This window comes from Centroberyx affinis, unplaced genomic scaffold, assembly GCF_046629955.1.
Source record: "Centroberyx affinis isolate AG114_WGS23_722 - 3 ecotype Tasmania unplaced genomic scaffold, CSIRO-AGI_Caff_v1 ptg003890l_1, whole genome shotgun sequence".
In the NCBI taxonomy this organism is placed as follows: domain Eukaryota; kingdom Metazoa; phylum Chordata; class Actinopteri; order Beryciformes; family Berycidae; genus Centroberyx; species Centroberyx affinis.
The window spans coordinates 1-140,387 of record NW_027281730.1 but is presented as its reverse complement, the minus strand read 5'-3'; the positions used below and the strand labels follow the sequence as shown (position 1 = coordinate 140,387).

At 43.3% G+C, this 140,387-nt stretch overlaps 10 protein-coding genes and 3 non-coding genes across 17 annotated transcripts; 10 read left to right on the top strand and 3 right to left on the bottom strand.

The window, feature by feature from the left end:
- Positions 1-7,352: 7,352 nt before the first annotated feature.
- On the top strand, positions 7,353-24,533 carry pkn1a (protein kinase N1a). 2 transcript variants are annotated; one of them, XM_071541476.1, is made up of 23 exons: positions 7,353-7,394; positions 8,376-8,570; positions 9,877-9,982; positions 10,400-10,548; positions 11,204-11,324; positions 14,740-14,885; positions 15,127-15,340; positions 16,363-16,557; positions 16,962-17,071; positions 17,293-17,436; positions 17,816-17,891; positions 18,607-18,742; positions 19,184-19,268; positions 19,927-20,006; positions 20,456-20,531; positions 20,657-20,748; positions 21,092-21,268; positions 22,058-22,120; positions 22,516-22,592; positions 22,708-22,850; positions 23,810-23,917; positions 24,112-24,192; positions 24,330-24,533. In XM_071541476.1, the coding sequence occupies exons 1-23, from the start codon at positions 7,353-7,355 to the stop codon at positions 24,531-24,533; spliced, it is 2,820 nt and encodes a 939-aa protein (XP_071397577.1). The 2 variants fall into 2 exon arrangements, with proteins under 2 accessions (XP_071397577.1, XP_071397575.1); XM_071541474.1 differs by having other exon boundaries at positions 19,184-19,319.
- Positions 24,534-27,275: 2,742 nt separating this feature from the next.
- map2k7 (mitogen-activated protein kinase kinase 7) lies at positions 27,276-36,082 on the top strand. Of its 2 annotated transcripts, XM_071541484.1 has the most exons (12): positions 27,276-27,399; positions 28,767-28,814; positions 31,156-31,300; positions 31,982-32,048; positions 32,717-32,830; positions 33,564-33,683; positions 33,891-33,998; positions 34,091-34,270; positions 35,211-35,291; positions 35,463-35,605; positions 35,780-35,825; positions 35,939-36,082. In XM_071541484.1, the coding sequence occupies exons 1-12, from the start codon at positions 27,276-27,278 to the stop codon at positions 36,080-36,082; spliced, it is 1,320 nt and encodes a 439-aa protein (XP_071397585.1). The 2 variants fall into 2 exon arrangements, with proteins under 2 accessions (XP_071397585.1, XP_071397586.1); XM_071541485.1 differs by lacking the exon at positions 28,767-28,814.
- Positions 36,083-43,496: 7,414 nt separating this feature from the next.
- On the top strand, positions 43,497-46,200 carry LOC139662768 (lysozyme g-like). The gene is made up of 5 exons (XM_071541477.1): positions 43,497-43,713; positions 43,866-43,949; positions 44,806-45,008; positions 45,117-45,255; positions 45,480-46,200. Exons 1-5 carry the CDS (start codon positions 43,710-43,712, stop codon positions 45,614-45,616), a joined length of 567 nt encoding a protein of 188 aa, XP_071397578.1. The 5' UTR covers positions 43,497-43,709; the 3' UTR covers positions 45,617-46,200.
- Positions 46,201-48,356: 2,156 nt separating this feature from the next.
- On the bottom strand, positions 48,357-53,848 carry LOC139662776 (caspase b-like). Its single transcript, XM_071541488.1, has 4 exons — positions 53,725-53,848; positions 51,995-52,280; positions 51,215-51,322; positions 48,357-49,341 (listed from the first exon to the last, which is right to left on the bottom strand). The coding sequence occupies exon 2, from the start codon at positions 52,272-52,274 to the stop codon at positions 52,026-52,028; it is 249 nt and encodes an 82-aa protein (XP_071397589.1). The 5' UTR covers positions 52,275-52,280; positions 53,725-53,848; the 3' UTR covers positions 48,357-49,341; positions 51,215-51,322; positions 51,995-52,025.
- A 2,394-nt stretch (positions 53,849-56,242) lies between these two features.
- LOC139662775 (complement C1q-like protein 4) lies at positions 56,243-58,868 on the bottom strand. The gene is made up of 4 exons (XM_071541486.1): positions 58,693-58,868; positions 58,508-58,579; positions 57,703-57,834; positions 56,243-57,543 (listed from the first exon to the last, which is right to left on the bottom strand). The coding sequence occupies exons 1-4, from the start codon at positions 58,847-58,849 to the stop codon at positions 57,260-57,262; spliced, it is 645 nt and encodes a 214-aa protein (XP_071397587.1). The 5' UTR covers positions 58,850-58,868; the 3' UTR covers positions 56,243-57,259.
- A 5,329-nt stretch (positions 58,869-64,197) lies between these two features.
- Positions 64,198-91,549, top strand: LOC139662770 (myosin-9-like). The gene is made up of 43 exons (XM_071541480.1): positions 64,198-64,412; positions 70,092-70,282; positions 70,624-70,764; positions 71,019-71,175; positions 71,419-71,446; positions 71,977-72,070; positions 72,609-72,629; positions 73,662-73,754; positions 73,906-73,969; positions 74,086-74,184; positions 74,566-74,709; positions 74,904-74,999; positions 75,128-75,204; positions 75,448-75,642; positions 75,811-75,984; positions 76,269-76,442; positions 76,678-76,792; positions 77,197-77,384; positions 77,903-78,024; positions 78,219-78,288; positions 78,409-78,569; positions 79,480-79,588; positions 80,130-80,261; positions 80,481-80,687; positions 80,986-81,123; positions 81,532-81,655; positions 81,771-81,942; positions 82,296-82,508; positions 82,981-83,125; positions 83,260-83,466; positions 83,706-83,810; positions 84,024-84,176; positions 84,604-84,852; positions 85,101-85,313; positions 85,655-85,867; positions 86,084-86,245; positions 86,758-86,886; positions 87,069-87,157; positions 88,846-88,969; positions 89,459-89,667; positions 90,102-90,210; positions 90,446-90,618; positions 90,895-91,549. The coding sequence occupies exons 2-43, from the start codon at positions 70,097-70,099 to the stop codon at positions 91,001-91,003; spliced, it is 5,883 nt and encodes a 1,960-aa protein (XP_071397581.1). The 5' UTR covers positions 64,198-64,412; positions 70,092-70,096; the 3' UTR covers positions 91,004-91,549.
- Positions 91,550-95,282: 3,733 nt separating this feature from the next.
- On the top strand, positions 95,283-104,763 carry LOC139662771 (mitochondrial glycine transporter B-like). Of its 2 annotated transcripts, XM_071541482.1 has the most exons (8): positions 95,283-95,426; positions 95,788-95,901; positions 98,435-98,559; positions 99,172-99,256; positions 100,225-100,404; positions 101,473-101,641; positions 102,226-102,389; positions 102,477-104,763. In XM_071541482.1, exons 2-8 carry the CDS (start codon positions 95,887-95,889, stop codon positions 102,597-102,599), a joined length of 861 nt encoding a protein of 286 aa, XP_071397583.1. In that variant the 5' UTR covers positions 95,283-95,426; positions 95,788-95,886; the 3' UTR covers positions 102,600-104,763. The 2 variants fall into 2 exon arrangements, with proteins under 2 accessions (XP_071397583.1, XP_071397582.1); XM_071541481.1 differs by lacking the exons at positions 95,283-95,426; positions 95,788-95,901 and adding an exon at positions 97,234-97,284.
- Positions 104,764-115,404: 10,641 nt separating this feature from the next.
- Positions 115,405-120,618, top strand: LOC139662769 (small ribosomal subunit protein uS2-like). 2 transcript variants are annotated; one of them, XM_071541479.1, is made up of 8 exons: positions 115,405-115,453; positions 115,968-116,139; positions 116,592-116,710; positions 117,505-117,750; positions 118,597-118,725; positions 119,476-119,644; positions 120,046-120,078; positions 120,449-120,618. In XM_071541479.1, exons 2-8 carry the CDS (start codon positions 116,007-116,009, stop codon positions 120,541-120,543), a joined length of 924 nt encoding a protein of 307 aa, XP_071397580.1. In that variant the 5' UTR covers positions 115,405-115,453; positions 115,968-116,006; the 3' UTR covers positions 120,544-120,618. The 2 variants fall into 2 exon arrangements, with proteins under 2 accessions (XP_071397580.1, XP_071397579.1); XM_071541478.1 differs by having other exon boundaries at positions 120,043-120,078.
- Positions 117,223-117,362, top strand: LOC139662779 (small nucleolar RNA SNORA62/SNORA6 family). The gene has a single exon (XR_011696689.1). It is a non-coding gene; the product is annotated as a small nucleolar RNA SNORA62/SNORA6 family (small nucleolar RNA).
- On the top strand, positions 117,903-118,044 carry LOC139662778 (small nucleolar RNA SNORA62/SNORA6 family). The gene has a single exon (XR_011696688.1). It is a non-coding gene; the product is annotated as a small nucleolar RNA SNORA62/SNORA6 family (small nucleolar RNA).
- Positions 120,619-120,938: 320 nt separating the features above from the next.
- On the bottom strand, positions 120,939-121,011 carry trnar-ccu (transfer RNA arginine (anticodon CCU)). The gene has a single exon. It is a non-coding gene; the product is annotated as a tRNA-Arg (tRNA).
- A 797-nt stretch (positions 121,012-121,808) lies between these two features.
- Positions 121,809-133,517, top strand: LOC139662772 (intraflagellar transport protein 56). The gene is made up of 18 exons (XM_071541483.1): positions 121,809-121,881; positions 122,172-122,318; positions 123,084-123,176; positions 123,404-123,518; positions 123,719-123,768; positions 124,173-124,318; positions 127,379-127,550; positions 128,207-128,281; positions 128,485-128,587; positions 129,267-129,322; positions 129,719-129,772; positions 129,869-129,932; positions 130,013-130,101; positions 130,428-130,511; positions 130,598-130,667; positions 132,134-132,240; positions 132,807-132,940; positions 133,125-133,517. Exons 1-18 carry the CDS (start codon positions 121,879-121,881, stop codon positions 133,237-133,239), a joined length of 1,677 nt encoding a protein of 558 aa, XP_071397584.1. The 5' UTR covers positions 121,809-121,878; the 3' UTR covers positions 133,240-133,517.
- A 927-nt stretch (positions 133,518-134,444) lies between these two features.
- On the top strand, positions 134,445-139,812 carry LOC139662777 (ubinuclein-2-like; the record flags this gene model as incomplete). The annotated part of the gene is made up of 7 exons (XM_071541489.1): positions 134,445-134,744; positions 135,770-135,895; positions 136,344-136,445; positions 137,463-137,576; positions 137,958-138,061; positions 139,257-139,392; positions 139,429-139,812. Coding segments are annotated over exons 1-7 (1,266 nt in total), but the record flags the coding sequence as incomplete, so codon positions are not given.
- Between the last annotated feature and the right edge of the window lie 575 nt (positions 139,813-140,387).

The window sequence follows — 140,387 nt, the reverse complement described above, 5'->3', positions numbered from 1 at the left end:
TTCCTCCATGACAGCCAAGCTGACATCTTGAACAGATGTGAGACAGGAGGTGTGAAGTGGCCAATCAGAGAAAACAAAGGCCGTCATGTTCGCTGTGGGAAGGTGAACAAAGAAAAAAATCATGTATAGCAAGCCATTAAAAATGACTTATCTAACTGCCCTAAAAGAAGGAGGGAATGTTCTGAATGTGAACGTTTTTCACCTGAAGTATTTCTTCCTGATGTATGAATTTCCTTATAGAGTTAGGAGAGGAAGGCAAGAGGGAGTCGGACTAAAGATGGAAGGTGCTGATCAGTGTGGAAATAAAAAAAGAAGAGATGCTAGGATTAGAGCAGGAGGACGATGGGAAGAAGGAAAGAGGAGTGGGTCAGTGTGAACTGCGGAGGCAAACGAGGGCAAAGCGGCAGGGAGAAAATGGAGAGGAAGAAGTGGAGAGAGAGAGAGAAGGGGGGCAAGATGAAGGGAGGGATGAGAAGAGGGAAATAGGGCCAGCATTGTCAGTGGAGAGGAAGGGCCTGCGATGGAAAGACGGGGAAGGATAGAGGGACAAAGGAAGCCGAGAAACAAGCGGGAGGGAGGAGGAGAAGGGTGGGAAGAAAGGGAAGAGCAGAGGAGGAGGGAGAGTCTCCGGCTGGACGGTGAGGAAGGGCAGGCCTGGGGGAAAGAGAGAGTTGAGTAGAGAGAAAGGGAGGAGGGCAGGAAGAGGGGATGCGACGTGGGAGGGCCTGGAGGGGGGAGAGTACTGAAGACAGGCGGGCAGCCCAACATGGCGGAATGGGTGAAAGGGCAAACGCTGCCTGTCTGCCCTGCCCTCATTCTCACGAGGGTGTGTGTGTGTGTGTGTGTGTGTGTGTGTGTGTGTGTGTGTGTGTGTGTGTGTGTGTGTGTGTGGGGAGGGTCAGGTCACCCTGCCCTGGTTGCAGTCACACATTTCTTTCTCCTATTGTCTGCTGTTCTATTCTCTCGTCCACTCATTTCATTTCAGCCTTTTTCTGCCTCCTCCCTCTTTTTTAGTGATGCACCAATGTGGATTTTTGAAAGAAAACCACTTGCCTATAAATCTCTATTCACCCTCTTGTTTCAAGTGCTAACATGATATACTTGTACTTGATAAGTACTGATATAATAGCCGCTACTAAACATTTTACCCATGCAACAACTCATTTACTGGCTGATATACAGTATTTGGTTGCTGATGCATTGTGCATCTCAACCCCCCTTTTCATCTCCTTCTTTGAATGCTTATTTGTCTGTACTGTCTGCTTCAACCTTGTCACCCTCTCAGCTGTGCCTCATCTGTCTCTCTCCTCCCTCTCTTCCTGTCCTCATGCTGTTTTCTCTTTGTTTGCCTCGGCACGCTCTCTCTCTCTCCCTCTCTCTCTCTCTCTGCCCCTTGCTTGCCACTTCTCTCTCTTCTTGCCAGTACATATAGTTTTTTCATCAGTGTTGCAAATGGTCCACTCTGTTTTCCTCACTAAATCCTGCTTTCAACTAAAATGTTATACCCTCAAAAATAGCGCTTTTTTTTTCTTCTTTCTCCAGTTGACACCCATGTGTTTTTGAAATTTACAGTATATGTTTTGGCAAGGTTTCATAAGGCATATGGCATTCGCCCAGTACATAAAGGCCCATGTAAAAACAACCTTTCCTTTGATGGGGAAAATGAACACTCAAAAATGCTACTCAGGAGTTTGTTTATTTAGTTAGTTATTATTTTGAAGCCCTTACCATTACATCAGTGTGATAGCCATCTACAGTTAATAAGGAAAATGGGTTTAAGGTGTATTTTGGAGAATAATGTTTTGCTCGGTCAGCATAACTGTGGAAAAGGTATTGGTTATGATTTAGGGCCTATTTTAATGTTCATGTTGAGAATGTATTATGTGATCGGGTCTGTTGAGTAAAACCTGCACCGCCTGTTCTTCATCTGATTAACTACACTGTTGAGTGACTTTCAACTCAAGTGCAACTTTTGTTTTTTGATGAGCATGACAATTCATCATAATGAACTATTAGCCTAATCATACAAATCAAATTCATGCAAAATAACCCTTGTGGTTGAGCTGTTCACACGACTGACCTCAGTGTCCGTTTCCTTACAGCTCCACACTTTAGAAACACTTTATTTTGGCTTAACACTGTACCAGAACATGAGAAAAGCATCCGTTTAGGTTTGTGAGAGAGGTTTATGACAGAGTTTAACCGTATTGGATTGTATTCTATGTATCTACCAAGCAAACATTAAAGTCCAGCTTCAGTTAACGCTGGTAAAAGTGAAAAAAAGTATGGTTTATTGGTTTAATTAATCTGTACAACAAGTGTAATATGATTTAAGATAATCCCAGTTAGTAGTGAGTGTTTGGACAGAGTATTTTGGTTATTCTGAATTCATGGTATGTGTTCTCGGTAAAATACAGTAGTCTAATTGTGCCTTCCTCATGTAACACCTACCTCTACTTGGCGCGTGTGTTAGCGTGAATACAGAATGACGTTGGTATGGTTCAGGAAGATCATTTAATGTGTAAAAACAACAACAACAAAAAAAACAGTTTAGATCCATGTACCATCATCCTCCCTCCCCACTCTCCTAACCTTATTTAGCCTCTCTCCCACTTCCCTGCCCTGTCTGCCATGCAGTCAGTCAGTTTACCAAGAATAGGAAATGGTAATTCCCTGCAGGTTTGTCTTTTCAACAGAATAATAGCAGGAGAGGGTTACAGGGAAAGCTGCTCCAAATTACTGTAAACCCATTAGAGAAAGCCTCAGCAGACTCATGCCTCTGTCATAGGTGCTGATGTGTGTGTGTGTGTGTGAACACTGTGACAGCTTCAGCATCCTCAGCTACATGGCGAATGAGAAGAGGAATGTGTGTGTTTGGCTGCAAATTTGCACGTGCATTCATCATTGTGTGTGTTTCTCATCGTGCATCACTTTTGTGTTAGTATGCATTGTGTATGCCAGGAAGTAGGAGTATAGAAAGGGAGCCAGTGTGTTTATCCCAGCGGGGGCCCGGGCTGTACGCTGCAGGCCATCCACTCTCTCCCTGCTCACTAAACACACACACACACACAAAGGAAAAGCCCGCTCAGATTCATTGTCAGAGGCTGGCTTTGAACTCCCAAGACAAGTACACACACACTCGGGGTAGGAATTTTGTCCGTGTCAACACTTTGGCATCTGAAGGAAGTTTTGTTTCTTTACAACGTACGATTTATATAAGTGAGACGTTTAAGATGTAAGCCCTAAATCTAGATCCAGTAGCCAGACAAGATGAGGAAGTTGATGTTTCATGGGACCAAACAAGTCACTGTGCACTACAGCTGCACAACTGTGGCTGAAATGAAGCTCCATAGTTCTGGACTCCTAGACTCCAAATGTGGAGCACAGACCACCCAACACGCAATGTACCATGTTTCCTGACACATTTTAACCCAATTTAAAGACGTCAGTGCTCTGGACTGGCCAGCAAAGGTCAGAACATCCCAGCTGGACGGTAGATGGAGTGTGAGTGCACGGATCACACCCTCTACAACAACACCGGCCTCAGTCAGTAATGGGCTGGGCTCTGTGGCCTCACTCCCCAGAGACCTGTCCTCATGTTTAAGTGGAAACTGAGGGGTTTTTCTGTGTGTGTGTGTGCGTGTGCGTGCGCATACACTTTCTGTTTTAGTTTCTGTGCAAGTCATGCATGCTTGCACAACCACGCCTTACCATGATCTCTATGGACACTATCTCTATCCTGAATGGTCATTATCAGTCAGTAGGAAAACTCCAGGCATTGTCCTCACAGCGGCATGACATGACATGCTAATACACGCGCACACACACACACACACTTTAACCATGTTCTTTCCTGTCCTTCTCCATCCAGCCCTAGGCTCCTCTTCGCTGCTCACACAGTCTGATTGAATTAGCCTCTGTTGGCGCCGTTATCTATTGAATTAGCAAGTCATTACCTCCCTGGACACCGCCGCTGAATGTCCCTCCCTGGGCTAGCAAGCTAACAAGCTACACGGGATGAGTCATTCATGCCTGATAGCTGTTGCCATCTTGCAGTGTTATGCTAGGTCAACGACTTGAGGATGAATCGGAGCGTTGAATTGTATCCGCTCCCCCCTCTTTAACTGCACATTGAAACACATGTTGCATCAGAAGTGGCAGGAGACGCAGTCTCACACTTTACAGGTTGAAAGTGACACGTCCTTCAGGGTGACAGACTAAGCTGAGTGAAACTGTGGACTTGAATGTGGCGTTTGATTTGCAGTTGGTATTGACCATCATCAGTCTGTTTTGATCACTGTCTGCTAACGGATACTGAGGAACTGGCTTATTTTTAAACACGGAAGCGACAAATATGCTGATTTAGATATCAAGCCATAGCCTAATGCAAGTGTCAGTGCTGATCATGCTGATAGTGCTGCTAGAGTTCTCAGTTACAGATTGTCATTCTTACTGGGGAGGTTAAGCATATACTGTACCTTTTTTATACAGAAAGTGATAAGAGTCCTGAAATATTGTATTCAAGTAGAGTTACTGCTACGTCTGTTGAATGCAATCAAGTCTGAATAATAGCACCTGTCTAGAAAATGGCGACTTTCAAGTGAAAGCCATTTAGAGTTTGTGCATGTTCCAAAATCTACAGATTACCTGTTTTTTCCTAGTCTTAACAAATTATTGATGGGTTATTATCAAAGTATGATATCAGTTATGGAAAGTGAAGTCCAGAATAACTTCTTTAAATCTCATTGTGGTCACCGTTCTTATATCTGGAACTAAAATGTACCATAAACATACTAAAAAGCGGTGTTTCTCTTGAAATCAGTCTAACACTAACCAGCTCTGTCATGAGCAGTTACTCTCCACCTCTGCTTTGAAGTACGATTGTGGGTGAGAGGCTGTGAGTAGAGTAGAAGAATTGAAACAACCTCTGTCTAATTCGGTTACACAACCAATTCACCATCTGACACAGAAGCGCTTGGCAGCCAGGCTACAGCTCAGCAGAAAAAGCAGACTGTACACAGAAACACAACAACGCACAGCTATTCTGAAACTCTCCAACCTCTTTGAAGCAACAACACCCACTCCCACTGTCTCCGACGCCGAGTGTACACTTAATCGGGCTAAACTGTTTCGTCAGCACTCCTCCAGCGCCGGGTCTGGATCGCCTCCACACTTTACAAAGCGAGATGGAGATGGTGGGTGAGGGAGAGAGAGGGGATTATAAACTTTGTCATGTTAAAGAGAGGTTGTGGCAATAGTAAGCGCTCTCCTCCTCTCTCTCTCTCTCTCAGTCAGTCTGGGTCTGGTGAGGTCAAAGCCTCCAGGGATGTCGGACCCAGAGAATAACAAGCGGCCAGTCAGACAAACACTGACCGCCCAAGAGGATGCATCTTCGCAAAGAGCATCATACAGAGAAGGCACACTGCTGAAGCCTATTGAAGCTCCACATCACTGTTCATCTAACACACTGAGGGTAGGGCTGCACGATTATGGCTAATATGCTTGTAAAACAATAAAGGGAAATCAATAAGCATCACCTGCCACACTGGCCAGTAACCTTTTTGTTTTTGGCTGCTAAAAAATATTCAAGGTATTTTTTGTAGTTTACCAACAGACGTGAAATGAAACCAAAAGCTTCGCTATTGCCATTACTCTATGATTATTAATTGTGGAAACTAAAGCTGTGATATACAATTATACACAATTTATTGTGAATCCCTCATTGAAAGTGATAGGTGCTCCGTAGCTGTTGTATGTCTGCCTTCTTATAGCCAGTGAGCTATGGTAAAATATCTGCTCACCCTAAAGCCCACTGAGCCTCTGGCCGGCTCAATCTGTCTTCTCAGATTACAGGAAGTAAAACGTAGTCACCAGTTGGTCTCACATTTTTTTTTATCCGGGCTAACACAAAACTACTGACAAGGAGGAGTAGAGAAGGATGAGTCAGTTACATCAGGCAAGACCCACAATAGGCATGGCTGCAAAATTGCAGATATAATTTGACCGCTCTCCATTCTAATTCTACTGCGAAGACCAGCACAGTGAACATCTCCACTGACCCAGACTATATTTCCTATAACAATTAGTTAATAGTTGTCACCAGTCTTATTTTCAGTATGTCTGGTTGTTGTAATTGCATGTATGGTCTTCAGTACTCTCTATTTGTCTTATTCTTATCCATATTCTCTGCAGCTGCGACGACCCAATTTCCCCACGGAGATCATTAAAGTTTGATGTAATCTAATGAAATCCAATCCTACCCCTAATAAAGATTGTTCTTTTTGTAAGTGAAGCTCCCCAGTGAAAATCCTGTCATCAAAGACTTCTTGTCACTGGTCGTGATGTCACCAACTTCTCCTTCATCTTCTCCTTCTATGGGGCAGCTAGCAGGCAGGCGGGCGGGCAGCCAGCTAACCGCTAATGTTAGCCCGCAATCTTATCAGCTGGCTGTGGCTGTGGCACAGGGCTAGCTGCTAGCAGTTAGCCGCTTCCTGCCTTTCTTGTAATGTGAGCCCACAGCCTGAGCCAGGATGCTGCCTGTTTTCTCTCTTTTTAGTGTGCAATACTGAGGAATTATGAACAAATCCTAGTTACGCTACCCAATCTTTTGTGCAACATGGACAAAGTAAACTGTATCCTCAATTCATTGCTGCACATAGAGAGCATATTTTATCACATCCCATATGGGGTAGTTAGTGTGTCCATTCCATAGGCTTTCTATAGGGGAGGTGGAATTGCCGATGTGGTTGTAGATTTGAACCCCAGAGGAAGTGTGAGGTCAGGCAGACAGCAGAAGTCCGTCCCAACCTTCTTCTCTGGCTCTGATCCAATACTTCGAAAACGCATCCTTCCCGTGCTTCCTCCCTCCAGATTATATCACCGACCCAAGTGAGAGCAAAAAAAGCGGTCGCAGAATTCATTTCAAGCCAAATCAGATTATTATTCAGTGAGCAGGAAAGACTTGACACCGTACAGGCTAACTCTCATAGATCAAGGCATGATTAAACAAAACAGTGATTATACTAAGTAAGGAAGGATGCATTCTTGATGTATGGAGCTGCCCTCTTTTTGTGTCTCTCTCTCTCTCCACTGACAGCAGACTCAGAGAGGAAACAGGAAAGGCCTGAGCAGCTTGGTGTTGGGACGGATATCCTCTTTAGGAGGCGTTCCCCCTCCTCCCTCACTTAACTCACTCTCTCTTTATCTCTTTTTAGTGTTTTTTTCTCTCCCCACTACCCATTTTGCTCTCGGTGTGGCTTTTAGCTGCTTGGCTTAGCTCAGACGGGAGCCGTACCAAGGCTGCCGTGTGTCTGTTTTTCCTGCGGTTTTGGGTCACCGTATTGAAGGGAACTATGTGTTGGCATGGTGACGAGGAAGATGAGGACAGCTCGGAGGTGAAGTGTTGTTGTCGCTTGTTTGTTTGCTTTGCGTGTTCCTGTAATTGCGGGAGAGTGACTGTGATTCCGAGTGATTCACGGTCTCTCCTGCTGCGTTCCTGATTGTGCGTCTGGCTCTCTCGCTCGCTCTCCAGCTCCCCCACCCCCCTCCTCCCCTCTGGCAAGTTGTAGCTCTCCGCTAGATGCGACTATGCCACTAAAGTCGTCTTTTTTCACACCGACACAGTCTCGTCTCTCTCGCGTACAGGCCTAATATTCCCGAAAGTCGTTAAGAAATAAGTTGAAGCTTGAGCAGGAGTCGGCGACTGGTGTATTGCGTGAAACGGGTGTTGCTTGTTTTCAGTTTCATCTTCATGGCATTTCTCTCACAGTAGAGGAAGACTGTAAAGTGAGAGAGGGTGAGAGGGGATGATGGGGAAACACGGGTCATGAGACGATCCATGATGTTGTGAGTTGTGAGTTTTGGTCCATTTTGCCAGCGGAACGCCCTGAAAATGGGCATTTCTAATGGTGCTCTTGAACTCCAGTAATTTTCAAGCTGTTGTGAACAGGTCTGACATGGCAGATATGTTTTGAAATATTATAAACATCGGCTGAACTAGATTTTTCTCATTCCTCACTGCTCCTCCTGACTCTCGTTTCCCATCCTCCCGCTTCCTCTCCTCGCATTTTCATTTCTACCCAATTTTGCCCGTTTCCTTCTACCCCCATCCTCTCTCCCTTTCTATCTCTTTCCTCCCATTACTGCCTTATCTTGCCCACCATCTCTTCCTCTTCTCTCCACCTCCCCGTTCCCTCACATCACCCCTCCTTACCAGGCTGAAGGCATATGAGTGTAGTGTTGGAAAACCAGCCTTGTACTTTCTCGCCCGTTATGAACGAAATTGACTAACTTTTTGCTTCTACTTTGTCCTCCGTTCTCCTTCTCCTTCCCTTCCCCTTCTCCCTCTCCCTCCATCTCTCCCTCCATCCATCCAGAGCGACCCAGGCGGGCTGACGGTTCTGGAGCAGCTGGGTCTCGACCAGAACTCGGACTTCTCGGACTCCAGCGTGCAGCAGCGCCTGGACGAGCAGCGCGAGCGGATCCGCAGAGAGATCCGCAAGGAGCTGAAGATCAAGGAGGGAGCTGAGAACCTGCGCAGGGCCACCACCGACAAGAGGAACGCACAGCAGGTCAGCCTCGCTTAGCCTTCGATCCAGGACAGGAAACGCCTTGATCAAACGCTTTTATCCATCAGAGGCTAGTAGAGTCCAGAAATTCCCAGGCACTTTCCTTGTCACATGGGCCAAATTGATTATTTTTTGTAGAATAAAGCCTTTAAACAGGCTTCCCTCTGGTCATGGAATATCTGATATGTCATAGATTTCTGAGGTTTATTCAAAATAGGGAAAGTCAGGGAATTTGTCACCTTCTATACCGTCTATTTGGGAATCTTACAAATGGGTCATTTTACAGGAATATAAGCATATATTGCATTAGATGATGGTTTTCAGATGTTTTTCTCCACAACAAGCCTAAGTGAAGGGGAAACCAGACTGTTTAGCTCTTTAGAAAAACATCAGTGACAAACCAGGAAGGAATAAAATGTTTAGGGTCATGGAAGCGGTCTGACTTAGTTCTGGAATGTCATGGAAAAGTCATGGGATTTAACACCAGGACCACTGTGGGAACCCTGTTTAAATAATGGTTGCAGTCTGGAACAGTGGCCGATGAAGTAGACAAACTCAAATGTACCAGAATTGGGCTGGTAGTGTGTTACGTTCTTACTCGCGGTGGGGACCTGGAATTTAATTACGCCTCCAGTGATCAAGGTCAATTATTGTTAAACATTCATTGAACATTCAGGAAGTGCTCTCCACATTGCACTGGCATGACCCTCTAGATAGATGACTATGGTCTGACAGCCTCAGGAGTTGTTGGCATAAAGCTATTCAAGAATCAGGGTTATTCGAGGCTAATGCACAGTCGTTCATTCAGGGGTAATTGGTTTTGGCGTGTAGACACAAAAAGATGGTCTAAAATCACCTGTAGCATGATAGTTTCCCTCACGACAATGCAGATTAGACAGCAGGGTTTATACTGATGGGTTTATTCACCAAAGGTTGGATTGTTATTTAGCTTGACAGGTATGCTAAGACAATTTGCCTGAATTGCTTCAGCTTGCAGAATGGAATTTGTCTCAATGGAGTGCATTAAAAGAGGATTATTAGATGGATCATAGACCAAACAGATCCTGTTGATATATCAAGGACAATATTGAAGGCTACATGTAGATCTGGTTCAAATCAAACACCTGCTTTTAGCCTCTTTAGCTTCTCCTTGAGTTCTTGCCTGACCTTCTAGGTTATCAAGAGGTTTGATCACTTGAACTGATAGGGTGGTACATTCGTACATGGAAAAGAAGATGCAGAAGAGGTGATGATCATTTCTTCTCCATAACATGATCCAGAGCTCCAATCCCTGTGTTGTTGCCTGCAGGTGGACAGCCAGCTGCGGAGCTCCAATCGCAGGCTGGACAACCTGCACGCTCAGCTGCAGGAGCTGGACGCACACATTGTGGTGAAGGGAGGAGATGAGAATAAAGGTATGTAAGCGGGAAACTGTCACTCGTGTTGTCACTCCCACTTTCTTGACCCACTGATATAACTCAGAATTAAGAAAGGACTAAGACATGGATGCAGCCAGTGTTTTGCGCACTAATTTTAAGCACTAATTCCATGGTCTGGTCATCTTTTACCCTTTTTCCTACATCTGGGCAGACTGACCTAATAACTGAGGGTCATTAGGTCTGTTCCCATATTCCAAGATGATAGTAACTGGTAAAGAAATTCAAGAGTGGTCGAATGATTTCATGAACACCAGGATGAAGTCAAAGAGCTCCCATGACTTCCTCAATCACCAGATTTAAGCATCATTTGACCTTTTGGGAAAGTAGATTGTGCAGACTGTCATCATTCTGTTCCCTTCTAGATCATCTCTAACCTCTTCCTTCCCTCTATAGATGAGTGTCCTCAGTCCCCGGGGGCAGAGAGCCACACATCGGCCCACCAGGAACGCATCGCCGCCCTGGAGAGGCAGCTCAACATCGAGCTTAAAGTCAAACAGGGAGCGGAGAACATGATCCCCATCTACGCCAATGGATCTACCAAGGTACGGCACCTCTACACCATCCATAAACACACACACACGCAGACACACACACACACGTACACACACACGTACACACGACTCAGCAATACACATAATCATGGTCAAACAGGGAACATAGAGCATGATCCCCATCTACAGTATTAGACCCCTCCCCCAGTCAACTCATACTGAAGTGTGTGTGTGTATGTGCACGTCCACATAGATACACAACCTTGCAATCTGCTGACTCAGATAATGATGTTGTCTAAATCTCTAGGACCCACTAAACACACACACACACACACACACACACACACACACACCTCTCATCTCTTGATTACTTCAAATTTCCCCCTCCCCCTGGTTTTATGCAGCATCTCTTTCTCCTTGTCATTTGATCTTGCTCTCATGCATCCACTTACCTGTATGTGTCATTGCAAGGCCATTAAACAGGAATATGAGACAAATATCAATAAACCAGACAGAGAGGGAAGACACATAAAACATTCCCTCTTTTGAGACAATGTGCCCATCATTTTCCATTTTTCTCTGCTCAAATGGTCAAAGCACAGATTCTTATTTTACACACAACCTTACAACCACACTATCTTACCATGTTTTACTTCGTGCTTCCTGTCATGTGACTTGAACCTTCTCCCGCCTCTGGTCCGATCAGGACAAGAAGATGCTGCAGACGGCCCAGCAGATGCTGCAGGACAGTAAGACCAAGATTGACATCATCCGCATGCAGATCCGCAAGGCTGTGCAGGCCACCGAGCACAATGACGACACACAGGGTAAGTTTGACTGACTGGTAGAGAATACGTAAGGTGTGGTTGTGTGACACTTAAATATCAGTGATACCAAACCCTTAAGATACCTTTTGAAAAGATATCTTATTTCCGGTAAACTTTGGTGACCCACCACACTGCCTGTAACTTTTTGATTTGAAAGCCTCGGTATACAGTATTTGGTCTTTGCCTGTTCTCAAACTTTGTCCCTGCTTGACCACCATACACTCTCTCTGACCGTGAGCCAATCAGATCAAAAGCAAAACAATGGCTCTGTATCAAACATCTGTTATACAGGTTCTACACAAAGTGGTAGCGTCTAAACTTCTGTTTCTCTGCTGCCTGGATGAGTAAGTAGCCTGATGTTAGTTGAGGATTAATAACAAAATGTCAAGTATTCGAACTTTAGCAAAGTGTATGAGTGTGTCTGTGTGCGTGTTGTGGGAGGGGGCTATGCTTCAAAATGCACTATAATTTGAATAATGTTGCACTTCATGATGAATTTCACACTTGATCAATTGTATAACAAGCAAGTTTTAAGTTAGGCTGACATATTTCTATGAAAATGCATAGTAATTATTTTGGCCAGCAAAATTATTTTATTGGCAGGTAATTGTTTTTTTAGTTTACCAGCCCTTTGCAGGTGAGCTAAAAAGTGAATTTCAGGCGCTGCCTGTGTTACCAGACATTCTCAAGTATCACAATATGTGGTTTATGGCAATGGACAGTTGGCACTGACAAGATTTGTTTGTTTGGCTGATTGTTCTTTTTAGTCTCTCTCTCCACATGTAATCCTATAGTGTCTCTCTCTCTCTGCATGTAATACAGTTTGCCCTGTGCAACAGCTCCAGACAGCAGACGTAGTAGTAGCGTAAACAGATCAATAAGGAGCCAGCCTAGGGCTTGCTCGCATTTCTCTGAAGAGGACAGTCAGACATAACACACATCGGACTGTCGTTTGTGTGTGTGTGTGTGTGTGTGTGTGTGTGTGCATATATGGGTGTGAGTGACACAAAGCAGGAATAAAGGCACACCTGGCGCACCCACACCATCAAATTCACACACAAAGACACTTAACACATAAAAAGCACCGACAGATGTAAAGTCTCTCTCTCTCACACAGACAAACACACCGTTCTAGTACAGTGTGTGGTGGCAAAGCAGTTAGGGCAGGTGAAAGGGCCTGTGCATTATAGGGTCACTCCCTCACACACACACACACACACACACACACACACACACACAAACACCGTTCTGTCATCGATCAGTGGAGTTTCAGGGCAGGTGAATGAGTCCATGGGGCTGTGAGTGCTGTGTGGAGCGTAATGGCCTCTGCTGGGAAGAGAGGCCGAGTGATGGAGGTCAAGAGGGGTGGAGGGCTGGGAAAAATTTAAAAGGGGGGACAGGGAGAGAGAGAGAGGTGGGAGGGGGCGAGAGGGGGAAATAGAGATTGTAAGGATGGTGTATTCCCTGTGGGGCCTCTCAGACTGAGGGAGCTGATGGCTGTGAAGAAAGATCATGGGCTTCTTTTAAGGCAAAGAAGATAATGGCCCTTCGGAAAGAGTATTTAAAGGCTTTTGAAGGCCATACTTTTATGTGTGTCCTCCCTGTGGAAAACCTACTAGGTTTTTAATAATCTGCTCTAACTTATCAGATGAAAAATAGTATAGTGATTTAGATATAAGTAGCCAGTGCAGGCAGAAATGCTTTACCTTGGTATTTAAATGCATTTCATTTCAATACACTGTATCTCTAGGCATTTTACTGTCTCTAACCTTAACTCTCATTTACACTTACTTTTTCTTTCATTTCCTCTGCTCCTCATTTCCTCTGTCTGTCTTTCTTAGTCATTCACTCACACAGTGTCTGTCTTGGTCTGTCTGTCTCTCGACTTTAACACACACACACACACACACACACACACACACACACACACACTTACACAGAGCGGTGTGTATAGTGTACACAGACAGTCTCCAGGCACCACACCCGGTGGAGGGGTCATCTAGCTGGGTCTTGGGCTCCAGGCAGAACACCTTATTAGGAGATAAAAGCATGCACATCCATCTCCACACCTCCTCCTCCTCCTCCTCTCCCCCCCCTCTCTCTCTCTTTCTCTTTCTCTCTCTCTCTCTCCCTCAGCATTTTGAACAGTCATACAAATCATTGTTAATCTCTCTCTCTCTCTCTCTCTCTCTCTCTGTCTCTCTCTCTCCTGTCCTTTTGTCCCGCTCTAGTTGAAAGTGAAATGTACCTATTTGGAATACTGTGGTGATCCCGTTTCCTTTTTCCTGGGCTCACGCCCTCTCTCTTCTCCTCTCCTCCTCCTGTATCTTGAGTGCTCCATTGTGTTTTTGGTCTACTGTGAGCGGCTGCTACTGTGCCATTAAGCAAAGCACTTAGCAGTAAATCTGCTCCAGGGGTGCTACTCTGTGGTTGACCCCCATGTCTGAGGAGAGCTTAAATATATATATCTATATCTTTTATTTTTGTCTGATAGTTTTACACTTCATTCACTTTATTCTACTTTAAGGTAGCAGGAATGATGAGTGTATATGATGTCCAACAAAGGACATGTGCTCAGTTTTAGCCCTTGTGTGTGTGTTGTGTATATGGTTGGTGTGTTTGCCACTAGAACACTGTTAATTAATTCTGTTCTACTAATTTCTACTCTGATTGATCGATTCTTAACTTCCCTTCTCCTGATGTGTAAGCAGTACTTGAGGTTTTTGTTCTAATTATTTGTCATTGTTTTTTTTTTCTTTCTAAACAGTATTGTTTGCTTGTTTTTATATATGCCATTATTGTTTTTTACTGGTATTAACAGTATTAGGGCATGATCAGATAGGAGGCTTTTTTCTCCTGCTCAAATGCAAAGCACAACTAGTAGCAACAAAGAGAAAGGGGTCAAAGGGTGTTTAGTGTCACACCATTAACACTGTTACATCTCTTTGCTATGCAACTGTCTAATTAGTCTTGGCTTGCTAACCTGAGGTAACAAAAGGGATAACGTTGTTGAAAATAAAAAATGGACAAGAGAAACTTACAGATTGCTCTGCTTGCTGTTAAAGAAAAGGATGAGGAGTCCATTCTGAAAGAGGATGCAGCTGAAGTTAACGTTATTCACCGGGAAACTGCAAGAGGCTGCTGACTTCCCTCTCGGCGCTGCTATTTTTTTCTCTGTCTGACATTGACATAATGCGCAACCTAACTTGGAGCACCCAGGGCAGCGCCCAAAATGCTCTGCGTCCAAAACACGAGGCACATAGTGTGGAGTAGACACGCGCCTGCCAAGTAAATAACTGAATAAAAGGTGCAGGCATGTTTAAAAAAACATCCTATGTGATCACGGCCTTAGTTGTGTTGTGTTCTAATGTGTTCTGATCCATAGTAATGTAATGTGTCCCTCCCTCTGCTGCAGGTAACCATGACCTGTGTGGGGTGGAGCTGCGTATCGAGGAGCTGAGGCATCACTACAGGGTGGAGCACGCTGTGGCCGAGGGGGCCAAGAACGTCCTCAGGCTCCTGGGGGCCAGCAAGGTCCAGGACAAGAAGGCCCTGTCTGAGGTTCGAGTCCACACACACATTTATACACCATTTATCTCTAATTAGCTAGCTTGCTTGTCTCTATTGTGAAAATGTGACTTAAATGGAACAGGAGGGGTGGGAGTTGTGATAGAGACTTGTATAGGAGGAGATAAGTTCTATTGATAGAGGTTGATCAAGGTCATAGATTGCGTAATGCCCCTTTTTAAAATTTGACCAGTCACCCAGTGGATGTAAACAACTCTCTGTCGCCTCCCTTTAGGCCCAGTCTCGTCTGAGCGAGGCGTCTCAGCGGCTGGACCTGCTGAGGGACTCTCTGGACCAGCGTCTGGCGGAGCTGCCGGAGGACCACCCCAAGGCCAACGTCATCAAAGAGGAGCTGGTGCTGGCCTCCTCTCCCGCCTTCAGCTCCCGCCACGGCGCCCCCTACCTCCACAACCAGTACAGCACCCTCAACAAGCCCTCGCCGCTCACCGGTACGTAGCAGCGAACAAGCCCACGCAGGCCAAAGCAGAGCAAGCCAACGCCATGTCCAAGAAGTCAGTGTAGAAACACAGAGAGGCAGTCACACTCACACACTCACACACACACACTCTTTGGATATAACAGGCTACAACATCCAAGACAGTGGCGTTTATATACTAACATACTGACGCTGAGGAATATCCAAGAAAGTGTCATTGAGGCCCGTAGTAATGTATTATTTCCTGAACCGGCTACATCACAGAACTATCAAAATGAATAGTGTTGCTGTTTATGTAATCACATCCTGGATCTTTGGGATCCAAGAAGTTTAAGAATAATAGAAAAAGGATCACCAGACAGTAAATTAGTGTTCCACGAGCACTGGTACTAGTTTATTAATGTATCGATGTAGAATAAGGTTAGTACCATAGTCAAAATTTTGGTATCAAAATGCTGCATATGTATTGGAGCAGTGAATTCAATATAATTTTTCCCCTCTACAGTGTAATATGGGTTTAAAGTAATAATCTATGTCTGTTTTGCTACTCTGTATCTCTGATATGACACAATAGTGATTCAACCCATGACAATTCATGAAAGCTTTTACATTTGCTGTTCTAAACACTCGGGAGCCTGGTAGCTCTTTCCCAGGAAAGATCCTCTGGTGCACACGAAGTGATGTGTTTTTCATTTCCGGTAACAGTTGTTTGTTTGGAATAAATAGAAGAACAGCTGGGCAGTTAGCATGAGCAGTGATAGCCACCATGACTGAACAGATAAAAGAAAAGAGCGCCACCTACAGAAACTCAAACTTCATAACATAAAATACCTCTTTGACCTCAAAAGATGAATGTAAGGTAAAGGAACAGACAGTCAGTACTTCCTTTTGGGTCTTGTTCAGTCAGGTTATACCATGTTGAAACAATACCTTCAGCCCACTGCACCAGTACTGAACACCTTTGACTGCTATCCTGTGCCTGGTGTTTTGGCCTGGAGCGGGTCGCACCTGAACTGCGCCTCCCTGTGTCCTCAGGTACCTTACAGGTGCAGCTGTTGGGTTGCGTCGGGGTGCTGGAGGTCGTCCCGGGACGCTGTAAAGGCACAGCCGTCATGCTGCCCAGCTACAGCCCCGGAGACACCAGGTCCTTCATGAGGGGCAGCAAGGGACTGTACGGACGCAGCGGCTCTGTCAGCGGGAAGACGCCCAGCAAGACGGACGAGCTCTCCTGTAAGTGTGTGTGTGTGTGTGTTTCTACATGCTCACATGCCTTTATTCATGATGGCACAGCTTTATCAGCAAACTCAGCCGAATCGCCTTAATACCTTGAGCAGGCAGTTCACGAACGGCTTTTTCAAGTTCTTTCACTCTTCATGCGGTGTCTCCAAGGAAATTAATAAGGCGCTTTAATCAATAATTTAATTGTACCAAGTATTGTAGAGTGAGCATAGCTTCCCTTATTGCACAGGTCAGTGTTATTATGGATCACCAAATTGCTTGTGAACATGTTTTTGCCTCCTGTGTGAAGTGCCAAGTATAGGACTTTCCAGCTATGAAGGAAATTGAATTTGTTTTATCGTTCATTTGTGTGTCCGTGTGTGTGTCCGTGTGTGTGTGTGTGTGTGTGTGTGTAGCCGAGGTGAGCGCGGTGCTGAAGCTGGATAACGCAGTGGTGGGCCAGACAGCTTGGAGGACTGTGGGAGAACAGGCCTGGGACCAGACCTTCACCGTGGAGCTGGAGAGGGTCAGCACACACACACACACACATATACAACATCCACACACACATAGAATGCATGCAAGTAAAGTAGGTAAAGCACTCACTATTGCTTTGGAAGTTATTGCTTGTTTTTTTTTTTGTTTTTTTTTTTTAAATTAACTATTTCGGTAACAATTGTTCTGTGTGTGTGTGTGTGTGTGTCACCTTCGGGTGCCTGTGTGTTTGTCTGTCTGTGTGTGTTTCAGTCGAGGGAGATGGAGATTGCGGTGTACTGGAGGGACTATCGCTCACTGTGCGCTCTGAAGTACCTGAAGCTGGAGGAGTTCCTGGACAACCAGAAACACAGGGTGCAGCTGGAGCTGGAGCCGCAGGGGCTGCTGCTGGCCGAGGTACACACACACACACACACACACACACACACACACACTCTCTAACCCTAACCCAGACATAAACATACACACACAAACGCAGATGGAAAAAGGGACGGACACACACAAAGGCAGGTAGACGCACAGATGTCCTGACATACACAGCGCACACACATTTATGCGAATGCTACAAATACACACAAAGATGCTCACACACACACACACACACACACACAAGCTGTCACATGCACCTGTGCCGACAAACCTCGCTTTGATATATCATACTTGAAAGGACTGGCTTTCTCAATATGTTGTTTTGAAATGAAATGCGGTTGTGTGTTTTTGATGTTGACCAGTATGTGTGTGTGTGTTTGTGTGTGTGTGTGTGTGCGTGTTCCAGGTGACCTTCTTCAACCCGGTCATTGAGAGAGTGCCTCGCCTCCAGAGGCAGAAGAAGGTCTTTTCCAAGCAGCAAGGTGAGGAAGACACAGAGGAAATAATGAATGAAATGGGAAAAACCTGTAACACTATTATTTTCTATTCTTTGCCCTACAGTTAGCTTATATCGATGACCTTTTTAGGCTAAGAAGTAGCAGCTGAGCTCAAACTCATGCATTATCTTAATTGGAAAATGAATACAGCCAGGAGGGAAATACATTACTCTTATACCTTGACTGTTTTAATTTAGAGCACAGCACCCTCTAGTGGTTAGCTATGTTGCTGTCTTTTCACTTAGATGCAGTGATGAAAGGGGCTAGTCAGGCTTCCCACTGGTCATGGAATATCTGGAATATCACAGAATTTAAAGGAAAGGAAAGTCGGGGAATTTGATGAAAAAATGGTTACAAATAGTTGTATTAATGGGTCCCAGGAATGTACCAGAATGTATTTTACAACTTGTTTCGCTCATTCATTGCATTAGATGGTTGTTTTCAGCTGTTTTTTTCATCCACAGCAAGCCCAACTGTAGGGGAAACCAGACTCTTTTCCCTTTTAGACAAACATCATTAACAAACCAGGAAAGAATAAAAGCCTTAGGGAATGGAAGCCCTCCGAATTAGTCATGGAAAAGTCATGGAATTTTACATCAGTTGGTGATATGCTCTGGAAGAGTTTAGTGATTCTTGGTGTGTGTGTGTGTGTGTGTGTGTGTGTGTGTGTGTGTGTGTGTGTGTGTGTGTGTGTTTCCAGGCAAGGCCTTCCTACGGGCTCGTCAGATGAACGTGGACATCGGGACGTGGGTGAGGCTGCTTAGGAATGCCATTCCCACCGTCAACAACACAGGAACTTACAGTCCCAACGCACACAGCCTAACACTCAACACTGGGTGAGACACACACACACACACACACACACACACACACACACACACACACACACACACAGAGCTCTAACACATGCACAGCATACCCAAGTACACACTGCCAACAATGGGTTTAGCTACACAGATGCTCACACTCAGTACTGGGTAAGACACACACTCACATGTATATTCTCTCACACTTGATTATAGTAAAAAAAAACAACTCAAACCCACATGCAGAGAAGTCTGATAGCTGTGAAACACACAACCACATCACTATCAAACACAGCAACATTCCTTGAACCTTTTTCCTTGTGTTTCCCGGCAAAGTGTAAAGCATATGATGCTTTACTTGCCCCACGTCTAACCGCCCTTTTGTGTTTCTCTCTGTTCCATTTGTCTGTCTGCATCGCCACATTGGTCTGTGTGTGTGTGTGTGTGTGTGTGTGTGTGTATATTTTCCAGGGAGATCTCAGTGGAGAAGCTGAGTTTGGACAGTGACTCTCCGATTAGGGGCGATTACAAGAGAGACACGGAAACACACACTCCGGTGAGAGAGACATACAGACAGACACATATAGAGAAGAGAGACAGAGAAATTGTCTTCCTCAGCGAGGCAGACCCTTGTTTAAACAAAACGTGATGTAATAAATCCACTCTGTTAGCTGTGGGATTAAGGGGGAGAAAGTGAGGGGAATCCCCATCTTTAATCAGATATTAAAGGCCCAAACCTTGATCCACAAGTAAAGAAGAGACTAACTGTGCCGCATTTGATACTTTGTCAGTTTGATCAATAGTTAATGTAAAAATTCACCGTGTTTAATTATTACAATGGCTGTCGTTATGTGACAGCTAAACTCGAGCTTGGAATATGTTTTGAAGCTGTAAAAGTTTTCCTTAAATTTTGTGTTGTTTGTATTTTGAGTTACAACAGTTTGAGAATGTAGTAAAAATCTTAATGTGTTTCAAGAAATAATGGATGTGCTCTGGGTCAGCAAGTCTAAAATTCAGACTTAGTTGTTAGTGTGGTCCAGCAGTGTGGAATTAAAGAGAGAGAAACTGACCTTTTTGGAAGGTGGTTTGTATGTGTGGTCCAGATTGTTGTGAATGAAACTGAGTGTCATTTGTCTTCCATCTTGTTTCTATCTCTCTCTCTGTGTCGATCTCCATTGGCGTCTCCCTGCCCCCCTCCTCCCCTTTTCTCTCAGGATCGTTTGCCAGTCATCGAACCCTTCTCCCCTCCAGACCTCACCCCCGAGTGCCCCGTCCGAACCCCCTCTGTTGGCAGGTGCTCTCTCTCACACACACACACCCACCCACACACACCCACACAGAGACACAGACATAGACCCTGTATCCTTATTTATTCATTTGAAGTATAATCCTCAGTATCTTCTTGTTCTATTTATCTTTGTCACTGTCACTATCTCTGATCTTATGTATCTTTATCCCATTCTTTGCTGCTGCAATAAAGTTTCATCTAGTCTTATGTAAAGCACACACACATACACAGGTATACACATGAGTATATTCCAGCATACAGAGTACATCCACCACTAATAGAGGATGGTGGGGTCACAGTATACCTACCTACTCAACTGCGGACTCGCACTCACGCATTCTGCATCTATAAATCTGATATTTTTGTTACATAAATCCATACCATACTTTATCCACGATGCTATAACATGTTAAGAGATACACTCCCACTGACTGTGTGTGTGTGTGTCTCTCCAGTAAGCAGAAGAAAGCCCCTCTGTCCCTGCAGGACTTCAGGCTGATCGCTGTGCTGGGCAGGGGGCACTTTGGGAAGGTACTGCTGGGCAAAATGTCTTTAATATCTTGGTGCTGTCGCATGGGGGAAAAACTCAGTTCAGCTTTTGCACTTCTTTCAGCGTGAAATTGAGCTATTGCTGCACGTATCTCCGTGTTCCCCAGGTGTTGCTGTCAGAGTACAAGAAGACGGGCACCATGTACGCCATCAAAGCCCTGAAGAAAGGCGATATCGTAGCCCGGGATGAGGTGGAAAGGTGTGTGTTTTATGTTTTGTGTGTGTCACTGTGTTTGTGCGTGTTTTCAGCCCGGCTCTTTGGAGCTCCAGTGAGACATTTTCACACTATCTATTTTCTGCCTGTTTAATCTGTGCTGCTGTGCCTTGACTAAGCATGATTACAGTTCATCTGTGGGTTGAGTGTGGGCGTCTCAGTCACCAAAATAAGCTCTATCTAATTATGCCTGAATGTCTCTCTCCCTCCCCCTCTGCACCTCTGTTTTCCGCCCATCACTCTTCTTGTTTTTCTCCCCTCTCCTCCTCTTCGTTTCCTTCTCCTCCTCCTCCTCCTCCTCTCTCCCCCAACCCCCATCTCTCTCCAGTCTGATGTGCGAGAAGCGCATCTTTGAGACGGTGAACACGTCGAGCCATCCCTTCCTTGTCAACCTGTTTGCGTGTTTCCAGACGCCGGAGCACGTGTGTTTCGTCATGGAGTACACGGCGGGGGGCGACCTGATGATGCACATCCACACGGACGTCTTCACCGAGCAACGAGCCGTGTACGTTGTGTGTGTGTGTGTGTGTGAGAGAGAGAGAGAGAGAGAGGGTGAGAGAGAAAGAGAGACAGAAACGGAGGTATAGATACATCGTTTGTGTGCATATGTCTGCGAGATAGATGTGTCTGTATCTCCCTAAATGTATATGCACTTACATATTCCCTGGGTTCCTACACAGGTCTGGAAAGTCTAGAATAGTCTGGAACATGAATTTGATTATTTCCAGGTCTTGAAAAGTTGTGCATCACTCAAAAAGTCTCAAAATATGAGGACAAACCTGTTCTTCAAACCCAGTAGCTACACATTTTATCTAGTTGTTGCCCCGCCACCCATTTGCTGTTGTGAAAAATAGATATAGAGATCTAGGCCTGTTGTTTAAAGTCATATTGCTCAGCCGCTATCAGCATACATCATATTGAACACTGGCCGAAATCTCCAAATGTAGTCAAGAAGATAAACGTCTGGAAAAAGCCTGGAATTTTGAAATGGAAAGTGTTTAGGATAAGGAGCCAGAAGTCCATTTCCATTCTCTACAACCAGAGGAAATTTGGCTGCAGCTGAATCAGCAGCCAATCGCATACTATCATTTGTATACATCCCATCTATTGCTGTAACACTAACATTAGTGCTACAGCTGGCACTAAGCTCAAATCAGCCCTCATACAGTAGCCTGGGGATGTGGTCGCTAGTGGTCTGAAAGCAGAGTTACCATCATTTATCATGTCGCTCACATTTTATTGTCCTAAAGTGCGGGTGTATATTAAATGTTGCTTTGTTTTATCTCTATTCTAGGTTCTATGCGGCCTGTGTGGTTCTTGGACTTCAGTTCCTCCACGACCATAAGATTGTGTACCGGTGAGTGGAACATACACACACACCTGTTTCCTCAAATTGATCGATAGAGGTTCTAAAGAAGTCTTCTATATCCATCCAAAAAGCCTCTACCTCAGGCTTTTGAATGTTTCAGACATTGAAAGCAGAAGTTGTTTGGCGTTTGTCTGCAAAGATAGTGCAAGTCAGTGAATCTGTCCCTAATCCTAACCTGACATTAAGTACCTTTCTTATTCTACATAGAGGGTCTATCTGCACCATATGTCCTATTAGGTCCTATATATCCTGTTAGGTTTTACTTGGGGAAATAAAATAAAGTGAGATAGCACTTTATTTTATTTTTTATAACATATCTTATCTTATCTTAAATACAGTGATTCTGATCTACAGCTGCTCCTCTTTTCCTCCCTCTCTTCCAGAGACCTTAAGCTCGACAACCTGCTGCTGGACACAGACGGTTATGTCAAGATCGCCGACTTTGGACTGTGTAAAGAAGGTGGGTGTTGATATCACTCAGATTTGCTCCTTTTGTTTCTCGTATGTCCCTTCCGACTTGAGTTTGCTGCGAGTTGAGTTTTCTCTCTGTCTCTCCCTCTCCCTCTGTGCTGTAGGGATGGGCTACGGGGACCGGACCAGTACGTTCTGCGGGACCCCGGAGTTTTTGGCCCCCGAGGTCCTAACCGACACATCCTACACCAGGGCAGTAGACTGGTGGGGACTGGGGGTCCTCATCTATGAAATGCTGGTGGGAGAGGTGAGGACATTAATACACACACACATCACAAACCTGTAACTTTGATATCACATTCATCAGGACATAAACTGTCAAGCTGTGCCGTCACAGTAGAGCGTGATGCTGAGACAGGAGTCCTGTGGAGGCCTGGAAAGTAGCGAAAAGTATGGAAATTGAATTTGACCATTTTCAGGCAAAAAGTGTGGGTAAAAAGCAGCTGTACCGTCCCCATACACATATGATTACACATGTGCTGTAGTTGTAGACTTATAGTCATTTGTTGTGAATAATAATAAACTTATATGTAGCATTTAATTAAAAAGGGTTTACAGACTGCTTCACATAAAAATAGAAGAAAGAGTAAGGAATAAAAATAAACAAGGGACTAAAAGAAATCAAAGGGATAGGAACGAAGAGAAGGAATAAAAGAGAAATTAAGATAAATCATTACATAAAAGCCGGTCAATGGAAACGAGTCTTGAAAAGAGAGAGCAGGTTGTTCCACAAGCTAGAAGCCTTGATGGTGAACCATACAAAGGAGTTACAACAGTCTCAATAGATGATATAAAAGCATGAATTTCTTTAAGTCTTTTGTGGTTAAAAACACCTTGACTTTCCTCAATTGAAGGAAACAAGACTGTGTTAACTTCTTGACCTGTTCCTCAAAAGTCAGCTCACTGTCCAAAAATGACTTAGCTGATCATATTGGCCAGCCGCTATCAGCATACACCATATTGAACACCAACCAAAAAAGGAACTTTGAAACGGGGAAATGTGTAAAAACCACTGACAGTTTCAATGCATGTCATAACAGTGACAGCATTGTGCAAGCAATCTACTGTACATCATAACACATTTTACTTATTCTATGTATAACACATGATTTGTGATTTGAAATAAGCTCTAAAAAGGCCTGTATCAAGTTGACTTCCATGTCCTTTTGTGTGTCACCCTTTTTGTGTGTGTGTGTGTGTGTGTAGTCTCCATTCCCAGGGGATGATGAGGAGGAGGTGTTTGACAGCATTGTGAATGATGAGGTCCGCTACCCACGCTTCCTCTCCACTGAGGCCATTGGCATCATGAGGAGGGTAAGAACATACACACACACACACACACACACACTCACTACACACAAACACTTATTCACTGACATACACAGCACTCGCTCGCCCACTTACGCACGCACACTCTGAGGTCAGTTTGTTCTTTGACTGTGATATCTCCATCTCTCTCCTCATTCTCGTGTGTGTGTGTGTGTGTGTGTGTGTGTGATCACGAGCAGCTGCTAAGGAGGAACCCAGAGCGAAGACTGGGTTCTGGTGAGAAGGATGCGGAGGAGGTGAAGAAGCAGCCATTTTTCAGGGTGAGAAGAACACTCGCTTTTCCCCTTTTTCCTTCCTCTCTGCAGTTTAACCCTTTACTCATCCACTCACCCGGAACAACCTAAAACCTCAATCTCTCTCTCCTTCTCCTTTCTTTCCTCCCTGCCTCTTCCCCCAGGGCGTGGACTGGGAGGCGCTGCTGCAGAGGAAGCTGCCCCCTCCCTTCGTCCCGGCCATCGGCGGCAAGGAGGACGTCAGCAACTTCGACGAGGAGTTCACCGCCGAGCCGCCGGCGCTCACGCCGCCGCGCGAGCCGCGCACGCTCTCCCGCAAGGACCAGGACAGCTTCCGCGACTTCGACTACGTCTCCGACCTCTGCTGAGCGGGGTCGAGAGGGGGGGGGTGGGTCGGGGAGATTTCGGGATTCGGAAGACGGTTCTTAGTCCGCCGCCACACTGTGAATGAATGCGGAGGAGACCGGAAAGGCGGTTCGGTCTGTGCTGAGGGGGGATTTAGGGAGCTCGGACTGAGAAAAGTAGAAAGCTGCGATATTGGGGGGGGGGGGAATGAAGTTTTATCATGTTAAAAAAAAAAAAACGACCAATGACTTTTTCTACAAAAGAACGAAGGACAAATAAATGTGACGTTCGACACCCCCCCCTCGTCCCTTTCCACACACACCAGTGGCTGCTGTAACAAACCCAAGTCGTACTTTATGTATCTTGCAACCATTAGCCTTTTAAATGCCTTCTCCCATCCTCTTGTGTCGGTGTAGTTCTCTGTCCCGCTGTGAGAGGAGAAGGAGGGGGGAGGGAGGGAGGGAGGGGAGGGGAGGGGGGGTGCATGGCCTCTCATACCGATGCCTTACATTTCTACTTGCTCCATAGAAGTACATTTTTGTTTTTATTTTGTGATCCTTGGTGTACATTTGTGATCCTCTGGTATGCAAGAAGAGCGATGAGGTTATGTTACGTGAATACTCGTAAATGTTCTGCTACGAAAGGAGTAATAATTTCAGTTATGTCAGAATGGTCGATGCAGCAAGTGGAATAAGTAACGTGGAGAGTGAGGTTTTTCATCACTCAGAAGAACAATCACATTTGTATCATGATGACGGTGACATTCAATCACGCTAGCCGTCTTAAGCGTCAACTTATGGGGTATAGAACCACTGAATTTCAATCAAATACAATCCCATATGCTTTCACAGCAATGGACTTTTCTTGCAACTTATTTTTTTAATTTGTGTTGCTTAGTTTCTACGACCAAAACTTACAATGATTTAAAGATGAGTCATATTCAATGGAAAGAAACTCCTGAACACCCAGCCCATGCCCGCATGCCTTCTGAATATGAATTTGGATAGGTTTGGGAATTACACAGAACCGATATAAACGGTGCATCTTCAGCCCACACCTGTGCTGTTGGTTCATTATTTAAATAAAAACAAGCACACACAACTTGACATCAGCATGAAAAAGTACCTGACATGCATTTTATTTAATTTGCCGTTCTTAAATTGAACAAATCCGAACACTAAACCTAGTGCTGAAATTTCCCTCCATGGAGATTTCTAGCTCTAAACTTGCCATGAAGTTACCCTGAGATAACAGCTGTTCTAGTGTCAGTTTGTCAGGACTTCACCCACCAACAGGTTAAAAACCGGCCCTCAGATTTTTGTGGTATAGCTTCACCCCGCAGTACAGGGTTTGGTTTCCTGTCTTATTGATAAGATCATCTTTGTTTCGCTGGAAACCAATTAGTATCTTAGTGTTAAATCTTAATGCTTTTGGAAAATCTGGGCGGCTCCAGAAGCAAAAACGAGTCATTAACCACTTTTCCACAGCAGGGCCTAATGGAGCTTGTCAGAATAAGAGCCAACTTAAGTCCCGGCTGACACGCTCTCTCGATTGGCAATATATTTCTAAATAAACATGAATGTTGTTTGGGGGAAACAAAACTCATAAATGTTACAAATTATGAGCCAGTGGCCGGACGTGTTTGGCCCTGTAATGGAAACCAGACTACTCTATAATACTATACCTTTTCTGTGTGGGTGGGTGGGGGGGGGGTTTGTTGTGAAGGTGTATGTATGATGGTGTGGATTTTACTTATCTTGTGTACGACTATACAAAACCATGTGAAAGTATGAGATGAGTTATTTTATAAAGAAAACCTGGTGAGAAAATCATGTGTGTGTGTATTGGTGTTGTGTATCTTTCTAGCCAAGGGAGGGGAATGGACAGATATCTGAAAGAGAAACTCAGAAAAAGATCAGTGCCACCTCTAACGCAGCTCAGAAAAATGATTTATTTGTGACACACACATACACACCATTCCTTCAACTGACAGTCTGACAGTCACCAGCAGAACACACACAGTATATATAATACTATACTAGTACTATATAATAAAATAGACATTATCAAATTCATATTTTGTACGTTTTTTTGTCCACAGTACAGTGATAGAGAAGTTGTCTTTGGACTTTCAAAGTAAACCCTTTATTGACAAAGGGGAGTTGTAAAGATTTGTTTTTTTTATATTAAGTTGAACATAACTCTTATTTTGAAGCAACACTGGAACTTTCTATTCTTTCTATTCAGTATGGTTGGATGTCACTTTTTGGTTGGAACTTTTTTTTTTTTTTCATTTTAATTTCACACCTTTAGGGGAACACATGATTCCACAGGTCAGGGACTTTACCACTCACTAACTCAAATAATACAAAGCATCAAAGTGAAAATTAAGAATAAAAATTAAGAATAGCTGAGGGGGGAATCTGTTGTAGATTTGAACTTTTATTGCGTTCAGGGGTTTTCATTTCTCTTTCAATGGAGCTGCTACCTCTGGCTCTCCTGTAACTCGAACCCTGATTGCAATAGTTCGCTGGCTCTAAAATAATTAAAAAAAAAAAAAAAAGAAAATGAGATGATTGAACTGCAGAGTGGAAACGTCTGAGCCAGCAGCGCTGCCCAGGGCATGGGGACAGAAGTGTGACATGTATGGTCACATTGCTGCAGTGTGATGTGTGTCCAGCCTGCTGGCCCAGCCTGCCTGCCTGCCTGCCAGAGAGGGGAGTCGAGAGCTCTGCTGGGAACTACATGGTGCTCAATTTTTCAAGATGTCGTCGCTGGAACAGAGGCTGTCGCGAATCGAGGAGAAACTAAAGCAAGAAAATAAAGAAGCTCGCCGGAGAATTGACCTCAACATCGACATGAGTCCACAGCGGTCACGTCCGAGGCCAAGTGAGTGTCCACCGGGGAGGGCCGGGGAGTCGGTAACGGCCAGAATACCGGGGGGAAAGATCGGAGAGGAGAGGCGGAGGGAGGGGAGGAGTGGGGGTGTTATGCTGCTGTTAGCTACTACATGCTAACAGGCTAGCTACATAAACAAACACCGACTCTGCTTGGTCGTTTGGTTTTACAGTCGTCAAAGCACTTACTCCATTAGCTGGACAGTTTCAACATCGGGCATAGCATTATTTGTAAAACTACACCATTGTCATGATATATCTTACTAGCAGTCACGTCCCGAAATGTGTTTTGATTCTGTCCTGTCAAACATGCTAGGCTACCCAGCTAGCAAGCTGGCTAATATTCGCTGGCAGGCCCAGCCTCCATCTGTCAATTTGTGATTTTAAACTGTTTCGGCAATATAACAGATGTGCCATTTGCACTCAACGGATCTATAGCTTTCTACCATCATAAAATAGCGACCTAGTCGTTATTCTTACGGCAGAATCAATTTTTTACTCCTATTTTGACCCTAGACTAGATTGCAGAAGCTAACTTGTGCTAACAGATTTAGCTAGCGTTCGCTATGATAGCTAATATTAGTTATTAATGTAAAATTATTAGTGTAGCTGTGGTTGTTCATACATGTATCTATGCCAGTAAAATGTCAAGTCCATTAAATCATCCATTAAATAAGGCTCGTCCCAATGGATTAAGTGCTCATGTTATGTAGGAATTGGTCAAGCAATAACGTTGGGCCCTTGAAGTTGTCTGGAGGAGGAAACTATCAGCCAAACAGCCCAACTACTAGTTCAGCAGGCTGTGTGTCTGTTGTGTTACATACATCATCCAGTCAACCAATGTGGAACAAATTGCAACAGTAATTCTCTAATGCATTACCAGTGTAAAATAATGCACTTTCAGGGCTGCTATGGAACCCACTCACTCTCTGCCTTTAAAAGACCATTTCTTCCCACAGATCATCAGGTCTTGCCTATTCATGCGAGGTTTGAGGAACACTGAGCACACACCTGCCTTTTTTCCTTGTTCTGTTCTTCTGTTGGAAGTGTTTTAAGTTGTACTTAGCTGCCTGTAAGAATGTGAGCGGATGAGTTACTGCATACTGCTCAGATGTGCGTTTTGTGTATGTGTGAAGTGGATGGAAAGTGTCAGTGAGTGAAATAAGGAATGAGTTGGCGAGTGAATCACAGTGAGGTGTGATGTGCGGTTGTGTATTGTTTTGCCTCATTTGTTTTATGATGGAACATGTGCGTGCGCATGTGTGTTTGTGTGTGTGTGTGTGTGTGTGTGTGTGTGTGATCGTACCGGCGAACAGCGCAGTAATGTGCGTGTGTGTGTATTTTTTCTCCTCTGTCCAGTCATCGTGATCCAGCTCAGTCCTGCTCCAGCCCCTTCCCAGCGTGCAGGTATCATTCAATCCATCGCTCTCTCTCTGCCACTGCACACCTCTTTCTCCCCTCCAATCCCCCCTGTCATGACCCCCCTCCCCTCATCCCTCTCTTCTCTCTCTGATTTTTTTTTTTTTTTTATCACATTCAAACCCATCACCCCACCTTGAAAAACATAGGCAGTACTCTACATTCTCACTAGTGTAGTTTCCTCTGTTCAGCCTACATAAGGACATACTGTACCTCACACAGACTGACTTAGACGCTCTGTTACACACACACACACACACACACACACAATTATTTCCTACCTTTTATCCCTGGTTACGTTATATACTAATGAACAAGGATCTCCACTGAGAGGTAATAGTCACTATTACCATTCAGTGTATCGTAGCATGTAGGCTTAATCCATGTTTGTGAAGCCAGGCCTTGACCAGTGCTGATATTTTAACCCAGAAGTTATTTGCACCTCCCCTCAAATCTCATCCTCTCTCCATCTTTCCACCCCTATGTGTGTGTGTGTGTGTGCCAGTGGCAGGGCAGTGTGTGTGTGTGTGTGTGTGTGTGTGTATGTTGTTTGGGTATGTACGCGTGTCAAATGATTAACCTTTGTTTTGCTGGAGGCAGAGAATCACAGTGCATGTGGCTTTTCTGCACGGCACGTTGTTTTGGGTTATGTTTTGTTCTACACAGTCTCTAATCCAGCATCCCCACTGGTCCGTCTGCAGGAGTGCTGTGAAGTCTGGCTTCTCTCTCTCTCTCTCTCTCTCTGTCTCTCTCTCATGTTTTCTTTGTCTGACCACCGAAGACTTGCCTCTCTGTCTAAGTCCGACTGACTGTTTGTCTGACTTCCAGCTTGGTCTCTGCTATGCAGTTCTGGCCGCACTTCTCTCTCTCTCTCTCTCTCATCGGACGGTTTGATGTTTGTCTATTTGTCTGTTCCTCATCCTCTGGCATCCCCCCCCCCCCCCCCCTCTCCTTTGCAGCGGGAGACGTTGCAGCAGTGCCTTTTTGAGTGTGTGTGTGTGTGTGTGTGTGTCTCCCGCGCTCCCCCTGCCTCCGTGTCTCGCTCTCTGTCTGCCCGTCTCTCCTCACCGTCCGTCCATCTGGAACCAGCTGAACTGTGGAGATGCGATCTGTGCCAAAGACTGCCTGAGTCGTCCTTCCTCTCCACACTAACCCCTCCTCCCCCTTCGCTAACCGATTTTCCCCTTACAGGCTGATCCATCCACAGGTGACTCACGGATACAAACACCCGCTGGCACTTTCAGAGAAGTTGCCAGACTGCTTCTTAAAAAAAAAAAAAAAAAACCCAAAACAGCAACTTGGTCCTCTTGTTTCCTGCATTTGGCTAAGTGCTAGTATTTAAAATAGCTGGTAGTATTACTGTCGATGAGGTCTTCATTGCTGCTGACTTGTTTGAGTGTTTGGTTGCATGACAGGTCCATGTTAACTATTACTGAACATTTCCAGTTGAGAAAGAGTGGTGTTAGTCTACGCCTGCGTTTACACCTGACATTACAAGCCCAATGCAGACCTCACATGTCCTTGAACGCATTTAGATTCCGATTTAGATGAAATGGAGCTTGGAGCTTGATGCATCTTCTGTCTGCATTTGGGATTTCAGTGCCGGCTGTGAACGGGACCTAGAACTGTCAGAGCGGCCTCCGGGGTTACAGAGTTATCTCTGGCTATCAGAGGGCTGCGTGGCTGTGTCTGGATAATGGCTTTCTAAACAATCTTTGGGCTTTCACATCCCCAGACTGCACCTCCCCTAGCTGCGGGCTAACCCCGTGCCGCCCGTCTCCGCCTGAGAATAGTGTTGCTTTTCGCTCGGAGATAACAGCCCTGTTTGTTTTAACACCGGGTCGGGACATCAGCGAAACAAAACCAAAGCTGGAAATGGGACAAAGACAAAGGTTCATAGACTGTTTAAATAGTGCGCGGGATCCAGATAGCAGTACAGAAGTACTGACAGGAATGAAAGAACATACTGACCTAGCCAAGGTCAGTTTCTCTGATTTCCCTGATGAAATGCACTTGCTGATACACAGATGGATCAAAGCATGATCACAGTGTGATCCTTTGATTTGGTGACTGGGGAAAAACATAAGACTCACTCTAAGGCCAAAACTTCAGGAAGGCAGTGTAAACGAAAGCAGAGTCAAACTAAAACGCTGAAATAACACAAAAAAAAAAACAATAGCAATAGTAAACGACTAAAACAGTGGAGTCAGTGAAAGCTTGAATAAACATCAGCGCCTTGCACCTTCTCTCGGCCTGTGGTGTAAAGCGCCCCCTTTCTCCTCCCTCTCTCTCCTCCCTGTCTCTAACGTTTTGTCCCCCTCCACCCCAGCGCTCCAGTTGCCCCTGGCCAACGACGGAGGCAGCCGCTCGTCGTCTTCAGAGAGCTCGCCTCAGCACCACCCCTACCCCAGCCGCCCGCGACACATGCTCACCCTGCCCACACCTCAGTACGGCCTGCAGAAGAGCCTAGAGAAGTACGTGGACACGCGCCGATGTGTACTTAGGCAGTGATCTATGAGAAGCTGTGTTTACAGCGATTTAACAGCAGCCAGGAGGGTTTCACTCTGCTTCATGTCTTAACAGCAGCTCTTAGTCGTTCTGAAATCAATGTGAAGCACAGCATTGAGTGGGCAAGTACCAGTATGAGTGGTGATTTTCAGTTAGCGCATAAATTTGTGTTTCTTGAGTATTTTACAGCAGCTTTGAACGCGACTCAGCCATAACTGAGAACTGTTTAGTAAATGATTATGCATGCACACGCTCAGATGGACACGGATACCCACACAGTACACTGACACAAACGGACATAATTACACAAGAGAAGTGTGTATGTAAACTCGAAGACTTGCGTACATTCACAATGGTCGGTTATTTACACATGTACAGAGCACAGAAGCATATGCAAGCGCTCGAAAGTGGGATGTATAAAAGGTCATTGCACACACGAAAACAGAGTATATATACACAAAGAATCCACATGCAGAGAGAGTGGGCGAAAGAGATGTACAGAAACACACACAAAGCATCCATTTGTGAGTTAAAAGTCTCTCTCTTGCTCTCATTCCCTCACTCAAATACAGACGCTCATGCACTCAAACACACTTCCCTCAGTAGTTTGGCTCCCCTCACCCCGAGCGTGTGTTTTGCCCCCACAGCGCAGAGATCGACCAGAAATTGCAGGAGATCATGAAACAGACGGGCTACCTGAAGATCGACGGCCAGGTGAGATGCTCGCATGCACGCACACACACACACACACACACACACACACACACACACACACACACACACACACACACACACACACAAACGCATTTCATTTCTATAATCTGGAATTATTAATCCCCTACACGTCCTCATTGCAGAACAGAAAACCATTGTGCTACACAGTTCTGGCACTACTTGTACACAACCATTGTCCTACACAATAAGTGAACCACTAAAGGATTTATTGGGGAGTACACTGTTATGTGTATATGTTAGTCCTGAATTGTTAATGTGTCCATGTGTCCCATGCGATATCTAATCAGATTTTTGGAGAAATTAGGCATCCTACCACTGCATTTTGGCATTTTCAGAATTACTTAATTGTAGCAACCAAGGGAGGCGCTGTAATTACAGGTCAAAACCAAATGACATGTTTGTTGCTGATTGGCCCAGAGGGGGACGACATGTTTACTGTTGCCGTGTCCCATATAATATAGGGGGTCAGAAATGGCAACTATCTTCTATTTTCACTTTCAAGTGGTCACATGGAGACAGTACTTGATTCACATTTTTCCCAGCCAAAACGCCTTTAGTAGATCTATACCCTAAAACTTGTCTTTTGTGTGTGTGTGTGTGTGTGTGTGTGTGTGTGTGTGTGTGTGCGTTCCTCCGCCCCTCCGCAGCGGTATCCAGCGGAGGTAACAGACCTGATCAGTGAGGGGGAGATCGGCAGCGGGACGTGTGGACAGGTCTTCAAAGTGCGCTTCAAGAAGACGGGCCATGTCATCGCCGTCAAAGTAAGAGCCTCCCCCCACTGACCTGGAATCTGGTCGTACCGACAGCCTCATCCTGTCCCGTCCTAGACCACAAGAAGTCCACAAGAACACCAGTCAACATAAGTGAAGGACAGGAGGAAGATGCTGCTCACCCCGGCTGCTGGCCTTATGGCTTACGCTCACTCCCTCTCCTCCTTTTCTAACGAGTTTACTAACACAGTGGCAGTAATTACACCACATAGCCAGCCACCACTCCTATTTAAGAGATTGCTTAATTGCAGCCATCTTAGCTGTTTAACAATTAGCCAGTCAGTCAGCACACCACAGGGGTCCTTGCTTGATGAACTCCTAATGCTTTGCTTCTACACTTGCACTGCCAGCAGTCTTTTTACTTGATGTTAACATTTAAAAAGTAATTGGAATCAGCTTGGTGGCCATTGCAAGAAAAGAACATTGACTTTTTTGCAGTGTTTCCCCTGGGATATTTATCTTGCAAGGCAGGTTGATGGTACTTGAGGACCCAGGTTCTCTCTCCTGTTTGCAGGTTCAGGTCTTTTGCCTGTTGTGGTTTCAAAATACTTGATATGTATACATTAATATATGAATTTTGTTTTGTATTTACATTGTAATTTGGTGAACAATTCAGCTAATGAATTTTCTTTCATGGTCTTTACGGGTTTTTTTTTTTTATCAGTTGCTATATGAATGTTGCTTTAACACCAGTGTGTGTGTGTGTTTGTGTGTGTGCCACCAGCAAATGCGTCGTACAGGAAACAAAGACGAGAACAAGAGGATCCTGATGGACCTGGACGTGGTGCTGAAGAGTCATGACTGCCCTTACATCATCCAGTGCTACGGCGCCATAGTTACCAACGTGGGTTCACACACAATTGCATTACTATTGATATTTCTGCTTCATGGACATTTTTATATTTGCACCCACTGTGGCTGCTTTTATCATGTTACTTCATTACCTTCCTGTAATTTCCCCTGTTGTACCTCCTGAATGTGCTCATCAACCTACCAGTAGATACTGTTGAAGACAGAGGAAATACCTGTGTGTGTGTGTGTGTGTATACAGACGGATGTTTTCATTGCCATGGAGCTGATGGGGACGTGTGCTGAGAAGCTGAAGAAGAGAATCCAGGGCCCCATCCCAGAGCGAATCCTCGGAAAGATGACCGTGGCAGTAAGTGGCAGCAACACACACATACACAAACAAAGAGTGCAAAACACTTATGAACACGCCAATTAATGTTTCTGTGTGTGTCTCTACTCCAGATAGTGAAGGCGTTGCTGTATCTAAAGGAGAAACACGGCGTCATCCACCGGGACGTCAAACCCTCCAACATCCTGCTGGACGCTAAAGGCCAGATCAAACTGTGCGACTTCGGCATCAGCGGACGCCTCGTCGACTCCAAGGCCAAGACCCGCAGCGCCGGCTGTGCTGCCTACATGGCGGTGAGTGGAAACACACACACACACACTCACGGACTGTTTAGCTCTCTTTTTCGATGCCCCTGCTGCGGTCTAGGTTGATAAGAACTAATACCTGGCACGTTAAACCATGGTGTGTTCAATTTTCAGTGAGATATTGGGATTTTAACGCCTCCTGAATCAAATGTACCTTAATTGTTGATACAGACGGCCGCCAGAGTTCAAACATTTCAGGTCTGACTGGGTGTAGATGGGTGAAGAATGGATGTCAGATCATAGACACGCCAACTTGCCTTATAGCCTTAAAACAGTCTAGTGTTGCTGCTGTTGATGTTCGATGTTCATTAGGTGTAGTCTTGTATTTCATTAATTAAGGCCAACATATGCTATGTTCCTTCCTAATAAGGGTTCCCTGTACAGCACACAAATCTGATGTTTAGTTCCTAGTACCTATGCATGTCTGGAATGTTTTGGAAAGTATGGGACATTAAATTGATAGTTTCCAGCTCTTGAAAAGTTTGGGAATTGCAGATAAATATGGGAAAGTGTGTAAAAATGTGGTTCTGTCCCAGTATGTGGGATACACACAGGACTGCACATTTAATTGTAGTTGTAGGCCCACTGTCATTTCACATATGAAGATATGTGTGTAGGATCATCTTTAGCTAATGATTGATGAGGCCTAGTTGAGTCATATTGTCCTGCCAATATCTGCATCTATCATATCGAACACTGATCAAAATCTTCAAATCCAGCCAAGAAATTAATGTCTGGGAAAAGTTCATTTCAGAGCCAGCTGGCCCCAGTCATATTGAACAGATGGTTCAGGTTTCACCAGACACCAGCTACTGGAGTTGGTGTCCAGTTTACCATCATTTATAAACACACACACACACACACACACACACACACACACACACAGACGTCCTAAATGGAGTTTTGTCTGTTTTGTGTCTCCATGCAGCCTGAGAGAATAGACCCTCCAGACCCCAGCAAGCCTGACTATGACATCCGAGCAGACGTGTGGAGCCTGGGCATCTCTCTGGTAAAATGAGATACACTACTACACTAACTGTCACCAGTAATGGTAGCACCATTTATGTTTATTGTGACATTTACTCATGTTTATTCAGCAGCGTTTTAACCAAAGCTGGTTTTGTAGCCATTGTTTGTCACTTACTCTGCTTTGAGTGTAACGCGTCCTCCTGTCCCCCAGGTGGAGCTGGCCACAGGACAGTTCCCTTACAAGAACTGCAAGACAGACTTTGAGGTTCTGACCAAAGTGCTGCAGGAAGACCCTCCCCTCCTGCCTCACAGCATGGGCTTCTCCCTCGACTTCCAGTCCTTCGTCAAAGACTGGTGAGGGGCCGTGCACACACACACACACACACACACACACACACATACACAAACATGCCTGCACATGAGATAGAGGCTAAATAGAGGCTAAATTTCATAGTTCAAAATGACTACAAATGATCCTTTTCAAAATCACCCATTGCAACTTTCCTTCATGTGTGTGTCTGTCCACAGCCTCACAAAGGATCACAGAAAAAGGCCAAAATACCACAAGCTGCTGGTAAGTCACTTCTTCCACTTCATCTTTTTCTTGATAGATGATTGAGATTTTGGTTGGATTCTCCTGAATCATCAGTCTGACGTTCTTCGTCTCTCTCCCTCTCCCTCCTCCAGGAGCACAGTTTCATCCGGCGCTACGAGGTGCTGGAGGTGGATGTGGCCGGTTGGTTCCAGGGGGTGATGGAGCGCACCGAGTCGCCGCGCAGCAGCCAGTGTTACAGCCACCAGCACCAGCTCCACTCGCTCTTCAGCAGGTAGCCTAGCCCGGCCCCGGCCCCGGCCCCGGCCCCGGCTCCGGCTCGGCGTCAGCTTAGCCCCACGCTAGCCTAGCCTAGATTTAGCTTCGCCTCAGCCTAGCCTAGCCTAGCCCAGCGTCAGCTAAGCCTAGCGTTGGCTCGGCCCGCCCGTCCACCCGGGAGAGCCTGGAGAGCCTGCGGTCTGGAGCCCGATCTGAGAGGCGGGGGGCGGAGACTCGGCGGAGGGCTCTGGACGGACGGATGGAGTGATGGATGGAGAGATGGACTGATAGATAGATAGATGTGTTTACGGGGCATGTATTTAGCGGTGTATTTAACCTGGACAGGCAGACGCGGGGTGGAGGGAACAGAAAGATGCACACTTTACTTAGCTTCAGTCCTTTACACACTCGTTTCGTCACATTATCATATCATCACAGTCTGTATTCACATTGTATGTACAGCCACACACACTTCAGCATGATTCGTCAGTACATACAGCTGCGCATGCGTCTTATTTTTCCCACTATTCACATGTCTGTCTCCAGCATTGATCCGAGGCATGGGATCGGTCAACAGAGTAGTCACTACACACTGGAACAAAGCATCTGCTACATTAGCGTACATGAATTTCTCTTGTACATAAACATTATGGTGGACACAGCAAGGTCCGGTGCAATTATGAGTCTTCAGGTGTTTCTACTATCACACATTCTCAGGCTGCGTGTGTGTGTGTGTGTGTGTGTGTGTGTGTCTGTCTGTCTATCTGTGTGTCTGTGTGTGTGTACGCATGTGCGTTTGTGTATATATCAAGACACAGTTGTTGATTGTTTTTTAAAAGACAGATTATATTTCCTAGGCATTTATTAGTATTCACCCTCACACTACAGCTCTAACACACAAATGAGAACAACTTAATCTATTTTGCCTCATAACTCATTTTTAGGTATAGTAATTATGATCCTCATTAACCCGGCTTTTGAAACGTGTTTAGAATATATATATCATTTTATCTAGCAGCTGCACAATTGGGAAAACTGCGGAAAATACAAAAAAATTAGAATTGCGTTGTAGCTTTGTAGAAAAGGAGTGGTTTTGTTTTTCTTTTGCTTATTCAAAACGACTTTGAGTGGAACTAAAAGAGCGCTACAAGAGATGGAGGGATGTGCAGAGGAGCTGAGATGAGTCAGAGAGGTGGAGCAGGACGTCATTCACCCCCACCTGATGAGATGACCGGTTGGCGGACTGTCCGACTGTTGAGTGGGAGAGCAAAAGCGCAGAAAGTTGAAGAGGGGAGCTGCATGCTCTTCGATGACCAGTTGGCAAATTGTCCAACTGTTAGTCGGGCAAGAAACGAAACGAGTGTGAAAGCAAACCGGAAGTCAAGAGTGTGAGCTTTCATTAAGAAGGCAGAGAGCCGGAGCTTGTCTTGTACAAAGAATCTAAACGTAGTAGATGTTATTTACCTGTGGAGCATTTCTTTACTTCTTCACTCTACTGTCTACCTCTGTCTCTTACTCTCTCCTTCGCCCACCTCTCTGTCTGCCTCTGCTGTTTAGTGCGGTGTCGTGCTCCACAGTGTTATCAGACCAAAGGCTGGATGTAGGTTTGTTGTTGGCGGAGGGCGTCAGAGAGCCGGGCCGGTCTCTGGATAATTGTAGTTGAGTGTATTTCAGATACTAGTAAACCACACAGAGAAGGCTTGATTTATCTTGCAAGTGGTGTTTCTACACTCTAGCGGATGGTTACGATGATGGCCTAGATAAACCAAGCGCACCTGAACTACTCAGAATATTTGAAACTGCTATCATATATATTTATTCATGAGCTACAGAGAGTCCTCTAGAGCTCCTGACTAGAGTCCTATTGCCACAGCCAAAGCCTGCTAGATGTGCAGACTCAAACCTCCCCCTCCCCATCACGCACCAAGCCAAATCACTGCTAGACACGGAGAACTCAAGAGCGGCAAGGAGAAAAAGCTGGAAAGTCACAGAGAGCGAGAGAGAGAGAGAGAGACAGAGAGAACAAGGAACGTCGACTGATGGCAGAATAGAGAGGTAATGACATGCAAAGAGAAAGAGAGGAGAGGATGGAGTGAGGCGAGAGAGGGAGCGTTAAGAAAGTGGGACGGAAAGATTAAGAGAGGTCAGAGACAATCTGGAGCTGGTGTGGATGACGGGAAGTTAAGTGTGTGATAAAGGAGAGGAAAAAGGTTGCCGAGCTCTGAGGCTAGCTGGATATTGTAAAAAAAAGCTTTCATGGTGTCACACCAACCTACCAATTATGATTTTAGCACGTGAGTTAGCGTTTGTGTTTACGATGTTTACTGTTCTATTCAAACGATATTATTTATTTACATTGCTACTGCTGCTACTTTTTGTTTTATTGCTTTAGACGCTGCTGTCAATTCTTTATTCCCCAAAGGACAGATACTTTATTTTGTTTTCTTTTGAAGCCAAATACGTGAAATAATGCAAATGTCTACACTTGTTACCAAATACAGAAGAGCAAGTCTGCAGATGGCAAAATGCAAGTGAGAGATCGCGAGGCGAACCAGAGGAGGAAGTGCAAGGAGGCGGAGCTAGTTGAGCAGGACAGGTCGGCATGGCGAAAACTACTAACTCACACAAGATGTACACACACACACACCTCACCTCAAATGTAGCTCTATATGTAACGAACGTAGTTAGTTGTTTGTATCCCATCGTCACACTACAGCACTGCACAGTGTAGATATAACCAGGGGGGAGCGTCTGTCTGTCTGTCCAGAGGTTTTTGGGAGCTGACTCAGCGATGTGTCCCTTCCTCCACTCTGTCCATCCGTCGCCCCGTCTGTCCGCGGGCCGCCCGCCGGCCCCGCCCACGACCCCGACCGTTCACACCAAAGGTGTCCACAACTAAACAAAAATACAAAAGAGCGTTGTTGTTATTGTTATGACTATTGTTATTGACATTATAATTGATTACTCTGACTACGATATATATATGAAATCTCTCTATAGCTAGTGGGGGAGGGCGTGGGGGGCGAGGGGGGGTGGGTGGGGGGCGGGAGGGGGTGCTGTAGGGTAGCAGTGCCTGTGTGTGTGTGTGTGTGTGTGTGTGTGTGTGTGTGTGTGTGTGTGTGTGTCATATACAGGGGGAGACTGGTGCTCTAACGCATGGCTGGGGGGGGGCCAAGCAATCGGCCCGACCAGCGATCCCTTCTACTTCAACGTCTCTGCGCCTGAACGGACAGTCCTGTCAAGTTAGCCGTTCACGGGTTTTAATCTCTCCACCAGGGTCCGGCCTGGTCTCAAGGTCCGAGGAGGAGCGCCGGTCTAAAGCCACGGTTCATCTAGGACAGCGAGCGAGATCGCGTCGGCGGAACAGCTCTGCCGACGGACGCGTCACTAGCGGTCCCGCTCTCCTAAGCTTTGCAAACAACAGGGTCCAGGGCCGCTTTATTTTGGCAATCGTGACAAATGACAGTCTCCATTTACAATCTAGTCTCATTTTGGACTGCTCAGAGTTGTCCAGCCCTCCCTCCCTGTTGTGTATATAGACACGGATCTGGTGCTTAGCGTCCATCAGCTGTACTGTACTACCAGCACACCCTGAGCGCTCAGACGAAGACCCTCATGTACTCATAAAGTCTGTCTGCTCCGTTTTGAGTCTCTGGTTCAGCAGCCCTCAGAGTTCTCCATGTGCGTCTGGGCTACCTAGTGTCCACCTCAAAACAGCAGTTAGACCCAGTCTCCCGCTGTCAAGGTTCTCTTTTCTTAAGCTGATGTGTTTTTACAAACACACACACACACCCGCTCGATTGTGCCGTTCGTGCGTGTGTTTACGTTTCCAAACACCTGATCGGGTGACGGTGCCACGCTTCACCTCTCTAAAAACCCACCGGTCAGGCCAGGTGCGCTTTCACTAAGAATGACTTGACTTGGCCGTGTGTGTGTGTGTGTGTGTGTGTGTGTGTGGGAGCATTTGTGAGATGTATGATAGGGGGGGGGAGAACAAAAAAAATCTGATTACTAATCCTGACCGGAGCCAGCCACACCCACCCACACACACGCACGCACACAGACACACACCAAATGTATAAAGTTATTGTACCATTCTACACAGCAATGCTGGCTACTGCCAATAGTGGCTTTATGTGTATATTAGCTTGGCAGGTGCAAGGCCAGCAGTGTATAACCCCCCCCCCCCCCCCCCGTTTATAGCGTGCACCTGCGCTGTGCCTTGGCACCGAGGGAGCGTGTGTGTGTGTGTGTGTGTGTGCGCGTGCGTGTGTGTGTCGTAACCCATCTGTAAGTAAACCAAATATCATTTTCACTATGCAGTCATTCAAACCATGTCAGCTTGCTTCAGTGGAGAGAGAGAGAGAGAGAGAGAGAGAGAGAGAAAGCCTCCTGTACATACACAGATCTATGGAGAAACTGGAGTTAGCGAGATGTTTTTCTTTGGGACACCCCTCCCCAGCCCCCCCCCCCCGCCCTTCCCCCCTCCTCCCAGTGTGCTTAACATCACCGCCTTCAGCTAGTTCACAGAGCTAACGAGCAGAGAGAGAGAGAGAGAGAGAGAGAGAGCAAGAGACGTGTTTTGAATGAGCTGACAAATATTTAAGGATTGTATTGGGGTTTCGGGGTGGGACCGGGGTTAGACTGGGTTTGTAGTGTGGGAGATATAGATCAATGCTGTAAAGTATATCAATTGCATGTTATTGTCACCGCTGTAACTGCCATTGATTTTTGTTCTTTTTTTGGGGGGTTGGTCTGGTCGGGGCGGGAGGCGGGGGATGCACAAAACTTTATCTTTATTTATGATTTTTACACATATTATATATTCTGTATTTTGTTTTTGTTTTTTTGCGAACATGTTGAATTATCGTGTACTTAGGAAAAGACACACTTTTGCCTTTTTTTTTTTTTTTTTTTTAAAGTGTTCTCTCTCGATTTGCTGTTTTGGCAATATCCGTTGGTTTTTACTTTGGAGCCGTCACTAGTGGAGGTAGCGAGGAAGAGGAGGATCTTTATTAGTCTGTTAGAAAACGTCTTGTTCTTGCCCTTCATGTGCCGTGTGTCTTTCTTTTCAGTTAGCTGCGTGGGTGAGTGGAGAGTGCGTGGTGTTCTTTTTTTCCGTCTACCAAAAGTCTTTATTGATGGTGATTATTATTATTACCTTTTATTTTTGTCCATTGTTTTGTTTTTTTATTATTCTGATTACTGTTGTTTATTATTATTATTATTATTATTATTATTATTCAGGGCAAAGATGACACCAAATTGAACAAAGAAATAGATGGGTGGTTCCCTGAGCGGGGAGAGACGGACAGTGGGACAGCTGTCTCTGTCAGTCTTTCAAAGGTGTGTCTTTTTCTGGCGAGGTGGAGCGACAGATGTTTGTTTCTTGCCGCTCTGCGCCGCCGCGTCATAAAAAATACCCTCTGAACTGAAACTGTAATAGTGTTTTCTTTTTTTATTATTATTTTTTTTTCTGTGAGCAGATACCATGATCGATTTCTTTCTTGTTACCCCGGTTTGGGTCATAATTTGCGTGCTGTTATTTTATTCTCTCTCTTTTTTTTCTTCTTTTGTTTGTTTGTTTTCCCCATCCCTGCTGAAAAGTCCCCCCACTATTTTTTTTTTTTTTCCTGGTTTGTTTGATGCTGTAGTAGTGAGCTGTTCGGTCAAAACTACCAGAGCTTTTGTTTTTTTCTAATGCTGAGACTGTCATGACTGATGTTGCACTTGTGATGTTTTTATTTTGTTTTGTTTTGTTTAGCAGATTGGAATAGAGCGCAAAGAGGGGAATATTGGGTGTGCAAAAGATTTGCGAGCATATTTTTTTCCTTCAATTTTTTTTTAAGTCGCAGAAGTTATTTTATCAATCATAGATCTGTGACACAGAGCAAGAATATGATTCAACAGTGTATTTTTTTCACTATTTATTTATTGGTCATTTGTATGTTTATTTTTTTGTTTATTGCTTTTATTTGGGGAGGGGGGGGGGGGGCAAACAGGACACAAGGTAGAGGAATAGTTTGTCATTGGCATTTTACCATTGTATACAGAAGCCAAAATATTGTATTGATCCATCACACTAACAGACAAGCTACACAGTAACAGACAGACCTACAGACTTATTGGATGCTTCCCTACTGACATCCATTATTTTCTTCACTGTTACACCTCAATAGGCCCAAACAAACTGTTCATGGCGTATTAGAAATCGAGTGCTTTGCTAATCCTTATGAAGTTAAGCTTGTGTTGTTTGAGACTTGGGTCGGTTTGTAAATCAACAAGTACTGAATGCCAGCTACAATCCTAAAGCAGACTAGACATTTTGGACTGATAACTACTTTTATTGCGAAGTGGATTGATTGGCTTGCTATTAACCGGCACTCCCCGCCAGCAAGGTGGGAGGAGCCTGCTTTGGGAAATGGTTGAGGTTTGTTAGTGAACGACTGCTCGTGTTCCCAAGGTTTTTAATGCAGTTCTCGGTCCGGATCGCATGACCGGCTAGTTTGCAGGGCGGGGGGGGAGGATTCACTTCGACCGCAGCTGTCGCAGTTCTAAGGCTTTTTGTATGTAAGACACCATGGGTATATTGTCTTGACAGTTGTATCAATCTACACAGCTTTACCGTCTCACTTTTTTTTTTTTTTTTTTTTTTTATTGTTTTTTTTTTGGCTGTATTTTATTCCCTCCCCCCAGTCTCATTTCAAACAGAATAAATGCCATTATATTGTGAATACCTCAGGATTTTTTTGGAGAAAAAAAAACAATAAAACACTTAAAAATCAAATAAATAAATAAATAAAAACTCATAAAAAGTTGATGTGTCATGGGCGTCTTTTTCCATTCTAGATTCCAAGTGCCAGTATATTCACTAATGTTTTTCATTTTAGGCACACACTGCTGCTGTCGGATGAAAACCTTGCATCTCCAAAAAATAAACATTTCAGATTTTAGAATTTTTTTTAATTTTTCTTATGGGTTTTCAATGGCTGTCCTGGGCCCTATGTATGAACACCTAAACGGTGCATAAAAGCACATATGTACCTATTGATATATAGCCTAATGATAGTCACAAGGTTTTAACCTGTCACAGCAGGTCTAGAGACTTTTCATGTTAAAAGTTTGTTAATTTATTGTTGTTTGATATGATTTCATACAGATTTCCAAGCTGTCTATAATGTATGTGTGGAGAAAGTAAAATGTGAGAACAATCACTGCGGACTGCTGTTTAATGAAATAATCAAATTTAAGTAGGCATCATTTCCCTGGGAAGCCTCTGGAAGTGTCTGAATTCCCCTTTCAAGTAGGCTAACATTAGTTTTGTGACTCCTCCCTTTGTCTCGTGTGTCCAGACTGTTCATCTGCACATTCTTCCACTTGCTTTTTACTTTCACTTTCACCAAACCAAGGTCGGGGTAAACACTCACTCACTTGGCCAGCTGCCAGTACAGTGTGCGGTGCCTGGGTTCTTTCCCTGCTGGACCATGATTTCTGGGAAATCCAAGTGCTGCACTGTAGCCTGAGTTCTGGTTTGATTGGCTGTCCTGGAACATGGGTGGGGTCTGCACTAAATAAAAGGAAGCAGCAGCTCGGAGGGAGACCCACCGCAGAAGCCTTTTGCTTGAGGAACGCAGAGGAAAAAACAAGATGGGTAAGCTTTGTTCTGATGATGTTAACCTGTTGCATTATAGTTTTAGAAAGTCTGTGTCTTCTCCACTGGAGGGACCGCAACTAATAATCTACATGACTGAATAGAAAAATGTAGGTGTCAACTGTGTAAAATATAGTTTTCTGCTTTTTCAGCCTCTCACTATGGAAATATCAGTAAAGTTGACACAACTGGTGCATCAGAGGAAACAGCAAGAGCTGATGGAAGAAGTTCCAGCGGTGAGTGACACTAAACTTTGCACTGACCATGATGAATAGGACCGGGAAGGAAAAGGGCCAAGCCAGGTCGACTGTGATAAAATGACCTTGAATGAATCAAATGCATTAGAAAGTTGTACATCTTTGTGTTTTGTATGTGAACAGCTTGGCTCTTTTACTGGAGACTTTTTTTTTTGTCTGCTCCTGAATTATGTGCGATACTTGTGGACAGCCATCTCAATTTTGAAAGGTTTGGCAAGAACAGTGGTGGAAAGTAACTAAGTACATTTGCTGAAATACTGTACAAATGCGGTACTTGTATTTCCATTTTGTTAGACTTTATACTTTTACTCCACTACATTTGAGATAGAAATATTGTACATTTATCTGCCAGCTGTAGTTACTAGTTACTTTGCAGATTAAGGTTTTACATGCAAAACATACGATAAGCTCATAAAATATGTTGCATAGTTAGAGGTTAAACTACCCATATATATATGGAGCAGTTAGACCTACAACATTAAAATACTTCTTGCAGGTTAATGCTTCAATTTAACACTCTGAAAGGGACTGTTCTTCAGAACTTTTACTTTTACTTTTACCTACTGATAGGCTACTAAGTACATTTTACTACTAATACTTTTATACTTAAACTCTGAATGCAGAACTTTTACTTTTAATAAAATTTTTTCCATTATGGTGTTGCTACTTTAAGTAAAGGATTTGAGTGCTTTTTCCACTACTGAGCAAGAGTGATCACTATGGGTGCACAAACCTTGGAATGATCATTTCAAATGTGCACCAGTAAAGCAGCCATGCACTGAGAAAGAACCAACCAAGGAGTTGCTGCTAACTTCATTCTCCCCTTGCAACGCAGGAGTGTCTGCATCTCAGGAAATGGCAGCGAGCGATCTGCCCTACATAGACAAGCACAAGGACAAGATCATGAGCGCAGCCAACAGACACGGAGTGGAACCCGCCGTCGTGGCCGGCATCATCTCCAGAGAGACCCGCGGGGGCCGGGGGGCGGGTCTCGACGGCGGCTGGGGCGACCACGGAAACGCCTACGGACTGATGCAGGTGGGCTGCGTGTTTCTGTCCGTCTGTGCGGCGGCCGGTGCGCACACGCTCCCCGCCGCCCGCCCGCCCGCACGGCCTTGACCATGTGTTATGTCTTCTGGCTCCCAGGTTGACAAGCGCTGGCACGAGCCCCGCGGCGGATGGGACAGCGAGGAACACATCAGTCAAGGCATCGATGTGTTTAAAGGCTCCTACTCTGACATCGAGGGACGGCATCCCAGCTGGAGCAAGGAACAGAAGCTGAAAGGTACGGATCGTCTTCGCCAGTCTGAAGAGTTCTGCATGCATTGTATCAAAAACTGTCGGTACCATGCCAGTTCAGTCAGTAAACAAATATCAAAAAGGTATTGATTTAGAAGTGTTATCTGCTGTTAAACATTTCTGAATGATGCCCAAACGTATGCATCAGTACCTGCTGAAGAACATGAAATAGTTTGAAATAAGAAAACGATTGTTCTCTCCCTGCTTCAGGGGCATTGAGTGCCTACAACATGGGTGCAGGGAGCGTGGACTCCTATGGGGGAGTGGACGCCCGCACTACCGGACGGGACTACGCCAATGATGTCACTGCCAGGTCCCAGTACTTTAAAAAACACGGGTATAACTGACAGTCCTGATACTACATGGTTTTACACTGATTATATTCAACAGATTTAGACTTCCTGGGGTAGTATATAGTATTATGACAAGGATAGGCTTATGCAAATATATCTGAATGTTTCATGTCAATTCCAAAATATGTTCCAGTATCTTGAGTTTTGTTGTTAATGTCTCCTTGACTGTGTGCCAAATTAAACATTTGTCAAGTTAGATGGTCTTCGAAATATTTGTACTGTCAAAACATTTCAAAACATTATTGGTGTTATCATCAGTGAAATATGTGGATTTTCACATCTGGTTTGTGTGTTTTTGTAAACTGGCAGTGAAGCTGGCTAGATTTAATACCAGATTTGACCATTTTATACAAGTGTTAAGTGTAAAGCAACTTCAGTCTCTCTTTTTTCTTTGAATAATTTACCTACTGAAAGCCTGTGTCATCATATTTGAGATTACGCTCACCCTAATTTGCAAATATAATACCTCTATACCGAGTGAAGCTTTCTTATTTTTATGTGCACCCATCGGTCAAAATCCAGCCAATCACACTGAGCTATCTCAGCACCATTGAAAATGGGCATCTGTTTATCTTTCCTTATACAACCATTGTATAATTTTCAGTTTCAGTTTCAGATTGACGTCCTTGTCACCAGATGCAAAGTGTACTTTAGACTGTACAATTACATAAGGTGAACAGTGCAAACTGACTGTACAATGTCCAGGTAAACTCCCCCTCAAGAGAATCCTCTGCTTTTCCAGGAAACCTGACCATGACAATACTTCACTGTGTCTATTTTGACCAGCAGGCTCAAGATTTAAATCTCCCAAAATCAACTACATTCTTATATTGCTCTAGTCCAAGTGTAATTGATTCTGGCATCAATAATCAATCAGTCAAATGTCAAACTAGGAAAGATTTTCAAGGGATTTCATGGATACTAAAAAGCCAAGTTATAGTGTTTTTCCTGCTGTGGAGAAAGACTTGTATATGAGAGTGTTTTCAAATGACAGGGTTGAAACTCAGTAGCAGGTCACTGGAGGATTAAAATGGGCCTCCAGCATTATCCCAGTCAAATCCATGTCCAAAAGCTACAGGCTATATATTGTATGCTGAAGCCTTCTCAACCCCCTGCAGAATAAAACACTGTGGGCTGGTAAGCTAAAAACAAGGCACATGTTACTTGATTATATCTAATAAACTTAAAAAATATGGTTTGTATGACAAGAAAACATATTCTGAAACGTGGGTATCCAATGTATTCTTAATGTTGCCTCAGGTCCAGCTTGCAGCAGACTTGGAAAGGCTTTAGCTGCATACAGTAATATAGCCGCTTTGTGCTGTAATACATACTGAGGGAACTGAGTGGAAGCTCATAACATGTGGTTGGACTACCAGTGACTGTCTCTCAGGCACCGAGGTGAGCTAGAGAGTTGCTCACAGTCACATGTCATGAAATTGATTTTGTAGTGTGACTTCTCGACAAGTCAGGTTCATATCTCTGGGTACAGAGAGGAGCAGGAGTCTGTCTGGTTGGCATATTTCACTGATGCTACTGATAAGCAGCTGACATCAGCAGGGAGATATGCTGTTTGTGACGTTTCCATATTGCAAAAAATTGATTGTTAAAGTGTCACACTTACACTCTCTGGCGGGGATGAAGGCGTTGAGGTGGGCTGAGTTTTTTGGCCCAGAATCTTCCCCAAGAGGCTGTTGGCGGTCCCTGTACAACCCCCCTCTTGACAAACGGACGGGTGACCTCCAGTGGAGGATTGTACATGGGGCCATAGCTACAAACAGACATCTGGTGCCCCTTGACCCCAGTATAGGGGAGGGATGTCCTTTCTGTTCTAGGGAGGAGTCTATACAACATCTTTTTATCCTGTGTCCTAGTCCTACTGCTTTATTTAGGTTGTTGGACTCATGGTTTCAGGCTCTGGGGGAAGGTTTTTCTTCTTCTCTCTCTCTGTCTCTTTCTCTCACTCTGTCTCTCTCTCGCTCTCATCATGTCAGATTAGTCATTGATCAGTCAGTGAAGGAACAGCAGGTCAGTTCTTCTTCTTCTTCTTCTTCTTCATCATCATCACTCTATGTGGTTCCATCCACTGTCAGGCTGCTGTGACCTCTGACCTCCTTATTGCTCCTTGTAATGTTGCTGATCTGCACTCCAAACATAATTTTATGCAAATTAACAGTTTTACTTTTGAAGTTAATTAATAATATCATTATTGTAATGATATATAATAATTATATTAATAATTAATAAAAATCAGTTTGGTTGAATATCAACTCGTCTGAGTTTAATTATTTCAGTTACATGTTAATCAAACAAACATATTTCAAAACCATGCTTATGGTGTGTGTGTGTATGTGTGTGTGTATGTGTGTGTGTGTGTGTGTGTGTGTGTGTGTGTGTTTTCAGCAGATAAGCCCATCTGTTAGCCCCTCCTCTTTGAATGTTTATGTAGCAGGTGGGGCCTACTTGCTAGTAAACATACACTAGTGTGTGTGTGTGTGTGTGTGTGTGTGTGTGTGTGTGTACTTGTGTGAAGAAAAATATTTGTAATCACTGTCACGTTCCTGCACATATATTAAAGATCCATAGTGTGTTTTTCTCTACATATTTAGCATAATTATGTGAACGTGAGTGTCAGCAAAGTAAATCAGCCATGACAGATTATATTTTTCTTGATTATGAGAAGTCATGACTCACAACATAGACAACAACAGAGAATTATATTGGTTTATTTTTGGAAAATAATTACATTTTAAAACTAAAATGTGCTCAGTAGAGCACAGACCTCCACCATGTGTGACAACCACCTTTTGGTGATATGCCACGCCCAAAACCACACCCCCTTTTGGCCAATCGACATGAAAAGTTAATCAGTTCTTCCTTGGCCCATAACCAACCTTCATACTAAGTTTTATGCAAATCTGTGCCCAACTTTTCGAGATATCCTGCTAACAGACAGACAAACACACATCTTAAACAATGTTTAAAAAATACCAAATTAAACAAAGACACAAAAGAAAGATATTTTAACCCATCAATCATAAACAACAACTTGATTCTTTTTTTTTTTAAAGATTTATTTTTGGCATTTTTATGCTTTATTTGACAGATATAGTGAAAGAGAGACAGGAAGGTATGGGAGAGAGAGCGAGGGGAGGACATACAGCAAAGGACCGTGTGCCGGATTTGAACCCGGGTCGCTGTGGAAAAAACTGAGCCTTATGGTACACGCTCGACTCAGTGAGCCACCTGGGCACCCCACAACTACTTGATTCTGTCTGGTTTCATATTTCATTCATTTCATTTTCTAATGTATAATATTCATGTTCCAGTACATGAGTCGTGTTAAAACCCTGTTCAGTTTCCCTGAATATAGAAAACATTCTGTTGACAGTAATTGATTAATCGTGTTCTTTACAGTAAAACGACTCATAAATCTATATGAAAATACAAACGTTAATATTCTCACATTAAGTTGTAAGTGTGTGTGTGATCCTGTACAGAGTGACTCTCTCCTATTTAAACCTCTCCTTTCCTCTCCACCTCCCAGTAGCAGCAACCGGTCAGACCGTTTCTACACAGCAGCTGATAACAGAGATCAAACCTCTCTGGGTGATCAGGATGTGACTGCTGCTCTCTCACCTCTGTCACCTTTCTGTTGTCCTCAGACAGGAGGAGGTTTCCGTGTGCTGTGTTTGGGTCCAGAGTGAGTTCACAGGCATCTGATGGAGAGAACGAGACACAATACAGCAGCGGTTTACCATCTAATACAACTGTTGTGTTTATTATTTGTTGATTTATTAACAAGTTGTCTGTTCCTCTACCAGCTACAGCCTGGTCTCCTCTACCAGGCCCAGGTAGCTTGGTGAACTTGAAGCCAAATGTGGTGTTAATCGTCCCTAGAGTTTTACTACTCTTTTTTTACTCCACATGTTTTACTGAACATGTGGAGATTTGTGAATGCCCCTTCATGGTTTGGAAATGAGAGGCCTTCTGACTCTTCCCCAATGAAAGGACTGCCTGTCAGGAATATAACTTTTGGTCATGGTCAATTATACAGCAGTTTGATATCACCCTACCTGCAAAAACAAGGCCTTAGTAGGCTTAAGCAAAAACACCAACAGACATCAGAAATGGTGAATACAACGGTGAATACAAAACAAACTGATCAGAACCCTTTGTTTGCTCTTACGGGCGACGTTCACCCCTGCCCAGGTCCCAGCAACACCACAAAATCTGACATTTGTCCGACATGCGAAAAGGCCGTAAGAAAAAACAGCAAAGCAGTTGCATGTGACTTTTGTGACCTTTTTATTGCCCTAAAACACGACCGCTCCTTGTCGGTGTTTGCTGCAGACCTCCCAAACAGAACGATTTTTATGAACTATTAGAATTGGCTATCAACGAATGTAACAATTTTATGAAATTTGAATCTATTATTATTGGGGATTTTAATACAAATGTACAGTCATCTTCAAAGAAAAATGGACTGGTGGACTCTTTGCACAATTTTAATAGATTATTTGGCCTCCAACAGCTTATAACAGAACCAATTAGGGTGTGTGCTAACGGTGAGTCAATTTTAGATTTGATATTGGTTTCAGACATCATTAAAATCGAGTCAGGTGTTTTAGATATTGGGATCAGTGACCACAAAATTATCTTTTGTACTCATAAGGTTACCAAATCAAAAGTCAACCCAGGACAGTAAAATTCAGTCAGCATTAGATCAATGAGAAAATACTCATTTATACAACAGTTACATGGGATAGATTGGTCTGCTGTTTTGGAACATGATGATGCTGATAAAGCATGGCATCTTTAAAATGAAATTCTTGTGTGTGCTTGACAAAGTGGCACCAATTAAGGAGGTTAGAATTAAACATAGGAGAGGTAAATGGATCACTTCTGAGATTCTAGATTTGATTAGAGAGAGGGACAAGCATCTGGTGAACTTTAAAAAATCTAAACTTCAGGCAGACCACAAGGCATATGTAAGCTATAGAAGATTCCTGGGCACCATCATTTCCCAGGACCTCAGTTGGGAGCAGAACATCAGCTCCATCATGAAGAAAGCCCAGTAGAGGATGTACTTTCTACACCAACTGAAGAAATTCGACCTGCCGCAGAAAATGATGGTGCAGTTTTACACAGCCATCATGGAGTCCATCCTCACATCCTCCATCACCATCTGGTTTGCTGCTTCTACTGCCAGGGACAAGTCCAGGCTGCAGCAGATCATCCACTCTGCAGAGAAGGTGATCGGCTGCAACCTGCCTTCTCTCCAGGACCTGTACGCCTACTTCACTCTGGCAAGAGACTGCGGCCTATTGCCAGCCAATAAAACAGCATTTATGGATATAGTGGGCTTCCCCGGTGTTGTCGGGTTCACTGATGGGAAGGACATCTGCATCATTGACTTGCTCTACTATTAATTAAACAGGGATTTTCTCATAACGTTTGTGAATACGGCCCCAGGAGCTGTGACATCCAGTAAAAGAAACATATTATGTAAATCCTTCATCATTTTACACTAAATGGGCAATGAGAAGACAGCCAACATGGCAGCCAGGACAAGCCAGAGAATAGCTTTACCTTCAGTCTGACTGCTGTCAGTGGGAAGGTGAGGAAGAGGAGCAGACTGTGGTTGAATGGAGGAAGCTCCTCTGTTTGCTGAAGTCTCCCCAACATCACTGACATCCACTGAGAGGGAGAGAGAGAGACAGAGAGAGTCAGAGAGCGGCAGACAGACAGACAGAGAGAGAGAGAGAGACAGACAGAGAGAGAGAGAGTGAGATAAATGGTAACTAACCCTAACCACAGAGCGTGCTGAGGAATACAAATACCTCAGCACCACCATCCATCACAAACTCATCTTCAAGAGAAATACCCAAAACATAGAGGCAACGCCTCTTCAACACAAACCGCCTCCACAACACTGTGAGGATGTGCAATAAAATCATTGGCACAGACCAGTAACCACTAACCAGCACCAACAAGGAAGGAGGAGTCTCATAGTCCAATGCTGACACTCAACTTCCTTTCAAGTGACTATGTCACTAAAAGGTCTACTGAGTTTCAAGTGAAACTCATAATTGTGTGAAGTCTCTGTAGAGGTTTGGGTTAATCTTAGGGTTGGGGTTAATTTTAGAGATAGGGTTAGGGTTAGGGTTAGGGTTAGATAGTCTGTAGAGATGGACCAAATAGACAAGTGGCACTTTGTTGAACATCTACTTTTCATCACTTGATTGTTAGTTTAGTGGCAACGTTGGACTATCCAAATAATGTGTTACCAGTGTTTAAATATAAATTCATGAGACATCTGTGTCTTTTTTGTTTTTCACATGTTCGTATTTTTATCTCCCCATGTCTTACCTTTGGGTCCTGAGCTGCTGTTGGACAAACTCTACTCTAGATCATTCCTGTTGATCTTCTTCAAAACCTTCTTGGTCACCTCCAGAGTGTTTTTGTTGAAGGTCTGCACCATCTGATCCACTGTGTCCTCCCTGTCAGCATTTTCCACTTTGCTCTTTTTGATGGCTGGGAAGCCTTCCAGGATGTCGTCCTGCTGCAGGAACCACTGGAAGCGCTTGAGCTCTTCCCCTCCCAAATCCTCCAGTGTTTCCAACAGCTTCTCTTTATCCATCGTCATCATTGCTCCCTGGTAAAATCGGCCAATATTTTACACTCAAAGGACAACTATGCAATTTCTCCACTGGGATCATTAAAAATGAATTCTCGTCAATACCAGTATTATAGATGTGGAAGTTTTGTAAAAGTACTTTGTCAGCCAGATCATAAAAGGTAATTGATAATGTAATTAATAATATTTGTTCTATTGTCTGATCATATATAACCCTTTGGTATAAACACACAGCACTTATATACCTATGAACTTCTCCAACAAGGTTGTAATTGTTCAAATAAGTTAAAATGTGTACAGTACAATTTACAGTAAGACAATTAAAGTCACTGTGGGCTCAATTCTGGATCTTTTTATAAACCTAATATAACTTAAAGCTGATGGCCTGCAGATTGTGGAGGCTGGTTTGGTGTCATTTCGAGGACTGAAGGATCGAAGGTGTGGAAGGATTTAGACTTATTTACTGTAGGTTTACAGTTTATGAGAAAAAAACAGTGATTAACTTTATTTCCACTAGGTAGCAGTGAACAAAGGATTCCTCTCATATGGGCTTACATCCTCAGAAAATTGAACAACTGAGGCACATATGGCTGATTTTTTAACTTTGGATGGTTGGTGTAGCGCCACCATCAGGAAGATTGCGCCCATATTACAGTCTTTTGCAAAGTTTTGTGCATTTTTGTGCATGGGAAGGCAGTTTTTATAAGAAAGAAAGAAAGAGATAACACATACAAAAACAATAGCCTGCCTGACCTGAGGAGTCAGATGCACTAAAACACATTTTCTGAGAAGTTAAATGGAATCTATGTGTTGCTTGTGGTGAGAAACGACATTATCAGTCATTATCTCAACACTTGAGCACGTGTGGAATTGCTGGTATTTTAGGCACACCACTCTTTAAGCCATCATGCATGTAGCCTATACTAGTCTCTCTCACTCACTCTCTCCTTTTTCAGATATGTGTGTCTTCTAAGACCCAATCCCAAAGTCTGCACTCACTGACTCGCAGACTTTGAGGCACGTTCCCGATAAACTTTCAACCTCATGTCAAAAGTTTAAGAAGGTTGTATTACATGCTCTCTTTGTGTGAGAGACAGATCATCTGCCTGTTTATTCTTCAGTTTAGTATAGGTTTTGTTTGTATACCTTCTTGCTGTGGCGTGTTTGCTACAAGCACAGACCTTAGTTCTGCTCTGTTGACATTAGTTTTTGTTGTTTTTTGTATTTTCTTGCTGAGTCTATATAAAAGACTAAAACTACTTCTGCCACTGTGTCATCTATGCATTTGGGTCCTATACTCAGCATTACACCTAGGCCTATTTAACATTATTCATCACCATTTTTTCATTTTACCATAATAATGCTGTTTTAATGCTGACTTCATCACCATCCTCATATACACAGTCAAACACTTTTACACATACAATGCAATTCCACACAGTTCACTTGGTAGGATCCGTACCTTGCTTCACATCCAGATCCAGTCAAACATACTTTCTGCCTTCATCTGTAGAGGAAACACTGGCAGACTTCAGTCCTGGTGTCTGTGTTCATTTGATCTGAGGCTGCTGTCACATCCTCATAACTTAACTACCAAAGTCTAGAAACGTCACACTAAACCAGTCTAACCTTTGTTAGTCTGAGGTGGAGAAATCACAGATCAGGAGGTGTGGCTTTAATGTGTCCAACAACATCATCTACAATGAAATAAAAGGTAGTCTAAGCACAGGAACATAATGCATGGAGCTGGGCAAATAAGACCACATGTAAATTTCACAATTTTTATTTTATTTTATTAAAACTAAGTCATATTTGAAAGCTACTTTAGCTGACTGTGGGGTCAAACATGGTGAAAAGCTGATTATGTATTCACACATCCCATTGTTCTAGAACAGTGGTTCCCAAACTGCGGTCCAAGACCCTCTTTGTCCTTTGACCCCATGCTTATGATGAAGGACTATATAAAAAAAATTACTTGATCTTGAACTTGATTCACACCCACGTTGCTCTGATAATGTGCCTTGCTGTGGTTTGTTGGAGCACATATCAGCGTCTTGATCACAAAACACAACTCAGCTGGAGTCTCCTCATTACCTCAACCAGTAACGAGAACCGCACATATTAACTAATTAGTCTGCTGTGTTAACCAGAAGTAAGCTGTGACTGAAAGGTTGTAGGTGTTGTTCCAAAAGTTGGATCCCCTGAAAAAATGCTTTAGTGTGTGTTTGCTGCTGTGCAAATAAATTATAGTGGGGGAAATGTGCTTTATAAATAACAAGTAAACATTAGACATGTTTGATAAATGAGCTATGTGGAATTGCATTGTATTGTTAAAATATATGCCTGTGTATATGATGATGGTGGTTACATCGTTCAACGTATGTATTTGATGCTTACAGGTGTGAATATTCATTAGTTAACTGTACTGAGATTTCCCACATTTCTGTCTGACTTTGGGGCCAAACTGAACCTTCTGTAAGAATGTTTTACACGTTTTACTTTTAGTGTTGCCAGATAAAATCAACACCAGGCCTCAAGTTAGACTGTTGCCAAACCTCATTTCATCAGAAAGAGATGAGGAAGTCACAGAACTGGTCTGACAGCTTGGATAAATTTGACTGAAATTTGATCCACTGTTTATACACTGAGTGCAGGGATGGACTGGGGCAAAAAAAACCCAGCCCTGGACTTTGATCCAGACCAGCCCACCATAACCGGCGTGCAATATTATTCTAAACTCAACAAAAATATAAAAGCAACATGCAACAGTTTTCAAGATTTTACTTGGTTACAGTTCATATGACAAAATCGTTTGAGAGAAATTCTGGGCAAAGGAGAAATGTATCCGGAAACTTTTTCACAAGACAAGTGCACGGTTCCTTCAGTTTCTTACTCTCACAGACACACAGACATGAGAGTGGGACACGGTTAGGTAGCTTTACTCCCACAATATTGTATAAACACACTGCGGACACGCACAGCTGATTTGACTCTACAACAGAACATCACTTACTTCCTAGTTTTTGTTGTTCATAAAGAAGGAATTTCACTAGTCTCACAATGAAACTGGTTGTACTTCAGCCTCATAGTTACAGAGTCAAGACATGTTTGGAACATGCTGTTTGGTCTAACTACATTCTCCGTTTGTGTGATGCCCACAAAAGGGTTTTGTGATATTGAAAAGTATTTTTGTTTCTATAAAGGTTTTTGTCATTTATTTTGAAAAGGTTTTTGTTTATTTTTATAAAACTTTTATTTATAGACCACCACTGATCTAGCATTGTGATCTACAGGTCATTTAATGGCATACTATTTTATTTTATGACAGTAGGTGGCAGTAGGCTACCTTTCTATAACTTCACTGGAACTGGGTAGGCAAGTACAGGCACCAATCCTGTTCATAATCCAAACGCTTGGAGAAAGGACAGTCACGTTGTACCCTCTCACTTCATTTCCTGTGTTTCAGGATTATTATAATCTGTTAACAGCACCAAGCCTGAGACCCGTTACATTTACTTAAACACATTTTCCCATGGTTTTGCTCTGCATTGGAAGCTGTCAGTGTTTCAGATACACTGGAGCTCAAAACACGGACTAAAGCAATTCACCTCGCCCCAATCTGATTTTCAGTGATGTTCCTCTCCCATAAGCAAGTTAAAACCTCCATGCTACTTGTATGACAACCTGGTGGGTGCCAGTGTTTGCTCAAGTACACAGGCAACAAAGAAAACTGAGGAAACAATAAAAGGCCTCAGAAAATCACCGCACTGTTCACTGCTTACTATCATGGTGCTGGTACCACATGATAGTATAAACGCCAGTCATAAATACAACTTGCCTTTTACAGCTTTGCTGGTGGGGCTGTTCCTCTGCATTTTGCTCTGTTTTTGGAATACCTAATTTATTCAGAGGCATGATGAATATATGGCTCATGGGGCTTGCGTAAGAAGCAGAGACAGGCACAGAGCAGATGTCTTTGAATGCTTTAGTGATGAAGTTGCACAGGGTTACAGAGTTACAGATAATATAGATGAGAACAGATGTATGGATGTATGGTGAATATTGAATACAATGATAAACCATTACTATACAGTATGTTGCTACTGGAACATATTATTGCTGATTATCGAGTTAATAGATTAATTAACATAAGACATAACACCCATTAATGTGAAAATTAGAGATGAATAAATCAGCCATCAGCGTTTCAGTGTATCTGAAAAAACACCCAAAACCCATCAAAATACCCGTCACCATAATCACCACAAAACTATTGAATATTAAACGACAAATCCACCCTTGGATACTCTCACACTGTTAGATATCATCAATCTGTGATGTTCAGTGCATTCCACAAGTTATTTTGTGATGAAGTGTTGTAATTTACTTTTTGGGTGTAGCAACACTTTCCCTCAACCTGCCTCATCTACTTCTACTTCAGTTAGCGATTTTCCCAGAATGCCTTCTTACAACCCCCAGAGAACGTGCCTGAACTTGTTGCTTTCAATCAAAGGTGGGTGTGTGGATATATGAATACACATAGTTAGCCACTAATTTGGGAACACTGGGGTAATTCTATTATCACAGCCACGCCCCCCTTACTCTAAATGCAACATGTCTTGTGGCTGCATTGCATTCTGGTCTATAGAGGCTACTGTTGGTGGAGAAATTGGTGTCTCTGCCTCTTCTATGATGAGAAAGCCGAGACAAAAACCCATGCTCTTTGATTCTGAGGGATTGACACCAAAATGTGACATTTACTTTGATATTTAAATCGCAAAAAAAATCAGCTATCAAATTGCACTGTAGCTGCACTGGATATATCTTGACGTGACGTGATGTCATCTATGTTTCACCAGTTAAACATCAATCAGCATACAACAAAATGAGCCTAGAAATGCAAGATAGGCTACTGTACATTGTCAATTGCTGTTTATAACAGTTTTAAGTGATTCAGGGGGGATTTTTCCTTTGACACATCTGCTGTCTTGTCCTCTTCACATGGTGAACAGCAAGTGACCGCTGAAGCTGCTAGTGTGAGTACTATCGTCATAGATCCTTGTGTTGTGCCAGAGACGCAGAAACACGACATCTCCGACCTCCAGAAGCAGTGACACACCATTAGCGGCAGTCCCATAACCAGACTTCCGGTGTTCATAGGCCATAAATATCTGCTCTTTATTCTTGACCAACATGGCGGAGGAGGCAATCGAAGCATGTCCATATGCGCTGACATAGAACTGGAAGTGGTACACCCCCCTCACTGGTGCGGTGAAGACACCTGGAACAAACAGCTTATCGGTCAAACAGCAGCTACCTAAAATTCTGTATTAAAGGACGACTGGGTTCTGTTTGGGTTGGTCAAGTTATATGAATTGTATGTAATTTTTTGTTATTGTTCAATTCCATAGTGCAATATAATATATAATATATAATATACCTCTGTGGGGGTTGTAGGCATTTCCGATGTTTGTGGCGACACGTCTGAAAACCAAATTGGTGTGTGCCTTGTAGGGTCCAGTGTATCCATGGCCAGACGCCAGTAGTGAGGCTGAGAAAGCCACCTGTTTGACTGAAATGACACAAACATATTTTCTTCTAGTTTCAAATGTCAGTGTTGCATATGTAACTGTGCTACTGTTGTCAGTCACATTATTTAATATCATGACTGAAAATACACGGCAAAATGCATTTTTCTTTTCTAAATGGGTTAGGGTTAGATTAGGGTTAGTTAAAACAAAAATCAAAATATTAAATGGAAAATGTTTAAAAGTGAATATAGAAGATCCAAATAAATGTTTGTTTAAAATTGTAATAATTTTTAACAAATGTCAGAAAGAAACTGTTTATAAAATCCACTTTGTTTATAGATTGCATTATACTGAGGGAGAATAAAAATGAGTCATTATGCATGGGTTTTGGACCTCGCATTTGGGTGTAAAATGCCATTAAAAAGCCGTCTCATGCTACTGTGTATATACATGCTTGAACAAGATACATTAAAAAAAAATATATATTTCTTTAAAGCATCGTGAATTTGAAATCTACGTTCATGCTCAATCAAAATAAAATCTTTATGCTGATTTTATTGTTTGTTTTATTGATTGTAGACTTGGCTTTCACAGAGGCAAGGGCGGTTGCTTGAGCTGAACATGAAGGTGATTTAAACATTCAGAATATTAGTATGGATAAATTTGTCATGCAAAGTCTGAGTCCTACTCAAGTCGGTCCTTTCTCCATAATACCTTGTAACTGTCTCTTCAGGATGTCCACCTGGCTCTTCTGCTTCTCCAGTTCTCTTAGCCTCTTTGCCTGTGCTACAACAATACACATACACAATATTGATCAACCGAGGAGAATGTATTTTGAACATTGCCAGATGGCCAGATTTTTAAAGCCGTCTGCTTGAACATCAGTCTTAAAACCCTACCTTCATTTTCTTTCTGCAAGTAAATCATCTTTACATTCAGGTTAACCAGTTGGATGTATTGCTGGGAGTGAGGGGAGATCACACATGTTGGTTTTCCCGCCTGCCCTCCACACAGACAGTAGCCCAGCAACAGCAACCCAAACACAGTGGTCCCCATGGATAGACTGGCTACCTGACCTTCTTCGGGTAAAGTGTGCGCTTCTATTCTAGTCTTTATATACAGTCCCCAAACCTGTTGTGTTCAGATTCAGAGGAAAAACACACACCGGATTCGTTTGTTGACAATTTGGGATGAGCCCAGGATGTTCCGTTTCACACGAAACAAGTTCAAGTTCCAATTTATTTATATAGCACACTTAAAAACAACACTTTCCATGCGCCCTGCACATCCAACCTGCTTATCAGGATTGCGCAATTGGGAAGGACAATCAGAAAGAGAGGAGAGTGTGTCACTGCCGTGGAAAAGGAGGCTTACAGAGAATTCTTCACCTAAATATTGCAATTATTTCCTATCAGACATTGTTTGGACAAAATACACTTGGATCACTTGGACAGCGTGTTAAGTTTCCGTCTTTTAGAATGATTAAAAACAGCACACCACAGCATTTTTTAAACTTTTTGTTGGTAGTAATTTAGAGTAGTCTCCAGACCCAGTACCGTGATCTGGAGTGGAAGAGGTTTCAAAGTGGGTTTTCTTTGTTCAGAGAAGAGATGCAAGGCAAGGCAAGGCAAATTTATTTATATAGCACATTCCATACCCAAAGGCAACCCAAGGTGCTTTACAGAGTACACAGGCAAAAGCACAAGAAACAAATGATAAAAACATTAAAAGCGAGCAAGCAAAAGTACATAGAATAAAAGCAATAAAAGCAAACAGGCAAATGCACACAGAATTAAAAAAAAAAAAAACAAAAAAAAAAAAAAAAGTTAGTATAAAAGAAAATTAATTAAAAGCAATGGTAAACAGGTAGGTCTTTAGCTTGGATTTGAAAGTAGTCTGCATTGGCTCAAGTCTCAGCTCCACTGGCAATTTGTTCCACATTTGAGCAGCATGGAAGCTAAAGGCAGCTTCACCATGTTTTGTTTTTACTCTGGGAACAGTCAGTAATCCAGAACCAGCACAATAGCATTGCAATGACATAGAACTCATTTGGATGTAAAATCACAAACACTGCAAATTCACACTTCAACTGTTGGTCATTTGAGCACCTCAGGTACAATGGAAGTGAATAATATCAGTATTTTTACTGCCCCCACCTGGGGTTTGAACTCATTACCCTTGCCTCCGAAGGCAGTTGACATACACACTGAGGCAGTGATGTCATTGTTGCGTTTCTCCCAGTATGACTTTACGAGTGCTTGGTTTTAAAGCTGATGAATTTTAGAGAACTTTGATGGTTTTAATGTCCAAGATTGTCTTTTGCCACTGTTATAATGGAATCTGCTTGAACAAAGGAGGCAGTGGAAAAACTTTACAATTAAATTGAACTAATTTTGTGTACTGAATATGGCCATTTTTCAATTGTGGGCATAATTCTGTTTTAGGGTGTATAAAATTTGAGGTTACATAACTGTAAAACTGTAAAATAATTTTATAGATCATTTTCAACTTTTCCACTTTGAGAATGTTTTCTCATTTTTGATCAAGCTACACAAAATAAGACCCTGAATACATTACTTGAGTTTGTGGGTAAAATTATGATTTGTATATGTATCCCTGTTGTTCTGTCTGTCAGCCCTTACACCCTTAAACAGTCTCTGCGTTGTGTTAATTTTAAAGTATATTGACTCCAGGGTGGACAGAGAGAGGAGACAGTGGTACAGAAGGGAGACACGAGTCCTGATGGCGGTTGAGGCAGAGCGGGTTTTCTGCATTTAATAGCTTGTTTTCTCTCTTGCAGCACCACACACAGCATACAGGCAGCTGACAAAAAACTACGGCAACACAACAGAAAGGAAGGATACGCAAGGAGGTGACAATACGTGCCAAAAAAATGCAAGAACGCCCTCTACTGGCGATATAGTGTAACTCACTTCCTTGTGTATAAAATATAGGCCTATGTACTGTATGTCCTCACAATATTTTGGACATATTATACATTTGGACACATTATAGCTTTTGGGTGGACAAATTTGCACGTGACATAGATATACCTATGACTTGTAATGTCACAGACCACAACTAATTTTAGTTAATAATTAAAGTTTAGTTAATAATTAAATCTATACATATACTGTAACCATACTTCTGATCTATTTTATGTGGTTGGTGATACTTAAGAAAACGCAAACACAGTTAGAAACACTCATAATGTCAACAGACTGGTGGTTTGTGTGTCTGAGTGTCTGGTTCACACCTCAGCTTGTAGTTTCCAGTGTCGTCCACAGCAGGGCTCTCTCTCTCTCTCTCTCTCTCTCTCTCTCTCTCTCTCTCTCTCTCTCTCTCTCTCTCTCTCTCTCTCTCTCTCTCTCTCTCTCTCTCTCTCTCTCTCTCTCTCTCTTCCACTGACAGCCACAGTGGCCTACATGACAGGACTCAACATGACTGCTCTGCTCTCTCTTGTACTCCAAGTTGGAGGCTTGCACAATGGCAGCGCATATTTAAATGTGTTAAGTAACTTGAAACACCATTTTCTAGTTGTTGTGTTATAGTAGCTATACTGTAAGTGTGTGCGCTACACAGAACAGAGATTGTGGTCAATGTACACTAAGGCCACTATGAGGTGCATGGGAGCATTTCCCGTTCTTGAGGCAAACCACAGGAAGTTGCATCATGCGCTACATGGTGAAACAGCAGACTGCGCCCTGTGGTGGCAGAAATTGACTAACAGGATGAAGGTTGAGTAAAGCATCAGGTCTGGAGAGAAGCGTGGAGTCTGAATGACAGACACTCATCTCTCTTAAAGCAAGACAGATGTACATGGAAACACTAAACAACAGCAATACAAGACACTTCCTTTTTTCATGAAGCACACTGATGAGGTGAAACCGGGTAAAAGCCATTATCCCTTATTGATTTCCCTTATTAAATCTTTGTGAATCATAAAAAGGAGGAGATGTAGATAAAGAGAAGCAGACGAGTTAGAGAAGGATTTTGAAGCTTGGAGGCAGTTGAGATGTGGATGCAGCCCAGTATCAGGAAGATGTCCCTAATGTTTGTCATAGGCATGTTGGTACTTGACATAAACAAAAACCAGAAGTAGTCCAAGATGTTATTGATGCAGTTTGTTGAGAGTGATGATGGCAGAAGGCACAAACTCTTGCTCAAAGAAACTCCTGGATTTTTACAAATCCAGGAGTTGTACCCGTGGGCAGATGGGAGGAGGGTGAAACATGAGTTGGGGAGGTGTTCAGGCTCATGTCCAACAAGTCTGTCTTTTCCTTATCAAGATGACGGATAATTTGTTGCCTCTCTGAAACAGGTGACTACTACTAATTAGGAAGGTATCAGTTTTGTTTTGCTCCATGATTGCATGCAGTGAACATAAATCAGAAAAGGCAATGTATGCAGACACCTTATCTTGCCCTGTGTGTGTGTGTGTGTGTGTGTGTGTGTGTGTGTGTGTGTGTGTGTGTGTGTGTGTGTGTGTGCGCGCTCCCTCTCTCTGTTTAGTCCTGCTGCAACACGCTGCTGCCCTGCATTTCTATCAGCCCATCTTTGATGTGAGTCAGACTGGAGACAAGGGGAGGAGGAGGAAGAGGGGGAGGGCTCGGTGTAATGACAGGGTTAGAAAAGTAACTTTACACCAAAGCGACAACACAACAATGGACCACGCCTCCACCCCTCTCTGCCTCTCTCTCGCTCTCTCTCTGGCACTCTTTCTCTTTCTTACCTCTCTCTGACCATATATGGTAGGAAATTCGTGAAAAAGCTCATTGGTGGATGGGAGAGAAAGTGCCAGGTAGACCTTTTCCCTACTGCCGGAGCCAATTTGGACACGTTTGTTTTGGTAGTAGCCCGAGGTTATGTCTTTTTTCTCCTCATTTAACATCTGTTTAAATATTACCTACTCTTCAATCTCTTGTCCAGTTAGTGTAAGAATAAAAGAAAAGAGAATATACCTCAAATATGTAAGATAAAAGGGACTCCCTTTTATCTTACATATTTGAGGGAGGATTTAAAATATACATACGGTATAGTATACTGTATTTGCTGTATTTTAAATGCTTGCACTGACATTGGCCCTCTATCTCGTACAATAACTTTCAAGAACTTGTCAATGAAAACACATAAAAGTGAATATAGAAACATATTTTGTGCTGCAGTCTACATGTTGAATTCCCCTTTACATCTGTCTCGTCTCACTACATGCAGTTATGAGTTTATTTCCCCCATGGACACATCAGCGGTGCCACACCCCTGCTCCCCTCTACCTCTCCTCCACAGGAGCTGCAGGTACAGGCGAGGCCCTGCATTCCTAAACCACACACACACACACACACACACACACACTACACTGCATCCTCCGACTCTATCTGACCAGATGCTCATTTCATTGTAAAATACTGATTGCGTCTCTCATATCTCTCCTACTCACCTATCTTAATTTTAGAGAGTGGGAGTTAATCATCATTAGAAAACTTGTGGAATAAGAACAGATTGGCTTTATATTATAGACACAAGAAGCCAGTTTTCTGCTCATATCAATTATGTTACCTCTTAATGCAAAACAAAAAAAAAAACAAAAAACAAAACATATCACAGAATATGTTTACATATATGTTTCAAAATATACTAAAAAAGTAGCCAAAAGAAGTAGCCTACTACTACTACTACTACACCTAGATTAAATTAATTCATAATATACTTTGGACACTGGAAATACATTTTCTTCCTATTATTAACAACATACATCTGTAAGTATATCCAAAATATATTTTGGACAGTCAAAATATATTTTGAAGGATTTCTTGGCCATATGGGAAATCAGAGCAAAAATAGTTGCACACAATCAGTGAGGTGAGTGATAGTCTTCATCATGCTGTATAAGGCCCAACCCCATCCCTGCCTGTGGCCCACTGTGTATATGCTGCCTTCAAGTGCTGTTGGAAACATTGAAAATATATAAAAAATTAAAAAATAAAATATATATAAAAAATATTATTTCTATTATGCCTAACTTGCGATGTGACATTTGCGAGAGCAAGGAAGTCATGTCAACAACTGATGGTGAGTGCTGTATTTTACAACCACTAATAATTACTGAATTAAAACATGAATTACATGCCTAGTGCTGATTTCCTCCTCTTTATTATGATGCTGCAGCACAAAGTAGCTTTGTGCCTCTTGATTTCTAAAATTAAAAAACGACCACAATAAAAACTACTTTTGTTTCAGGGTCCATTTTGTCATTATGTCAAAAAAGCACCTGCATGGCGCGATAACACGTAGGAGTTTACGAGGAGCACTTGAAGGCAGCATAGCCCGAGCGGGGCGGGGCGCTTAACTTACCTGTGAATGATAAAATTGGGCGGATCAAAGTTATAGACCGTCCATCCTCGCTGAGCCACGCCTGGACAGCTGGACCGCACGACAGAGCAGAGAGGGAGGTGAAGAGAGGAAGAGACGGACCTGCCGAAGTGAAGAAAAAGAGATAAGAAACTCCGCTGTGCAGCTTCGTGTTTTGTGGAGTTTGACGTCGAGCGGGACTTGGCTGTTGCAAGCACGGACAGCGAAAAACGAACCGAGCTCACCTATAGTGCCTGAAGCTGAAAAGCAGGTATGTTTTTTTTTTTTTTTTTAGTTTTCCAAAGCTAGATATAGGGTGACAGTATCTACCTTTAAACCAGCTGATGGTGTGTAGGTTACCTGAAAATGTCGAGTACAGCGTTAAATGAAATAGTTGTTTTGATTTTATGAGATGAGAAACGTCGCGCGCCTGGCCAGGTGTTCTCATCACGCGACGCAGAGGAGCCTTTTAAACCTGCGCGTGCTCAATTACTGTATTGTCTCCAATTGAATCATGATGCATTGTGTCGGACAATTACAACGTTTAGCAGCACTTCAAATGGGTCAAATCTTTTTGATACTTTGTGACACTTCCTTATGGCTAATACAGCCTTTGGTAAATCAAAACATGTGTGGCCACAAACAAATCCTTTTTTTTTTTTTTTTCAACTTTTTTGTTTTGTTTTCCAGAAAGCATTTATGCTTTGTCCTCACAAGACCATATAATCACATGACTTGATATGAGTTTGATATCATTGGATGTATACTATAAATTTATGTCATACTGTAGATATTTCTGTCAGCCTAAAAAGGTGGATAAACCCTATTCTGCAAATAAAACGGTGGGTAAACAAAAGTTTAGGTGGATTTACCCTCCACTTCATCAGTGCCTTTATAAACACATAACTTTTTACTGCTGAGCCTCATCCTTTATTTAGACTGAAATTATAATATTTAAGAGCCTAACCTCCTCCATGCTATACAGGAAAAACATGCCTGGCCTGTTGTATTCAAATGCATGTTTTGAACGCAGGTATTCACAGTAATGGCCTTGGCCTGTTCCTGTGGTATTTGCCTAGTTCAGGTTAGGCCAGGCCTCTAATGTGCCCTATTTGTTTGTCTTGTCTTTTGTCAAGTGATGTACCTGGCACTTCACTCGAACCTTGGAGGTTCGTTTTGCCATAACACACCCTGATGTGTATCTGCCCTCAGGATATAAAATTAGCCTACAGTCACAATGAAGAACTAGTCTTTGGCTTTGGTACTGGCTAGTGTCTTTTCTGTGGATAGATTAGGCATGTCTTGTGGAGATTCTTCTGTTCTCCTAAGCCTGGTGACTGTACAAGTTGGGGCTTATTTCTAGTCACCACTTGCAAAAGCATTACTGATCAAAATGTAGTCCTCCTCCTTTGGTTCAGCCAAGAAACTACATCTGCAGCTATACAAGCTCATCCGTGTTTCATAAATGGTGCTGGCCAATGAAATGTGTGCACGTCATGACCACCCTCTTACCCTAAAAGGCTATAGCTGACTTTGGTCCACCTCCTCCGCCTATTTCACATCTTCAGCAAGCATAACAGTCCACCCCACTGCAACCCAAGGGCGAAACACTTCGGTAATCACAAATCCTGCCCTTCCCTGCATTAATACTTTGACTCAAACATCATAGCAAACCCCTATCCTGTACCAAAACATTGTTCATCCCTTATCAATCCTTCACCCCGCCAAACCCCTATCAGAAGACAGGCTGCAGATGGCAGGGCTTGTCAGTACAGGGCCATGTGTGTTTTCTGTGTTTGGTAAGAGCCATGGAAGCCAGGATAAAGCAGGGATTGACTCGCAGCCAAGAACAGGAGCGAGCAGGAGACGGGAGACGCTGCTGAAAACGTGCAGAGGAGGCACGGTCGGCCCGAGGGACACCAGAGCCTCAGATTAGATTAGATAGTTCCATGCATACAATGGCAATCCATCTGTATTGCTGACTAAATCAAAAGACTCCCAAGGCTTAGGGTCAGTAAGGTCAACCAGGTGAAGGAATCTGGTGAGGTCTCAACACTGGGCCCAGACATGGATAAACCGGTCATAAGATGCCGGTTCAAATCCTTACTGGAAATCCTTTGGAGCCTGAGGCTTAGTGCTCATCAGTGCAATCCACTCTGTATGTTGGATATTATGCCATGTGCTGGAGCTAGGCTGGAGGAGATTTTGATGGGGTTATGTTTGTGCTGTCATTCTCTTTTGATGAGAATATGAGTTGGTACTAAAGAATGGACCTAAAGACTGAAGTAGTGCAACTATCTAGAACCAGAGAGTGTCAAAATGTGCAAGGCAGTTTGTGCAACTTCCTGAGGAAGTTAGCCCATGGATGGCTTTCAGAGTGAAGCCACATGCATGTGAATGTTACAAGTCGGTCAGTTTTTTGTTTAGGCTCTGTGTTTAATGGTTTCATTTGCTCTATCCTAATTCTAATCATACATTTAGTCCCTTGGGTGATGCTTTTAGTCTTATCTGACTTCTGGGATTGCTGCAGTTTCTCTTAAAGTTGTTGCAAGAAAGCAGGCCCCACTTTTCCTTTAGGATGTCTGTGTTAGGTGTCCGCTACATGGCACATGATAAACCAATAGAAATGCCACTCTGTTCCTCCTCCTCCCCCCACTGCTCTTCCAGAGTCTGAGCACATAATGAACTTAGAGAGAGACACAGATGACACCTTATGCACTTATCCCTTTATCCCTCTCTTTATATAAACACACACACATACACTCTCTCTGTCTTTATCTCTTTCTCTCTCCGTGTCTCTCTCCTCACACTTGGTCTCCTGCTCTCTCTGGCATCATCTGTTCTGTACCTGAGAGGAGGGTGACGGCTCAGATGATGTGTGTGCACATGTTTGTACAAACGTTATCTCCCTTGATTGAGGCTTAGCTTGGTTTCACTTAAAGGTTGCTGACAGCCTTGGTTTAAATTGTCATGTCTTCACTGTTGGATATGAAACCTTAAATAATTAAAGAGGTATGACACTGTTCTTTGGAAAATTATACTACACCTGCATATGATGTTACAAAATTCCACATTATTCGCAAACCGCAAAGAGAAAATGCACGACAACAGCTGCTGAAAACAGAGGAGTTGGATGAAGATGGTATTTTATCTTTTAAGGGAATTTTAATTCTATTTTTCCTAACAAGGCAGAATCTTTCTCCAGGGTGTGGTTGGAGATAATGACATTTCTCTTTCTGCCCGGACTTGCTCCCGACATTCCTCCCTGCCTCTGACTGTCCTGATCTGAAGCAAGGCATCCCTCCGTCGGCCCCATTGCATAAGGGGCAACTGGAGGCTTCTGGTGCACAGAGCCAGCTTCACTGTCCATCAGCAGAGCAATTGGGAGTGTTATTAGCCAAGCAGTTAACAGGCTCCTGACGGAAATGACGGATCCGAAGAGAGGGGTGGGGATAATTGGTAAAGCAAAGGAATGGGAGACGGAGTTGGGAATTTGTGGAATTCCCTTTCTAATGAGTGGGTGAGGAAGGAATGTAGGCCAGGCGGGGAATAAGGGATGGACAGGTGAAGCTGTTTTGTCTGACTGCGGTGCCCCTCAGGTCATACAGTGACATTAATGATGTTTGACAATATTGGATCTTCCTAACCGTGGTCAGAAAGTAAAACTGAGGTTTGTGTTAATGCAACAGTGCAGTCACCTGTCGCCAGCAGAACATTATCAAAACAATGCCTTCAGGAAAGAGTACCAACAGAGTGTGGAAGATGGATAACAAAATGATGTTTACTGTTGATGTTTTTTGTAATTTCTTTTATAGGCCATAGATCACGGGTTGCATGCTCATAATAATAAAGCTGCACAAAGGGGAAAAAAGTAGCTGTTGTGGTGGTTTACGTGTCCAAACCCGTGATGCACCTCTTATTACTGTGGCATTGCAGTAAATTTTAACACCCCCGGAGTGTGTTGTGTTTCTCAGTGTGTGCGAGTGCGTACACACACACACACACACACGTATATCTCAGATGAAAGTTTCTCTGTGATCCGTACACACTTGGTTTTAGTCAGATGTCAAGAAGTTCTAGTGGAAGGTGTTTTGGGAAGTTTCATAGTCATACAATATCTCAAGGACGGGACGCTCTCGTAACATCTCCAGTCCTTTTGAAAACATACCTTAAGGAAATGAGAACCTGTCTGTAAATATGCTATTTGACGAACAAGTTGTAACTCGGCTCACACACCTGTATGCTTATTAAATAACCCGGAGAGGAGTTATAGCAGTGACCTGAATAACACCATTTAGGGGTTTTGGCTGACTTCGGAAGGGTAGCCGTAAAAATGACTCATGTTTTGCTTGTGATTCATGTAATATAGCAACTTTCAGTCTTTTTGGAACCCAAAAATGGATGGAACGAAGGAACCCAAATTTTCAAGACCATAGTGTAGGGCTAATCTAACAGAATTTACCATATTCCACCAGTAGCCTGCAGTATTTATTCAGCAAAACCTCCATTACAGGTTAGTGGCATCAAAACATGGCTAATAACTATTTGGCCTTTCAAAAACTTTAAGAACCTTGCTACTCAGACATCTGCATCACCTCAGCAGAATGTGTGTGTGTGTGTGTGTGTGTGTGTGTTTTTTTTTTTCCTCATGAATAACTACGACTAATAAGGACAGAAAATAGTCGTGGCCACATGCTTCATATATTCTGTTGCCTGCCAGGTTAAACAGAGTAGAGTAGGGTAGAAATTTGTCTTGGGCACAGTGCTATGATCCATTGCTTCACATAAAAAAACATCACAAAACATGAGAAGCGTTTGACCCGATGCTAGACTGTTGCTTCACATAAAAACATCTTACAGACATAAAAAAGACATTTGACTATACATTTGACATTGACAACACGACGGCTTAAAAAGAAACTGTAGGAATTAAAGTGCAAAAGTGCTAAGTGCTTGTGTATTTATTGCACATTGGTCTATTGCACTAAGATTTAGCATTAGAGTTCAGCAGCTTGATGGAGGCTGGAACAAACGATAGCTTCAAGTGGTTTGATTTGCACTTTGGCACACGGAGTCTTCTTCCTGATGGCAGAGGTTCGTATTCAGAGAAGAGGGGATGTTGAGAGTCCACAATGATTTTTGTTGCTTGTTTCATAACTGCCTGCTTGTAAAGGCTCTGTATGGGCTCATGTTCTCTCTTCCTATTACCTTCATAGCCATTTTGTGCATGCTGGCAAGCCTGCTTTTCAGTTGCACTGTTAGGTTGCCAAACCATGCTGTAATTGCATATCTAATGATGCTCTCTAGGGTTGCCCGGCAGAACATCAGCATGATCTGGCTGCTCACTCCATACAGCCTCAATCGCCTTAGAAAGTAAAGTCTCTGCTGCAGTCTACTGCACATGTTATCATTGTGTATTTTCCAGCAAAGAAGGTTGTCTATGTGGACACCTAAGTATTTATACGAGGACACCTGAATAATTGTCCGGTTTTTGATGACCACTGGCTCATGGTCAGTCACTTGCCTCGGTCAAAGACCATCTCCTGTGTTTTGGTGGCATTTAAAATGAAATGGTTGGTGTCACACCACTTGATGAAGATGTCTATCTCATCGTGGCACACAGAAGGGTCCATGTCCTTGTGGAGAAGGCTCACAATCACAGTATCATCAGCGAATTTTATAATATAATTATTGGGGTATTTCCACATAATAGGCATCACATTCTCCCCGTATTGAAAAATTTTGACTTGTTAGACCCTGCACTCACCAATCGGATGCAATTGAATAACTGGATGTATTACTGAGTGTGTAATCTTGAGCCAGGATCTAATTGAGGACTGTGAAAAACCCCTTTCACTTTCTCTCTTAGGTTTATTCACAGCCTAGCCAAAACGTCCTGCGGAATTGATAATCCGTCCTAAATATGTTTTCCCCCTGCTCTCTCTTAAAGCCACCATGACGGACGCAGACAAGTTCCTGTACGGGGACCGCAGCGGGGTGAACAACCCTCTGGCCCAGGCCGACTGGGCCACCAAGAAGCTGGTGTGGATCCCCTCGGAGAAGTTGGGCTTCGAGGCCGGCTCCGTCAAGGAGGAGCATGGGGAGGAGTGTGTGGTGGAGCTGGCCGACTCTGGCAAGAAGGTGAGGACCAAAATAGTCGTAGCATCAGGACTCTAAAGTTAATACCAGCCATGTGCTGCTAGGTTTTAGCTTTGGCTGGTAAGTCAGTTTTACCATGTACCTTGGCAAGTACACAATGACCATTTTTCAGATTTTATATTCTCTATATAATCTATATATATTTATATATATATATATATATAGATTATAAATTCATAAAAAAGTGAATCTGTGAGTCTAGATGCAGTATATGACTTATCAAGCCTCCAACTTTGAGCAAATCCTCAATTCAGAGTCTGTTCATGTGGCTCAATCACATTCCAGGAAGTACTTGACAAGTTTCCTTTTTCTGCTCATCTCAGGTGAAGGTCAACAAGGACGACATCCAGAAGATGAACCCGCCCAAGTTCAGCAAGGTGGAGGACATGGCCGAGCTCACCTGCCTGAACGAGGCCTCGGTGCTGCACAACCTCAAGGACCGCTACTACTCTGGACTCATCTATGTGAGTTGGGGTGGATACACACACACACACACACACACACACACACACACACACACACACACACACACACACACACACACACACACACACATATAGCCCATGTGCGCTTGAATGAACACACATGTATCAGACACATCCCTTTCTCTCGCTCTCTCTCTTTGCGACAGATTGGATGATTTTCAAGTGTGCACGCATGATGTTACAACCCACCTCTTTTATATTACTTTGACAATCCCCCTTTCTCTCTTGCCTAGACATACTCGGGTCTGTTCTGCGTGGTGATCAACCCGTACAAGTACCTGCCCATCTACAGCGAGGACATAGTGGACATGTACAAGGGCAAGAAGAGGCACGAGATGCCCCCCCACATCTACGCCATCACAGACACGTCCTACAGGAGCATGATGCAGGGTAGGAGAAGGGGTGTGGCGGTATTGCACATTATTTGGCGGTAGTACAACATGCACCAGTACATACTGTATACACACACTCAAACACCCACACAGGGTGTAAACACATGCTTTCTGACGCAAAAACAACAATGTCAAACCATCTCCGAGCTCTGCCTCAACTGCTTGTGTTTTTGAATGATGTCAAGTTGTCAACTTGTGTTTCATGATCCTGATCATCCCACTTTATTTCCTCCTTTACCAGATCGTGAGGACCAGTCCATCCTTTGCACGTAGGTCACTTTTCTCTGTTCGCATCTTCCCCATGATTTGGTTTAGAAATGTAATTGTTTCTAATTCTAGTTGAATTATCTATTTTTACAATACTGCATACGAATTATCATGGGGCCAGGTATGTTTTTTTTTAGTACTAATACTGATTCTGGCACTTCACATTCAAAACTTTATTCAAAGCCTTACAATGCTGAATGAAATACATTTTTTATTTTTTATTATTACTTTGTTTTTAACATTTCTACTGGCCATCTGCCTCTCTAGATAGACTTGCACAATTAATTTCTTCAGTAAAAATATAGGTAATAACAGTTTAGTTGTAATTATGAGAATTTAACATTCTGTATCTTTTTGATACCTTTTTAATGCCTTAAAATCAATATTTCTACAAAAGTAATTTGTCTCAATAGCCCGCCATATTGCAAGTATATTACAGTATACCTTTTTACATTTGAACCTCTTCTGCATGCTACATATTCTGTATCTTAATCTTTCCCTTGTTTTCCCATGTTTGGTCTTTTCCCCACAGAGGGGAGTCAGGAGCAGGGAAGACAGAAAACACTAAGAAAGTCATCCAGTATCTGGCCCACGTTGCCTCATCTTTCAAGTCCAAGAAAGATCAGGTCAGTAACGTCCTGCTGTTCCTTCTCTTTCTTTCCCTCTTTCCCTCCTTCTGCTTCTTTCCCCATGGTGCCTCGTCTCAGAAGATGAAGAAAGACCGCACCAGGCCACCCTCATCTTTTTTATTCTCCTCTTACTTTCCCTGCTTCTCCCTGCCTCCCTGTTCTTTCCCTCTCCTCTGTAGTTTTCCATGTTAGTACTTAGCCAGTCTGTAACTTCCTAACCTCTGTGCTGTGTGGCTTCTACCTAACATTCCTCTTTCAGGCCTGGACCTGCCTGCCTCGCCTCTCTGCAGTGACCAGAAGTGAAGCAGAACGTGTGTGTGTGTGTGTGTGTGTGTGTGTGTGTGAACTTGTGCTGTTATTCTTGTGTGTAGCGTCTTCACTAGAATGTCTGTGAAATCTTACATGAATCATTTCTTCATTATGGCTCTGAATGGAGCCGGCAGCAGGTATACTCTATAGTTATGCAATCTGTACACTGCAGTGGCATCAAATGTGTTAAATTCTCTCCTTTTTGTTTTTCTCATCCCATCTCTAGGGCAGTGCAGTACTGTCACATGTGAGTTCATCTCTCTGACTCCGTAAACATTTGGCGTCTGATTTTGTTTTTGCTCATGCATTACTTTACTAACAGCAAAGTCTCACTTTCCCTGCCTTGGGTATTGAGGGAAACGCATTCAGAATGTTTTTAAAAGGGATTGCGGCTTTACAAATAACAAGAATTCATAAATGCAAAGTGGCAAGAGTTGCAATTTCTAAGCTAAAATGACCATACCTTTTTTCCCCTATTACATTTTTAGAGTATTAGATGTTTAGATTTGGGTTGCATAGTCGCTTTAATTGACCAGATAGTTTCGCCTCCGTATAAAGAGTCTGAAATGGGTTCAAAAGAGAAAGAGATATACCTTCTCAATGGGTGTTTTCACTTGCGGCGGTGAGCTGCCTAGTGACACACCAGAGCAGTTAAGCGGTAACCCTATCTCCGGTCTGTCTGAAACACTGAACTCCACCTTGGTACTTGGTGAAGGTATCCCGCTCCACCCAGCAGCCATTGTTCCCCCCATCTGGTCAGCCTTGAATTGGTCTTTGTTGTAAACTCTAGTACCTGCCTCTTCCGGGGTGTCACAGTGCACTCCCGCATTTCCTTTGGGGATCTCGGCTAACTCGCGTGTGCTTTTCGCCGCGCTCTCTTGTTCGTGCCTGCATGGACAGGGATGGTTTTACAGGGTTTTTGTGCTTGAGTAGGCTTGCTGTGCCTGGGGAATGTGTGTTGGAATGTGCAGGATTTAATGTTTGCCTTTGTTTGTGCGTGTGTGTGTGTGTGTGTGTGTGTGATGGTTGATTGGGAAATGATAACATCCCCCGAGGTTATTCTTTTGAATGTGCAGCCTGATTTTCTTTTTTTTTGTTTATTTTACAAGCCCAATGAGTCATTGCACATTATCAGAGCTTGTGTGTGTGTATTAAGCAATGAAATAACTGCTATGCTACACAAATAATGCATGATTTAATGCATGTTGTCCAAGGGAAAGAGTCCTGATGAAGGATTGTTGGAGTCTACAGTTTGTTGTTGCTGTCTTCTCTCTGCCAGGGTGAACTGGAGAAACAGCTGCTGCAGGCCAACCCAATCCTGGAAGCATTCGGCAATGCCAAGACCGTCAAGAACGACAACTCCTCCCGATTCGTAAGAGCAGCCTCAAATTAATTCCATCCGCTCTTAAAATATCATTCTATAGTCAACCAGAAATCTAATTTTAGTGCTGCTTATCACTAGCAAATACTATCACAACACCATTTTCAAAAGTGTCAAATTTTTCTCTTTTTTTCTCTTGTAGGGAAAATTCATCAGGATCAACTTTGATGTCAATGGATACATTGTCGGAGCCAACATTGAAACTTGTATCTTTTTAAATATGCTGCTTCTTTTATTTTCTGATTCCTTCTATACTGCATTTAAATATACAGTTTTCCGGTGCAGTTGTTTTTGCCATTGTCCTTGACGGGAATGCCGTCAGATCTGCTGGAGAAGTCTCGAGCCATTAGACAAGCTAAAGACGAGAGGAGCTTCCATGTCTTCTACTACATGCTGACAGGAGCAGGGGACAAGATGCGCTGTGAGTAGACATTTTATTAGAGCACGAATCCCTATTATACTTGACAAATACACAGAGCTGGGCATATATATTAATGACTGAGTGAGACATGCACTGTCAAGAGCCAAGACATTTCATTAAGCACAAATCCTTGTGAAACTTGGCAAATACATGAGGAAATAGCTGGGCTAGGCCACCATGATTGAAATCAGAGCTTCCCGTTTCTCAGTTCAGTTATATTAGTGGAAGAGGAACTGTGTTCTACCTGAGGTTACTCTCTCCTGCATCCAAGCCATGCAGAGTTGATCAGTCCCATGTGAAGGCAAGAGTAGAACTCCCTCAGTTGAACTTTAATTTTTAATGAATAATCTCCTCCTCCTCTCCTCTTTCTCCCTTGCCTAGCTGAGTTGTGTCTGGAAGACTACAGCAAGTACCGTTTCCTGTCCAACGGCAACGTGACGATCCCCGGCCAGCAGGACAAGGACATGTTCACTGAGACCATGGATGCCTTCAAGATCATGAGCATCCCAGAAGAGGAAAGAACTGGTAGCTGTGCCCCCACTGTCCATTTGTTGTAACTTGTTTATGGTCAATGAATGTGTCTGAGTATTTATTAAATTCATATGAAATGCCGTGTCTCTACCTATAGCGCCATTTCCAGCCATTTCCTGAGTGTAACACAATGTGATATGCTTCCTTCTTCCCGACACACACTGAGCTCTTCTCTGTTTGTTGGTCAGGTCTGTTGAAGGTGGTGTCGGCCGTGCTGCAGCTGGGCAATATGAGCTTCAAGAAGGAGCGTCACTCTGACCAGGCCTCCATGCCTGATGACACTGGTACACACATTCACACACGTCCATGATACCACACCTTCTTACTGCCTTCGCTCAAACCTTCCCAGTTCATCCACCACCTACCTATTCACCCTCCAACATGACCTCTATGTGTTTTTTTTTACCCCCAGCTGCCCAGAAAGTGTGTCATCTGCTGGGGATGAATGTGACTGACTTCACACGAGCCATCCTGTCCCCCAGAATCAAGGTCTGTATGGGAATATACAGTGATTCCTTACCAATCAATGGTATAAATAGATTAACTGGATGCCATTTTGGGAATTGATCTGATGTTTGATGTCAGTTTCTAAACCCAAAACAAATGAACGCACAAATGAATCAATCAATGAGACAATTGCAGAGATTCCATGCAAATAACTTAAATGTGCAGTTAGGGGCAAAGTATGACATTGAAGTATTGTTTCGTCTAATTTCTCCTCATGTAATCCAGGTTGGCAGGGACTATGTCCAGAAGGCCCAGACCCAGGAGCAGGCCGAGTTTGCTGTTGAGGCTCTGGCCAAAGCCTCTTACGAGAGGATGTTCCGCTGGCTGGTCATGAGGATCAACAAGGCCTTGGACAAGACCAAGAGACAGGGAGCCTCCTTCATTGGCATCCTAGACATTGCTGGATTTGAGATCTTTGAGGTAAGGGACTTAGGGCTTGAGAGACTTGCCTCTCCAACCACAGATGTACTTGACTCAAGATATACCTTTTTATGGTTGAGAATATTTCCACAATTAAAACATAATAAATTGATGATCAATTCTGCATTCTCCCTCTCATCAACCCTTTTCTTCTCTCCCCTCCTGTAGTTGAACTCATTTGAGCAGATGTGCATCAACTACACCAACGAGAAGCTGCAGCAGCTCTTCAACCACACCATGTTCATCCTGGAGCAGGAGGAGTACCAGAGGGAGGGCATCGAGTGGAGCTTCATCGACTTCGGCCTCGACCTGCAGCCCTGCATCGACCTTATTGAGAAACCTGTAAGACGTCTCCCGCAGTTATTATTCCTCCACAAGCTTTATACACTAGCAGCACTAATATCTGTCCTACCCACCCTTAACCTGGAGTGACACTTCAGCTTAAGGATTGCTTTCAGGCCATCTGCAGATGACACCTAGTTTCCAGCTGCAAATAGTTGTCCCATGCAAGTTGAAGCATGCGTTGTACATAAAGCTGCGAACGGCTTATTAAATCAGTCAGGATTCCTTTTGAGCTGCCGACTGACTAGTCCTCCTCTGGTTGTTGTTCCCTCTGTTCCTCTCAGGCCGGACCTCCAGGCATCTTGGCCCTGCTGGATGAGGAGTGCTGGTTCCCTAAGGCCACCGACAAGACCTTTGTGGAGAAGGTGGTTCAGGAGCAGGGCGGCAGCCCCAAGTTCCAAAAGCCCAAGAAACTCAAGGATGACGTTGATTTCTGCATTATCCACTACGCTGGAAAGGTCATTACACCTATAGGGAATCCTCTCACTACAGATGACCTTCTTAGATGAATTGTTGAATCGGTCGATAACTTAAGTCAAATTTATATAAATATTTTTTTACAAATGCTTGCAATGTGCTTCAAAATAAGACAGGGCATTAAGACATAAACCAAATAAAGGGAGATTGTCTGGGATAGCTTGACAATGTTATGATGGACCTCAGTGTTTACATCTACATTCTCCTCTGGTGCAGGTGGACTACAAGGCCGATGAGTGGCTGATGAAAAACATGGATCCTCTGAATGAGTGTGTGGCCACTTTGCTCAACCAGTCTACAGATAAATTTATTGCTGACCTGTGGAGAGACAGTAAGTGGACTGCATGCATCTCAAAATGCACACTGTGTAGCATTAAGTAGGCATTTTAAGCATATTAATATAGCTTAAAATACCTTTTTAGTTTATTACCAGTATAATGCCAGAAAAATGAACCAATCACAGAACAGACCGTTCCTAACTAGCAATTTACTGCAACTACAACTACATTTTGGAAGAGCAAGACCATCTTGTGTCGGGTAAACAGAGCTGCAGTCGAGATAATTACTTTCCATACACAAGTGCAACTCAATTTGACATTCAAACTTTTACTTTAATTTCCTCTGTACATTTAAACAGATTGATTTAGACTACTTGGACTTGCTAGACTACTCCATCAATACCCTAATGAAACATATGGTTCGGTTGTTCTGATGTACTTCTCCCTGTCCTCTCAGTGGACCGTATTGTTGGCCTGGACAAGATGGGAATGTCGGACTCCATGCACGGCGCATTCAAAACCCGCAAAGGCATGTTCCGCACTGTGGGCCAGCTGTACAAGGAGCAGCTGGGTAACCTCATGGCCACGCTCAGGAATACCAACCCTAACTTTGTCCGCTGCATCATCCCCAACCACGAGAAGAAGGTACAGAACGCAGCAACAACATATTTGTCACATTTTACCCGAGGTGCAGCTGTTGCCAAAAGCTGATGCATGAGCCTTATGTTGCTGTACGAGTGAACACTGGACACTCATTATGACAGGTGTTCAAATGGTGGCGAGGGAGAGCAAAATATATGGTGAATTAATAATGTGCGTTGGCATACCAGCTCTATTGCACATTAGAGAGCCAGCAGTAATAAAGAAGAGAAGAATGAGAGATGAATGGCTCTTGAATGCTGGGGATCTTAACCCTTTCAGCCCCTAGAGGCAAATGAAAAAAATTGCCTCTTCTTGAGACAGACTCACTAGAACATATTGCTTCACTTGACATGTGGCAACCCGCCAGAATAATAGCCACAACCCCATTTTGGGTTCTGACCCACAGTTTAATACACAGTTATGGAGAATTAAAAATTGTTTTGTTTACCCATCTATATAAAAAGGACAGATCACATGAACAACTCTGTAATGGTACTGTGTGTATCTGTCTCCTCCCTCAGGCTGGTAAGCTGGAGCCTCATCTGGTTCTAGACCAGCTGAGGTGTAACGGAGTCCTAGAGGGGATCCGCATCTGTCGACAGGGCTTCCCCAACCGCATCGTCTTCCAGGAGTTCAGACAGAGGTAACATACAGTAGGAGATACACAGATTACTCTAATTTCTGGTGTTTTACATATTGTTTCAGTTTTAGACTTAGGTTTAGACCCTTGTACCCTTGAAGGAATTACTGCATTGAGATGGTTTACCTTTAAACAACCGCCTTTCTTAATCCACAACTGGAAACACTCTTTCCTGTAACTGCTTCCCTGTCTCTCAGGTATGAGATCCTCACTCCAAATGCCATTCCCAAAGGCTTTATGGATGGCAAGCAAGCCTGTGTGCTCATGGTAAGACTGATAAATTAGTCTAAAAATCACCATTTCTCCATAAGTGAAACAAAAGGTTCATTCTTATCTTACTGACTTGTCAGCACCTTAATGTCACAATGTTAATGTTCTCCATCTCAGATCAAAGCCTTGGAGCTGGACCCCAACCTGTTCCGCATCGGTCAGAGTAAAGTGTTCTTCAGAGCCGGGGTCCTGGCTCACCTGGAGGAGGAAAGGGACATGAAGATCACTGACGTCATCATCAGCTTCCAGGCCTGGTGCAGGGGATATGTGGCCCGCAAGTACGAGGGATTCACTCATTTGATCCACAACACTGAAAACATTTCATATCAAATTTATTTTGTATCAAAAACACATACCTCGATGTATGCCACATGTGACCTGCAAGTAGAATGAAAGAAACACACCAGAATAGCTGCATTAATCAAAACTGTCCGTTAGTTCGTACCATGGCATGGTTGCCATGGTGTTGTGGACTTTAGCCAAATACAGGTCAGTCAGGGTTGAGACACTTGATGAGAAATTTCATCAAGGTGTGATGATCATTTTGTACAAATCATGTCTGTTCTTTATTGAGCAGTATCTAATTAATAAAAGCAAATAAGTCTTATTGTGATAATTTAACTTCAACTATAAATCTACACATCTTAGCTGCAATTTCTCACACAACTGTTATAATCCTCTTGTATACAAAATTACTTCACGTGACGTTACTGAATGAGAGAATGTTCTGGGTTCTTCATCTTTAGCTTGCATTGACTGCTGCAATACAGCCATGTGTGGTGATTTTATGATTGTAAGACAACATATAGTCTGGCATTATAAAATTGATGTTTTATAAGCAGTGCCTCTATGTATGTAATATGTTATAAGCACTGCTTACTAATGGTTTAGTTGTTAACTTGCAAGCCAAGTAACCTAATGTTACTGTATTCACCACAGAAGAGATGAAGGCAGCTGATCAACTATGAAGCCAGAGAGCTGAGATCACATTCAAATAAACTGATAACTAGGTGTTTATTTCATTGCCATGAATGACCTGTGGGACTGTATAGAATCTGTACTTGTTGGGTTACACATCTGTAATGTCATCTGTATCTGTCATCTGTATGTATTGAAATCAAGAGACTATGGTAAGTTGCAGTACATTGTCTGTCTTATGTTATTTACTTTCTTTTTTGTTTACTCCAGAGCCTTTGCCAAGAGGCAGCAGCAGCTGACAGCCATGAAGGTTATCCAGAGGAACTGTGCCGCCTACCTCAAACTCAGGAACTGGCAGTGGTGGAGGCTCTTCACCAAGGTACAGATGGAAGGAGATTAATGAAGGCAGTTTAAGTTGCTTTTTCATTTTCTAAGTGTGCACCAAAACATTCACGCAATCCAATAACTGGGGAAGAGAACATATCAGAAGTTGCTTTCTTAGCATGTTGATATGTTGCCTTGCTTTTGTGTGTTTGTAGCATGCCAGCTGACATATTGTTTGTTAGTAGCACAGTTATGACTAAGACATATGAAATATGATAAAATATGAAAATATATATTATGATTATGAGTTATATATCATATTATAGTATAGATATGGTAGACGGAGTGACCAGTGATACCACTGTTGATTTTTAATTGTTTGCCAATACAATTTGGTTTCTGAACTGCTGAGTGGGGTCCTGGGACATTTTGGGGGATTTTTTTAAAACTTTTTTATCAAATTTTGGAAAGTCAGATTTCAGCACACATTGAAGAGGACATGGTAGCAACTGCGAAAAGTCAGAGTGCCTTTTCATTCGCTCCTCATATCGCCTTCTGCTTTAATAACCTTGGTGAATATTGTCTGTTTCTGCCAGGTGAAGCCCCTGCTGCAGGTAACCAGGCAGGAGGAGGAGATGTTTGCCAAAGAGGAAGAGCTGGTGAAGGTGAAGGAGAAACAGCTGCAGGCTGAGCAGCAGCTCAAGGAGTTTGAGGCCAAGCAACAGCAGGTATGAGTTTCCCCCAGCAAATTTGTAATAGTGGCTTAATCTAGGGTCAGTCTTATTCCATATCTGTGAAAGTAGACCAATTTATTTTTAGATTTGCATTTACATTTTTGGTTTTGATTGTGTGTGCCAACCCCCAAACCTGGCAAATGTAGATCTTAACTCATGAAAATATGACTGTTATGGTAACCGATCTCACTTTGCCCCCCTCCCCTCTGCTAGCTGAACGCTGAGAAGTTGGCCCTCCAGGAGCAGCTCCAGGCGGAGACGGAGCTGTGTGCGGAGGCCGAGGAGATGAGATCCCGCCTGGCCACCAGGAAGCAGGAGCTGGAGGAGATCCTCCATGACCTGGAGGCCCGCGTGGAGGAGGAGGAGGAGAGGGTCACCCAGCTGCACACTGAGAGGAAGAAAATGCAACAGAACATCACGGTCAGTCAGATTCAGTGGGACGTAAAGGAAAAATCCACTTGAAACACTTAAACACGGTTTAAAAAACAGCTATTGGCGACGTATCTTGCAATTTTTGCATTTTTCAGACGGTGGATTCTTCCTTAAAGTTACAACTTCCTTTTGTTGGCAATACTATTTCACAACCAGGCCTGGAAATCAGTCAATTAATCAATCAAACTTGATTTTATATAGCATATGCCTACAATGCAATGCACAGTAAATGTAAAGGTTTTAAATTATGGGATAAACATTGGAATTGCTTGTCTTCTCCATGCAGGACCTGGAGCAACAGCTGGATGAGGAGGAGGGAGCCAGACAGAAGCTTCAGCTGGAGAAGGTCACCATGGACGCCAAGATGAAGAAGATAGAGGAGGATGTCATGGTGCTGGACGACCAGAACAACAAGCTCAACAAGGTCTGACAGAATGGCATGTTTATTTAGCCTTGTTGGGAACTTTTATTTGGACTTTTGAGGTATAAATAGTGGCCCGTACATTTACATTTGCCCAAGATATGCACATGGTTTCAGTTTGATATAGAAAGAAAAGGGGGGGAAGTAGGAGACAGTGACAGACAAAAATATTTTCGAACTATAGCCTATAATCAACGTGTACTTATTGAGATTAAATATTTGTATGTATTATGTAGTATAGTCAATTATCTGGTTATTGTCTAGCAGAGTTAAATATCTGAAGGATTACAGCCGGCCTGCATGTGCTGAGCTACACTGTAGACACAGACTTTGTTTTATGCTTGGCTGTCGACACTAATGAGCACAGAATAGGTAGTTGGCTGTAAGCATTTGTTGTTTTGTCATCCTCAGGAGAAGAAGCTGCTGGAGGAGAGGATCTCCGAGTTTACCACCAACTTGACCGAGGAGGAAGAGAAGTCTAAGAGCTTGCAGAAGCTCAAGAATAAACACGAAGCCATGATCACTGATTTAGAGGGTAAGTCTTTGTTGTATACACTATTGTGTTTTTTTTTTTTTGTTTCTCTTGTTTTTTTTCTTTTGACCCACTGAGACGATGAGGAATTCCATGTCCTCTGTTCTCTGACACTCAGATCGTCTCAGAAAGGAGGAAAAGCAGCGTCAGGAGCTGGAGAAGAACCGTCGTAAGCTGGAGGGAGACTCCACCGAGCTCCATGACCAGATGGCGGACCTGCAGGCCCAGATCGCCGAGCTCCGAGCCCAGCTGGCCAAGAAGGAGGAGGAGCTGCTTGCTGCACTGGCCAGGTCAGGACCATACACAGACATTTCGGGAAAGTTTTTCAATTCAAAACGAGTACTGATTCTGTGCAGTCTTAAGGCACATTTGTAGCGAATACATATATTTTTATGGCATTAATATTTTGGTTTCTCCAGTTATTTCAATGGCAAAATCATCACTAGGATTGTACAATGCTGAGGTTGCATTTAAAAATGATCAAAGCTACAGTTTTGAAAGCTACAGATTGCTAAAACATTGTAAAAGGGCAACTATCAACTATAAAATCCATGTCATACAGCATTATGAATTGTCAGTTCTCATTTCCAAGATGCTAGACCTACCTCTAGTGTAAATCTCATCCCTCCTCTTCCCCTTCCAGGATAGAGGAGGAGGCTGCGGCCAAGAACGCGGCCCAGAAGAAGATCAGGGAGCTGGAGGCCCACATCTCCGAGCTGCAGGAGGACCTGGAACTGGAGAGACTGGCTCGCTCCAAGGCCGAGAAACACCGCAGGGACCTGGGAGAGGAGCTGGAGGCCCTGAAGACTGAGCTGGAGGACACACTGGACTCCACCGCAGCACAGCAGGAGCTGAGGTAACCGTGATTTCCACGGTTTTGGAGAAGCTTATGTGGTATTTTTTCCAGAGGCGCGGGCTTATCTTAATTTCTGAGAACTTTTTTTTCACCACCTGCCATTATGTGAATCTGGACATCCGTGAGGAGAAATATGAACTGTGGTATCTATATGAGGATAACAAGGAGGTTGTACCATGACAACAGTTTCTCAGGCCCTAATTTGAAGGCAACAAGGATGCTATAGAAAGCGTAATTGTTGCTGTTTTCATGTTGGTGTATGTTATACAACAACAAAATATGATATGCAACATGATATTATATGCAACAATATGAAAAGACAATGATTCATCATATCTATTTGAAGGCAACAACGAGGTTGTGCAAGGATATGTAAATGTCTTTTTTATGTGGTTGTTTAGATGTAATTACTCTTTTTATTCCTCTTTTCTCATACTCTCGTCCTTCATCCACTCACTCAACTCCTTTCCAGGAGCAAGCGTGAGACGGAGGTTACCCAGCTTAAGAAGACGCTGGATGAAGAGGCCAAGCTCCACGAACAGCAGATGGCTGACATGAGACACAAACACAACCAGTCCTTTGACGAGCTCAATGAACAGCTGGAACAGGCCAAGAGGGTAAAAACAAGCGGAAAGAAATCTGTGTTCAGAATTGAGAAGCGGCATCTTTATCTTCTATCTTTTGTGGAATGGTCCCCAAACATCTGACAAGCCCAAGTAATGTGTCTTTCTTTTTTGTGCCACTCCTCCAGAGCAAGGTATCGGTGGAGAAAGCCAAGCAGGCCCTGGAGAGCGAATGGAACGAGGTGCAGATCGAGCTGAAGACCCTGACCCAAGGTAAAGGAGACTCTGAACACCGTCGGAAGAAGGCAGAGGCTCAAGTTCAAGAACTCCAGGTCAAACACGGAGAGAGTGAACGACAGAGGCAGGAGCTGGCCGACAAGGTGGCCAAGATGCAGGTACGGATGGACTGGAGTCTGACATTTGGTTTGCTGGTGGGACGGCTGGGTAAATGCTTAGACAGTAGGCAAGGGAGTGTAGAGCATGGGTGGGGAGAGGTTGGATGACTTTTGTGTTAATATTTCTATGACGATGGATGGATTGACTGCTTGGGTGGATGGGTGGGTGAGTGGGTAAGAGGAAATGCTAATGTGGCATTCATTCACAAATTCGTTCTTTCTTTCTATCCCATGTCTAGACGGAGCTAGAAAATGTAAACTGCCTCTTAAGTGAAGCGGAGGGCAAGAGCATCAAGGCCAGCAAGGACTTCTCTTCTGTGGAGTCTCAGATGCAGGATGCACAGGTACGAACACACGTGCACACACATTCTCTCACCCGTTCTCTCATTTTCACTTTCTCTAATTCAATTGAAGATATAAATATGTTTTAGAGACATTTAAAGGTACAAGAAGCGTCGTCTCTGCCACACCGCCTGGCAACCTATTCTTATGCACAGAAACGTGCACGCAATGTTCAAGATGTTTTTTTCCTGAGCCGTCCCTTCTCTTCATTGCAGGAGCTGCTCCAGGAGGAGACCCGTCAGAAGCTCTCCCTCTCCACCCGCCTGAGGCAGATGGAGGACGAGCAGAACAACCTGCGGGAGATGCTGGAGGAAGAGGAGGAGAGCAAGAAGAATGTGGAGAAGCAGGTCTACAGCCTCCAATCCCAGGTCGGTCCACCGTCAGGCTCTGTGTCTTCTCAGTGCACTTGAGCAAAGGCCTCACATTTGCTCTACACGTGTCATCACATTAACTGGTTATTTTCCTATTAATGTAGTTGTACTGTAGTCCTGGATCTGTATGTATAAAGTAGTGTGAGTGCTGATCTGACAAGAGCTTACCTCAGAGTAGTTTTTTCGTAGTTTTTATTATTTATTGTTGTCATGTGAACACTAGTGGTCTTAGATCAGTAGTCTACTTATTATTCTTAGAGGAATGACTCCAACCCTTGGTCAGGTGGCAATTCACACAAGAGTTCCTTTCCTATTGCACTTTAACCCTGATTCTCTATTAGTCAGGAGTCACCATTTCCCTCAACCTGCCCACACTTGATTGACTTGTCCTTCCACCGCCCTTTCTCCTCACTTTTGTCTTCAGCTGGCAGAGATGAAGAAGAAAGTGGAGCAGGAGGCCTTGTCCCTGGAGGGTGCGGAGGAGGGCCGCAAGCGTCTCCAGCGGGAGATGGACGGCGTGGCCCAGCAGCTGGAGGAGAAGACCTCAGCCTACGACAAACTGGATAAGACAAAGAACCGATTACAGCAGGAGCTGGACGACCTCATGGTGGACCAGGACCATCTGAGGCAGATCGTCTCCAACCTGGAGAGGAAGCAGAAGAAGTTTGACCAGGTATTGTATCCCCAAGGCAGAGACATTATCGCTGTGACAAGCTGTGTATAGTCCGTCACTGTCTTTTGAAAGAAATAACGATTAGAAATGAGATCACAAAATTTCTCGATCTACTTGAATGTTACTGTTCATTTCACCCACAAACTTTCAGTTTGACCGAATTCAGCTCAGTAGAACTTACTTCATTCCACATGAGGTAATTCAATGTGGACTCTCCTACTCTGCTTCCTGCTTTCCCCTTTTTCTAGATGCTGGCTGAGGAGAAGACCATTTCCACCCAGTATGCTGAGGAGCGTGACCGGGCTGAAGCTGAGGCCAGGGAGAAGGAAACGCGTGCCCTGACACTGACCCGTGACCTGGAAACCCTGGCAGACCTGAAGGACGAGCTGGACCGGGCCAATAAGCTGCTCAAGGCCGAGATGGAAGACTTGGTCTCCTCCAAGGACGATGTCGGCAAGAGTGTAAGAGCAAACACTGGCATCATTGGTGGAGTTGGCATGGACAGTTGCAAAGGGATGACTTGGGTCTGGCTTAGACTGTAAAGTGATTTTTGCGGGAGATTCAACACTAGAAATGTTTCTTACATAATGATTCAGGATTTTGAGGCCATTAGAATTCTCTTTTTTTTCAGCTGCTCCTACCTTGAGTCATTGAGTCCTTACTCTAAAGACAATGATACATTGTTAGCTTTTTGAAGCAATAAAAATGGCCAATAATTCCCCTCAGCAGAAATCAGGATTAGGAAATGGCACAAATACTGCATGAATGACAATGTAACCTCCTCTTCCTCCCTCTTCCTCAGGTCCATGAACTGGAGAGGTCGAAGCGTGGCATGGAGCAGCAGCTGGAGGAGATGAGAGTCCAACTGGAGGAGCTGGAGGACGAGCTGCAGGCCACGGAGGACGCCAAGCTGCGTCTGGAGGTCAACATGCAGGCCATGAAGGCCCAGTTTGACCGGGACCTGCAGGCCAGAGACGAGCAGGGAGAGGAGAGGAGGAAACAGCTGGTCAGACAGGTAGGAAAGGAGGCCCCAAAATGGCAGTCCCCTATCACTTTTTTCAAGATGTTCTGTGTGTTTGGCTATGCTTTGGGTAAAAAGAAGTCTTCTGTATTCTGTTTATCACCAAAATAAAAATTTTTGTGCACAAATACTGCCAAAAGATTGTTGAAACATAGTGTGACAGTCACTAAATCAAAAATCAAAGACCCATATGGTGTCACTCCCCTCCAGGTGCGTGAGATGGAGGTGGAGCTGGAAGACGAGCGCAGGCAGCGCTCCCAGGCCCTGTCGGCCAAGAAGAAACTGGAACTGGACCTAGGAGAGCTTGAGGCCCACATAGACACTGCCAACAAGGGCCGTGATGAGGCCCTCAAACAGCTGAAGAAACTGCAGGTAAAACAGACACACACACACACACACACACACACACACACACACACACACACACACACACACACACACACACACACACACACACACACACACAAAAGTAAGAGCATACGTACTGGGAAAGTGAGCCAAAGTTTGATCTTTTTTCCTGGGTTTATTGTTTCGACATGACTTTAACATGGTTTAAAAGACCCATGAACTATCATTAGCAGTCTATTCTTCGGTTTCATCCATGTTTGATTGTGAAATCAATATAACACTTTAGATGAGTCGATGGCAGAAAAGATTAACCGTACCTCACTGCCCTAAAACTAAGCCTTGCTGCCATCTAGTGTTTGCATAGTCAGAAGGAAAGATTAGAAGCATGCTCAACAGCAGCCAACTGTTCTCACACACACACACACACACACACACAATGTGCACTGGTTGTGAGAAGTGGTCATTAGAAATGAATGAACCCGTCACATAGTGCGATGTGTAACTTCTGCACCGCTGTCTGTACCTCCACTCCCCAGGCCCAGATGAAAGAGCTGATGAGAGAGCTGGATGAGCTGCGTGTGTCCAGGGACGACGCTCTCAACGAGGCCAAGGAGAATGAGAAGAAGGTCAAGACCATGGAGGCAGACGCCATGCAGCTCCAGGAGGTATAAAAGTCACATTGGAAAAGCACAACTGACAGTTCCATATCAGTACCCTCTGTTAGTTGTTCTGTTTTCTCTGTGGAAAGTAAGTACTCACCAGATTGTGTACAGATAGTTGTCCTAGTGGCCTCAGCAGTATCAGGCATTGAAGTCTTAACAATACCTGTCTCTCCTGCTTCCTCCAGGACCTGGCCACTGCAGAGAGAGTGAAGAGACAGGCCCAGACCGAGAGAGATGAGCTCCAGGATGAGATTAACAACCTCAACACCAAGAGGTAAGGACCACACAATAACAACAGCTACAACACACAGAATGTGTTAATCTGTATCTCAGTTTTCATGTGGGAGAAATCACAGTCATCGTTTTCATCCATCTAACCTAATGGTCCAAGTCTATGTTGTTGACTAAAAGTAATCAGCTAATGCTGGTTACTAAACATCGCACAAAAAGTTAGGAAATTTGTGTTTGGTAGATTATTTCTCTGTTGTAACAATGCTTCTTGGCAATACATTTTATACCGTTGGAAAGCCTGTTTATTTCCCTTTTAAATGGTGCCTCATTTGTAAGGAACATGCATTTGTGGGATGAGCAGCACAGCTGAGTATGTGGGTTGCGCTCATGTAAAATTTGCCAAATCTTCTCTGCCAATGCCAAACAGCTTATTCTGCTGTTGCTATTGACTCTTGTTTGGTGTTGTTTGGTGGATTGGATGATTGAAGTCTATCAGTAACAAGGAAGAAACAAGACATATTGGCAATTTTACAATTTATTCATTTAACAAACAATCAGGAGCCTCAGTAGCGTGTGGAAGAACCATACACAGCCACAACAGCCTGGCACCTCCTCCTCATGCTGGTCACCAGCCTGGTCACACACTGCTGTGGGATGGCATTCCACTCCTCAACCAGGATTTGTCGCAAGTCAGCCAACGTGGTTGTGTCGGTCACTCTAGCACGAACAGCACGCCCAAGCTGATCCCATAAGTGTTCAATTGGGTTGAGGTCAGGACTGTTGGCAGGCCATTCCATTCTCTCTACTCCCAAATTCTGGAGGTAGTCTCTGATAAACCCCGCTCTGTGGGGGCGAGCGTTGTCATCTTGGAGGATGGAGTTCGGTCCCAGACTGTGGAGATATGGGATTGCCACTGGTTGCAGAATCTCATCTCGATATCTCTCTGCATTGAGATTGCCTCCAATGATGACAAGCCTCGTTTTTCCAGTGATGGAGATCCCGCCCCACACCATCACACCGCCTCCACCAAAAGGTGTTACTCTATCGGTGCAGCAATCAGCATAGCGTTCTCCCCGTCTTCTCCACACTTTGACCCTACGATCCAACTGAACATAACGTTCCTCCACATGTTCAGGTTCCAGTGCAGGTGCCAATCAGGTACCTGATTGTCAGCACCTGGGGGTACCGGAAGCTCAAAACAAGAGTCAATAGCAACAGCAGAATAAGCTGTTTGGCATTGGCAGAGAAGATTTGGCAAATTTTTCATGAGCGCAACCCACATACTTAGCTGTGCTGCTCATCCCACAAATGCATGTTCCTTACAAATGAGGCACCATTTAAAAGGGAAATAAACAGGCTTTCCAACGGTATAAAATGTATTGCCAAGAAGCATTGTTACAACAGAGAAATAATCTACCAAACACAAAGTTCTGAACTTTTTGTTCGATGTTTATAATAATACCTAAACTTTTATTTGGACAGAACGTGGTTAGTATTTGAGAATGGTATCAGCAGTGATAAAGTGGTATCAGTGCAACCCTAAAATGAAGCTGCTCCTCTTTAATTCTCACTGATAATACGATGCAACTACAATTGCTATAATGAGTATTCAACCCCCTTGACTTATTTATTGTGCTACAAAATAAATTTAAAATGCATTCATTTGGGAAATCTGTTCTTTCAACCCTCCAAATGAACTGCCACTTCTCCTCTTCCTCACTCCCTCCCCAGCTCTCTGGCGGCAGATGAGAAGAGGAGGCTGGATGCTCGTATCGCCCAGCTGGAGGAGGAGCTGGAGGAGGAGCAGGTCAACACTGAGATGGTCAACGACCGCCTGAGGAGAACCACACTGCAGGTAAAGGCATATCTCAGCTATGTTGATTGTCGTGGCTAATGCTCTGCCTTTCGTTTGCGAGCGAGAGCAGCAGTTTCATTGCTGGAGTCCAGCAAGGTGCTACTGTAGAAAGTTAAATTGAAGTGTTGGGTGTGAAATAGGTCATGCATTTTACTTTTATTTTGGCAGCAGTAATGGTAGGTAGAAGAACTGGGTAGTTAGCATGAGCAGTGATAGCCACCAGACCAAGAAAAGAGCACCAACCTACAGAGACTCCAGCTTGATCAACCGAAAATCCAAGGAAAAACACATCACAGTATTGGATACAGTGTTTGATTGACAGGTGATCGCTGGAAAGTGCAGTTCAGAAACGACCACAGCAATGACATTTTAGCACCAAAGATTTAAAAAAACAAGTAGACTAATTTGTCAGATTACCACTTTAAGATATGCTGACCTTAAACATTGTCTCTCAACTGTATGTGTCCCTCTGTGTGTCTGTAACCTCAGGCTGAGCAGTTGGGGACAGAGGTGGCTGCAGAGCGTAGTACCTCTCAGCGACTGGAGGGGGCGCGCTCCCAGCTGGACCGCCAGAACAAGGAGCTGAAGTTGAAGCTGCAGGAGCTTGAGGGAACCATCAAGTCCAAGTACAAATCCTCTATCGCCACCCTGGAGGCTAAGATAGCTCATCTGGAAGAGCAGCTGGACATTGAGTCGAAGTGAGTGCCGCTGCGCAGTAGCCGTACGGTGATGGTTACACTGGTCAGATGGTCAATCAAGCAAACAAACATGGAGCATGATTTAAAGAAAACCAAAAGAGTTCAATTTCTCTGTAGCATTTCTGTGTGTGTGCGCTATGACCAGTCCATGTTTGGGTTTGTCTTGTCTCGTAGTAGCTATAATCCTTTCACAGAGTTTTGCATTTGTTTGAGATGGCCTAGAACCTTCCAGAAATGCAATATATGTTCCTGTGTATTATTGGTTCAGTAAGGAAAGATGGGCAGTGAGTGAGTCAGTTAAGTGAGCAAACTCTGAGGATGTTCGAAAGCGAATCGGATACATTTTTCTTGCTTTGGGAACTTTTTGTACTTGTCAAAGAGTAGAGCGACTCTGTGCTGATTCCTCAAGGCCATTTGTTCTCCTCCTGTCTCAGGGAGCGGCAGCAAGCGTCCAGGCTGGCCAGGCGGACGGAGAAGAAGCTGAAGGAGGCGCTGCTGCAGATCGATGATGAGCGGCGCAACACGGAGCAGCACAAAGACCAGGTAGGCCTAATCACTGATCCTCCTTTTCATGAATCAGATAAAGGAAACGCGCACAAAGCAAAGTGGGGAGCGCTTGGATTAGTTTTTAGTTTCTGCATCACCAAAGGGAGAAGAGAAAGGTCTGACTGTAATATGATCTAGACTTGAATCCTTGTGGAGCTTGCTGTATGGTTGATGTTGGTGTATGCATTGATGCACTGATGCTCTACACATACTGTGAACCCTCTCTCCCCAGGCAGACAAGCTGAACACCCGAATGCGCCAGCTGAAGCGTCAGCTGGAGGAGGCTGAGGAGGAGGTGACGAGAGCCAACGCCTACCGCAGGAAGCTGCAGAGGGAGCTGGAAGACGCCACCGAGTCGGCGGACGCCATGAACCGCGAAGTCAGCACCCTGAAGAGCAAGCTCAGGTAGCGTCTTCTAACATTTCAAGTATTAATGTGTTACATTGGTGCACACCTTTTATCCAAAGTGTCTTCCTTTTTTATTGACTGTCCAGCCAACAATGTACAATTCGGTGGTGTAGGTGGTTACAAACCTTTTTTATTAGGTTGCTTCACCAATTTGTGCAATCTGTCACATAACTTCATATACACTTTTCATACACCTGCCCGTTAACGTACAGCATTTTCAGTGGTAACTGGAATGACCCGTGTTTAAACCACCAACTCTTGTTTGTTTTGTAGACGTGGGGACTTGCCTTTCAACATGCGGCGTGTCCTCACCCGCACCGGCCTGGACAGTGACGAGGAAGCGGACTTGCAGACCGAGGCGTCCGAACCCGCGGCCGAGTGAACGGGACGGAGCAACAGCCAGCTGTCAGTCAACATGCAAAGATAGCTACACATTAACCGAACAAGCCATCAGACAAAGATTTTATGAAAGGATTCAGCCTTTTGCTCCCCTTGATGTCAGTCCCATAGCCTTATTATTACATTCCATATAATGCATTTATATTTGCCCAAATAATCTAACTCATCTCAGTGAATGTGAGTCATACTTGTTTTTCTACAATCTCTTTCCAAATACTTTTTCTTGCTCTATTTTTCTACTTGGCTGGTGTATCATAAAATATTGTTTGGAGCTATAATTATACTGCTCTCGTATCAAGCCATTGCAGTCACTTTTTATGGTTTATATGCTGTTACTTTGCCATTTTGAAAACAACACACTGGTCATTTTATGCTTTGTTTTGCACACAAGTTTGGGTCTTCTGGATGTTTTGATGCAGTAGCAAACTGTCTTTCACATGCAGTCTTTGATAATGTTGGTAAAAAATCCATGTATTTGTACTGTATACATTCCCCCCACTGTGTTCTCAGTTCAATCATTTTATTACCTCCACCAAAATTGCACACTGCCAACAGAGAGAATTTGGACACAAGATTGGAATATGTTTAGTTGTTCTTCAGCATGGTATTAAGAGAGTTAAAAGAAAACGAAATGGCAAGGTAATGAAAAATGTATTCAAACTTTTATAATATATCTATGATAGCTAGCCTGATGTACCATTTGTCACTGGTTTTACACTTTATTCATTTTTGGTGGTGGGTCATTATGTAGTCACTCTCACTTTACTCTAGAAGAAGGGGCTTCTATCTGCACATTAGTTTTGCAATGGTTTGCCACATATTTTTGAGGTCAAGGATGATACCCCAATACTGTATTGTCAAAGAAATTATATATAATTATATTGATGCCAATGTTTTAAGGCTATTTCATATTTTATCAGATGCCATATTGAAATAAATTGACAAAATATACTCTGCATTTGTATTTTTTCCTAATCTGTTGTATCACCGAACTGCCTCAAAGACTCAAGAACTGAAATATTGGAGCCTCTTCAACCTGTAGATGTATTACTGCAAAGATGTGCAAGAAAACTAGAGCTTTGGATAAGTTGGAAAATCTTTGAATCCTCTTAATCACTCCAAGTAATGATGGTCATACTTCCTTAAAAGCTGTACTAACACTGTTCTGCCAGTTGAAACTGTAGTGCCCAAGTCTACAAGTCCCAGTCCCAAGTCTTTCTTCAAAAGCAATGAAATTCATTCAAACAAAAAAGTGATTGTTGGAGATGTGGCTTGCTCATGTAAAATGTATTGCCCTCCTCTTCTCTCCTTGGTCCCTTCAGTCCTTCTCCAACTCTTCTCCAAATGCATTTATCTTTTATTTTCTGTTCACGTGTTCCATCTCCCTTTCCTCAGTTGCTGTCAGTTTCTTTGTGTTTTCCCCCCTCCTCTTTTTCCAGTTTTCTCTCTGCTTCTCTCAGCATTTCATATCCCTCTCTTTGGTTCCCCAGTCTCATCTTCTCCACTTTTTCCATTACTCTGTTTGATTCACTCCCTTTCTCCATTCTCCTTCCTCTTGATTCCTCTCTGTGCTTGATTTTCTATTTATTTTTCAAGGTGGATGTCAGAGTTATTCTTTCTTTTGTTTCATCTGTTGTGTGCCAAACATTGTGGCAACTATTTCTGAAAGGCCTCTGGTGTCTGGCCTTGCATTTTTTAAGACATTAACTGTCTGTCCAACAAAAGAAATCATCAGAGAAGAGATTGTCAGTTCTGTCTGACTTCTAGTTCTTTTCTCTGCAAACAGATCCTTCGACCTTGGCCTTCTGCACAGCCAAGCCTCTGGGCTTCTATCACTGATTTGGCATTTGTTTTTCGACCCGACTACCACAGATACTCTTTATTTTTGTAATCCACTGGAACCACCACCGCCTTTTGGTTGAATGTCGTTCTACAACTGTTTCTTTCACCGTCAAATGAAAGATGATTTCTTTCTTGCACTCTATTGGTGAGTTTAGACCAGGCTTGTTCTTGTATTCTACTGAAAGAGGACTAGATCAGCAGTGGAAGTCGGCTCCTCCTCAGCGGGGAGTCCGTTCACTTGTGGCTTTCTCTTTTAATGCCTTTTCTGCTCTTTCTCCGCTTGCCTGTTCGCAGAATTGAGTATCTTTTCTTTCCCCTGTGATTATTTTTCATTATTCACTGCCGTTTCACCTGATTGTCTATTTTCTTTGAGTTGACTGGTCTGACTCTGTAGAGCCACTGTTCTTTCCTTCATCTATGGGATGTTTTGTTTTTTGATGGTTTTGTGGGATAGAGATAAAAACATTTCTGTCTCAACTCCCGACTTCACCAACAGCACCAGTGTTTTCCCCTAAAGTTTTAATGAAACCTAAACCTATAGCTTAAATTATGTTTAAGAAACATTTCATAATTAGTTTGCCAAATATTACTATTAATAACTACAGAGTTCCTTGTAGGTGTTGTCTTGAATACATATGTTTTCCATGTAGGGAAATAGCCAGCAGACAAAGCTGTGACCTAGCATTACCTTAACACGGTTTCTGTTTGTAAAAAGCTAAATGGTTACTATTGTGGTCCTTTTGAAGCTATTGATGATATTTTAATGTCAAGTTTATTTACCCCTGCCATACATACATATATATAATTACATATATGTATATACACACAGTATGTATATATACATATATATATATGTGTACAGACAGTCACACCATGGAGCTTCCCAGTACAATCAGTCTTCCACTGTTGTTCACTGAGCAGCTCCACTGCTTAGGCTATATTTGATTGAATGGCGGTGAAACGTCGCATGACATTTAATTAATTGAGCCAAATGGTCTGTGTCTTCAAGTCATGCTTGGCCTTTTCATTTCAGGACTAACTTGGTAGCCTGGACGTTGCAGGGACATACTGTGTTTGTAGGGTAACAGCGACGTCCTGAGGCCATTCAGAGTAGCCTACACTGGCCGACTAACTAACATGAACTGCTTAAACTGGGGATACACCACACAACTTTTAAACAGATAATGAAAAGACTGGGCGTATACACTAACCGACTGGTTTCTGCAGATTTTTTATGACGACTGAAAAACTGGGGATCACACACTTAACGACTACGCCAGATGAGGGATACACACAGGACTACCAACCGGACATGTAGGCTAATAAATAATAATTATAAAACCTGACTTTCCGGTCTAAAATCGGCATCTTGCAGCCAAGGTTTTGTGTAATCAATAATGGAGTCTTCCCTGTAGGCTATTTTTTTTTTCTGTGTGCCTTGGTACCAGAAAGATTGGTAGGCCTATCTATAAATGTATTGTATGAAGAATTAACTAGTTGATTGCTCCTTGGTGTGGGCTAAACACCGTACTGGCTTGTTATGGCATAGCTTCATAGTTTTTCATTGGCTATTAACGGGATCCATTCGCATTTGAGTTGTTGACGAGTATACACTGCCCGACTGCGTCCAGAGTCCGCTTGTAAAAATCAAACATGTTTGATTAGACTCTAATCAAGATATTAGAGTCTGTTCCCCTCACACACTTGTCGATTAGAGTCTGGCTAAAATCGGGGCAATAGTTGTCTAGTCATCCCCAGCTTTATCAGATTCCAAGATAAGAAGAATATCAAACCCTGTTCGGTTTCACTTTGATAGTATCAATTAGAATATTGCTAAATTATAAAATATATTTCTCCCATTCACCTCTTTTTCACTGTAGAGATCCAACCAATCAAAATCAACATTTCAGACAAGTAGCAAGCACAAACTATTATTCAGTCTAAAGACAGAAAATATAGCTATGACATTCTTTACATTTTTTTTTATCTGTGTGTGTGTGTGTGTGTGTGTGTGTGTGTGTGTGTGTGTGTGTGTGTGTGTGTGTGTGTGTGTGTGTGTGTGTGTGTGTGTGTGTGTGTGTGTGTGTGTGTGTGTGTGTGTGTGTGTGTGTGTGTTGAACTTGGCTGCTGGATGCTATCAGTGCGCTGCAGCCCAGCAGGTTCTCTGTCAGTGTTGGTCTGGCATCACACCCATAACGTCAGCCTTATTTTCTCTATTTTAAAAAACGACACCGAGGACACTGCCTATGCGAGGACATAAAAAACAATATAAATACTAAGTAGCGCAATAGGTGAGTGTATTCTAAAGTTAGCTACAGAATAGAACCTGCCAGAAGTTGCGGACGAAGGGCTAACTTAGCTGACGTTAGCTGCCAAGGCTAGCGAGCAAGCTGTGCATCCACCCTGGAGAGTTACAGAGTTAAAGTGCTTACTAACTAACATTATTGAACAAAGATCCCACTGTAGTTTTCGCAAAGTTTTGCCCTGACTGTAAATCATGACGTTTTTCGAACCGAGTGGAGCGACCATCACCGGCACCAGTCCTTAACAGACCTCAAAGTCAGGTAAGGGGAGACTGCAGCTAACATGCTAAATATGCTAAGTTAGCTAGCTAGTTACTCAGTGTGAAGGTTGAGTCACTGTTTGGCAGTGGCAGTCAGAGCAGAGAGGGTTCACACGACGTTTGTTAAGTAGATAGAAGTAACTTCACTAGTACTTATTTTTACCTGTCACTTCTCTTCTAGCTCGGTAGCATAGCCGGGTTGCTAACGTTAGCCAACACTTCATGCAATTCTGGACCTCGCTTCACCGTACATTGGCAGCTAGCTAGTTTACAACATAGTTTTCTGTGGAGTTTTAGCCGGCTGATTATTTTGAAATGTAATTCATGGCTGTCGTCTGATTTGCCCCTTGCTGTAACGTTAGCTGTGGTTGAAACCATCCAGCTTCAAAACGGCAGCAGAGGAGAAGGCTCGGTCACTGGACTCGTCCGCTCAGCACACAGGCTCAGCATCCACCTCAAAGATGGAGTTGGCAATGGTAAGTGCACCTGCTGGCTGGCATGGTCCGATGTGGTTATCGTACATATTATGCGTTTTATGATAAACACATTAAAGATTAAAAGATTAAATCCCTTCTTAGATGTTCTTGTTACCAACTTAATTTCAGTAGCGTATTCTATTCACATTTTATCCACGTTAAGTTTCCCTCACCATTGAAATGGCTGGAATTGGAGAAAAAAAACTATTGAAATGAAAGTGAACCAATTTTACTACTGCCAACCCTTTTCATCCACTGATGATGATGGGTGTGATCTTCAAAATATCAGCACTTCCACTATTTTACTATGCAAATTGATATTTATGATAGAAAAGCACATCCAAACAAAGTTGTTTGGCTGGTTGCTAATGCCATTTGGTGGAGAACGTCCTGTCACCTTACAGTACCGTGAATGCATCAGTCTTCAGTATGACTGGCACCAGTAGGAACTGAACTCCTGACCATGGTAACGTTAGCGCCATGTGCTTCCTATTGAATAACACAAGACTACCGCTGCCACTCACCTGAAATCATCTGAAACCTGCTGAAAGGCATAGAAGTGAAGCCAAACCAAATTCCCCCTGGCAGCGTGTCATTTGTTCAGGACTGTTTGTTGCCATGGCATCTTTTTCAAAGGTGGGACATTGCCCATCTACAGGGCATGACAGCAATGTTGGATTGATTTTCATGCTTCAGACTTGATTTGATAGGATCGTTGCTCCAGCCACAGAAGCACTGAAATCCAGTGTCTTAAATCACCAGTTATTCTTTTAAAAATATGATTATGGTTCAGATTTTTTGATTGGATGAAGTGTTTAATTATATGATACTGTATTGATCCCCATAGGGAAATTCTCTTCACTTGCCACCTCCACTGGGATGCATGATTTCAGGCGTGTAGGCGGCCACCTAAAGACTAGCATTAACAGACTCCCACTACTATACATTTTCTGTGACCCACATTTACAGTCTCCTTTACACACACACACACACACACCACATATCCAGCCACTGCATGACTCATGCCATTTGACAAAGGCGGAATTTAGCAGCGAGCTTTTCAGTGGGGAGAGCAATACAGCTGTGTGAGTGTGTCGCTTAAGATAGAGATAGAATCCCATAGAAAAAGGCAGCATGGATTAAGCTTCTGCTTCGGCTCCGAAAGGGGGAAGGGAGGAGAAAAAGCAGGAGCAAGCCATTGTGGGTTGGCAAGAGAGAGAGAGAGAGAGAGAGAGAGACGGAGAGGGAAGGAAGAGAGAGATGGAGGTTTACTCTATAATATGCTATTTGTAGCGGCAGTAGCGGAGGGAGAGAGAGGTGAAAGGGGGCAAAATGCAGGAAAAACAGGATTCTCCAAGCCGAGCCCCAGGCGGCCTGGGGAAGGTAGGGGAGATAGAGTGTGTGTGTGTGTGTGTGTATGTATATAAATGTGTGCCTGGGAGCATGTATAAGAAGTAGTGTATAGAGCCTACTTGTGGTGTGTGTGTTATGTATTGGTTCCGTGAGTGTATCCTACTCGCATGTAATTGTAAAGCAAACAGTTTATGTACGCTGTGCAGCTTTTATGTGGTCATTCTTTCATTCTTTCTTGTCATTGTTGTGGTTATTGTTATTGTTGTGGTTATTGTTATTGCCTCTGTTCCTCAGCTTTTCACGTCTTTGTGTGTCTGTCTGTCTTCATATTAAGTATCTGTACATTAACCTCCAAATGCAGCTAAATTTAGCGTCCGTCTGTCCGTCCATGTCTGCGTCTCATGCCCCTACTGTCTGTTTGTCCATGAGGCGTGTAACCACCGATAACGTTGAGTCTCAGCGTGATTCTTCCCGACAGCCCCTGTGTGTGTGTGTGTGTGTGTGTGTGTGTGTGTGTGTGTGTGTGTGTGTGTGTGTGTGTGTGTGTGTGTGTGTGTGTGTGTGTGTGTCTCTGTCTGTCTCTGCACATCTGCATCATCTCCACTGGGTTCTGTCTGTGTGGGAAGTTGGCCTCTGTTTACAGCCTCATTTGTTTGTATGTAGAAATGCTATGCAAAGCATATTTGTGTTGATATTCAAATTATAGCTCTATATATATGTATTTAGGTGAAATGCTCATTTATTTGACGCACATTTCAGTCGTGTCAGGATTTTTGCCATATTCATTAATTCTTCAAATCATTTTTTTTCTGCTGTTTTGAGAAAGTTGTATCCTGTGTGTTGCAGTGAACAAACATGTGTCCGACACCACATAAAATATTGAATTGCATAATTTCATGTAATGCTTTTTACAGGGTGACTAATCCTTTATCCTTTCTTTGTCTTATCCTTGTTTCTCTTTGTCTTCTTCTCTCTCTTATCTTTTCTGTCCCCTCTAATCCCACTTTCTCTCTACATCTCTCCCTTCCTCTTTTTTCTCCATTCCCCCTCTGTGTGCTTTCTTTCCACCGTTTATTCCCCTCATTCTCCTTCCCATCTCTCTCTTCGTCTCTCGCTCTTTCCATTCCTCTGTTTCTCTCTCTTCCACCTTCTCTCTCTCTCTCTGTGTCATTGCCCCCAGGCTCACCCAGCTCTCAAAGCCTTTATGTGTGGCTCTCTCAGCGGCACCTGCTCTACGCTGCTCTTCCAGCCTCTGGATCTGGTCAAGACACGCCTGCAGACCCTGCAGAACAACACCAAGCCAGGGTGTGTGTGTGCACACACACATACACAGACACAAGTCAAGTGTGTGTGAAAACATGTACACACATTCTGCACATAAGCATGCATGCTGTCAGGCACGTGTACAGATCAGCGTGCTCATCGTGTTTATCTCTCTGCCATTTTCCCTCTCTCACTTTGACTCACACACTCATACACAAACACACACGCACATGTCAAGCAACATGCTCTCCGGGCACGTATGACACACACACACTCACACACAGTAACAACGAAAACTGCAGGCAGTCTGAATCCGCTGTTATGACCCATATAGGGCAATTAGTCACACCAGCACCATGTAATTAGTCATGCTCACAAGCTACTAGGCTGCAATTACCTCCGCTAAGGACAGGCACAGGAAATGTTAACAGCAAAAAGGGGATTTTTGTTTTAAACAACGTTCCACAGGTGCAGGCTATGCCTTGGAAGAATCATTTACCTCCGAAATGATTCTCTGGGGATTGGTTGCATTGTTCAAGCACTGCAAATCACACCTGTGTATTTATGTGCGTCTGCATAAGTGCTGATGTGTGTCTGTGTGTGTTCGCTTCTCTGTCTATGTGTCTGTAACCATTCATCAATTTCATCCCTCAGTGCGCCGAAGGTGGGGATGTTTACAGTTTTCATCAACATCATTAGGACAGAGAATTTCTTCAGTCTGTGGAGGGGAGTTTCACCAGTGAGTAACTGACCTCATTCATACTAAGAAACCCTGCAAGTATCAGTCATATTGCTGTAATTCACATTATGTGTATGTAGCCAGATCTAGCCCCACACTGTATTCTGCTCTGGTCCTTATTATCTCTGGTTATATGGCAAAATGACAAATGAAATTAAATGTATGTTTATTCTTGTTTTCCTAACCCTTTGACACTGTAAATTACTTCACTAATTAATTCATAAAATGTATTTAATAACTGTATCTTATATAGATAAACATTTTCTTGTGCTAAAAAATAAGTTCAGAATGTATTTATTTGACATTATTTCTCTGAAATGTGTTTTGAATTCCTTGGGAAAATGTGTAAAACGTCAAATGGGAAGAATACTTTTCAGGAGCGCTAAAGAAAGAAGCAGAGAAAGACCAAAACAGCAGGGCAATGTCAGCCTAATATTTGTCTGTCAGTGGAAGCACTTGTTCTCCAGCACTGACTCACTGCGTCTTCCTGCTTACGTTAGCATTACCTCCGTCTCCCTCTAGGAACCAGACACTGAGCCGTATGAGGTCTGCTTCCTTTTGTTATAAAGTTTTGTACGGCTGTGGCTCTTGTCAGACTAGAAATATAGAGAGACAGCAGTAATCTGCGACAATGTGTCTGTTCAAGAACATTTGAGCTAGACTTGGGTATTTCTCTTTCAAAGAACAAGTTTTGGTGTCGTTTTCCAAGAAATAGAGGGTATTTTTTTGCCACATTACCATTGTAATTTAAATAATTTGAACTTTATAGTATGACTTTTCTTTATTTAAAAAATCTGTTTTCCAGCTGCTAATGTAAGATATATCTTTTTTGTAACCCAGGGTTGGCACTTTTATTCTTTCAGCCAAGACCTTCTTTAACACCATCACATAAACCATAACAGGCATAATTTAAGAAATCTGTGGCACTCATACAATACTCTCTTCTCCCTCCTCTTCCCCACCGCCAGTCCTTTGTGCGCTGCATCCCCGGGGTGGGCATCTACTTCAGCACCTTCTACTCCCTGAAGCAGCACTTCTTCCTGGACCGGGCCCCCAACGCTGGCGAGGCCGTTCTGCTGGGGGCCGGGGCCAGAGCCGTGGCCGGAGTCTCCATGCTGCCCGTCACCGTCATCAAGACGCGCTTCGAGGTGAGCGACAGACCGATGGGGACACTGAGAGAGCCCAGAGCCCCGCTGACCCTGCGTGTTGACACGAGAGCAGATAGATAGCTTGATAGATTGATTTATCAGGTATAAAAAGGTACAAACAACAGTACAACCCAGAGGATAGCGTGTAAAAGCATACGTAAACACTTGTTTCCAACGTGGTCCTTGATAAAATTTTATGCAGTTTCTTGAAAGATTTTGGTTGGTGTTTTCTTTTAAATTTGCAAGAGAGAAGAGTCACCATGTGAGTCTTGCCTTTTACAGAGGGGAATCCAAATGTCTTCCAAACATTGCTTCTTAAATTAGAGGGAGTAGTAATGTGATCATGCTGATCATGAGTGTTTTCTGCCATTATGATGCTAGGAAGCATGTGTGTGCTAACAACAAACTAGCTGGCTAATAGAAGAGTATTGTGACAGAGATTGAGAGTCTATGGGACCAAGGCATGAGGAGCCAGTGATACATTCAGTTCAACTGGCTGTCAAAACAAAAAAAACCCTGTTGTTTCTGATGTTTTTTAATGGGCAGGTTGGGACTTGAATCCATTGAATTTGTATTTATTTTTCGGACATTTCTAATATTGAAATTTGTTCTGGCAGCCGTAGCGAGGGCTGTGGTTGGTCCCAGCATGTTGCCTGTCACCATCATCAAGATGGTGGACTTGAGGTTAGAGGGAGATGGGGAAGAAGTGATTCTGCTGTGGGCCGGCTGATCAAGGCAGTGGGGAAGGGAGACGAGGAACAAAACTGAGGAATGTCACATGCTGCCTGATCAAAATGGATGGACACAGTGATGGCAGCTGAGATAGATGGGAATGCTGAAACAATTTGAGTGAGAGAGTGTGTGTGTGTGTGTGTGTGTGTGTGTGCGCATGTGTTGGACCATTGAACAAGCTCTGTGTCCCTGCTGGCAGAGCTGATCAAAATTGCTTTTAACTGTATGCTGTGAAGAGTTGCCACTGACTGGTTTTGCTGCTCATTCCGGATGTTGTAACTGTGCGATTCCAATGTCCTGACGCGTTGTTATTTTGTGTCTGCATGGTGTTTTCAGAGCGGCCGTTATAACTACGTGAGCGTGGCAGGCGCTCTGAGGAGCGTGTATGAGACAGAGGGCATCAGGGCTCTGTTCTCAGGGCTGACTGCCACGCTGCTGCGAGACGCTCCCTTCTCCGGCATCTACGTCATGTTCTACAGCCAGGCCAAGAGGTCGCTGCCTCAAGGTGAGAGCCACGCCGGAGCGCCACATCAAAATGGAGCCCGTTTAAAACCTCAAGTGCTCTGTTGTGGAGCGCCGGCGAGCAGGATGCCGCACAATTGTTGCACGTTGTAGTTCGACTGGATTGCTAAGCACGCTGTTTATGCTGTTAAACCATAGAAACAGTGAGGAAGTACGCACAGGTGCTTCTGCTTTGGCATGTTGCTGTGCTCACAGCCTAAAAGAGATTTTTTTCTTTGTTTTTCAAATAAGATGTAATAAGATAACTATGAGAGGCTGCTACTGAACTTAATTTGGCAATATTACCTGAATCGTACTATTGTACATTCGATCCTAGTCTAATGTCTTTGAAACTATGGCCTCGGAAATGGACTTTAGCCCTATTTCTAGTGTGTCCCTACATCATAAAGTTAAAGTCATTTGAGGTGCCTGGCTCTCCAGGGCAAGAGTTTCAATTATTAATTTCAATCCTGGGTGGAAATAGTTGAAGCCCAGATCTACCTTACTGCATCTCTTAGCAGTGCAATACACAATACATTTCAGCGTACTGTTGTAATTTTCTCCTGACACTTGGCGCGTCTCTTTCAGAGGTGAGCTCGTCATGCTATGCCCCGCTGGTGAACTTCGGCTGCGGAGTGGTGTCCGGTGTCCTGGCCTCCCTGGTCACCCAGCCTGCCGACGTGGTGAAGACCCACATCCAAGTCAGCCCGTCCCACTGGAGCACGACCGACGCTGTTCGCTACATCTACACAGTGCGTGACATTTTCATTTTCAGAAACTGTATTGGTTCTCAGTTATGCCGGTAACGTAACACTGAACTTCCCCCCTCTGTCCCTCAGGAGAACGGCCTACGCGGGTTTTTCCGCGGCGCAGTGCCCAGGTCTCTTCGACGCACTCTGATGGCCGCCATGGCCTGGACTGTCTACGAACAGCTGATGGCTCGGATGGGCCTCAAATCCTGAACAGCAACCGTCTGGAACCACATGAACAGAGGGCTGGATGAAATATAAGGGGGGCCATGATGTTTTTTCTACAGCGAATGCCCTACGCAAGAGGAAGAGGGAGCACAGCAGATCGCAGACTACCAAGATATTGAGCGGAGAAGCAAGGTGGATAGAAATGGTTGAAAAGAGTGATGAGAGTGAGAATGCTGTGTGTATGTGTTTTTGTTGGTTTTTAGATGTTTGTGAAAATGTGCCTGTGTGTATCTGTTAGTGCGTGAGTTCAAGACCGTGGCGTAACAATCCTGAACTGAAGTGACACTCCCTCACTGCTGTGAAGTGAACTTATTCCTCCTCTGACTTCGTGTTGGAAGTGAAACTCTCCGTAACACCCCGAGGTACGGCCGCCACCTAATCCAGTGACAGAGGGACTATATGACTCTCCTTGTCATCATAGTCGCCTTTGACAAGGTGTTTCGAAAACGCTGCCGAAACAAAAGTGACACTCGGCAAGCCGGTACACTCCGAGTTTCTGCTGAGCTAACCAAAAACATAGTGCAGCAGAGAGAAAGAGAGAGCGACTCCGGCTTGTGCCATATTTATGAAACTCGCATTAGACTGAGTGTTGTTTCTTACTTGCCAACTGACTTATATTTATTGACAGGCAGACTGACGATTGGGCGTTTTGTTTTGTTTCAAGCTCAGACAATCGCAATTAGCCACACTGCTGTGCATTGTGGGGAAAGAACCTAGGCTGGACTGATTAACTTCAATAAGCACAATAAAGCCATTGCTAGCATACTACTCATAACTGTGCCGATTTAAACTTATAACTGAGGTGCATCCTTTAGCCTAATCAAACCAGATGTGCTTTCTAAACAAGTAATGGTCATTGGTTGCATCTGGACTTAGCAAATGCAAGTCCAAGACATTCGGAGTTGTGATGATGTATCAGTCCCACCAGGATTTTGTGGAGTGTTTTGTGTGTTTTGCAACAAAATGCTTGATTTTGCGACCGCTTTCTCAAAAACCGCAAGGCAATTTACAACGTTTTCTGTGTGTTTAAGTAAGCACTTTGACTTTTTTCTTAGATTTTTTTTTTATATAAATGCTGTGATCACAAAATCTGCAAATCTTGGAGTGTGAAACAGCAATGAGAAGCCTCTTAGCGTATTTCCATCACAATAAGCATGCAAGGGAAGCATTACTCACTCATTGTGCGACTATGTGTATATGAATCTACAGAATCTGTCAGTATTGGAAAGACATTTTCCAGCCTCCCTCTGGCCTTTGTAAATATTGACTATACACAGACTTATTCATTGTCACAAATGAAGGCCATATTTTTATGTTGATTGTACAGTGTGCCATTATCTATGGATAGTATTTATTATTGTTAATACTGAAGATGTGATATATTGAAAAGGATTATTGTATAGAAGTGTTTATCCAGAAAACAATGCCAAATGGAAGCTTCCATCAGTAGAAAAGACTGACTGATTTGATTGATGGGTTGAATTTTCTGAGGAACAGTGGCATACAACACTATGAACCCACAGTGTAAACACAACAGAGAATATAGGAAGTCTTGGTAACCTGATAGAACTAGTCACTTATATCCACTATGGTCCCAGATACAGAGCTGGTTATACTGCAAACCCGTTACCTTGCACAGGGCACTGATCAACATCAAAGTCAGCATGCCAGTATTACTTCATAAATATTTATGTGGGAGCCCCCTTTGCTCTGGCTTGGGATGGTGTAGAGAGACCAAGAAAGTACAAACCTTTGACTATTCTGATGAAAAACAGTCTAGTGAACACTACTGAAATGAAGGGAGATGTGGGACTGAGCAGTTGAACTTGAGGAACAGACCTACATGGTTTTATCCAAGGCCCCCTTGAGGCTGATGAAGGTACAAGTGGAATGGAGTTTGTGTGACTTGAGTTGATTCTATCAGCCTCTCTCTCTGTTTGCTGTGTAACACAAACTCTGTACCCAACTGTGCACTATGTGCTGTAATTCACACATTTTGCCTTGCTGGCTATCCTCATCATCGCATCACATCTGTAGTCTTTGCTGTTGTGACTATATTGTATATGGTCATTGTTCTAGTAGATATTTGGTCTGTGCATGTGTTTGCTCAGACGGATGCTGTGCCTGTTGGTTTTTATTGTCAATAAATTTCCCCTTTTTGTAAAAGTCATTGTCTCTTGTGTTAGAATTAGGATGAGGTTAACCATGCTTCATTACAATCAATCTGTATATCTACTCTTATTCATATAAGATCTCTTTATTTTGATCTAGAACTACAATGTTTTTGACTTCAAGGCCAGTTTGCCTGCCACTTGTGTTCCTCGTCATCTTGCCTCTCCAGTGCAGCACAAAGCTGACGTACTAGACATAAATCTGGGCACCTTCAGCTGCTTGGCTCGATGCCTTCAGCCTTTCAACCATAGCTGAGTTTCACTTGGCTCCAATCTTTTCCCTTTCCCCACAACTTTTTCTATATCAGGTTAAAAGACACTGAATGAGTGATTTAAACACTCAGTAAAAAGCACAGAGCAACGTGTGTCTGTGTATGGAACCATGTGAGCCAGAGAGAGCCTGTGTCTGCATGTCATTGTGACTGATTGTTTTTTGTGTTTTGCATGAGCACAAGAATTGTTGAGTAATCAGTTCAAGTTGTTTGGTTCATCAAACAGATCCTATTTGATTTTGATTTTGGATCACAGGTGATATCTTGTACTTTTCAGCCAGAGCAACCACGCAACTAGCAAACAATATGTCAGCTAGCATGCTACAGACAACCAAAATCTAACAAACTAACATGTCAACACTTTAAAGAATCAACATACCAGCAACCATGCTGCAAAAAAAAACAAAAACGCACGAGCATGCATACTACAGTCGCAACAGCTCAAACCCTATAACACTCCAGGGTTCCTACATTAGCTGCTTTGTGCCCCATGTCAGTGTTTCCTTTATTGCCAGATCCACTCATATTTAAAAAGCAAGAATAATGACCAAAACTATTGACTGTGACTTTATCGCAAACAGAATGACAGTGATCAACTGATCAACAGTGAAAGTTATACGAGTGATTGAAGAAGCTTGACAAATATCAAATCCACTGGTGGAAAGTCTGTTATCACTTGAAATGAAATCCCCTGTCCCCACATTACTAATGAATGGCAGGTGAGCATTCATATAGTGTTCAAATTGTTTTCTCTTCTTTGAAAGGATAAAACTTAAGGCTTGGTTACTGAGGAGCATGGCTTGTTTATACTGATGTCGTCCTGACTGCCACTGCAGAGCATTGGTGATAGCCTGCTGTAATCTCAAATATCTCATGCAAATCAGATTCTACTGATTTAAAACATTTGCCATGCATATCACATGTTTTGAATGGGAGTTGTTCCAGAGTTTCAACTCCTTTCAACATTTCAAACATTTGGAAATATTCATAGATGAAGCTCATTTTGGGGGGTTTTATTGCAGTGATTTACATGATTTTTACATAGCAATTCATACATGCAATGATAGCAATAACTAGGGCTGGGCGATATGGACAAAATCAAATATTACGATATTTTTGACCAAATACCTCAATATCGATATTGCGACAATATTGTAGGGAGGACTATTGGTGCTTTCACAAAATATTTACACAATGAGATTTGATAAATAATCATCAGTAATGTGGATATAATGACTAAGTGGGTAAAGGCAAATAATAGAACAGCTAGAACAGTCTGGTAAGTTCAGAAAATGACATCACTTTACTGTAATGCAGCCTTTAAAACCAGGAAAAGACAACGCTTATGCCATATCACGATATTACGATACCCGAAATCTAAGACGATATCTAGTCTCATATCACGATATCGATATAATATCTATATATTGCCCAGCCCTAGCAATAACTGTAAATTGAAATAGCGAACATTATATCTTGACAATAAATCATCATTATTAATGACTGTAACACACCATTCATATAACATATCACTTTCTGGCTGGGAAACAAATATTTTTCTAATATGGATATATAAATATACAAATAACAAATAACAGAAAACCACACCAGAGAAACCATGCAGCCTTTCAGAAGTTAGAATTAAAATGTTCCAGGGGAGGCAAAAAGGATTCAGCCAACTGTACTTTGACTACCATGCTGCTTGTTTTACTTGTCAAAAAGATGAGCGGCACTGCATCTCTATCAACCACATTACTTTTCTACAGTTCATCTTTCTTTGCTCAACTTGAATATCTGACAGTACACTTCTAAGATTTGTTCCCCTACAAAAATGTAATATCTTCTCCGACAAATTGAAAATGACTAAAATAACATGAATAAGACTTAATAGCAGATGAAGCTGAGTTTCTCCTGGCAGTCCGAGTTTTCCCACAGTCCCTCTTTGGTCAAAGCTCCACAGGAATGACTCCACGTTGGGCACAGGTGGTCTTGATCTCCTTGGGGCCAGGCCTGGTACTCCAGAGGCTCCCTGTTCACCCACAGCCAGCCGTCTCCCAGAATATAGGAGGGCCCATAACTGGCAGCCCCTGGATGTGGACGGTTACATGGACAGGGTGGGCCTGGCTCCGGCCATGAATTGCACAACCAGCCAGCCAGATTTCGGGGCCCGACCCCTGGGCCACACCTCCGGGATCAATTGCCATTGGCGCATCTTGGGGGCTAAAAGGTGATGATGTGCTACTGGGTATTGGACTTCGGTCCTCTTCAGGGGAAGATACTGCTTCCCTCTCTCTCAGTCTGTCCAGGATGCTCTGGTCATGGACAGGGTAGCCTGTGCCAGCTCAATAGCCTCCATCTTTTCCTGGGGGTTAGCGGGAGCGGTCAAGCCGACATTCTTCTGTTTCTCCTTGAGCAAAGCCATCAGTAAGCAGTCCATGGCTACCTGGTCCACCACCTGGCTCGCAGTACGTCGGTCTGGCTGTAGCCAGCGCTGGGACAGATGGAAGAGCTGGGTTAGCTGTCCCAGGCTGGTACCTCATGATACACCTGGCCGGCGGTGACCAGGGAGAGCCCTAGGTGTGCTAGGATCTCCTTCTTCAGCCTGGGGTCATCATGGGCCTCTGTAGCCGGCAGGGAGTAGTATGCACGCTGTGCCTCCCCCATCAAAAAAGGTGCCCGGATCTGAGTCCATTCAGCTTCCTCCCAGCCCTCATAGTTGTTAACAACCTCAAACGTATGTAGGAATGCCTCGATTACTTCCTGCGGTGTCAGCTTAGTGAGGGGATGGTGGGCTGACTGTTAGGGGTCAGGCAGCAGCAACCATTAGGCAGTGGAGAGCTGTGTATGAGCCAGCTCCTCCATTAGTCTCCCCAAGTTTTCAGCCAGCTGCTGGGTCACCTGCTGCTGCTGAGTCAGTTGCATCATCCACTGGAACGTTGGGTCCATCCTGGCTCAACAGAGAGAGAGAGAGAGAAAGAGAGAGTACCTGCAAAGCCTTGATTAATGCTAGCTAAGATTTCCATATTTCCACAGTGGTAGCAGAGAAATATTAGAATCAGGTTTATTTGAGCCATATCTCTGCTGATGTTACATTGCCGTCCTATGTGGCAACGTATCAATGACTATCAGAGAGACTCTAATAGGAGCAAAATCTGCATTTAATGTAGTGTTAAGGGTCTTTGGACAAAATGATCGTGTCCCTGCTGGCCTGGTGGGGATTGTTACTTGAACACACAAAATTTTTAATGCTTAAAAGTGTGACGCCCCTGCAGTTTTGACATTTCCGCCCCCCCTTTGTCATTTAATATACACTAGATCATTTTGGCAGTGGGCTTGTTATCAGAGACCACAGGTGGAGTGATGAGTCACATCTACAGTATGAGATCACCTCAAAACAATGAACACAGCTGCAAGCAAATCCCTACAAGAACTGACCCACTAGAGGGAACAAAGAGCTTCTCTATAAAAAAAAAAAAAGTAAAATCACTGTTACTGATGCACTGTTATGTAAGGATTTGGGACAGGATTGATCTCTTTCACTACAGCACGGCCACATAAATTGATTTTCAAGTGGCCTAATTGGTTTTCATTTGTAGATACTAAGGAACTGGCATTCCTGACAGTGTGGTATTCTCTGCTGACATTTTCTGGCCTCTGTTTTATTACCAGGACCTTGCTGAAGAGGCTCAACATCAGGACAGAAAGTATATTTGCATTTACTCTTGGGCAATTCTCAGATAATGTAGCCAGTTGGTATATTAACTGGCTACATGCTGAACAAGATCTGGATTGAAACAGTTATTTCTGTGATTAAATGCATTTTTTCCAAAAGCACAAGCTCCATTCTCGTGCATCTCATGGTGTGACGTCTGCTGTCTACACCATTGCAAGATCCTGCCAAAGGTGAATCAATGACAGGGAAGTTTGTTCAGAATTAAGTTTCCTTTTTTATTTCAAGAAAATGAGTATTTCACAAAATAAATTCTTACTGTTGTTGATATTGTGGATAGTGAGAGATGTTTTGTTGTTACAGTTGACTTTCACAGTAGACTGGTTGTTTTGTGTGTATGTGTGTGTGTGTGTGTGTGTGTGTGTGTGAGAGAGAGAGAGAGAGAGAGAGAGCGCAAGAATTGTTGAGGAATCAGTTGAAATCATCAGACAGATCCTAATTGATTTTGATTAGTTTTCCCACAGTCTCTCTTTGGTCAAAGCTCCACAGGAGTGACTCCATGTTGGACACAGGTGGTCTTGATCTCCTCCTTGGGGCCAGGCCTGGTACTCCAGAGGCTCCCTGTCCACCCACAGCCAGCCAGGTAACGCAGGCCGATCCACACACGCTCAGTGGTCTGGGCTTCCTGGATCTCCCTCTGGGCCAGAAGAAGCTCAGTCTCAGAGACCAGGCTGGTGAGCTCAGTGTGATCTTCTCTGCAGGGCTGCAGAGCCTCCTCCCAGGACTTCTTCTCCTCCACCACCACCAGGTTCAAGCAGAAGAAGGGTAGGTTCATTGCTTTGACATCATGCCATCCAAAAAACGGACACCTGATCCAGCAAACACTAACATAGTACTCACCATTAAGGTTACTTGGTTGATTGGCAGCCCAGGGTATGTCTGATGCGTATCCACCTCCTGACCACTTCCAGCCTGTGAGGTTTTCTGGTTCTCTGTAGAGACTGGTCCAGAACAACCCATGAACTTTCCCATTCATTTGGTGCTTCAATCTCTCCTCATCACTAGGTGTGATGATGGGGGAAAGATCAGTGTAATGTTCTCTGCAGTACTCCTGAGCGTCAGGCCAAAGCACCTGATACTGGACATAGACATGCTTGCCAAATTCTAGCTCCTCTGACACAGTTGCAATGAAGAGCAATTTCAAGAAAGTGATCTCCATGGTGGTGAAGTTTAAGAAGGATAAGAAGCGTATGGACGAGTTTCTGACACTAAAGATGAGTTTAATATTCAAAGTGAAGCATGTGTTTCAGTGTGTTCCCTCTGCTGTTGCTGAAGGAACTGATTACAGACACTGAATGCCTCCCACTGTGCTAAATGTCTCTCAGTCTCATCGTGTCAAGGCTCTTTGCATACATCTGGAAGTATGCGTAGCTAAATCTTGAGCTCCAGTGGCTGGTCATTCTTTATAATCCTTGACTTGATCCTTGCATCCCCTGATATTTGTGCAAATGTTTTTTATGGATCACACAAATCAACTTATAACACCCTTTTCTCCAGATTGTGGATACTAAGAGATTTTGTCATTATAGTAGATTTTCCATCGTCCTGTCAGTAAAATAAAAATAACAAGCTCCTCTTTTATTAAACTTCCACATAAGTGACACCAACTTGGATACTTTTGAAACTCATGTGACGCAATGGCAATGATTTGAAGGAATTGATCAGGAAAGTGATCTCCATGGTGGTTCAGTCTAAAGTGTATGGCTGAGACTTAGGACACTAATGATGAGTTTAATATTCCACGTGAAGCATGCGTTGCTGTTGCTACAGCAGGTGATAACAGAAGGCAATGAATACCTCTCATTGTATTAACTGCCTCTTAGTTTCATCAAGCTTTGATACATCTGGAGTTATGCATAGTCAAATCTTGGGCTCCAGTGGCTGTGATAAGACAATAGTGATAAAATAGCATATACTGCCAGAAGTGAAATCAATTAAGAAATTGCTTTTGTTAAATTTGCAAGGGATCAAAGTCAGCGAAGCCCCCAGGCATTTCCCTAAACAATTTTGCTTAGGAAATTTATTTCCATTTGACCTTGTGAAAGGATTTGTGAAGCCCTTCCTGTATAAACTCACACCGCCCGATCATTTGAGTATTAACAACAAATTCTCTAAAGCCTCTTGACAATACAAAGGCCAATGGATTGGCAAAGTATGGCACAAGCTTTGGTGTCCAGTGCCTCTATGGCAGTACCTGTTATGGTAATTATCTGATTTACTTATTGATGACTGTCTTTGATCTCTTTTATTGATGACTTTGGGCCTCCCCAGCCAGAAGGCCCACAATTACTGCTCCTCTCATTTCCTATTCTTCTCAACACTGAGGTGACAGAGGGTGACAGCTCGCGATGAGGTCATGACGTCTCCTGAGGGTGCAGATACTGTATGTCACTGGACAGCGTCTCTGCTGCCTGGCAGGACGTGGAGGCTGATGAGACAGTCTCAGAGCGACGGACAAATGCTGGTATGGAAAGGGGCACGAATATCTGTCAGGCTGACTGACTTGTACTTAAATGACCTCCTGCTGGTTTTAGAGGTTGCAGTTTTAGTGAAACAGTGCTTCAAATAGTAAGACGACTACATTTAATATAATGGCCGTTAATGAACCAACCCTATCAATAATACTAGAACTAGAGCTGAAACTAAATATAAACTAAACTAAACCTACCAAAGCCACACTGAAAACTAACTAACTAAAACTAATCTGAAATTGAAATGAAAATCACAAACTGGTTGGGATGCAAAACACAAAGCCTCAATGCCTTATATCCCAAAATGTCAATAGCCTGCTTCATGCTATCTCCTCAGCCCTCTAGTACCTGAGGCGCCCATATCAAGATCCCACTGTTCCCTGTTCTTCCCTCCAGTCTCTAACCAAAACTCCTCCTGCCCTTTAGATGTCACACTAACTGGGATCTTGAAGGAGCCCAGGCCCACTGTTGGAGCTGTCTGCACTGTTTTTGGTGTCTTTTTCTTAAAGCAAGCTCTTGCAAAATCAATGAAAGGATATTTTTATTATATCATGCAACTTCCAAGCTTATAAAAAAAAACATTAACTTTCTTGTTTATTATATCAGAAAAATATGCATATATGCAAGCTTTTGTAATTACATGGGATTTTCTATGGTCCTACAGTAAACAATATACAATAAAATGGGTCACAATATACTATTGAATGATACTTTTAGGCAGTCCAATATATATCGGATCTGTCAAAGAGTTCCAAGTTACTAAAACTAGACACATCATCTACCAATGATGTCATCTATATGGTAAAAACACTAACATTACTCACCCTAATTACTAACCCTACAACATCATGTGAAACCCATGCTGTATCCCTTCACCATTCTACATGCACTTGTTATCACTGTATTACTTATTACACTCTGACACTCAGTAGCAGATGAAGCTGAGTTTCTCCTGGCAGTCCCAGTTTTCCCACAGTCCCTCTTTGGTCAAAGCTCCACATGAGTGAGTCCATTTTGGACACAAGTGGCCCTGATCTCCTCCTTGGGGCCAGGCCTGGTAGTCCAGAGGCTCCCCGTTCATCCACAGCCAGCCGTCTCCCAGGTAACGCAAGCCGATCCACATGCGCTCAGTGGTCTGGGCTTCCTGGATCTCCCTCTGGGCCAGAAGAAGCTCAGTCTCAGAGACCAGGCTGGTCAGCTCAGTGTGTTGTACTCTGCAGTGCTGCAGAGCCTCCTCCCAGGACTTCTTCTCCTCCACCACCACCAGGTTCAGGCAGTAGAAGTAGTAGCTGGTGCTGCTGCTGCTGTAGTAGTAGTAGTAAACACCATACCATCCATTAGAAGTCCAAACGCCATAGTCATCATTATCTGGTTCTCCTGAAACCCAGTTTAGGTATGTAGCGTATCCCCCTCCTGACCACTTCCAAGCGACAGGGTTGCTTTCTCTGTAGAGACCGATCCATCCTATAGACACATCTTCACCTACTGCCTCTCTGAACAGCTCCTCACCTCTCGCACTGCTGATGGGAGACAGGTCGGTGAAATAATTCCTGCAGTGCGCCTGAGCACTCAGCCAGGACATTGATGTTTTGATATAGACATGTTTTGCAGACAAACCCCATACCCTCAAAACAAGGAGCACTCTGAGTAAAGGTACCTCCATGCTGCTTCAGTGTTTTGCTGTGAGCGATGAGAGACTCTGGTTTTCTCTTCTTTCTCTTGGGCTCTGTCTGATAGTCTGGGGATCTATCTGGTGTGTTACACACTTTTAGACCAATAGCAGAGGCCTCCATACTCAGTCACGAGGCTGGAGACAGAAGGAACTTTTGCATGTCTCTATAAACAAGACCTAAGACCTGCTTGAGACATCCAAACACTGCCTGTGTCTCCCAAACAAATCATCGCAAGATGGAAATTCAAAGCATCTTATTTTGTTTTGGTTGTTCTGTATTGTCTCTCCAGCAAGACTTGATTGCCTCAATGGCTAACAGCCAATGGGGACTCTAAAGAATTAAAAAAAATAAAAAAATAAAATAGAATCAAGGTTCTTGTGGCAAATTATTTTGTGTTTTTATTCAATGCTTGGGAATTGATCTATTGTCTTTTCTTTAGTGAGGATGATTTACAACACTGTTCTGCACCTTGAGACAAAGCACAGATTATTTTGGTCAGGTTAGCAGACTATTTACTAGATTTGCTATCAGTCAATTTTAGATTCCCATTAAATATTACATTACAAATTTGGGATTGAATATTTATTTGGCAATCTTCTGTAGGACAGTTTGTGGGATATATTTTAATGAATTAAGTGGGACAATCCCACTGTTTACAGCGACATGTGGTAAGACTAGTCTAGTTTTTCTAATTGAATTGTTCTCGAACTGCATGCTTGTATAGATGAGGAAGAAAAGAGTGAATTATTGACTTTACACAGACAGGGAACTGTCAGGAGGCAGAGGTACATGGAGGCACTCTCCATGGTGGTGAAGTTTAAAGATCATAAGTGTATGGGTGAGACCTAGGGCACTAAAGATGAATGTAATATTCAAAGTGAAGCATGTGTTTCAATGTGTTCCCTCTCCTGTTGCTGCTACAGCTGAGTAGAAGCCACTGAATGCCTCCCACTGTGTTAAATGTCTCTAGTTTCATCGAGTCAAGGCTCTTTGCATACATCTGGAAGTATCATGAGCTCCAGTGGCTGGTCACTCTTTACACATGCAATCCTTGACAGTGGGTAGAATATCAAAAAATAGACAAGCAAATAGTAAACATGTTGTCCCCCACCTGTGATGTAGTTCCACCCTTGGGTCAGTCAGTGATTGCTGAGTGTACTTGAAATGTGAGTGAAATTGTATAAGCGTTTTCATATGTTATATCTTGAAATGTAGTAACTGTAATTGTCCTGTTTTTGTCCTGTTTTTACTCAATACAGTACAAAATATAAGAACTACAATACGCAATAAATGCAATCCGTACATTACACAATGTACACTACAATCCAATTTATAATACAATATACAATATAACATACAACACCAGGAGCGTGAGTGTTATGAATAATATAAATGCTAAATGATAAGTGATATATGGTATTGCACAGTAGGTAAGTGGTAATATAAGTAGTCAACACTGACGGCACAGTGGTAGTGCAGTGATGAGTGCAATAACAGTACAACAGTCCAACAACTGTACAATAACTACATTGACTCTCACTTCAACACATCGACCCAGTCTGATGTGAAGTGTGTAGTGTGGAGACTATTATGTTACCTATGATAACTTTGACTGTATTGCTTTACCACTGAGTCCCCATTCATTGTCCCCCACATTGTATGATAACTTTAACTGTATGACCTGCTTTACCACCGAGTCCCCATTCATTGTCAATGCCGCCCCCTAGCGGCACAACGTCAACATAGTGTGACTAACAAACGAACGAACGAACTAAGGATGGAGACCATCCATGGTCCTCCCTTTGGTGGGGGACAAAAAGGGAAAACAATGGTGATGAAATAGCATAGCCTACTTGATTGCCAAAAACAGTATACATTTAGAAATTGCTTCTGTTAAACTTGCACTAATGTCACTATTAATGTCATTGAAACCCCCATTGACTGCTCCCCAAACACTATGCTCTGTGGCACCAGTCATACAACGAGTTACAAAGTTATAAAGCTTGAGAGTTTAAGCAGCAATCCATAATTTGTTTGAGAATATGAAAGATTAATTGAAGAACTAGAGCTATAAGCTTTTTGCAGTAATACAGACAGGTCTAATGTTTTCCAATACAGTAACAAACCATAGATGTAACGCGTTCATTTACTGCTTCATAAACAGTTTATTACTCAAAAGAGACTGGTCCCCCAAATGCATTTATATAGTTTTTATTGTTTCATATTGTTGTTTATAATGAACTAGGTACGTAGTCAGCCAACGTGAAGCCAGCAGAACAACGGAACAACCGAAATAGGAACATTTTATTACAAAAGATTATAAGTTATTTACATGAACGTCTTTGTAGTTAATTTACTCATACGTTTTTGAGAAAGCGAGAGCTCTTCTTTGCTCTGCAAGTATACGGAAGTATATCATGGAAGCTGATTGGAGGATATCTGAGTATAAATTCTACGTCATTTCCTTTTCCGGCCTCTTTTTTTACCGTAAGGTACAGATCTCTACACGGCGTTGTCTCGTGGTGAGATAATAATTTGACATTATAATGTGATATGATTTACTCAGACCGTCAGGACTAATCCGTTATGAAAGCTGACGACATGCCGTATGGAATGTGATAATTACTTTCGCCACTGTAATCCGCGTTACTGTCGAAATATCTTTAAAAAGTGGACCGGGCCCGGCGACTAGCCGTGCTCTGTGCTGTCATGTATGCACACAGCGAAGGCTAAGGCTCGAGACCCTCAGTAATACAACCAGCAAGTTTGCAATACTAGTGGGACATTTATGAACACGGAGTGATTTGTAAAAACAGCTAAATTGATATGCCTATATCCGAAGAGACAGCTGTTTAACTGTCTGTAATGTTGTGAATAGCTGGGTGGCGATAACGTATTAAGTTGATTCAATAAACATTGTGAATGTGTAAGAATGAAACGGTTCACTCTCACTATTATGTGATCTATTCATTGCACTCCAAAGTGTTGACTGAAGGTTTCTTTCTGTCCCTTGGTTTCTCTCTCTCTCTCTCTCAGCTCTCCCAATAAAGTCGTAACGCAGGGAAAGTGGTCACGATGTCCGGAGGTCTGGATGTGCTGCAGATGAAGGAGGAGGATGTGCTGAAGTTCCTGGCAGCAGGAACCCACCTGGGAGGGACCAATATGGACTTCCAGATGGAGCAGTACGTCTACAAGAGGAAGAGTGACGGTAAGTCGGAAAATATACTAGAGACTTTCCTTTTGTCGCTAGTGCAAGTTTGTCTGTTATCCGTTGGTCTTTTTTTTCCTTTTTAGTGCATTTACTCAGTGTAAGGTCAAATAGTTTTAATATTATTTATCTTAAGCATCTATATTTAGTGAATGTGAAGCTCTCAAGACAACGATTTGAAGTGAAGTCAACCTTATTCATATCATGCCCTAAACACAAAATGGTTAAAAGCGCTTCACAAAGTTAAAAGAAAGGATTTGGAGACAAAAGACCAAGCACAATTCAATAGCAATGGATTCAGCTGACTCAACACTTTCAGGCACTTTCAAGGTTGTCTCACAGTCTAGGGCCCGCAAAAGTACAATCACCGTTTAGCTTGAGCAAAAGGGTGTCTATTGTTAAATGCACAACTTAAAATCTGTGTAGTAAATAGGTTGGTCCTCCTCTGCCAGGTGTGTACATCATCAACCTGAGGAAGACCTGGGAGAAGCTGCTGCTGGCGGCCAGGGCCATCGTGGCCATCGAGAACCCGGCCGACGTCTGTGTCATCTCCTCCAGGAACACCGGCCAGGTCAGAAAGCTACAGCTCTCAGAACCTGTTTTATGTATTATCAGGCCTCAACAGTAACCACCGTTGTGTCTGGGGATAGACATTATAGCAAGCTGGCTTTGTCATTCTTTGAGATGATGTCTGTAGTAGGGTTCGACTGATATGGGTTTGCTGTTTTTCTTTCTTTCTATATCTTTAATTTTGACCATTTCATATTTTCATTATTGTGAAGGTGGAAAAGACCATCACAGGACACCAAAACTGAAACAGGTAACTGTGGGACACATTACTGCCTTTTAAATGAAGAATTAATATACAAAAAACATAATTGAGCAGTTACATGAATAAATGTGCAAAGAATAACATTTTTATTGCAGGTTTTACTGACTGAGACGCCGATATTTAACAAAAGGCAATATCAGCCTAATATATTGGCAAACCGATATCAGTCTAATCCTAGAATGTAATAGTGACTGGAGAAAAGGTAAGATATGCATATTGGTGGTGGGCTGCATGTTTGATTCATTGCCCAAACAGCACACCATTAAAGCCTGGCACTGATGTCGGTGTTAAGGTGTCGGAAGTGTGCCAGAGTGAGCGGGCCGGGTTTTCGCTAACACCATGAGGGCTGCCGCCCCATGACTGGGGTTTGATAGTGACCTGAGCCACAAGCCTATGATAAACACTGACGGACAATACCAATCGTATGCCCTGTGGACATGAACTACACTGAAGTAGTTTGAGCTTGTACTCAAAACAGCTCTCCCTGCTTTTGCGCTCTGTGTATTTATTGCATGTAACTCTTCTCCGCTCAGAGGGCTGTGCTGAAGTTTGCTTCTGCCACTGGTGCCACCACCTTCCACGGACGCTTCACCCCCGGAACCTTCACCAATCAGATCCAGGCGGCCTTCAGGGAGCCCCGCCTCCTGATTGTGACGGACCCCCGCGCCGACCACCAGCCGCTGACCGAGGCGTCCTACGTCAACATCCCCACCATCGCCCTGTGCAACACCGACTCCCCGCTCAGATACGTGGACATCGCCATCCCCTGCAACAACAAGGTAACAACTCGGACACAATCTGACAATCTTGTTTGTAGAGTAGATAAACTGTTTCAGTTGACCCACCCTGCTAAGTAAACAAAACATGCAAATGACTCGGACTGTCTTTGTGCCTTTGTACGCAAAAAGACAGTGAGCATTGTGCTAAACATTGAGCACACCATTAAAGCCTGGCACTGATATGTCGGTGTTAAGGTGTCGGAAGTGTGCTAGAGTGAGCGGGCTGGGTTTTCGCTAACACCATGAGGGCTGCTGCCCCATGACTGGGGTTTGATAGTGACCTGAGCCACACTTAAACAATACATATTTGTTACTAATCCAATATTCTAACTAATCCAGCCTCATTAGAATGTTTTTTTATAGTATGTTAAAACAGTGTCTTTTTGTGGGTCTAATTACACCCCCATTGAACCATAATCTTTGCACTGTTCATGTTGCCTCGTTTCCTCAAAGCAAATGGCAGCCTGTTTCCATGTGGAGCGCACAATGCATTGACTTGGGTTACTTAGACAATTGTATTGACTTCAATGAGTCAGCAGATTCTTTAGTGACTGTTGTGCACACATACAGATACTCAGGCAGGTTGGGATGTTTACTGCTTTCTCTTACAGAAAAAACATAGTTGAGAGATGCTTGAATAAAAGCTAAAGGTACTTTCTTGCTTTACCCTGTGTGCTATAATGAGTGAATGGAGCAGGTGAATAAAGGTGGCTGCCTCCATGTGTGGCTTAATTACCTGTCACATAGTCTGTAGCTTCCAGACAGTTTGTAAGTGCTGGGTGTGCGTTGAACACTGGGATGGCAAAAATGCTGTGGAGAAAATAACCCAAACCTCTCTGTGTCCAGGGTCACCACTCTGTGGGTCTGATGTGGTGGATGTTGGCCAGGGAGGTGCTGAGGATGAGGGGCACCATCTCCAGGGAGCACCCCTGGGAGGTCATGCCCGATCTCTACTTCTACAGAGACCCTGAGGAGGTGAGGGGTGCAAACGCATATGCACACACTGAAGATTTCTGTTGAAATTCAAGGAGCAACATTTATCTGTCACTGTAGACCTTGCATCAATTTAGCCTGAAATTTGAAAATGTCTCCCATGTTAATTAACATCATAGACTTGGATAGGCATACATGTGATTTCTGTGGATATGAGACAATGCCATGGTATGTATGTGCTAGGGCATTATGTCTGGCCCTAGCAAATCACATGTCCCCCTGTCCATCCCTGAAAGAGGAAGTGATGTAATATATAAAATAAGGATGTAGGGTGCATAGCTGCCAAATGTCCTCTTCAGTAAGGGCCTGGTCAGTAGCTGGGTAAGTCTTTCTCCAAGGATGAGTGGCGCTGTCACCTGTACTTAACTTCATTTTTTGATGGCACATGTTTCAGCAAACACAGCTCCTGTTCAGTTCAGTCATACATTTTGTATTGATGTAAAAATATTAATATTTATTGAATTTCTTAATATAAGTCAAAATATTCACAAAGAAGAATCCAGCCTTTCCTTGCTTATCAGATTACTTCAAGAGCCAGTGAATGTGAGAGGACATAGTGAGTCTGGCTAGTTTTTAAAGTACATATATAAATTGTAGGCAGTTTCTAACATGCTAGTCCAATAGGAAAAGCTGCAATGCAACTGTTCTTTTGTGGTACTGGGAATCACACCCCAAATTTGAAATAAATGTCTTTGTACATGAATTTCTAACATGGGCCATGTTCTGCCTCAGATCGAGAAGGAGGAGCAGGCAGCGGCTGAGAAGGCTGTTGGCAAGGAGGAGTTCCAGGGCGAGTGGACCGCCCCCGCGGCCGACTTTGTCCAGCCTGAGGTGGCCGACTGGTCCGAGGGCGTCCAGGTGCCCTCTGTGCCCATCCAGCAGTTCCCAGCTCCTGTTGAGGGTAAGACTTGTGGGCTAGTTTAGCAGTCTATTGTACATGTAAATCAGTAGTGTTTCCTTTATCTTTATTATCGTATTGATAGGTGGGGTCTTTTGGGGGTTTGGTTCTATGTCTCCTTGTTCTAGTTTTGTTTCTAGTGCAGGTTATAATTATACATTTTATTTCAACTTCTGGGTTTGCCAGGCTGTGGTTTTTATTGGTGTAATGGCCCACTGCTGAATCAATACCGGAGAAACACTGAGTAGTAGATAATGTAGCGATAAACAGTTATGTACTCCAGATATGCTAGAACACACAAGTGTTTCTCACCATTCAGAGAGATGTTATGGTGAATTAGAGTGGGCACTTTTGCAGTAGAGTATAATTGTACTGATGTCTAACTTCTGATCCTCATCCAGCAGGTGCAGCTAAGGCTCCTGCTGAGGGCTTTACTGGTACGTAATGTTATGTTGAAATCATAGTTCAAAGTGTGAATGGATGATGTTGGATGCCCTTTTTACTTGATGAAGACATGTTTTTCCACATATTGAGATGGAACTCCAGACAATTTTTTTTTACGTGTATTTATCATATGTAGTTGAATTGTTACCATGGACTTCTATTGAGTGGTAGGATCACACCCATCTGGTCTGCCATTATTCCTCGACTAGTTTTAATATCATGCTATCAGGTCATTATTTGTATCATGTGAGTAGTTATGCTATTGTATTAACTCATAGTTGTTGTTAGAAGATTAATGTAAAAGCTTTGGTGTGATGTAATAAAATTAAATGTGTCTCATTGTGTATCCCCTCCCTCCCACAGAGGATTGGAGTGCCCAGACTGCCACTGAAGACTGGTCCGCAGCTCCCACTGCCCAGGCTTCTGACTGGGGCTGTGCTACCTCTGACTGGTCCTAATCCATTCATAAACACATGTGAAACCTACAGCAATGAGCTGAGAACTCAATAAAGTTGGCTGATTGTTTTAAAAAATTGTCTTTGTTCTTTTTTTAATTGGTCTTAATTGAATGTTTTTTTTTCTTCTGCGCATCAAAGTTTTTAGATGTTTTATGATTGGGACTATCTTCATGTACCTAATGGTAAATGGTGTTTTTTGTGTGTGTGTGATGCTTTCAAGCAATGTACTCCAAATGAACTTTGAAAGCATGTCAAACAGGGTGCATTTACATCTGAAACCAATATGACCAGATGCATGGACTTTAGTTGTGCACGTACTCATTCAAGTTGTTTCCTTTGTCAAAACCGCTTCTGCTGATGTATGAAATTCCTCGATTACGTGCTTGAAAAGGTGTCACCCCAGATGGGACTCGAACCCACAATCCCTGGCTTAGGAGGCCAGTGCCTTATCCATTAGGCCACTGGGGCATTTGTGTCTCTGTAATGGGGAACGATGCAATTTGAAACACAGAAACCCAAAAGCTTCATATGACCTAAAGGTGTGATTATCTGTCTCAACACACTTGTAATTATTTATTCTATGTTTTGTTTATTTATTTATTTCCAATGTCACAATTTCAAAATAATTTCAAAACATGTTTTATCTGCAGAGACCAACGCAGCCATCCATCTGTGCTCCGTTGCTAGGCAACAGAGAGTAACCCCGCGTCAGGAAGCTCCGTCAAGCTTCACACAACAGGCCGAAACTGTTTCCGATTAGCCGCCAAGCACGTCTTCATTACAAAATAAACGTCTCGCGAGCGTGTTGCTACAGAATTATATTGCAATATTGTTGTGCCAGTTTATTTCCTCTTCAGTTGGCACCCGACACCCGAGTCCAGCAGGCTCAGACATCTTAAAGGAAGAAACATAACGTGTCCTGAAATGATGTTGTACTGTCGTGTAGATAGTTTAGACTTTGCATTTGCCTTAATTTTGAAAATAACGGACCGGACGTTGTTATCCACGCTGCTGCTGGGAAACTATCGGCTACAAACTGATACAAAGCAAAACCCTGTATTAGCTAACGTTAGTTTAGTACTCAACTTGTTAGATTAATGTTATTTTATAACGACAGTGGTAGTCCTCGTGTCATGAAATGTTAATTTAATTGGGTATGGTATCTGGCCAGTTTCAATGAAAGCTGGAAGTGACTCCGTTAGTTAACACCTAACGTTAGCCAGTTAGCAGGATTTTTGAACGTGTTTTCGTACTAGGTGCACCCAACGTTACCTTAGATAGAGGTAAACAAGCCGCCCAGTCTTACCTGCATTCGAGAAAGACTTCGGCTCTGACATGGTGAGTGTAGCAAAGAGCTTTAGACAGGAAAGTTAGACCAGCTAATGGTATATAAACTCATCACATCAGTTTTGTTGCAGCCAGCTGACTAGCCTGCAAACTAAGTTCCATTCCACATTATCTCATTCAGTCATTGTCACTGTGTTTCAATACCAAGCAGCCAAGTGGCATAAGGTTTTCTTAAAAGCCAGGTGCTGGCTATCGGCAGTCTCATACAGTTCTTTTACAGTGTTTCTTTTGCCCCCCGCCCTCACAAAGTCAAATCTAATTTCGGTTTTATACCTTGACAGATCCTGTCTCGTGTGAAGCCAGCCGTGGGAGGAGAGGCACCAGCAAGTGTCAGTGAGAAGAAGAAGAAAAACAAGACAAAGAAGATTCCCCGCCTGGAGGAATACCTGCAACTGAGAGACTATCTGGGAGCCTTGACATTGTTAGAGGTACACACACACACACACACACACACACCTCTCTCTCTGGCCCTTTCTGTTGCATTGCAGTACATTCCAGGACTAATAGCAGATCCACATCCAGCAGATTGCTTCAGGGAAAACCCACAAACTCTAGTAATAATAACAATGTGGTGATATGTCACTGATGCCCCGAAGAGAAGTTCTCCTTTCGCTCTTCCCCCTCCACAGGGGGGTCAGAGGTCAGGGTCAGCTACAGTCCAGCACCAATAGAGCTGGTAGGGATAGAGAGCCTGTTCCTTTGACTCATAATTGGACTTTTTGACTTCCTTAGCCACGTCTTACAGTATACACTGTAGAATGCTGAGCCACAGAAATGCCTCAAACAGTCATTCCCAAAACAAGGGTCAAGCCTGGGTTAGCTGGATGAATCATGATCAGATCACAGTTTTGTTGCTATTCCAGTGTTTCCTTTAACGTCATTGCATTTACAATTGCAATTACAACACAAGTGATGATAGACCATGATATAAATACCAAACAAGAGCAAAATGGGGTGGTTTGATAGTCCTACAAACTTAAGTGTAGTTTTGACTGACATGGGGGTGAGTAGATACTGACCGAATTTTAATTTGGGGGTGAACTATTCCTTTAAACTGCAGCACCTACTGGAAATGATCCTAGAATGGGCCCAGTTGCGAACCGATATGTTTCAGAACCAAACATTCCCCCCCACCCCCTACACTGTACTGCTGAAGTGTTGCTGCTGCTGATGTGTTGCTGTGTCCCCACCAGTTCCAGAGAGATATTGGAGAGCGAGAGGAGCATGCAGACCTCTGGATTGGCTACTGCGCCTTTCACTTGGGAGATTACAAGAGAGCTATGGAGGTAGTTATTCTTGTCCATGTGTGTGTGTCTGCATGAGTGGGTGTAACTGGGTGTAGAAGAAATGGCACACATGCACAAAGGTTTTGCTGTGTAAATAACATATATACTATTCTACATGTATTATTTACATAACCAATGTCCCCAATTAGCTTGATTTTCCATATTTTTTCCTGCCTTTTGCGTGGTTCTGATCACACCCACAATGTTTCCTTATCATGTTATGACAGGAGTACAGGTCTCTGACCACGCAGGCTGAATGTCCTGCAGATGTGTGGGTCTACCTGGCCTGTACCTTGTTTTTCCTGGGGCTCTACAGAGAGGCTGAGGAGGCTGCATCTAAAGGTAGGCATCATACCTGTGGAAAAACTCCAAATGTTGTTACTCAAATCACCCTTCGGTTATGATGTAATACATTTTTCAGAGCAACTTACAGTACTGTTCAGTCAGGTTGTTGGGAGCCACGTTATGATGCTAACAAATCCTGCCTCTTCTTCTCATGTTTTGCTGTTTAACTCCCACTTGGCGTCTCTTGTTCTCTGTAGCTCCAGTGTCTCCCCTCCAGAATCGTCTCCTCTTCCACTTGGCTCACAAGGTAGGAAAACCTCCAGTGTAATATATACCATATATACCATTACTTTTCCTCTCTACCATGACGCCATCACTTATCATACAGTTCGCTCCCTACATCAGTTCAACTCATTCACAGACGTAAAGTACGTGGGTTCCTACTTCCTTCCTCTGTGTGTCTCAATCACAGGGATAAAGCTGATGATTGTATAAGAAAAAAATCCCCAGTTGTGAAATACATCATTCATTCATCAGAGATGGGGCGTTTCAACTGTTTCTCAGTATTTTGTTGTTGTTTTTTACACAAAATTCCTGTTTATTTCTTCTGGAGATTCATGTTTTCCTGCTTTTCCACCATTCTTCTCAGCTTTTTTGTGTCACCCTGCTCACATCTCTAATTGACGTATTAATTCATTGTCTGTGTCTCAGTTCAACGATGAGAAGAAGCTGATGGGTTTCCACCAGAACCTGGAGGACGTGACGGAGGACCAGCTGAGCCTGGCGTCCATCCACTACATGCGCTCCCACTACCAGGAGGCCATCGACATCTACAAACGCATCCTGCTGCAGAACAGGTCTGTCGTTATGTAAAATAGAGGGAAATACCTAAAAGAAAGAAACAGATGAGAGAAGAGTGTAACTCCCAAGACTGACATTCAAGTGCCATTGCAGTTTTTAGCTTCCTCTAGAAACTTAAACATCTTTAGTGGCACAATGGATATGAAATAGGTTGATTTCACCACATTTCTCTCAAAGATCGATCCACGCTTGTGTAGCATCTGTGGTCCCAGGTGTGTAGTTTGATTTTTCATGAGGTGCTCAGCAGATCTGCGAACCCTCGCTGCAACCCTCTGCAGCTCTGAACACTCTTTCTGTTGAAGTGTAAATTAGGCTTTAGTTGTCTCACTTCAGTGTTTTTTTTTTGTCTGACTGCCCACAGAAAAATGCAAAAATAGCAAAACCTGAATATTGTCATGCACGAATTTGCATATTTTCCTCAGCAAAGACTTTTGAGTTCATCCCGCAATGCCAGCCCACGTTCCAACAGCCTTAGTGTCGTTCCCACATGTTGTTTTGTGTCAGTGAGTCCTCAACCGTCCATTGTTGTGTAAAACCCATCCCACTGATGATGCTACCACACCTAAGCCTCTCAAAAAGCAGGAGGCACAAGTTCATTGGGTTATAGACTTTCATCACATTCACACGTAATAGCTATATAATGCTACATACAAAGCATAATACTAGATACAAATGTGTCTAATGCAGTTGAGGATCCATCCGGTTTGTGTGCTCTCACTACCAGCTATAAACCTTTACAGTACAAATGCTTCATGCTCCAGAAAAAGGCAAGGCAAGGCAAACTTTATTTATATTGCACATTTCGTACACAAGGCAAATACATTGTGCTTCACATAAAACAGAAAAAATACATACACACTCCACAACTATTTAAAATGACATTAAAAAGAAAGAAAGGAAGATACTGAGCAGTCACTCTCACACTGGTGACACCTCAGTATCAAATTAAGTGTGCCTTACCCCTGAGGATATTCAAAGATAATCACCACCTAAAAGACTCCCTCAGTTTTTCCTCTTACAGGGAAATCAATTTAGATGAGATCTTGAAGGATTCTTCGAAGGAGCCTAGAGTCTTTCCAGTGGTCTTACCCCACCCTATAGGCAGGCCCCACAGCCCCTTTAGGCCTTGTAAATGTTCCTTTAGAACGATACACAGATCATCTAAACAATTATAAACCTCAAGAAATCCTTCAATTCTCAATACAGGTTTGAGGATCCCATCAGAGTGGAGAAACTACTCACCAGAGTTCCTATAGACTCCTGTTGGGATCCTGTTCGTGACGCCAATTGATGAATAATTTTGTATAAAATAGGTAAAACATAAATAAAAGAAATAAAAGAAGTAAATAACGATAACACCTGTTACATCTACATACAGAAGATTTAGCAGAAGACCACAGAGAAAAGGAATGTTTTGAGCCAATTTTTAAAAGAGCTGACAGTGGGAGCACATCTCATTGCTTCTGGAAGTTTATTCCAGTAATTGGGAGCATAATTACTAAAAGCAGCATCACCAGATTTAGTTTTCAAACTGGGAACAACTAACAGACCGGTCCCAGATGACCTCAAAGGTCTGGGTGGCTCATATCCTAAGAGCAGGTCAGAAATGTATTTTGGAGCTAAGCCATTTAACGCTTTAGAACAAATCAACTGGGCTGTTGGTCTAAATTAAAGGAAAAATTCAACAATTTACCACTGTGAAAAAACGATTTGTGATGTATGTTGGATTCCTGGGTCCATATTGTTGTATTTGTCTTTTTCCCGTGGATTGTTGGCAAAACATAGGCAACATAAAGTCACATCCAGATATTTCCAGTGCAGCTACAATGGAGTGTAATAGCAGAAAATGTTTCAGCGATCTAAAACATCAACGGTAAACAGCAGGTTTTGGTGTCAGTCCCTCAGAATCAAAGAGCAAGGGCTTCTCTAGACTCACTGTTCTGCACCAGTGTTCAACAAAGCGAGTTCAGCATAGTCAGGCTATCTTTGCATTCACAAAACCAAACATTGGCAATGCTGGATAACCGGTCTCACCTAGCTGGTTATCATCTGGTTCTGTCAACCCAGGATTTACCTATCCAGCCACATGAAAAAGGCGGGGTTTGTAACAAACAGCCAATCACATGCAGCATGGACAGACCTAGAGCAGCAGATTTAATATGAGATAAAATGAAACTATTGATCCCCGTGAGGAAATTAGGTCATTGCAGCAACAAAAGTAATATGATTCAGCGGGGAAATGAAATATCATATAAGCACACATCTAGAATATAAAAAGAAGCAATAAAAAAAATGGTAGAAAATAATAAAAGAATCAAACAAAAACAGTACACTATAAATAATTGTGGGATTATGTAAACATATGCTGCCGACAATTTCAATACGTAGTGGGTTGTAAAAGTGGGTATGGGAAAGAAATGGATAACATTTGTGTTGTTCTCTCAAGAAGAACAAACTGTTATGATGCATAAATATGAGCAATACAAAAACATTCTAACAGTGAAAGGAACAGTGCTGCTGCTGCCAAGGCCGCGGAGGAAAACTGCAGATAGTGTAAACGCGTCATTAAGACACAGTGTTCATTCTTCTCATTGATACAATATTGTGTCACGTCGAGGCTGTGAAAAGATTTCATATTCACAAAGTCGGCCTCGCGTTGCCCAGGGCTGCGGTGATGGAATACGAGTGCAGTCTGTTGCATTAATCACTGTCGGGAATCCTGCGAAACAATTTCAGCGCACTTAATATGCAACAGTAAATTTCATCCACTGTAAAGACCGTGCTTATCAATCACCTTTGTGCTCTGCTCTGGATTAAATACAAACACCAAGGCACTACTGGATGTTCTTTCTCTTTTATTTTGTGCTGAACTTACTGCTGGAGCTCTTTCCTGGCGCTGGTGCAACACTTAAATGAAGTGAAATCAAGTGTGGCGAGGGGGCCGGACCAGTAACTACTGGGCTTTGACATTTGCTATATTTGCTAAACACCCAGTGTCAGCTAGGCCTTTTCCCGGGAAAGTGATGAAATGAGTGAAATGAATCTGGTCTTTTCAGAGAATTCCTGGCCCTGAAAGTGTACGTGGCTCTGTGTTACTACAAGCTGGACTACTACGACGTGTCCCAGGAGGTGCTGGCGGTCTACCTGCAGAGCATCCCCGACTCCACCATCGCCCTCAACCTCAAGGCCTGCAACCACTTCAGGCTCTACAATGGCAAGGCGGCCGAGGTACGCAGCGTCCCAGCTGATATTTTATTTATCCTTTACTGTGACAGAGAGACTCTCAGTCGGCCTGAAGTCTCTTGCAAGTGACACCTGTGTAGGAATTAGTCACTAAAAGGGTTTCAAGGACAAAAAACAAAAACAAGTTTTCATCACAGCTTACATCAAAGTCGCAATGAAATGCACAATGACTTTCTCACCTTGTTAACCAGTTTTTCCAGGTCATACAGCTATTTAACAATACATGTCAAAAAATGAACATTTTTATTGTATTGCATTCATATTGTCATGTCAAAACCCCATTCCATTTTCCTCCTGGAGAACTGGTTGCTTCATCATACATCAGTAGGCATACATGAAAATTCCAATAATATCATCACAGATTTTTGAACAATCATTGTGACTTTAAATACAATGCAAATGGAAGCAGTGGCACACGTTCACTTTAACCATTAGTGGGAACAGTTTTTTTTTATTGTTTTTGTTGGATCTATGTACAGAATTTGTCCTTTACTGGAGCTGTACTGCGTTTTGTTGTTGTTGTTGTTGTTTTTTTACCCTTTCATGCACAATTGATGGTCAGTATCCGCTTGCCCTTGTAATGTCTTTGGGAGGAGTTAAGCCGGCGGTGGGTTTGACTTAATGTGCGCCCCCTCTCTCAGGCGGAGTTGAAGAACCTAATCGACATCTCCTCCTGCTCCTTTGAGTTTGCTAAGGAGCTTATCCGACACAACCTGGTAAGCTCTTCACAAGCTCTAACAGTAACTCTGTGTGTGTGTGTGTGCGTGTGCGTTTGCATGCATTCATACAGTATACTAGTGACTCATATGCTACTTTTCCTCTTTCCTCCCTGCCTATCTCTGAATGTCTTCTCTGTTGTGTGTGTGTGTGTGTGTGTGTGTGTGTGTGTGTGTGTGTGTGTGTGTCCACTGTACGGCAGGTGGTGTTCCGTGGTGGGGAAGGGGCGCTGCAGGTGCTGCCTCCTCTGATCGATGTGATCCCAGAGGCCAGACTCAACCTGGTCATCTACTATCTCAGACAAGGTGTGGCCACAGATTTGAAGCTTCCCTGACAAAAACATAGAGATTTGTATCTAAATTCATCAAGACTTTTATTCTGAAATGAGATATCCACTATTTGATTAATCATGACTGCTACAAATGATTGCTTGCATAAAAGTGAATCTCATATTGAGACCTTTGCTTACAAATGCCATTACCTATACAAATATGAATTAATGGATCTGAGGTGACAGTATTCTTGTTAAACATACTGTGTGATCAGTTTAAAGTGAGCTGGAAATGATGCAACTGCTGCAGTATAATATATACAACCAGATGAGACCACCACAGCTTATATACTGTATGTATATAACAAGGTAGTGCCATTTCACATGCAGACCTATTGGGCAAAAATGGCTTGCAAATATTGAGAGGCACTTGATTTAGCTTGCTAAACCCTTTAACACCCTCAGAGGTGGAGATAATACTGGCAAGACTAGCTGAGTCAAATGCTCCTCTCCTTTATTTAATATTCTCAAATATCTCCAGGGTGATTTTTAAGAAAAGCAGACAACATGGGATTATTCCTTTTTCCTTTGCCCAGTCCTTATTCAGTCACATTTTGGATTCAGTGCCCTTGCTTTCATGTTGCAATGTTGTTACAAGTGTTGGGTTTTACAAGAAACTAATACTTGCACTCATTCTCATTTTACATTTCCAGATGACGTCCAGGAGGCGTACAACCTCATCAAAGACCTGGTGCCAACCACACCTCAGGTGATGATTCTACATGACCCTGGTGTTTAAAGCGATGTTTCCATGTGGTATCGTGTCACTTTTTTAGCACACACACCTCCATCAGAAACATCATTAGCTGCCCTGTGGATCTGGCATCACATGGGCTGTCAGGATAATTTGCAATGAGGAAGAACCGGTACATAGATGAAATATTATCTGGACTATGTCATGTTTTATTACGTGTTAGAAGTGAGATTCTTAGACCAGGTGACTGTATTTCACTTGTTGATGCCCTACCTACATGTGAAATATTACTTTAAAGTATTTTATCTTCCTGTGTATCAACATAATCAGGGAAGCCTCTCTCCTTTTCACCATAAATAGACTGGACAGAGAGCATGTTAAGGTTTTCACTCTGATCATTTATTTTCTCAGGAGTATATTTTGAAAGGAGTGGTAAATGCTGCACTGGGACAAGATATTGGATCGGTGAGTATTTCTGGTAAATGAGGAGTTACATGGAAACAAACATGGTCATGGCAGTGAATGCACGGCTAATGTGTGTACTGTGCTCGTACCTTTCAGAGGGATCACCTGAAAATCGCTCAACAATTCTTCCAGCTGGTCGGAGGCTCTGCCAGTGAATGCGGTAGATTGAATAGAAATTTGATCAGTTTCACCCTTGAAGGAAAAGTGTGTGTGTGTGTAACAGTGTTTTTGTCCTTTCAGACACTATCCCCGGCAGACAGTGCATGGCCTCCTGCTTCTTCCTCTTGAGACAGTTTGAAGATGTGCTCATATATCTCAACTCTGTCAAGGTTAGCTTTGCTCAGTGTGAGGCACACTATTGTACCACATATTCCAGTGGAGAGCTGCTGCGATATTACTTTGTTATGGTACGAGTGCGTAAGATGGGATTGAATAAAAAGACTCCCACACACTGGGTGAAAAGCACCACTTCAGATCACAAGTGGTGCTTGATAGATACTGTACATTTATGCAGGGGTATGTTTGTGTGTGTGTGTGTGTGATTTTTTTCAAAAAACTGACAATTTATGTGCGCTGTTTTTTTTCTGGATATGTGGATACTCAACATCCTTGTGTAGGCTAGAGGTCAGGATTTTTGTGCTTTTCTGTTTTGCAGAGTTACTTCTATAACGACGATACGTTCAATTTCAACTATGCTCAGGCTAAAGCGGCGCTTGGCAACTACAAAGAGGCAGAAGAGGTACCATGCATGAGGAAACATGAATAATTATGTTAAGTAATTATGATTATTAATTATTGCTGCTTAATTTGTAATGTCTGTTTCAGGTTTTTCTGCTGATTCAAAGTGAAAAGATCAAGAATGACTATGTTTACCTAAGCTGGCTGGCACGCTGCTGTAAGTAAGGCAATGTGATAGTAATTCTGCTACTAATAATATCTTTAATTGCAAAACCAAATATAGCTGCAAGCAGCCTTAAGGCAGCCAGGAATAGCATAGCCATTTACTCATGAGGAAAATACTGGAAAAATGCAATCTGTCGGGCCTAAATAATGTCAGAGGAACTTGTAGATCTTAACAATAATAATAATCAGAATAGTCTATTGGCATGAAAGATTTTGCATAGTAGTATTAGCAGGCATCATACAATCAGCTATTACCATATTATCTATTGGTGTAAATAAAAATTATATGCAGTAGAAAAAGATCATACTGTAAATACAGCAACTTCTGACAATCAAATGATTATTAAATCCAGTATTTATTTGCTCGCCTCATTGATGAACACATGCCTCAGTCTGTTATAGCTGCATTTTGGCCCTTAACTGTTGCCACCCACTGGCCGGCCCATGGCCCTGCCACTGAGTGAAGGCTTACTCTACAATGAGGGCAGAATTCAATTAATTGTCATAAATTCAATATTGAAGATCAATTCTGAAAATCAGATCACTTTATATTCACAATTTTTTGCAATTTTTTAAAATATATTTTACAGAGATTAGTCAAAATATTAAGAAAATATAGCCAAAAATCATTTAATTTTTAGAGATTTCATGATGAAACTGCATACAGGTCACCTACAATGTTTACTGAATATGTCATTTAAGCAATCATAAATAAAAACAATCAGGAAAGCGCTAAAATTTCCACACAAATCAAAACAAGGCTACATAACACAACAAATGGGTAGAAAGTAAGTATATAAATACCTGTCTGTAAAAATGTGTTTTGAGAAATGGACAGCAAAGGTCCAGTACTTTGACTCTGTAGTTTAGACTCTGGAACGGATCTCCTGTTTCACTTGGACTCATAGGGGGTTAAAAGGTCTGAGAAGGCCTATCCATGCTGTAAAAGTAATCAGTAAAATCTTGAAATCGGTTCTAAAACTAACAGGCGACCAGTGCAAAATTGGCAAAAGAGGAGTAATATAATCGTGTCTGTTAGTTTTGGTTGACAGCCTCGCTGCTGCGTTTGGACCAGCTGCAGACAGGCGAGACATTCTTTAGACGGAGGTGAAAAGAACTGCAGTTGTCTACACCAGATGCCGTAAAAGCATGGACAACTTTCTCAAGGTCAAGAAAACCAAAAATCCAAACCAAACATCGCTCCCAGATTTCTAGCCACAGGCCTCTAAAGAATCCAGGGCCGCTCTTGCGCACATCGACTTCGCCTACTGCTACGCTCAACAGCTCTAAGAAATGGAAATATCCATTAAAAAGATTTTTCTCCTCTTCTTGGACTTAATCCATATCCATAAAACAAGCCCACAGGCCTTTAACATTTTCCAAATTTGAATCTGTAACAGCCACCGTAACGCAGACTGTGAATGATGGATTAATGAGCGTTCCTCTTGTCCCCGTCAGACATAATGAACCAGAAGGGTCGGCTAGCCTGGGAGCTCTATCTGAAGATGGGCACCTCCTCCGATTCCTTCAGCCTGCTGCAGCTCATTGCCAACGACTGCTACAAGGTGACGTCATCCTCTGCCTGCTGAGTCACATAGTATCACCTGTGCTGACCGCTCAAATGGAAACGCATGTGCAAATGCATTTCTGCCCTAAAACGTTTTTTTGTGGACTTTACTGCCACTGTTAAAAGGGAATGTCTGTTACTTGGTTAAAATACTCTTATTTATTCTAAGGGGAGGGGCTCTTCTGTCCTGAGGTACCAATTTAGTGGCTACTTGAGCTCAGACCTGTCAAATATTTTCAGTATTTTAAAAAAAATATCATGTAGAGCCTAGTTTGTTTATTCCAGAACTACTACTACTCTTCTGAATCACTGTAGTATGATCCTACATGAGCGCATTTTCACTTTGCTGTTAACATTGTTAAACGGTGTCATCACTCAACACACCCTCACTGCCCTCCTTGTCTTTCATAATGCAGCCACAGGTGCGGGTGGGTTTCACTAAGATGCATAGTCCTGCTTTCAGCGGAGATATAAAACTTATTTGCATAGGAATTGGTTTATTCCGTGCCTGAGAAACCGGTGTGTTGTGTCCCAGTGCTCACGATTCCATCCCGCTGGTTTCAGATGGGCCAGTTCTACTATGCGGCCAAAGCGTTTGACGCACTGGAGAAACTGGACCCGGGCTCCAACTACTGGGAGGGCAAGAGAGGCGCCTGTGTCGGCGTCTTCCAGCTCATACTGGCAGGCAGGGAGTCCAAGTACGTTTGTCTGTCATATATTGGGTCTTGGTTTTATTGTTTTTTTTCTTCATAGCTCCTTTTACTCCCTTGTGAAAATGATTAACGCCTGGACTCCATTAGAGTAGGGTGTGATGTCTAAATATAGGACACATGAAAGATGTTCTTGATCTAATGTTTTTTTGTTTACTTGTTTGTTTGCTAGGGAGACACTTAAAGAGGTGGTGCCCCTGCTGCGGAACTCGGGAAACCCCCAGGTTGAATACATCATCAGAGCGCTGAGGAAGTGGGCCAAAGACAACAGAGTTCTCCTCTCATAGTGACCTCTGGCTGAGAATTTCAGCTCACTACACATCAACATTAGCTATATTATGCATTCGTCAGCAATTATTATTGTGCGTTTGGTCTTTTCATCTGTTTTGTTTTATGTATCTAATTATGTATGAATATCTATGCCAATTGAAACAAAGGAAGGTGGAGCTATTGTTTTATCATAGCAAAGATGGAGCTATTTATTCTGTGCTCTACTGTGGTGTTTTGTATTGAAAAGGTGTCAATTTTGTATCATATTGAAATTCTGGAAGTATATTTGTATTGAAAACGTGACTGGAAAAAGGTATTAAATGATATTTTCTTTTTTTTATTACCTTTGCCTTGTTGCCAGTGATGAGTTTGTATGGTTTTGTAGTGCAACAGCTTGAAACATAATTTACTTCACACAGTTTATTGCAATTCTAAGTATGACTCATATACTAAAACTGTATATCAACAGGTGGCCATCAGTGGTGGTGCACCTATAAATCAGTTGGGTCGGGGTGGGTAACCCAGAAAGCCAATCATCTGGCGTGTTTGCTTCCGTTTGGGATTTCATGTTTGCGTGTGTGTGTGTGTGCCATTGTAGAAAAATGCACAATTCAGCATTTTCCTGAATAGATAGGGTAAGAATGGCATCAAACGAGAGCTGCGCTGTTTCTTTTCTGAAACCGAGAGGAAACCGCACACCTTTGTCTGGTTACATGCGTTGTGTAGACTTTGCATTCACCGCCTGTCCTTCACTCAGACACTTCTTTATAAAGGTCATAATATTATTACCATCTTATGATAGTCTTGTTATTATCGCCTGTTGTGATAGAGGCGGGTTTAGTAATGGGGCAGACGGTGATTGGATGCGCTGACCCCTCTTTGTCACGCTGCTTCCGTTTTGGCCGTACGCGCCTGCGCAGCGACCTCTCTCTGATATTTTATTTACTCCCGAAATCCAAGATGGCTCCTGTGAATGTCTCGGTCCCATAGCAAATTGAGGATGCAAGTAGCTACTGAAAAAACAACTTTTCCCCGACCATCGCATCCCCTGGAGTTCAATTCGTATGGTGCGGAGGAGGCCCTTACATCTGTCTAGGCACCGAGCAGCCGCCGCATCTTCGCGAAACCTCCTTCAAGTCTCCAATTTGGAGTAGTTTCGCGAAGTAGCTCTCTCGCTGTCGCTGTCTGTCCGGAGCGAGGTTCAGGCAGGCAGCTCATCCAAATGGCCGAACCGAGAAAAGTACAATTTGTCACCCTCTCGGCCTTCGCAGCTGGATCCGCCACGGAGTCTAGGAAACGCCGGCTAGAGGATGAGGCCGAGTTCAACTTTGACGGAGACGGGGAGGTCGAGGCGACAGCGACCGGGGCAGAAGGTGCCAACGGCCGTTTCGGCAAAACCGGCGACGGGGACAACGCTGAAGCCAAGAAGAAGATTACGGTGCGGCTGAACCTCTCTCTGTGCGAGCCTAGCGACCACTCCTCCGCCGAGTTTAATTACAACGAACTCGTCCAAAACCTCCAGGTAGGAGCCCACAGTACCAGGCCGGGCGAGATGGGGGTTTTGAGTTCATTTTATTGAGCTGGGAAGTGTGTGCGTGCGTGTGTGTAGGGAGGACTTGTCATTGCTTACTAAAGAGGGGGAAGTGCACCTTGTCCTTCCACGGACTAGCGTGGTGGAAACTGACCATTCATGGGATTTCACACAAAAGACAGCCCCAGTTTAGCCACTCGTTCAGCCGTCCACTCTGCCCGGTCGGTCCGGTGTTTCCAACTTCAGCTGCGCTCAAACGTTGTAGGTTTTTTTTTCTGTTTTAGCGAGAGAGAGCTCCTCTTTCGCACATGACACGATAAAGCTTATCTTGTGCCTGCTACCTGTGTGTCCTGTTCACTTCGACTTGCCCAGCAACAGCCTAGTCACACAGCCATTACAGCACTTGAAAATGCCACATGCAGTTTGGCCCTCTGGCTGCGGGTGATAGATGGGAGAGCATTGCTGATGGAAGTACCAGGATGTAGCATGGGAGCAAGGCAAATGTCACTGTTGAGAGATCAAAGCAACGCCCGCCTCGATTTGCATTAGTGCACTTATATATATATAATTCAGTTTAAGTTGTTTATTGTGTTGTTGTTAATATGAGTGGACAATTTTGAATATAAAGTTCGCAAAATGTAGGTTAATTGTTTAAGTTTTTATTATTTTGTATTCTGGGGAAATGTGTGGCAGCACCATGTTTCACATATTTTGTAGTTTTGTAACATCACTAAGTTACCTTGAAGCAGTGATTTTCAGTTTGCTCGCAATATAGTGATACTTTATTGATACTTTTATTGATTGAAATTCTTTTTTGACTTGCACAGTACAGGGTCAGCTGCACAGCAGCACCCTTGGAGCTATTAGGGATTCCTGCTCAAGGACACAGGGCAGAAACTTGCCAAAACACGGGTTAAACCCGGGTCGTCCGGTTGAAGGATGGTCTCTCTCTCTAACGACTTGGCCACTCTGACATCTGGTCATTCATATTCATCTTCTTACAATATTTATTCCAGGCCAAGAATAATCCTCCAAGTCTGCCTTCAGCCCCCAACCCCAAGGACCCCAAGGACCCCTTCAACGATGATGAGAGGGAGCGACTGCAGGTTGAGGCCCTGGCCAAAAAGTTTGAAAACAAATATGTGAGTTATTTTTTTATTTCTGCATTTGGAAATGTTGTAGTCTGATCACGATGCAAAAAATCACATTAATATTACTGTTCTTGCTTGTTTTAGTAACTTGTTTAGTAATGTTGTGAGTAATTTATTTTGTTGTTCTCCCATGTAGCAGATACATTAAGATGCTTATGTGTATTTGTGATGATGTTTATGTTTATTTGTGTTCTTGAGAGGACCAAATGTCCCAAAAAGTACTGCCAGATGGAGAGACTTTCCCAAAGTGAGGACATTTTGTCAGTCCTCACTTTGATAAGGGGCCATTTTATGGTTAGGATTAGAATTATGGTTTGGGTAAGGGTTGTACTGGAAAATGTTAGGTGTTACGGAGTGAATTTAAGTCAAAATCTGATGTCAATGGGGTGGGATTGTAATACAAATGTATATTAACCTCCTTTTTGTCTAAATTTTTCAGGCTAACACAGGGAAGAAGAAGAGGAAGGACCGAATGCAGGACTTGATTGATATAGGCTTCGGCTATGACGAGACGGACCCCTTTATCGACAACTCAGAAGCTGTGAGTATCTCTCACTCCATCAACACGGATGTGATTTTTCTAGTTGTCTGTTTTTTTTTTCCCAGGATGTCAGTTTAATTTTCACATCACCCTATCCTTTATAAAATAACATTTGACATTGTTCTCTTTCCCCCCTACTATCCTGATTTATTTGCCGGCCTCATCACATTCCTGAACTGTCTTGTTCTGTTGAGGCAGACGTTATCAACAAATATTTATTTCCCGGCTTGATGTTTCAATACAGCACGTTTAACGACGCTCCTAAAGATAGACACGTATCTGTTCTCGCTACCAACCTGGAGACCGCAGTCTAAAATCAGCCTCATGACTCATAAATACGTCCTCCTTGTGTCCACAGTGGGATATGTCATTGTTTTTGTTTGACAGTGTTTGTTGCTCAGTATTCAGAGGATATCACTGTCTGCTTGACAGTAATGGCTGCAATTAGGCTTTTTTTGTGTATGGATTCTGTCATTTTATGGTATTTGGGGTTTTTGTTTCGCTGTGATAGCTGCCCTCTCCGCTCTCGCAAATTGACGTCGTCTGTTTGACCCTAATGGTTCTAATATTTTCTGTTTTGATATGCTCTATGATGTGAACATTTTTCATCTGTTGCCTTGAGGGATTGCGATTCTATTTATTGATTTATTTATTTTGGCACACACAAAGTCCGGCTCGTTTTCACTGAACAACAAAAAAGTGTGTGAGCTACTTAACAAAAATCACTTGTCACAGCTCAATGTTGTCTAAAACTTTGACACTTTGCTTGAAAAAGAACGTTTGATCAGTTCTTCAGTCTAATCACAAGAAGAATGTTTTTTTTTTATGTCTGTTTCTATTTTAATAATCTGATCGTTGGCATGTATTGCACATGTCGACAGCAGGAAGTCTCCAGAATACGTTTAAAAATATGCAGATGACACATTGGCTTTGATTACGTAAGGAGATTTCCTGTTTTCCTGCTTTTTTTTTTGTGATGTTCTTACACACGTCGTTTCCCATTGTTGTTTTTCTCAGTACGACGAGCTGGTCCCTGCCTCTCTGACCACCAAGCTGGGGGGATTTTACATCAACACCGGCACGCTGCAGTTCAGAGCGGCCTCGGACTCGGAGGGAGAGGAGGGGGGCAAGGTGAGGGATTACATTATTATTATCCGGGGTTCATAGGGTCAAGAAAAATCCGGGAAACTCATGGGATTTAAATGTTGCAGGAGTCTCCAGGCCTGGAAAAGATATGGAAATTTATACTTGCTGTCGGAAATATCCCAAACATTTGACTGTGTCGTAGACTAGTCATGCAAACGTGCTGAAATGTGGCTAGCAAAAATATGTCGGAGCCCTGATTGTTATGATACACACACCCAGCAGTATCTCCCCTACTGCTGATGAGGCGTGAAGGACTAGCCCGCCTATAGGAGCTTCCACCAGGCCTGAGCTCCATGTGCTTCAGCTCCAGTGGAAAGTTTCCTGCTTGTCGGAAATAACAAAGACGGTTTGTGCTCTCGTTTGCAGAAGCTGAACGACAACGGGGAGCAGGTGATTAAGAAGAGGAAGAAGAAAGAAGTGAACAACCTGGAAGAGAAGAAACCCAGGAAGAACAGAGTGCCCAAACAAGGGTGAGAGAGGCTGAAGAATGTTGTGCATATTTTGCCTGCTGTAGGCGTTTTTTGTTACAGGAGTTTATGTGATCAAATGATGTTCTTCCTCGTTTTTTCTGGATGCGACTCCCGGGTTTACATTGCTTGAGAAATTGAATGCGTGGCTCACTTCTCTGTTGGGAGAAATTACATTTCCGTCAGTGCGCCATCACTTTCCCCGCATCTCCAATTTATCCTTTTTCTGTTTTTTTTTTCTGGAGACACTCATCTCCCACTTGAAAAAAAAAAAGATTCATTACCGTGAGGCTAAGCCATAGAAAATGCCTTTTTAAAATGTCAAAAAATGCACCGGATGTTACTGGGGAAATAGACAGTTTTTTTTCCTCCCCTGCTCTTGAAAAGCTGACCTTTTGGACATATAAGGATTTGTGGGCCACTGTGGATATCTAATGACGCACGTGTCCACTCACTGCCCTGTTAATAATGCACCACCCCGCGCCACGTTATAATCCTCCGCTTTTGTGCGTACGTTCTCATACATCTATCATGAAGCAGGGATGCTGACTGTGACTTGCTCCTGGGCGATGTGACAGGCTGACCACCTTCCACAAAGACTCCATTATCCACGCTCAGATAGGCTGATCACTCTAACATGCCTCCATTATTAAAAAAAAAAAATACGTCCAAAAATAGAAGCAGCTATTGCCGTAGTACCATTATGAAACGGATGATGTTATATGTGTGTGTGTGTGTCAGATCTTTCAGAGCAAACTGCAGGTTAATCCCTAAGAATCCCTACGGTTCCACCCCTGCCTCTTCTCACATTTCTGACTCGTCTTTCTCTGGGTGTGTCGACGCCTCCCTCTGCCTGTGTAAATGTCACTTATTTGCAGCACGGGTTTGATTTCTGCTTCATGTTGCACTCTCACCCCAGTCTACCCACTGTCCCATCCCTCTGAAATGAAGTTACTGAAACTGTCTTTCTTGCCTCATTAAGAGTGTTCATGTACATCCCCAAAGTCAGTTGGTGGATTTGTTAAGATTTTACAAGAGGGAGTGGAGGACAGTTACACTGTATTGCCTTTCATTCTAAAAGTTAACATGAGGGGTTCATTTTATAATTGGTTATGTGATGTCATCCCCTCCTTAAACTGCAATACTCCTAAAAAATCTTTTGCTGAAAAGAAGCCGTTGCTGTGTTTGCCTTGAACAGAGTGACGGCCCTCAACCTACACCGGCCAGAGAAGAAGAAGAGGAAGAAGCTGATGAAGGACTCGCTGTGCCTGGCGGCCATGCTCCGCCGCTTCACCCGGGAGAAGGAGGAGATGAGGAAGAGGAACCCCAACGTGGTGCACCCCGCCCCGGCCGGAGGCGCGCCTAACAAGTCCCACTCCGCCGCCTCTACCAACCACCTGCTGGCCGCCAACTCCACCCACCCGCAGTTGGCGGGCGCCGCCAACAGCGACATCTCCCTGGCCGACCTCACCTCCGACCCCACCGTCATGTCGCTGCTGGGCTCGGCCAACGAGAAGGAGCTGCAGGATCTCCTGGGCGACCTGGACTTCAGCTTGCTGGACGCGGCCCCGCAGCACGTCATGGCGACGGCCAGGGAGAACGGCCTCCTGGGAGTCGGCGTTCCGGCGCCTAAAGCGGCGGGAGGAGGCGGCCAGGGGCGCGGGCTGGGCTCCTCCAGCGCCCTTTTCTCTCCGCCCCCGCTGCCCAACGGGCTGCCCGCTCCGCTAATCAAACGCATCGAGGACCTGCGGGCGGTGAGTCCGTGGGCGGGTTGCGATTATCTGTGAGGCCTCTCTAACGCAGCTAAACGGGAAAGCCGTGCAGTTGAAGAAGTCACATTGATGTTTATTTTCATTGCTTAGGAGGACAGTCTAATGAGAATTGTCTCTTCTTGGCTCCGAGCTGAACTTCAGCTGTCTTCACCTTTCTTAAAGCTTGTTTTCCGTAACTATAACAGCAGGGTCGTCAACACTACCTGTGAAGAAGTTTTGTATTTTCTTGTTTTCGTGTCTTGGAACAACAGTGTCAGCCGCAGCAGACTGCGTGAATTCTTTTTCTAGGCGCTGGTAAAAATGGAAAGAGAGGCAGAGAAAGGCAAACGAAAGGTAGAGCTGCAGAGGTTAAGAGAAGAAGAACGAGGAGGAGGGAAATGGCACGGAGAGAGAGTGAGAGAGAAATGCTATCTTGCTGGTTCCAAATGTAACAAATGTAAGGTTTGCTTTAAGGTTTAGGAATTGGAGTCAGGTTAAGGTTAGGCAGGCAGGGGTGAAGCCTCACATTAAGGCTAAGGGAAAGCACATCGGTCAGTAGAAAGTCCTCAGATGCAGCA

Bases quoted from the DNA above. Each gene is read 5' to 3' on its own strand.
- pkn1a (XM_071541474.1), top strand. From the start codon at position 7,353: ATGTGTTGGCATGGTGACGAGGAAGATGAGGACAGCTCGGAG. The intron at 14,886-15,126 runs GTTCGAGTCCAC...GCCTCCCTTTAG, and splicing joins ACAAGAAGGCCCTGTCTGAG to GCCCAGTCTCGTCTGAGCGA. The intron at 22,851-23,809 runs GTGAGGACATTA...GTGTGTGTGTAG, and splicing joins ATGAAATGCTGGTGGGAGAG to TCTCCATTCCCAGGGGATGA.
- map2k7 (XM_071541484.1), top strand. From the start codon at position 27,276: ATGTCGTCGCTGGAACAGAGGCTGTCGCGAATCGAGGAGAAACTAAAG. The intron at 31,301-31,981 runs GTACGTGGACAC...TTGCCCCCACAG, and splicing joins CTGCAGAAGAGCCTAGAGAA to CGCAGAGATCGACCAGAAAT. The intron at 32,831-33,563 runs GTAAGAGCCTCC...GTGTGCCACCAG, and splicing joins GCCATGTCATCGCCGTCAAA to CAAATGCGTCGTACAGGAAA.
- LOC139662768 (XM_071541477.1), top strand. The intron at 43,950-44,805 runs GTGAGTGACACT...CTTGCAACGCAG, and splicing joins TGATGGAAGAAGTTCCAGCG to GAGTGTCTGCATCTCAGGAA. The intron at 45,256-45,479 runs GTACGGATCGTC...TCCCTGCTTCAG, and splicing joins CAAGGAACAGAAGCTGAAAG to GGGCATTGAGTGCCTACAAC.
- LOC139662776 (XM_071541488.1), bottom strand. From the start codon at position 52,274: ATGATGACGATGGATAAAGAGAAGCTGTTGGAAACACTGGAGGATTTG.
- LOC139662775 (XM_071541486.1), bottom strand. From the start codon at position 58,849: ATGGGGACCACTGTGTTTGGGTTGCTGTTGCTGGGCTACTGTCTGTGT. The intron at 58,580-58,692 runs GTAGGGTTTTAA...GTATTGTTGTAG, and splicing joins CTTGCAGAAAGAAAATGAAG to CACAGGCAAAGAGGCTAAGA. The intron at 57,835-58,507 runs GTATTATGGAGA...GTGTCATTTCAG, and splicing joins CCTGAAGAGACAGTTACAAG to TCAAACAGGTGGCTTTCTCA.
- LOC139662770 (XM_071541480.1), top strand. From the start codon at position 70,097: ATGACGGACGCAGACAAGTTCCTGTACGGGGACCGCAGCGGGGTGAAC. The intron at 82,509-82,980 runs GTAACCGTGATT...ACTCCTTTCCAG, and splicing joins GCAGCACAGCAGGAGCTGAG to GAGCAAGCGTGAGACGGAGG. The intron at 83,811-84,023 runs GTACGAACACAC...TCTTCATTGCAG, and splicing joins CTCAGATGCAGGATGCACAG to GAGCTGCTCCAGGAGGAGAC.
- LOC139662771 (XM_071541481.1), top strand. From the start codon at position 97,234: ATGCAGGAAAAACAGGATTCTCCAAGCCGAGCCCCAGGCGGCCTGGGG. The intron at 99,257-100,224 runs GTGAGTAACTGA...CCCCACCGCCAG, and splicing joins TGTGGAGGGGAGTTTCACCA to TCCTTTGTGCGCTGCATCCC. The intron at 102,390-102,476 runs GTGCGTGACATT...TCTGTCCCTCAG, and splicing joins CTGTTCGCTACATCTACACA to GAGAACGGCCTACGCGGGTT.
- LOC139662769 (XM_071541478.1), top strand. From the start codon at position 116,007: ATGTCCGGAGGTCTGGATGTGCTGCAGATGAAGGAGGAGGATGTGCTG. The intron at 116,140-116,591 runs GTAAGTCGGAAA...CTCCTCTGCCAG, and splicing joins CTACAAGAGGAAGAGTGACG to GTGTGTACATCATCAACCTG. The intron at 118,726-119,475 runs GTGAGGGGTGCA...GTTCTGCCTCAG, and splicing joins TCTACAGAGACCCTGAGGAG to ATCGAGAAGGAGGAGCAGGC.
- LOC139662772 (XM_071541483.1), top strand. The intron at 122,319-123,083 runs GTACACACACAC...TGTCCCCACCAG, and splicing joins GAGCCTTGACATTGTTAGAG to TTCCAGAGAGATATTGGAGA. The intron at 129,323-129,718 runs GTGATGATTCTA...TTATTTTCTCAG, and splicing joins TGGTGCCAACCACACCTCAG to GAGTATATTTTGAAAGGAGT.